The sequence below is a fragment of the Chenopodium quinoa genome, unplaced genomic scaffold (assembly GCF_001683475.1).
Source record: "Chenopodium quinoa cultivar QQ74 unplaced genomic scaffold, ASM168347v1, whole genome shotgun sequence".
Classification (NCBI taxonomy): domain Eukaryota; kingdom Viridiplantae; phylum Streptophyta; class Magnoliopsida; order Caryophyllales; family Amaranthaceae; genus Chenopodium; species Chenopodium quinoa.
In genome coordinates, this window is record NW_018743906.1 from 1787875 (window position 1) to 1888995 (window position 101121).

General features: G+C 36.2%; 6 protein-coding genes and 1 pseudogene across 6 annotated transcripts; 5 read left to right on the plus strand and 2 right to left on the minus strand.

Annotated features, from left to right (window-relative positions):
- Positions 1–12143: 12143 nt before the first annotated feature.
- Positions 12144–14432, minus strand: LOC110686894. The gene has a single exon (XM_021863501.1). It carries the CDS (start codon positions 13078–13080, stop codon positions 12283–12285), a length of 798 nt encoding a protein of 265 aa, XP_021719193.1. The 5' UTR covers positions 13081–14432; the 3' UTR covers positions 12144–12282.
- LOC110687007 lies at positions 14006–15857 on the plus strand (annotated as a pseudogene).
- A 16164-nt stretch (positions 15858–32021) lies between these two features.
- Positions 32022–35953, plus strand: LOC110686957 (uncharacterized protein At4g28440-like). The gene is made up of 2 exons (XM_021863582.1): positions 32022–32606; positions 35432–35953. Exons 1-2 carry the CDS (start codon positions 32333–32335, stop codon positions 35635–35637), a joined length of 480 nt encoding a protein of 159 aa, XP_021719274.1. The 5' UTR covers positions 32022–32332; the 3' UTR covers positions 35638–35953.
- A 1396-nt stretch (positions 35954–37349) lies between these two features.
- On the plus strand, positions 37350–38031 carry LOC110686959. Its single transcript, XM_021863584.1, has 2 exons — positions 37350–37765; positions 37898–38031. The coding sequence occupies exons 1-2, from the start codon at positions 37566–37568 to the stop codon at positions 38019–38021; spliced, it is 324 nt and encodes a 107-aa protein (XP_021719276.1). The 5' UTR covers positions 37350–37565; the 3' UTR covers positions 38022–38031.
- A 477-nt stretch (positions 38032–38508) lies between these two features.
- LOC110686958 (probable aminotransferase TAT2) lies at positions 38509–42338 on the minus strand. Its single transcript, XM_021863583.1, has 7 exons — positions 41788–42338; positions 40383–40722; positions 40026–40244; positions 39710–39769; positions 39470–39625; positions 39173–39266; positions 38509–38937 (listed from the first exon to the last, which is right to left on the minus strand). The coding sequence occupies exons 1-7, from the start codon at positions 42120–42122 to the stop codon at positions 38816–38818; spliced, it is 1326 nt and encodes a 441-aa protein (XP_021719275.1). The 5' UTR covers positions 42123–42338; the 3' UTR covers positions 38509–38815.
- A 4625-nt stretch (positions 42339–46963) lies between these two features.
- On the plus strand, positions 46964–47575 carry LOC110687009. The gene has a single exon (XM_021863643.1). The coding sequence runs from the start codon at positions 46964–46966 to the stop codon at positions 47573–47575; it is 612 nt and encodes a 203-aa protein (XP_021719335.1).
- A 27637-nt stretch (positions 47576–75212) lies between these two features.
- Positions 75213–78160, plus strand: LOC110686960 (protein UNUSUAL FLORAL ORGANS-like). The gene has a single exon (XM_021863585.1). It carries the CDS (start codon positions 75330–75332, stop codon positions 76728–76730), a length of 1401 nt encoding a protein of 466 aa, XP_021719277.1. The 5' UTR covers positions 75213–75329; the 3' UTR covers positions 76731–78160.
- The last annotated feature ends 22961 nt before the right edge of the window (positions 78161–101121 follow it).

Consider the following 101121-nt stretch of genomic DNA (forward strand, 5'->3'; position numbering starts at 1 on the left):
TGCTGGATTCTAGACGCCTGTGTCATTATGATTGCTTTAGTTTCAAGTTCATTTACGATATTCGAGTGTAAATCAATATTATCAGCGTCTATGGCGGACTTCTTGGCCCTTTTTACCTCTTCCCGTTTGCGGGAATAAGGAAGTTTGAGCCCGTCCACCCGCAGCATAGCCTGCAAAAAAGCAAGCAGTATGAGTATTGCAGGCGGGATAAAACACTTGGTAAAAATAAATTTGACAAGTTTCTTACCTCAGCCAGAAGGGATAGAATGCGTTCCAGATTGAACGTCTCTATCCCAGGGATGCTATCTTTATCCCTCTTCCGGACGGCGTCAAGCATGGCCTTGGCATGCTTCTGGACGTCTGGCCAGCGGGTAGATTGATCTGCACCACAATCAATACGTGATGAGTGCGAAACTAAGGCAACACCTATTTGTTGCCGACCGTCTGAAGATGACGTCTGTTGAGAGTGGGATTTCACCCGCAAAGGCCACCCCAACTCAAGCGGGGATTCAAAAGGGTTCTTACCTTCAGAGCCAGCCAAGCTGGAACCGCTTGCAGGCGTAGTGAACCCCCCGGTCGCTGTTACGGGGTTGACGAGGTCGAGGCCCAGGCAGCCGCCTACCCTCTCGATTCGCCCCGCTATCCGTATTTGTTGATTCCCAACTGAGGCGCCATGAGTTGAGGCGGAGGTAGATTTTTTGTTTTGTTGAGAAGGGTGGGGGTTTCCTACCTAGCCCGTTTGAGATTTTTCTCAAACGTCTTTCCAACCTCTCCTCCCTGAGAAAATCAACAAGTAAAAGTTAGCATCCGGAGAAAATAATCTTTGTGGACAATCTAAGAAAGGGTCAGGCGTTTTTTTTACCTTGGCCTTGAGTGCGGCCCCCGCTTTTTCTGCAAGATCCATGCGGATGGCTGCAGAGGACCGCCTGGGTGTCTTTTCCGTCTAAAGCAGGTTTAGAGCTTCTTCTGCAAAAAGAGAAATTGGTTAATATCATAAATCAATTCCGATACAAAAGCACTACAGGTGAATATAAACTCAGGCGCATACGTTTGGTAAACATGTTTCCTAACCCGCAAGCGAGCTAGGAAACACTCGTCCCTGAACCAGGCGCTCTTGAGGATCCAGTTCTTGGGGACTTTTATTGTTTCCCTAGCTGACAAGGTCGCGTCTGTGAGGCCGGAAAAGTCTGCCTCAATGATCTTGTCAAAGTCTTCCTCTGCGATCCGGGGAAGAGCGCATTTCCGGGCCAACAAGTCGGGCTTCTTATTGTACTGACGGAATTCATAATTCTCCCGTCTGCTGGGAGCTGACATCAGGTAGAACATGTGCTTCCAGCCGTCGAATTTCGAGACCTTGTCCAAGGTCATCATGTATTGAGGATGGGTGGTTAGAGTGTACCACGCCCTCCAGCCGCCTGGGCTTCTGCTAAGATAATGCATACTGGCAAAAGCCTCCCAGCCGGGGTTAAGCCCCTGGAACTCGCAGGCGCCAACATACCCCATAATGTTTGTCCAAAAGTCGGGGGTAAGTTGCCAGACTCCGAGGTCGTAGCCTCTCAATATTTCCTTCACCGCCTGGTGAAGGGGGAAGCGAAGACCAGCCTTGAACGCCGCCTCATAACAATCGAAATAGCTGTTGGCGTTCTCTTGATCATCCTCCCAGGCAATGGTGCCATCCTCAGGCGGCACCCGGATTCTATACCCGTCTCCTAACGGGTGCATTTGCGTAAAGTTTTCTAAGTTCTCCTCCATTTGGATCCGGTCCTTAGAGGAGACGTGGATGTTGGAGGGATCGTCCTTCTCGTTCCACTTCTTCTTTTCTTCCTCCTCGCTATCCTCAAGCGGGGGTAAATCGTCGCTACTCTCAGAGGTTGAGGCGGAGCTGTCGCTCTCCGTCTCCACCTCATTCTGGGTCAAAGGGGCTGAGGCGGCCTCATCGCCGCCTTGGTCGCACTCTTCCAGAAAGGAATTTGCGGGAGTTGAAGGGGCGCGCGGAGGGGATCTCTTCAGAGCCGTCTGGCCTCCCTGATCAGACGTTTCTCCCTCAGGCGTTTGGCCGCCCGAGCCTTCGCTTCTGTAGTTTGGATCAGTGCTCGTCTGCATAGTCCGAGCCATTGTGTCCTGCACAGACACATAAATGGTCGGAATCCAAGGCAAAGGGTGGTCCCAACACCCCGAGACGGCACTCCCAGTCCTAGACTCAGCCGTCCCAAGTGACCGGCTGGACTCTAACCTAGGCTGTGCCGTGTGTGTTGGTGATGCATCCATTTATTGCAAGAAATATGTACAAGCGGTGAAACAAGAAAAAGAGCTGAGAGAGGCAGAGACGGTACCTTTGGATTTGATATCTGAAAACGGACGGATTTGGCTAGGTTGATGGAGTACGAGCTTCCTTGCTTGCGCCTGACTCAAGCGGATGACTTCTGCTCTCTCAAAGTTCTCTCTCTAGAAAGTTTTTGTAAACGTACAAAATTATGAGGGTAAACGGCTATATATAGAGGGTAAATATGGGGGTCATTCCCGTAATTTACTCGGAAGGTGAACGGTTACTTCTTTATGGTAAAATTACCGCCAATCGGAGAGTGACACATGTCATAGATGCCACGTGGTGTGCCACGTCACATCTGTGAGGGGCAAATGTTTAGGGTAATTTTACCCCGCCACGTGGTCCAACTAGAGGACGACACATGTCAGCTTCAGGTTGGCCCAAAGTGGACCAATCAATGCCTGACACGTGTCATTCCAGAAATCAAGGGAAAAAAGGGCGGCCTTTAGGCCTAAATCCCGAGAAAGCCGCAAAGCGGCGCAGCCCACCAATGATTAGGCTTCAGTGACCTAATCAGGGGCACAATTCCCAAAGACCCTATAAATAGGGAGATATCCCTCTTTTTTAGGGCACGTTTTACCATTTATTACAAACAGTCCCTGTGATAGAGACATCTGAGCTTGGAATCCAAGCAGATACCCACCTAAATTTCCGCATCTTTTCCTTTCTCTACAAGTTACTAACTTGTGCGAGGGAGACGGAGCACCACCCAACAGGTGTCTCCGTTTGTTTTGCAGGTACAGCTCCCGCTGGATTAGTCTCCAAGTTGTAACTCTCCCGAGGGACAAAAACACCCAAAGCAACAAGTAGGATGATTACAATTCAATGTAGATAACTGTATGTGATTTGTGATGATGATAATTAAACTTTGCATATATTTTCAAGAAGAAAAAAGGAATCTCACTTTTTCTCCTCTCAAATTCTCTTATATCTAACATATGTTCCAAAAGAACATATTTATACTCAAGGCAAATAACAAAGCAAAACCCCTCAATTATTCTCTCGAAAGAAACTGACGTTAACCGTCAATTTCAAACACCCAAGACCCGCGCCCGATTGGGCCAGCCACCGCCCGACCGGGCGATTATGGACGTCGATCTCTGCAACTTCTCGCACCTGATCGGGCGGTGGTAGCCCGATCGAGCGAAAACCCAGCAGAATTTGTATCTCGTTCTCGCGCCCGGTAGGGCGGCGGCTGCCCGACTAGGCGGTGGAGCAAGATACCAGAATCAGCCTCGCGCCCGATTGGGCGACTACCTACCAGACCGGGCAGCTGAGAGGGTGGCAGAACTCCAGCCCTTTTGCTTCCTATTAATTGAGCCTTCTCCCTTTAAACCAAGGTTCTTCAGTCAACCTTTTTACCAAGGTTAATTAATCTTGTTATTTGCTTTAATAATCTTGTTTATTTAATCCACAACACCATATCCTAAGTAAATTAATTAATTACATGAATTTTGTCTCCAATTCTCAAAATAATTCAACAATCCTCCCCGATTTTGAGAATTAAACTAGACTCATTGCAAAAACATCATCATCACAAAACAATCTCATGCATAAATGAAAGTGTACATAGACTTGAACTCCCACTTAGTGCAATATACAATTCAAGAATTCGTATTCATTTGGTATCGTAAAACGTTTGAACCAAAAGCAACACATTTGGAAACTTGAAGATATTACACACACAAGATTAATTACTTAAATACATATTAGCTTGACATTATAAGCCATGTGTCCATATCTATTCATAAGTACATCAAAGCTACACCCCTAATAGCTTCTTTAAGCGGCTAAACTTCGTACCTATATAGGTAGATTTCCAAACATGCTCCTGTGACCGAGCAGTATATCAGGAATTCTATTAAGTTAAAACAACCTCTTTTCATCACAGTAAAACCGAAACTTAACCTTGGATGATTTAACAAGTTCCCAATCATCAAATAAGAGAATTGATCTCATTGAACTTAAGACCCAACGTCTTATTGGGCGTTAAGTTGAGATTCTCCTAATTGTGATTACAATGGGGCTCCAATCTAAAAGGATTGCCATCCTTTTATTAACATCTCTAACTCATGTTTTTTTAAAAAAACTGGCGAGATAACACTTCATACGAAAATAAACAATAGTATATATTTAACACTATCCTAGTTAAGTCCTTGATGTAACTATACCTTACACCAATATACCTTAACTCACCATTTTATAATTTTACACTTGGCTATATGCCTTAGCCAAAAATTACATTGTTATCCCAATAATTCATCACTATTAGTGATATTGGCTTTTGCAACAAAGAAATCTCATCATGCATTAAAACCCTTAACCATTCTACTTCTTTACTAGCGGAATGTAATGCAATGACCTCCAATGTCTTATAGAATGCACAATGCAAGTTAATTTGCTTCTTTGATGCCCATTACATGACACCTCCCCCATATGGGAATACCCATCCACTTGTGAATGAACAATCTCTATTTGAGATCCAACTTGCATCCGAATATCCTTCAATAACCGAAGGAAACCCACTAAACCACAAGCCATAATTCATGATTTTCAACAAGTACTTCAACAAACAATAAACCGTTTGCCAACATAACATTAACATAGCATTCTAGAATTACTAGTGAACCTATTCAATTGACCAATCACATAAGCAATATTCGCCCACTTACATAGCTTTTGTCTGATACATGCATATATACCCTTTTGTAACCAAGAGTATAAACTCATAATCACAAAGAGATTATCATTATCCATATAACTTGAATAAATTTCACAAACAATATCAAAAAACACTTAATTATACTGCTACCACCATAGAGGCATAAATTACATCAATGATTAAATTAAGGATTTTTTTGAAAATAACACCACATATTTTGAAAAAAAAAATGGATTATAACACCACCTTTTCTCGAATTTGTATTATAACACCACATAAAAATAAAAAAAATAGATTTCACCACTTACTAATGGATTCCATCCAAGAATCCGTTAGTGGGGCTCACTTTTGACACATGTCACTCATTTATTGGATTAAAATTTTTTTTTTTTAAAAAGAAAAATCCTATAATGCTAAACCAGCCACCACCGCCGGTGGGTTCCCACCACCGTCACCCAAACCTAACCCCCGAAGCTCCGAGACCGTCGCTGAACCACCGTCGTCACCATACCCTGCCCCAAAACCTCCGATACCGTCACCACACCATCAAAACCCCAACCTAAACTAGCCAAAACCCCAGCCCACATCGTCGCCGAACCACCGTCAGCCGAAACCTAACCCAACCCAGCCAAAACCTCCCAGCCACTTCGATTCCTCCTCGAAAAACCACCCCTGTACTTCCGCTTCACCTTCAAACCGGTCGAAAACCACTTTCGAAGCCCTAGCTAGGTCGATTTTGCGGTGAGGCGACGACATGGGCGGTTTTCGGTGGTTCGTGGTAAGGGTTTGCACGGACTGATTGGTGGGATTTGCGCGGGAGGGGGGGGGGGAGGGGGGCTGTGGTGGGTGGGGATGATGGGCGGTGATTTCGCCGGTGAAGGAAGGGTTGCCGGCGTCAGTATGAGTCTCCGGCTGTGGAGTCGCGGCCGCTGATGGTGGGCTAGTTGCTGGGTTAGGGTTATAGGGTGTTTTTCTTTTTTTTTTTTTAATTTTTTTTACCTTTATTTTTTAAACCAATGTCTTATTGCCACGTGTCTATCTTGGGTCCCACTAACGGATTTCATCCAAAATTCAGTTAGAAGGTGGTGAAATCCAATTTTTGGATTTTTTTGTGGTGTTATAATCAAAGTTTGAGATTATGTGGTGTTATAATCCATTTTTTGTAAAATTTGTGGTGTTATTTTAAAAAAAATCCTTAAATTAAACGTTGATTTAATCAATTACAATAATTCAATACAAAAACCTCATGTCATAGACCATGACACTCATTGCATACCTTTATTCTATTTCACCATAGAATATTCATTATTATTAATTAATCAACCATTCTTAACATATAACTCATAACCCCCTAAACCAAGGAATTATATATTCATGATTAATTCACTATAACTACAACATAATTTATCATTGTAGTTTCATTATTCTATTATACCATAGAATAATAACTTGAATCAAATTAATCATCAATTTAACATATGTCATTAACTTTTATATCAAGACAACAAGGCATTAATAAACCTAATAGTTGTAACATATTAATCACAAGACTATACTTGCCATGATATACAATACCATCACATCACAAAGTGACATATACCTTTGTCAATAATTAAATGACTACTTGATTTAATTCATGCATGTAAACTTACATTCACAAAACCGAAAACAAGGCCATTCAACCTTTCATGAATAAGTACCATGGATTATTAGACCATACATGAGTAACCGCTATAAATAACTGCCATAAATGAAACAACATCATTTAGGCCATACAAAGTACAAACCATACATTGACAACCCATCACCCATGTAACAAGATGAAATAATACATAATTTGTATAACAAGTAATCATGGCTATTAAACCGTCCATCTATAGCAAGAATTAACCTTCTAGCAAATATATTAACAATACCCAGAAAAACATCTTAAGTATCTTATTATCAATGTAAAAATAAATAGTAATTCACTCCCATTTCATGAACTATAATAATACTTAGTTCATCCATTAACAATGTTAAATTACATGGTTTTAACCAACCATCATGATTTTACCAATCATATTTAATGGGCATAATTACACGACAACATATCTCTAATAATAATCAAGATACAATCAATAAACTTAGATTAATTAAACATGTCAAGAATTAACCATAGAGATAAATAATCAAACATATAAATATATATTAATCACAAATAAGAAACCTCTTACTTGAATGGAGTGACTTTGATCATATAATTGACTAGAGAAAACCTTTCATCAAACCTTTTTTCTTGTAATCCCACAAGAAATATCACCATCTTCGTTTCCATCTCCATACCACGATCTTCACCCTCGAACTTGTTCAATCACTGGAAATTCGTCATCATACCCTTCACATTTGCCATCTTTGTAGAGATTATACTTTTGGATTGTTGGGGATTTTGTTTTTAACAAGGGTCACAAAGAAAGCAAATGAAATAAACTGGTAAAATCTTCGAGGCGTGAACGGAATCACTTTTCCAAAAGTATAATTCCGACCCTATACTACAACCGAGTTTCACGGAAATTTACTTAGGAGATACAACGAAGAACAGTTGCAATTACAAGTAGGATGATTACAATTCAATGTAGATAAGTGTATGTGATTTGTGATGATGTTAATTAAACTTTACAATATATTTTCAAGAAGAAAAAAGGAATCTCACCTTTTCTCCTCTCAAAATTCTCTTATATCTAACATATGTTCCAAAAGAACATATTTATACTCAAGGCAAATAACAAAGAAAAACCCCTCAATTATTCTCTCGAAAGAAACTGAGTTAACCGTCAATTTCAAACACCCAAGACCGCGCCCGATCGGTCCGGCCACCGCTCGACCGGGCGATTATAGACGTCGATCTCTGCAACTTCTCGCGCCTGATCGGGCGGTGGTAGCCCGATCGAGCGAAAACCCAGCAGAATTTGTATCTCGTTCTCGCGCCCGGTAGGGCGGCGGCTGCCCGACTGGGCGGTGGAGCAAGATACCAGAAGCAGCCTCGCGCCCGATCAGGCGGCTACCTACTAGACCGGGCAGCTGAGAGGGTGGCAGAACTCCAGCCCTTTTGCTTCCTATTAATTGAGCCTTCTCCTTTTAAACCAAGGTTCTTCATTCAACCTTTTTACCAAGGTTAATTAATCTTGTTATTTGCTTTAATAATCTTGTTTAATTAATCCACAACACCATATCCTACGTAAATTAATTAATTACATGAATTTTGTCTCCAATTCTCAAAATAATTCAACAGTAATACACTTTAAAATGGGGTGAATGGTAGTTAGAAGTGTAATTTAGTAGGTCATGTGCTTTAAATAAGGGAAATAGTATAGTTTTTCCCTAACATAACTTTCTATTTATGGTGTGTAGCAACTAGAAAGTATTGTGACATTTCCATTTTAGGGAAGTGTTTCAAGTATTAAAAAACGAAGGAAGTACTTTCTTTACCCCACATGTATAATATTCCCTTTTTTAATTAAATTTGTATATCTAATGATTGAATTTATGTAAATATATCTCAATTTTACATAATTATTAATCGTGCATAATTCCATACGTCAAAAACAAAAAGAAATGGAGGGAGTAGTATAAAAAAATAACTTTCTCTAATTGATAAACACACCATCAATTGTTTATCATATGACATTTCGTAAATAAATCAACAAATTTTTCATTAATGTGGCTTTTACAAAGATGGTAATTGTATAAAATTATTAATTTATTTACAAAAATAAAGTGGGGAAAACTCAATAAAAGCTTATGGACATGACAAGCTAATTTGACAGTTAGCTTATCATTGGAGTTGCTCATCTTCCTACTACTCCGTATTATAGGGTTTTATTTTAGCAAGTTTTTTTTCCAAACAAATTTACTTTACGCCAAACTAATTGTATTTTTTTAACTTTGCTTCATAAAAAAAAATTGTATTTTTTAACTCTAATAATTGAACTAATAGATAGGGATTATTTAATATTGCAAGAAAACTCCTAAGTACAATTGCTCTTTCTGTAAAAAAAAAAAAAAAGGGAAATTCTCTTTGGTAACACCATACTTTTTACTTTTCTCAGTGGTGAATTACAAAAAAATTTATTATCTTTGGTAAACCTAAGTTTTGATTACCAAAGATAATACTTATTTTAATTTAAACACATTAACCATAGTTAGTTTTTATATTTTTGTAAATAATTAAATTATTTTTATTTTAAAAAAAAACCCAACCCCACCCACTGGTGCCCCAGCCAACCCCAGCCCCCTCCCCTCCGCCAGCGCCACCGCACTTCATTGCCGACTCCACCCACCGTTGCCAGCACCCAAACCCCTTAACGCCGGCGACCATCCCTCATCTCTGAAAATCGCCAGCCGCTCATCCCCCCACCCCCGAAAACCACTAGTCGCTCACTCTCCACCCTCGAAAACCACCAACCTTTCATCCCTCACCTCTGAAAACCGCCAGCCGCTCATCCCCCACTCCTGAAATTCGCCAGCCTTTCATTCCTTATCCCTGAAATCCGCAACCACACCTGGAACCCTTCTCCTATTGGACTCCCCTTCCCTGATTTCCCAATTCCCTCTCCTTCACCAAATCGGACCCAAACCCACGACCCAAACCACCATCGAAAATCACCGGCGAAAATCAGGACAAAATCATCGGTTTTTGTGGCGAAATTCAACGACGCTGCTTCGAGACAAAGGTCGTGGTTTTTGAAACCAATCGGTTTCGAAGGTGGGAAAAGCCCGATTAACGTTTTTGATGGTGGGGTATTAGTCGGATGGGGGATTTTGAGGGTGGTTTCTAGGGTTTTCGGGGAAAAGGGAGGTGGGTTTCAGGGATAGGGGATAGGCGTGGCGGGCTGGGGAGGCCGAGGCGCCGGTCAGGGAGGTGGTTGGGGCATGAGGTAGGTTGTCGGCGCCAGCGCCGGCGTGGTGAATGTTGTTCGGGGAAGGGGGTGGGGTTTTTTTCTTTATAATTTTTAAATTTAAGTTAATTATTAAAAAAATAATAAAACTAACCATGGTTTATGATTTTAACTAAAAAGATGTTAATCATGATTTAATATTAACTAAATTACTTCATTAAATTCACCATTGAAAATTATAATAAATTAAAGTTTATCAATGATAATAAGAATTTTTGCAATTTACCACTGAGAAAATTAAAAAGTTTAGTGTTATCATTGAAAATTTCCCAAAAAGTACAATTACTCCTACTCCTTTTCAAACAATATGTTAAGCGGCAACCGAATGCTGTGCACAGTGACATGAGTACAAGTGTACAAAATGAATCCACCGACTGCAAAATCGTGCAATATTATGAAATCAGCGATTTCATTTGCTTACATTTCTTCTCTGTTAATCTCTCCGCTTGCTGAAATACTTGTAAATCCCTCTTCCTATGTTTTTTTCGATTTACAGTTTTTAAATTATTTTTTGGATAATTACTGGGAGTTTGTTGATATTTATGTTTGTTGTTTTGGAAGGTGCTATGGCTGGAGCAAATGATGTCAATGCTGAAGAAATCAAACTTCAAGTATTTTCATCCACTAATGAGGTTTTTTTTTTCTTTGTATCTTGGATGAATTATTGGAATAATCTCTCTGTTTTATTAGAATCTACCCGTAGATGATTAAAGGGTTGCATATTTTCTCTACAATATAATATGAGTCTATGACTAATTAATACTGGTTCCATTCCTTTTTGTTTGCTAAGCATATTTTCTCTAGAATATACCATGATTTATTAATACTCGTTCCGTTCCTTAATGTTAGCTACATTTGGGCAAAAAAAAAAAAGAATGGAATGAGTAATGTTTTGCATACCCACTTTCACCAATGTTATGTTTTTTACATAATTCTTATACTTGTAAAAGTGTATCATTGTAATGTTTTCGACTATCAAATTTTTATAATGTATATTTATTGATAGTTAAAGATATTATTGATAATTTTTCCACGTTGCATATATGCAAATCAATGTGGGAACTTATTTTGAATTAACGGTGTACATCAAACACATGGAATATTTCAGTACGTACATTACACTACGTGCCCTTACCTCACAAAACAACCCCATTTTTTTTTTTCCAAACACAAGGTTATTAAGTTATCACATATGGTGTTGTTTGGTTTAGATTCGTATCCATGAGAAGTTTGATATCTTAGAAATTAGAAAGTAATAATTCTAATAACTAAAGAGTAGTTTGTTTGGTTGAAATTGAGATGAGTGTAGGAAGTGAAAACATCCTAGAGTCTTATTTCCCACACAATGGGGCAAGTTGTTTACTAGCCTCCCCTAGGTATGTAGAACATCTCACCGACATTTCAACTTCTTATGCTTAACCAAACAATGTTACTCAATTCAAAGGAAGTGAAAAGATATAGGACCTTGGCATTATGATATGAGTCCTACGAGGCTACGACTACATATAATTTTTAAATGATCTTGATACGACCCCTCCATGGTCAAGATTTCATATATTAATGAACAAAATACTCTATTTTTTTCTTCAAAGACATCTTTCTTATTACTACTCGTAGTAATTATAATTTTGGAAGAGTATTAAAAGCAAAACTACCGGTTGAACCTCAGAACAAGGACCACCTTTTCCTTTACATACTTTGTGATTAGTTAAAAGTTAATGCTAATGCAACTTTAAGTTTGTATTGCACAGAGTAGCTGGTAATTTCATTTCACAATTGTTAAAACTTATTTTTTTAAGGTGAACGGAACATTCTATAACACTGCCCGTGTTAAATTAAAGTAATTAAAATTTTACTTAAAAAATGATCTAGCAATTATTGCAGCAATATGAACGAGATATATATCATGCATTAGGGAGGCAATATTCCCATCACCGTTCCAACAATCCGACCTATCATACTAAAAGTACTGAGTACAAGATAGAGTAACAGAACTACAGAAGCTTCATCTAATACCTTCATGTACTATTATGCACAAAAATTCTGAAATGATTACATCTAATAGGTTGCTTCCAATTTTGACAGATATCAGTCAGTCATACATATAGAGTACAAAGTACTTAAAATGAACATCTTTATAAGTTCATAATGATAGGAATACATTCCAATCTTATGTTTATTAATCAGTAAATAGTAGTTTTTCTTACAGACCAGAATAATGTAGTAATGGAACAAATCCCCTAATTTTTTTTTGCTAGTTTAAAAAGCAGTGAATGACTCCTAAAGTCCTAATGCAATCTTGAACAATAAAGCTAAGTTAATGCAGCAGTAGTACAACTGCTGAACAATACAAACCCCTAATATCCATCGTTGCTAATAGTCCCCTTAAAAACATAGAGATAATCTCCATTTTCAACACTGTGCCAACGAAGACTACAATTATCGCGCATAATCCTCTGTTTATGGATGAAAATGTAATCATCCATAGGCAGAATCCTTCTACTTAACAGCAATTGCCTCACCTCATTAACAGTGCTTGTTTCCTTCATCTCTAAGGGTATGCTTGCTGCGTTTAGCAAACTTTTTGAGGTCTGTACCACCACGCTTAGCTTCCTGCAGAGAGGTTCGGCCTTAATCCTGTTCATGCTCTTAAGAAAAACTGTGATTTCTGAATATTCAGTAACCCCATACTCACTCAGATATCGAAATTCTTCTTCCATTTCTACCCCTGAAGTGTATAGTAACATCCTCTTTATCGGGGTACCATCAATAATGTGAATTTTCTCCTTCAGGCTTCTGACTGTTTCTGTTATGTTGTCTACCTCTATGCTTACTTGCCTTGAGGAAAATTTTATTGTGACTGGGATCTTGTTATGGCAGCTAGTGTGCTGACTGTGCTCCAAGTAGTAGTCCATAGGAGGTAATTCGTCGTGAGTAGTGTTGACAATGAGGTCGATTTTTGTGCCCTCGTGAATGATGGGGTAGTCATCCATGTCAAGCCCATCTATTAGTTCAAAGCCTAACACGGAAAGTGTTTGTATGGATACAGGGATGCCTAGGATTTTCGATATTTTGTGTTTGATCTCAAGTACAGGCTCTTGGTGGCTTATTTCTATGGGGAAATTGCTGGTGCTGGTGACTATGGTAACATGCATTGTATGGGTTGAGAGAATGAGAGAATTTGGAGTGATTATGCTTTAATGTTGGTAGAAGATTATATTTGAGATTCGGTATTAAAAGAAGGTTTTATCATGTTCTTATAATGAATAAGACACTATGGTTTCTGTTCTGTCATTCTGATATCATGTCTTCATGTTTTATAACATGTTCTATATCATGCAAATATGCTTCTTTTGAATGGAAATTGTTGGTCTATGTCAGTTAGCATGCATAAGTCATCTATTGAACTAGAGACTTCAATTTTCCTTTTTTTTGGGGGTTATTAAATGATTAAGTGTAAATTGTAAAATCAGTTCAGTAAAATCATGTTACTTAAGTTGTAAGTTGGAATCTTCTGTCCTAGTATAATTGAGACAATGACTGTTATAAGCTGCAATTTTTGGACCATTTAATTTCTGTTCTATTTGTTAGGGCGGAGGGAAGTAATGCAGCACTTTCTATGTTATGCCTATTAAGGTCCATAGGTGTCTTTTTCTATGCTCTTTATATGTCAAACTGATGAAAGCATGTGAAATGATTAAAAACTTGATTCCTGGTAGTCGTCTTGAAGCTATTAAAGTATGAATTAGTAATAGAAATATGACCATATGCAATTCCAAAAGCCACCTGAGTTTTCTTGAAGAAAGTTTTGGGTGAGATTGTCTCTTAATAATCATTCTCAAAAATAACCAAATCGCCGGTCATATCATTAGTCATGAAATGTCTCATATGAGACTTTGCCGTTTGAGCTTATATGTTTTTGTTTTAAGACTAATTGTTTTATTATTTATTTTTTTATTTTTTTGCCTTTTCTCTTATTTTGAGTTACATGTTTCCGTTCCTAACTGCTTTCATTCTGATTAGTTAATTGAAATTCTGAACAAGAAGTGCAATAAAGCTACGGATCAACCCTATCCTGCGATGTATTCCAGCATCTTTGGTGGTATTGTTCTTGATCCTATAATGATGATGATACCTATAGATGATCATATGGTGCATCGAGGGCATGGTGTATTTGATACAGCCATAATTTTTGATGGGTAAGCCACTCAATTGCCATTAGCTTATTTCAGTTTGCTCTTTCAACTAGAACATGAGAAATTGATTGTTAGGCTGTACATCTTTGAAATGTTGAGCTGATTTATAATTTTTAGCAATTCTCAATTGTCTATGTAGAGTGTGTAATCAAAGATAAAAGTATAATGATCCGACGTAATTCAACTACCTACATTTGATCCTGTGACAAAATGACGGTATTGGAGTTCCTTCTTTACATAGTTACTCTCCTAGCATATCATTTGTCATGGATTATATTTGGTGAGGCTCTTTTTACTTTACAGCTTCCTTTATGGCCTGGATGCACATCTTGACCGGTTTCTCAGGTCAGCTTCAGTAGCGAAAATAACTCCTCCTTTTCCTCTGCCTACTCTTCGGAGCATTCTCATCCAACTGACTGCAAAATCAAAGTGCAAGAACGGAACCCTTCGCTACTGGCTTAGTGCAGGTCCTGGGAATTTCTCACTTTCATCTTCAGGTTGTCCTACAACAGCTTTCTATGCAGTAGTTATCAAACATGATTTCTCACAGTGGAAAGAAGGTGTTAAAGTCATAACATCCTCTATTCCCATGAAAACACCGTTATTTGCCACAACAAAGAGTGTTAACTACCTTCCTAATGTCCTTGCTCAATTGGAAGCAGAAGAGAAGGGGGCATTCGCCTCCATTTGGGTTGATGACGAGGGTTATATTGCAGAAGGTCCAAATATGAATGTTGCTTTTGTGAACAATGAAAGAGAGTTGGTTATCCCAAAATTTGATAAGATCCTTGCTGGTTGTACCGAGAACAGGCTTCTAGAACTTGCACCCAAGTTGAGCAGGGGCGTCTGAAGGCTGTCAGAACAGCTGACACTTCAATTGAGGAAGCAAAAGCAGCTGCTGAAATGATGTTTGTGGGAAGCTCCCTGCCAATTGCACCCATAATTATGTGGGATGGAAAACCCATAGGAAACGGTACGTATTGTTATCTGATCTCTCATCTTTATAGTAGTGTTAGTAGAAATAAGCTGCTTGTGAGTGCTGGCTACTGCACAAATATTTAAAATTAGTTAAGAGAGTTGTAGAGTATTGGGAAAAAGTAGCAGATTTTACGTAGTTTTATTTCACTGAAATGGAATGAAATGGCCTCAATAATGAGCTAAAATAATAAGCTTTGTGTAAATTGGTACCACGCGGTCCATGTCTATGAAGTAAAGTCATGGTATAAGTTTCGTATTTTGCATGAATACAATATAAATTAAGATGACTCCACACACATAATATGAAAGTTTTGGTTGGTCTTTGCTCTTTGATAAACTGCTGTTTTAAGCCTATATCTTTATATGCTACATCTCTTGGCAGGAAAGGTGGGAGAACTGACTCTAGCACTCTCTGATCTTCTCTGGAATGACATGGGAGCAGGACCGGAAACACATAGGATCCGCATAATTTACGAATAGGATCTGTGTTATGTGTTATCTACGAACCTTACTGATCGAATCATTGCCATCTTGCTTACTAAAGGTTATAAAAGTCCTTGTTCCACTGTTTTTTTTTTTTCATAACACTTGGTCACTTTTGTTACACTTGTTACTAAAAATTAGTATATCAATGTTAGCTTAGTTGGCCTTAATGGTCAAGTCTTGAGATCGTTGTATGAGAATTGTTGTCATGAGTAACGAGTTGGGATTGACCCAGCCTTATATATTCTTACATAAATGACATGAGGTGGGCTGTGGGGGTAAGTCTTTGGCCTCATACGTGACATATGGTTAATCTTTAGGCAATGTGAGACAAGCTAAGCTACGTTCATAGTGAATCCAAATTTGCATTTTTGCCCTTGTCTCACCCCTCTCTCTCCCTCAATCTCACCTAGAACTCAGCTTCAGTTAACTAGATATTGTCAACTACACAAGCACACCACTGGCAACCCGGAATAAGCCACATTAGATAAAAGGAGGGTCTTACACGTTCATTGGTTTTATTTGTGATGTTATAAACGTTGCTTTGCACTAGAGGTTTATTTGTTTGGTGAAAGTGTGGCCCTTGTCATTGTGAGAGAACATTCTAGGGAAGATAGAGAAAGTAGTAATGGGCAACCAGGGTCGTTTCTGAGTTTTTAGGAGCTTAAGGACAAACTAATAATTAGGGGACCCTATAAATTTGGGTGTTTGCGCGATATACGTAATGTGCGAATACGCTACAATCTAAATAAAGAAGTCATGCGGATGGGACTTGGAAGTATAAATGAAACAATGGGACTTGGAAGTATAAATGAAACAATGGGACTTGGAAGTATAAATGAAACAAAAACATAAATGTTAGGTCTCGAACCCCAGAAGACAAGGCTAATTAATTCCACTATAAATCTTGCTTTGACCACTAAGCTAGTTTGTTCATTTGTCTAACATTGAAGGAGATTAATTCTTATAACTTAAATATTTTTCCTTGAAATAGCGAATTTGATTTGGGGGCCCTGAGCGACCGCCCGGCTGCCCTGGCCCAGCGACGGCATTGCGGGCAACAATTGCCTGTACTCCATAGATGGCAGCAACTCAAAAAGAGATTGAGGGGGTAAGCAAGGGAGAAAAGGTGGTAGTTCCAAATTGCTTAGGATGATCACTTTTGCAATTTTAAGTGCTTGTTTGGTTCACATCATCACATGTGGTGTTAACTTTTCATGAGAAGTTTCATTTCACGTAAGTTACTTGATAATTTTTTTTATGAAATACCTGTATAGTATTTGATTGACACTTGCGCACTTTTAGCTCATGGAAATTGACATGAGAATTGTGATTTACTAAGGGTAGGGTAAGTAAGTCATTTTACATGTTGGAATTCCAACTTTTAAATTAAGAAAGTTTCACTTTTCTAATTTTAACCATTTCATGTTAAACAAAATAGCTTGTCTTATACTCCTCTGTCCCTAATTGTTTGCTCCACTTTCCTTTATAAGGTGTCCCCAAAAGATTGTCCCATACTACTTTTGACATGTTTTCCCACTTGCACTCTCTCTATCTCTCTCCTCATTGATAATTGTGTCAACCCATGTGCACCATTTTTTGCCCAAAGCCTTAACAAAGTGGATTTATGGTTTGGAGCAAACAATTGGGGACAGAGGGAGTATATATAAGTGATGTTAGTGGTTGTTTAATGGTGAGATTAGATTAATTTCTCTTGTCATATAAGATTTTGTTGATTGTTTAAATGGTAGGACAAAATTAAATAAAAGAAGAACCAAAAACAAAAAAACACACACACACCAAAAGCAAATGGGATAAAAAAAAAATTTCACCACAAATGTGACAAGAAAAATGTCAATATTTGCTTTTAGTATAAGTTTATAGATTTATTTCTAACTGTCCAACCAAGCAAGCACCAAATTGGATAAGGATGAACCCTTTTGTCATTCCAAATTTGCATAGTAAAGGTATTTTTGTTAGACAATAGTTATCACGCTTTTGTGAACAAAAAGTCTGGGTAATAATTTATTGTCTTATTGAGATAAGAAGTATTTAACCAAATGAAATAAGACATATTCTTCAAAATATTCTGCCCAATAGAGAGGGTAATAGTGTTGCATATCACCTTGCTAAGATCATTCCTTTCGGGGTTGAACAAGTGTGGGAGAATCACGCTGCGAATGAGATTTATCCGTATGCACTTATGGATACTTTGTCCCTAAATTAATATTATTTGTGTTTCGGGGTTTTCTGATGTCCTGCGGGAGAGTTACAATTCCGAGACTGAAACCGGACGCCTGTACCTGCAAAATAACGGAGACTCCTGTGAGCTCCGCCTCCAACGGTCAAGTTAGTACCTGATTAAGGAGTAATTAATGCGGAAATTAAAGTAATAAGGTCTCTCTAGGTGAGAATGTTTAATGTAGGTAATCTGCTTTGTTAGCGAGATCAGCCGGTTATTAGTGTGTTCCGTAATGTTTTTCGCGTGTTGTTTTTGTCCCCCCCCCCCTTAATGAGGATTAAGGGAGGTATTTATAACCTTGGGAAACGTGCCCATCCTAGGTTTAGGTAAACCTAGGGCCGATTGGGCTTCCCTCGGAAGTTGGGCCTGGGTGGCCGGTTTCTCCATTAGGCATGGAGTATGCCACATGTCGTGACATAACAGGTCCAAGGTGGACGAATAAGCGCGTGCCACGTGGCAAGCCCTGACAGTTCCAACTAGGGGACACTTGGCAGGTCCTGATTGGCCCACGTGGCGCATTCCGATTGGTAGGAGAAAAATCCCCTAATCATTTGCCCCTCACAGGTGGCACGTGATTGGTCACGTGTTACCTGTGACAGGTGTCGCACTGTAACGGGCGACGGCCTGCTACAGGTGTCAGTCGGCGAATGGACGAGAGATTTTCCCGCCCAAATTTTGAATTCTGGAAGTGACCCTTCGCCTTCTCACTTCGCCTATATAAGGGAGAGTTGCCTTGAGTCATTTTCACACTTTGAGAACTATTTGAGAACATTCGGACCCCTGAACTTGCTCTGACATTTTGGACTTTTTCTGCCTACCGCCTGTTCTGACAAGCCGACTGCACCGGATTTCCAGAACTTCATCAACCGTCACTCGTTCAGGTAACTCAGTTCTCTTACTCTTAATTTTCTTTTTATTTTCTGAAATGGCACCACGGAAGCACACGACACGACCTAGGTTAGTGATCAGCCGGTCACCGGGGACGGCTGAATCTAGGACTAGGAGTGCCGCCTGCCCTTTTCCGGACCCATCTTTGCCCTTTATACAAAGTCCGACTGTATCTGTGTCTATGCAGAGCAGGATGGCCAGAACAAAAAAGACAGCTAGGATCTCAATTTCAGACGGCTCCTCCCACAGGGTGCCGATTAGTGAAACATCTGACCAGGCGCCAGATGTTGAAGTGAGACAAGGCGGCCTGGATGCCGTCAATTCTGTGGGGGGAGTCATAGTGACCCCTTCCAATTTAACAGTTAACAAATCTGCTCCTTTTCAAAGAGAGGAGGCGGGCCCCTCCGGGAGAGGGGAGGAGTCGTCCTCTTCAGACTCGTCCGAGGACGATTCCTCCTCAAGCTCTTCTGGCCATGCTTCTTTGGGTACAGAAGAGAAAAACACCCGCCTGCAAGAGGCGAGACTTTCTCACACAGTTGAGAAGGGGGACAATTGGGCGGAACCATCCGCCTCTTACCGAGAGCTAAATACCCCCTACTACTGCACGGTACCTCGGGGCCGAATCACAGCCATGCAAGAGAAAATGGAGAGCTTTATTGCAAACCACACCATGGGCCCCGACTTTCTAGTGTTTGTGCCGGATCCAGAAGACACAGTCGTCTGGCCGGCTGGTTCCAGTTATGATAGTGCCTGCTTTGGCTGCTACGAGGCGGCGATCAAGGCAGGGCTGCGCTTCCCATTACATCCGGCTGTTCAGCGGATTTTGGATAGGTATGAGTTGGGGTTATGGCAATTAGCCCCAAACTCCTGGGTCAACGTACTCGGCTATGTGGCCGGGTGCGAACTGCACGGGGTGGAGCCGAGCTTCGAGGCTTTCGCCCATATGAACTATCTCAGCCGGACCCCTAAGACAGGCGGTACCGGCTGGTATCAATTAACATGCCACAGGGGCTACCTCATGACGAGAGGTAAAGCAAACAAGTGGAAGGACTGGCGGAGCACCTTCCTCATCATTGAGAGTTCAGACATTGAGCTGAACAAGCGCTTCAATAGGTGGAACAGGAATCCGCCCCTTCTTGCAGGCGGCCGTAGCATGCCGCCTGTTCCCCCCAAGGCTAAGAAAGAGATCCTTGACAAAGGACTCTTTAAAGTAGAGTCGAGGGTCGACTCTACTTCAGGGGTACGAGAGCAAGTACCCCTGCACTGCGTCCCGAGCTTCAAGTGGCTCTATGACGAGTACTTTTTGGCCGCCTGTGGCCTCAGCAGTCGGTGCTTAAGAGGTAGTCGGCCTGTCGAATACTCTGTTGTTTCATACATTTGTTGTTTATCTTTTATTAACTTTGCCGTTTGTTTTTGCAGCTGACGCCATGAGCAAAATCACCGCCTCCAAGACTGCGGCGGCCATGTTGCGGGCCTCTATTATGCAACAAGCTTCAACCGACTCCCCCAAAAAGGGGGCACCCTTGGTGAGCTCCGAACCTTTCACCCTCTTTTTGGAGTGTTTATGCATATACTGACCTTTTTTCTTCTGTTTTAGACGGGTGCTCCAAGAGCTTCATCTTCCCAACAGCCGGACCCCAAGGCCCGGAAGACGACTGTTGGGAGCTCTCCTGGTTCTGCCAGGAAACAGGTGGCGGCTGAGAAACAGTCGGCCACTTCTTCTAAAGCTCCAACTAGGCCGCCTAGAGGTATGAAGTTATCCTTGTAAATTTTAGACTTGCTCTTTTTTTTTTTTTTACTAAGTCTAATCCGTTTGTTTATGCTTGATGCAGCCGGCCCCTAGGGGCCTGACTTGGTAGAGATGGCCAAGTCTATGATCAGGGCAGTTCCTCCGTCTGAAAGGGAGGCGGTCAGGGGTGTCGGCTCCCTTGACCTTGACGGGATTGCAGGGGTCCTTGCTGAGGTATACTTAGCATATTTTTGAGTATTTGAATATTCTGGACGCCTGTTTTCTTTTTTGTTTGGAAACTGACGCCTGTTTTTTTTTTTTTTTTTTTTTTTTGTTTTTTACTTAGGCCCTGCTCCGAGTTAACGGCCTTCGCAAGCCGCTTGATCGGAAAAACAAAGAGGTAAAGGCTGCAAAAGCTATGGCCGCCTCTGACTGTGACAAGGCAATGTTTCAAATTGCCCAAAATGAAGTACTGACCATTGATATTCTTTATTATCAGGCGCAGGCTACCGCCGCTGTTCGGGCTCAGTTAGAGGCGGCCCAGAAGAAGAATGACGAGCTGGAGGCGACCATCACAAATCTCCAGGCCGAGCTGAAACCTCTTCGCCTAAAAATGTACTCTTACGAAGCCATGGAGAAATCCTTGGCCAGCGTAAAAGAACGCCTGGTGAGCCAAGAGAAGAGTCTTACCCAAGAGCTCTCGGAAAAGGCCGAGCAAGAGAAGAAAGAGCTCGTCCGGGAGATGATGGAAGACTCCGCTCAAATCCAGCGCATGACCTGGGGCCGCCTCTTCCCCAGTGCCGACTTTGCCTCTTGGGAAAGAACGTACCGCCAGTGTTCGGAAACATATAATCAAGAGATCCTGACGGCTGCTGAAGAAGAGGCGTTGGGAGAAGCGTTGGAGGAGGAGGAGGAGCCGGTTGTGGCGCTTGTGCCACTTGGGGGTAAGGCATCAAAAAAGGATGCAGCTGAAGCCGAGTCCAGCAAGAAGAGTGCTGACCAGGCGGCAGCTGCTAATACTGAACTGCCCCCTTCTTAAGCTTAATGTATTCTTTCCACGGCCTGCGTGCCGTTTGCTTTGTATTTACCCGGCCAGGGGGCCGGGGCTTTGAATATTTTGCTGGTCTTTAATGACCGACTTATTTTTAATGAATTTTTGTTTTGCTTCAAATTTGTCTAAGTATTCCATATCTAATATCCCATTGTTTACTAGACCGACTGTTGTACATGGCCGAACGTTGCAGACAGGTACGGATAGTTAGTACGCCGCCTATGCCCCTGGACGACTGGTTGTCTGTTTCCAGGATAGACGATCAGTCGGCCATTTATTCAATCGGTATTCGAACTATTTTGCCTGGATCCTTTTTAGGCAGGCGGGCCTGTCTTTTTGTAATTTTAACCAAGTAGGAAAGTGGTCTGACCAAGTAAATAACGTATTACCTAGTCGTCAAGGAATTGAGTAGTAGAGAAAACAAGCGGCGGGCACCGGTTGTTTCCCTTTATTGCCAATGTTGTTGGCTTTTAACTCATAATTTTTTAACCTAGCAAGAGTAGTGATTGAGGGCCTCTGCTTGTTAAAACAGGCGGACGACTCATACCTTTTAGGCTCCATACTAAGTTTGAGTGACTATTAACATAGGAGTTACTTAGTCTTCGTCACAATCTAGATTGAGTAGTAGAGGTACCAGGCGGCGGAGGCCGGCTAGACCCCTTGATTCGCCAATGTTTGTTGGCTATTAACTCAATAGGTTGTTAACCTAGCAGGAGTAGTGGTTGAGAGCCCCTGTTTGCTACAGGCGGACGACTCATACCTTTTAGGCTCCATACTAAGTTTGAGTGACTATTAACATAGGAGTTACTTAGTCTTCGTCACAATCTAGATTGAGTAGTAGAGGTACCAGGCGGCGGAGGCCGGCTAGACCCCTTGATTCGCCAATGTTTGTTGGCTATTAACTCAATAGGTTGTTAACCTAGCAGGAGTAGTGGTTGAGAGCCCCTGTTTGCTACAGGCGGACGACTCATACCTTTTAGGCTCCATACTAAGTTTGAGAGAGTGACTATGAGTTAACTTTGGAGTTACTCAGTCGCCGTCACTCCTGTTTGAGAAGTAGAGGTACCAGGCGGCGTAGGCCGGCTAGACCCCTTGATTCGCCAATGTTTGTTGGTTATTAACTCAATAGGTACCCCCCGCATTTATCCCCAGTAATACAGGCGGTCATCTGACTCAGATGTCAACTGCTACCACTGGTTTGGTTAGTGATAGAGTTATCCTTGTCTCAAAAACGGCTACGTGGTTGCCCTTGGGGACAGTCGTATAGGTGCCGTGTAATTAGTTTATAGAACAATGTTCCACCCAAAAGGGAGTTGCTCTCTGCGACGAATTTCATCCGGAGGGATGCCGTCGGACGCCTGCTATGATGTTGGGACAGGTCGTATTAGTTTTGTAGATTTGATCAGTTGGCTTGACGCCTGGTCTGATCATTCGGCCTGTGGCCTTGGTAAGTTCTTGGTGAACGTAGGTGCTAAATAAAAGGAGGGTAGCCGCCTGTTAGGCACAGGGTCGGCCAGGCCCTAATCTTTTTAGCTAAGTATTAGGGGGGTGGCTATTTGTTTGGAATCAGTCGGCCATCTTCTTATGGAGAGTAGCAAACTATATTCCCAGGCGACATGCCCCTATTGTGAGTGAAATACTCAATGGAGAGTAGCCGACTGTAAGGGTACAGACGGCATGCCCCTCTGAAGATAGAGTGTAAAACTCAATGGAGAGTAGCTGACTGTAAAGGTACAGACGGCATGCCCCTCGTAGTACAAAATTGAATAGTAAGTGCAAACTTTTATTAAGTAGCTCTTTACTTTACATCATTCAAAAGAAATATTTCTTAAGATTATCTACATTCCAAGTTCGAGGCAACGGTTGTCCGTCTGGTGTTTCCAGACGGTAGGTACCGTCCCTGACTTCCTCATAGATTCGGTAGGGTCCTTCCCAGTTGGGAGTTAGTTTTCCAGACTCATTAGCCCTACCAACTGCTTCCATTTTTCTAAGTACAAAGTCCCCTACTTTGAGTGGACGCCTGTGTACTTTTTTGTTGTATGATCTAGTCATTCTCAGGCGATAGATCTCATGGCGCAAGACAGCATTGCCCCTCTTTTCAGGAAGTGAGTCTAATGCCAGGCGCATGGCTTCCCAGTTTGCCTCTTCGTCATATAGCATCACTCGAAGAGTCGGCTCGTAGTGTTCTATTGGAAGAACAGCTTCCGCGCCGTAAGTTAGGAGGAATGGAGTTTCTCCAGTCGCCCCTTTTTCAGTCGTCCTAATGGCCCAGATAACATGTGGTAGTTCATCCGCCCATAGGCCGCCTGCTCGTTCAATCTTTTTCTTGAGACCGTCTGAGATGATTTTATTAAAGGCTTCTACCTGGCCGTTTGCTTGTGGACGGCCGACAGATGCAAAGTAGTTTGCAATTCCTTGGTCACCCAACCAGCTTTTGAGAACAGGCGTCTCAAATTGGGGACCATTATCAAAAACCATAGACATGGGAACCCCGAACCGAGTGATGACATTTTTCCAAATGAATGAAATTACATCTTTCGTCTTGATTCCCTTTACCGCCTCCGCCTCTACCCATTTAGTGAAGTAGTCAACGGCAACAAGTATGTACCTTCTGCCGCCTGTAGCAGGCGTATATGGACCCAGAATGTCCATGCCCCACTTAGCAAACGGTAGTGGGCTGTGAATGGTAGTGAGGTCAGTAGCCGGACGGTGAATTAGTTTGCCAAACCTTTGGCACTTGTCACATTTTTTCACCATCTCCATTGCATCTGCTTCCAAAGTAGGCCAAAAGTAGCCCTGCCGCCTTGCCCTTTGAGCAAGCGTCCTACCGCCTATATGAGAAGCACAGTAACCAGAGTGAAGATCGTCTAGTATCTCTCGTCCTTTTTCTGGAGTAACACACTTTAAGAAGGGTTGAAGGTACCCCCTCTTGTGAAGTTCTCCCTTTATCATTTCAAAACAGGAGGCTCGTTTTTTCAGTGCTGCCGCCTGTTGAGGATCATCCGGCAGTGTACCGTTTGTCAAATATGCCCTGATTGAATCCATCCAGGTTGAGCTTCTGTCTAGGATTCCAATAGGGTTTTCCTCGATGCTTCTCTTCTCCATTACTTCCCAAAAAACAGTTCGAGGAGTATCAGAGGAGGCGGATGATGCTAATTTTGACAGCGCATCCGCCTGGTTGTTTTCTGATCTCGGCACTTGGATCAGATGGAAATCCTCAAGGGAGTCGACTGCTTGTCGGACCGCCTGTAAATACTTGATCATGGCCGGATGGGTTGCTTCGTATTCGCCATTGTACTGACTCACTATCAATTGTGAATCGGAACAGGCGTCTATTTTTCTTGCCCCTGCCGCCTTGCACATGCGGATCCCGGCTAGTAAAGCTTCATATTCTGCCTCATTGTTTGAAGCCTGAAAACTGAAGCGTAGAGCATACTCGAACCTGTCGCCCTCTGGCGACTGACATATGACGCCTGCTCCACAACCATTTGAAGTAGAGCTTCCGTCCACATATACCTTCCATACTTGGTCTGGAACTTGAGAGTCAGGAGGACGAGTCATCTCTACAATAAAGTCAGCAAAGGCTTGACCCTTCACTGCTTTTCTAGGCTCGAAAGTAACTTCGAGGCTCTGTATTTCTATGGCCCATTTGATCATTCGGCCTGACGACTCCATGATGGTCAGCGGCCGCTTGATAGGTTGGTCTGTATACACGACGACTGTATGTGCCAAAAAGTAGGGCTTCAATTTTTTAACAGCCATGAAGAGTGCAAGACCAAATTTCTCCACTAGGGGATACCTCAACTCGGCATTTTTCAGTACGTGACTGACAAAGTAGACCGGGAGCTGACAGCCGTCCCTTTCAGCAAGGAGAACAGCGCTTAACGCATGATTAGAGACGGCTAGGTACATGTAGAGAACCTCTTTGGGCAAAGGGCTGACCAGCCTCGGCAAGGAATGCAAGTGAACTTTTAATTTCTGGAAGGCGGCCTCAGCATCCGGCCCCCATTCAAACCTTGCCTTTTTCTTAATTGCCTGGAAAAAGTATAGGCATTTGTCGCCTGATCGGCTTAGAAATCTTCCCAAGGCCGCCAAACAACCTGTTAACTTCTGAACCTCTCGGATGGTACGAGGCGACTGCATGTCAATGACCGCCTGCACCTTCTCAGGGTTCGCTTCTATTCCTCTCTGATTGATAAGGAATCCGAGAAATTTCCCAGACTCAACTCCAAATACACATTTCTTGGGATTGAGCATGACATGGTGCCGCCTGATTGTGGCGAAAGTTTCTCGGAGGTCCGACAGATGATCTTTCTGAAGTTTAGTCTTGACAATCATATCATCAATATATGCCTCGACGTTTCTCCCAATCTGATCAAAGAACACAGTGTTTATCATTCGTTGGAAGGTAGCCGGGGCATTCTTAAGACCAAACGGCATGACCGTGTAACAATATAACCCCTGATCAGTGACGAAGGTCGTCTTCTCCTGATCTTTCTTCCATAAGGGAATTTGATGGAAACCAGAATAGGCGTCCATGAAACTCATCAAGGCATGGCCGGCTGTTGAGTCGACCAGGTTATCAATTTTAGGCAGAGGATAACTGTCTTTGGGGCACGCCTTGTTTAAGTCTGTGTAGTCTACACACATTCGCCAGGTGCCATTCGGCTTTTTAACAAGCACCACATTTGCAACCCAGTCTGGGAAGTAACATTGCCGAATGAACCCTGCATCAAGTAATTTTTTAACTTCGGCGGCTGCCGCCTGACTTCTTTCTTCGCCATGGTTCCGCTTCTTTTGCCGTACCGGCTTCTTTTTCGGATCCACGGCGAGTTTATGTACCGCCAGATCAGGACTAATGCCTGGCATTTCATGGACTTCAAATGCAAAGATGTCCTTGTATTCTTTCAATAGGTTGTGAAAGTCGTCACCAAGGTTTCTCAGAGCAGTCGTCCCAACTTTGACTGTTCGGTCAGGACGTGAGTCGTCTAAGATCAGGTCCGCATGCTCACCAGTCGGCTGAGGGCGGAACTCATCCGGCCGCTCCTCTGCCAATGATTGCTATTTTCTTGCTTTTCTTGCGGACTCTGTCTGGGACGCCTTTCTCTTTTTGCCGCCTGCTTCTTGAACAGGCGCACTCTCCTTGACATTGTCAAGGTCTGTTTTTTCACCACTTGACCCAGTGGCCATAACAATGGGCTTGACATCCGAGAGATAGCACTCTCGGGCCATCCTCTGATCTCCCCTTAGGGAGCCGACTGTTCCATTATCCCTCTCAAACTTGAGCAACATAAGAGACGGGATTATAACAGCCTTGGAATTATTCAGGGTTGGTCGACCCAGAATCATGTTGTAGGCCGAGAGTTCCTCTACTACTAGGAACCGGACTACCATGTGTCGTCCTTCCCCTTTTTCGCCCAGGCGAATGGGTAAATCTACTCGTCCCAGTGGGTGGACGACTCCTCCTCCAAACCCTATTAAAGGGTGGGAGGCCGGATGTATGCAGTCAGTCTGATATTTCAGTTTCGACAGACATTTGCTGCTGATGAGATCTGAGGAGCTCCCGGTATCTATGAGGATTCGGCCAACTCTCTGGTTGGCCACTTTACATTCAATAACGAGAGGGTCGTCATGCGGCCCCCTTACCCCTCCTAGATCCTCTTCAGTGATGACAATCTCAGGAAATGTATATTTGGACGGCCGTTCTTGGTGAACGGAATTTACATCTAACCGCCTTATATTATCTTTGTTGCCCCTAATAGTGGGGCCGCCTCCTGAGAAGCCGCCTGCAATGGTGTAGACGACTGCATCATCTGTATCGGAGCTGTCGGCCTGTTGATTCTTTTTGGCCGACAGCTTTTTTGAGGAAGTGTTCCCCGTAGATTTCTTGACATAAGTGTCAAGATCACCTTGCTCAGCCAGGCGGTCTAGGTACCGCATAAGACTGATGCAGTCATTGGTGTGATGACCAACGTCATCATGATAAGCACAGATTTTATCTTGGTTCCGGTTGTTTGCAGAACCCTTCATGGGGACCGGCTTCTCAATTGAGATCCGTCCCTTGATTTCTTTTAGGATAAACTGGTTATCCTTGTTAAACGCATACTTTGGGGAGTATGGTTTGAATTCTTTTTTCTTTTTCTGGGCCGGCTGTTTAGAGGAATCAGCCGCCCATACCTCTTTTCTTTTCTCATCTTTGTTTGACGACTGTTTCTGTCGTCCTTCTCTTTTGTCGAACCTTTTCCCGTCCGACTGTTTTATCGTACACAGATCAGTCGCCTGTATATAGGCTTCTGCTTCAATCAAGGCCTCTTGAAGAGTCGCCACCCTTTTTCGAACCAAATCAAATTTGAAGGTAGACCCGTCTTTGAGACCTCTAAAAAAGTCGGTATAAGCTACCTCATCCGGTAACCCTTGAATCTGTATTCTCATCAGGTTAAACCGCCTGATGTAAGAACGAAGCCCCTCCTTCTCGCCCTGCTGAATTGTTCCCAAATCAAGGGTCGTTTTCTTCACAGGGATGTTCATGGCGAAGTTGGAGGCAAATAAGTAAGCAAGCGTCCTGAAGCTATTTACACAACCAGTCGGCAGGTTGCCGAACCATTGCTGTGCGATTCCTTTGAGAGTCGCTGGGAAACACTTGCACCAAGTGGGATCATCCAACCCTTGAAGGTACATCAGGTTGGTGAATGCCATCAGATGGTCTTCTGGGTTAGTAGTGCCGTCATAGGCGCCTACTAGTACATTTTTCACTTTGGCCGGCTGAGCGGCTTCAGTAATTTCCTTGGAGAAGGCCGACGGCTGTTCACCAAGTCTAAGCAACCGTAGCTGCCAGTCCATAGGTTGGACGTTTTTTGCTGTAGGTCCACCAAATGGAGGTGGCTGCATAAAATACTGTTGTTGCGGCACAAATGGTAAGTTTGGTACCGCCTGGGCACTATGAAAGCCGGACTGACGGGAGGTGCCGCCTGACTAACTCTCATGGTACGACTGAGTATGCCTCATCGAGGCATTTCGCAAACTGTCTTGAAAGTTTGAAGTAGAAGCCGACTCTGACAATCGGTCACTCTTCTTCTGCTCTAGCAGTAGCCGAGCATCTGTGAATGTTTGCTTTGACCCGTCCGCCTGAATATGACGAACCGGTTTCCTATTTCCTGTAGGATAACGGAATTTTGTGAAATCAAGGGCAGGTGGCTCCCGCTTCCTAGATTTAGGATGAGGAGTCGCCTCTCGCCCTTGAACTGGCTTCCTCTTCAGTGAAGTGGAGGGTTTCTTGGCCGACTGCTCCTTGACTGAAGCAGGCGGCTTCTTGTTGATCAACTCTTGAATCTCTCCCTTGAAGTCCCTCATGAAGGTCATGAGTTCGTTCCTTGTGATGGGAGTAGACCCATCAGTCGGCTGTTGCCGAACAAGCGGTGCGCCTGCTGGCTCGCTTCCTGTTTGAAGATGCTCCCGTTCCCTCCTTTCGGTATGACGGGTACGTCGGGCCCTTAGGGTCCCGTCTGAAGCTGTATGAGTTTCAACTTCAAATTCACTTTCGGTGTCATGGTCCGACTGAACTTGAGGGTCGTCTACGGGACGCCTCTCTTCAGGAGTTGGTACAGACTTGGATGCCATCTCTGAAGTACTCTCCCCACAGACGGCGCCAAATGTTTCGGGGTTTTCTGATGTCCTGCGGGAGAGTTACAATTCCGAGACTGAAACCGGACGCCTGTACCTGCAAAATAACGGAGACTCCTGTGAGCTCCGCCTCCAACGGTCAAGTTAGTACCTGATTAAGGAGTAATTAATGCGGAAATTAAAGTAATAAGGTCTCTCTAGGTGAGAATGTTTAATGTAGGTAATCTGCTTTGTTAGCGAGATCAGCCGGTTATTAGTGTGTTCCGTAATGTTTTTCGCGTGTTGTTTTTGTCCCCCCCCCCCTTAATGAGGATTAAGGGAGGTATTTATAACCTTGGGAAACATGCCCATCCTAGGTTTAGGTAAACCTAGGGCCGATTGGGCTTCCCTCGGAAGTTGGGCATGGGTGGCCGGTTTCTCCATTAGGCATGGAGTATGCCACATGTCGTGACATAACAGGTCCAAGGTGGACGAATAAGCGCGTGCCACGTGGCAAGCCCTGACAGTTCCAACTAGGGGACACTTGGCAGGTCCTGATTGGCCCACGTGGCGCATTCCGATTGGTAGGAGCAAAATCCCCTAATCAATTTGCAACCCGGGTTTCAAAAAAAAAAAAGACATATTCTTAGTGGGTCTATACTCTATAGGGTCTTGAAAACTCTTTTTATTTTTTTTTTATATTTTTATTTTACTTGTAACACATTTTATTTTACGCTGTAAATGCATTATCTCAATCATTAATATTTTTAATTACCACCTTCTAAAAATTTGATTTTTTTTAAAGTATAAAGTGAGACAAATTTAACAAGACCACATATGACTAGATTTTTCTCAATTATAATTCATCAAATCTACTTTAAGTAGTGATGAATTATAAAGTGTTGCAACTAAATAAAAACAAATGAATATACCCGTCAAAAAAAAATGAATCACTTCATAAGATTATGTTACTATATGCAAAGTTTGAAGCATTTTTTTTTTACAACAGCAGAAACAAAGGAAAGAAAAATAAACAACTAAAAAGCATCAAAAACAGCCGTAATGGAGAAACTATTCAATCTAAAGCATATCTTACAACAAACCAAACTCACATCTATTATGATTTACGAATATTTAGTCCATGTTCTTTTGATCTAAACTTAAGTTACTATTTATCGTAAATATTTAAATCATTTTTACTAATTGAAATTTATTTTTACCAATTTACTACAACAAAGAAAATATATTTAATATAATTGAATAAGAATTAACCACAAGAGCTAAGAATCTAAATACATGTATATAAGAATTCGGCACATTCTCAATTTGTTACTTCATACAACTTCATGAGTGATTTCGTCACTTTGTAATTTTGAGAGGAAGAAAGTTATTGTGATTATTTTGGTAACCAAAATTCGAGCAATCAACTTCAATCGCAGTCCCCTCATAACTTAATACTATACCAAAAGCATAGATCACCCATAGCTCGATACTATACCAAAAGCATAAAATCAAAAATCGAGCAATTGTTTCATAGTATGCCATAAGCATAGAACACCTACATATACATCATCGGAAGGTCAAAGATCTAGAAAAATCCCGCAAAAGGATCAGAACAATTAAAATTCACCATCCTAAAAATCCTCTCATGAAAAGGGAGAAATATATATGACTTGAATGAATTGAAACCTAAAAAAGAAAAAAAAAAGTAATATATAAATAAAAATAGGGGTCCACCATCCTTATCCTTAACAATGGTGGATAGCAACCCCTTAAAGGAAAGGACTAGGGTTTACTGAGATTTTAAGAGATTTAGATTTATTTTTTTTGGTGAATTAAATAAGCCAAACTATCTTTTATTATGCATATAACTATAATTTATGGATTTTAATACTTTGAAATTACATATGTGAAATGAATCTAACATGATCATACTCGTTTTTTTTGTTAAAAAAAACAAAATAAAATCAATTCAGATTAGGGTAATTTCAATTGTAAATTGAAATATACAACCGGCAAAAGTATTAGCTCATTTGCACAAAATGAACAGATTTATTTCCCTCATTTTTCTTGATTATGTTCATATATGTTAAATGAGCTGTTAAATGAGTGAATTTGTCAAGCAATGATAAAAGCAAAACCAACCTCTCATATGTGCAAAAAGCGATCGATTTAACTAGTTATATAATGCGTGAGTAACCAAATCTGACATAATTTTGTACGAGGCTATGTTGTGTCCTCAATACATTCGACCGATAAAATTACTTGCTCATTTACACAGAATGAGAATAACCTCGCTTGATTATATTCATTTGCACTAAATGAGCAAATTTGTATGGGAATAAGCAAAACCAACCTGCCCATCTGTTTAAGTAAACAAACCTCAAACCTGATTTAACAGGTTTAATAATGCATAAGTTGCCAAACCAGACATAGTTCCATGCGAGGCTATGTTGTGTCATCAATACATACAACCGGCAAAATTATTTGCTCATTTGCACAAAATGAGCAGAATCTCACTTATGATCGTTTGTACGAAATGAGCAAATTTGTTAAGCAATTATAAAAACAAAATCAACTTGTTCATCTATTTGTGCAAATAAACAAAATACAAATCTGAAACAGGTTGTACATTGTATGATTTGCCAAATCAGGCACACTCCCACATGTGTTTATGTCGTGATGGCAATATAGCTAGCAAAAACGTTTGCTCATTTGCACAGATTGGCAGAATTGTTTCCCTCATCTCGCATGATCATCTATCAAGCTACGGTAAAAGCAAAACCAAACTTCTCATCTATTCGTGCAAATAAGCAAATTACAAACCTGACTCAACCGGTTGTACACTGTTTGAACAGTAAAGCTACTTAAATCAAACACAATTCTATATTTGTCTATGTCGTGCTGCGAACTCATGCCCCTCAAATCAATTTAATCAATCATAAGCTATTGTTGTAAAATCTTTGTCAAACCATGACAATTACTTGAGTCGTTAGTCTTATCCATGATTATCAATTTATCATGGCTAATTGGCTAACAACCCTTGTGCTACTAACCAAACGCTACAACTCCCCCAATAAAACAACGAAAACGATTGAAAACGCTCCTCATTTTAAAACCCCTTGAACAACAACACTCCCAGATAAATAGAGGGAGAAAGAGAACAAACATTTCCTTCGATCTTCAACATTTCTAGGGTTAGGGTTTTCGAAATTCAGCCGCACCACAACCAAATTCAACGATGTCTTCCGACAACAACACCACCGCTTCTTCTCAGCAGCAGAAGCCGGGAAATGCGCCGACGAAGCCGCCATTGAGAAAGCCTACTTTCATCAAGGTCGACCAATTGAAGCCTGGTACTAGCGGCCATACTTTGACCGTCAAGGTTCTAAGCTCTAACACCGTTTTGAAGAGAGGAAGGGTTGTTTCTCAGAATCTTCGCAATACTCGAATTGCTGAATGTCTTATTGGTGATGAAACTGGTACCATCATCTTCACCGCTCGCAATGATCAAGGTATGGTTTTTGATGGGTCGTATTTCTTTCGTGTTAATTTTCGAAATTTAGGGTTTAATGTGTTCAATTTTTGGATGGGATTGTCTTTTTTGAAACCCTAGTTTCATGAATTGGGCATTTATTTGAATTTTTGTGTTTGATTGTTTTTATTGGTTTGTCATTTTGAGTGATATGGTTTTATATAATGGGTTACGTCATTTGTTTCAGATTTTTGTTGGGTTAAAAGAGATTATATGCAGAACACCCATGAATATTTAAAGTATTTTTGTACATGTGCACCTGAAAAGTCAAAATTTAAACACTTCAAAATTGATGGATTTTCTGGTATTTTATAAAGGGTTTTAGTTTTATATGATTTGGTGGAGGGATATGTTTTTCTGGCAATAAATTGATAGGGAAACAGGTAATTGTAACTTTTGATATGATATAATGGTCCATATCTTTGATGTGTCAAGGATTTTCGGCACAAATTTGAAATAATTTACACTATGTCCTTAACGGCCCATTTGGTAGCCGGTAATGAATTTTTAGTGTAAACTAGGAAGAAAATCAACAATATAATCCCAATGGTAATGCAATTTTATCCTCAAGGGTGTGTTTTCTTCATAATTTTCATTACCATCCATTGTCACTTGGGAGGATGTATTAGGTGAAATTTCTAAAGAGAAATGGTCATATTGGGGCGAGCTAGCATTACCATATGAATGAACCTTGATTTTCATTACAAATTTACATAAAAATTCATTCCCATTACCTTCATTTATGACCACCTACCAAACGGGCAGTAAATAGAATGTTTCTATCCTTTGTTATATGTTTGTGTGTGCATTCCTAAGCTGCTCCGACAAGGATCAAGTACTACTATTATTGATATTGGCAAGTGTTATATTGAGTTCTCAGTTATACCCACATTATTTAATATACGTGCTACACTGCAACGGTTTTAGTAAATGCAAAATTGTGTCTACTGTCTGTCTATCTTGCATTGTTTATTTTGTTGGGGATGAATAATCAGGGCCCTTTTCACCTCTTACAAGTCATTGCACAAAAATGGCCTTGCAAAAGGAGTGAGAATTTGGAATGAATGATTTTCCCCCCCTTAAAAAATAGGATGAGAAGACAGTGTTACACTTTTATATTTCGGTTCAACATGACAATTATAATTAATAAATGACTTCCTATTTTGTTCTGGAAAATCAAATTTGAAGATGTGTTCTCTGATATTTAGATTTGAAAACTAGTGGCCTTAGTAGCTATGAAGCATGTATTTTTGTCTCTTGACTTAGTTTCTGTAATGTGTAGGTAGTTTTAATTGCTAATTGTGAATAAGTCCTCCCCCCCCCCCCCCCCCAACAAAAAAAAGGCCTTTGTTCCTCAACTTAGTTTCTTTAATTTGTAGGTAATTTTGTAGTTGGTGGTTGAGGTGAAATTGATTTGTGCTTGGTTTTCAATATTTTTTTTCTGATATTTTTTGTGCTAATGCACAAGATTGTGTAATGCATTAATATCAGTCATTATTACTTTGTTTGTTGCTCAGTGTTGAAGTTCAGGTTATTCAAAACATTTTCCTCTTAAATGTAAAATTACTGCTTGAGTTAGAGAAGAGAGAATTATATATTGGCTCTATTGTCAATCATTAGGATCATAGTTGACAATGTTTTTACGGATATAGATTGTTAATTTGGTTCTTTTTATGTATCTTTTTCATGAGTTCAGATTACACAACTTGTATTGGTGATGAAGTATCTAGATGCATCATTATAGCTGTGATTCTTGAGGATGTGGATGCTTGCATCATGCCGTTGTGATAAAAAATTGATTAAAAATATTTACAATATTTCAATTAAGGAAGCGTTGAGGTGATGTGTGGATTTTTTTTTACTGCTGGTTTCTGATGTATGGACTCTCTGATTACATGTTTCAAGCTTATTTGATTTCCTTGAAGTGTTTGCTGATTGCTCCTGTCCTTTTTTGTGGCGTTTTTGCCTTGTTGTCAGATATTAAATATATCAATATAGAATATGATTCATGCGCTATTTGAAAAGCTTTTATCTTATATGCTTCGTGAATGAGAATTGGGGTTGTGGCTTTGTTGTTTGATTACTTTATATGGCACAGGCGTGTATTAAGTATTTTATTCCCCAAAAAATTACTGAATTACTGTTGAGTATTAGTTTGGGCTCTGATGACGGAATAATGATGATGATAATTTCTTGGTGTCTTTAAAGAGTAAGGGCCCTTGTTTTGTCGGAGATAGCTTAAGCATAAATCTAAGCAGAGTTGAGGTATGCCTCTCGGGATAGTGGCTAGTTTTGAATTGATGTGCTGGAGTACCTGAATGATCAGGTGCAAGAACTTCTTTTGTTCTAATGGCTTGCAATATAGATCCATCAGAAATACGAAGTACTATTCTACAGTATATTCTTATGCATACAAGTTTCTGTTTGTTGATGTTATGGCTTCTTTTCATGCTTTCATCCTTGTGCATACTAGTTTATGTTTGGCTTCTTTTCCTGCTTTCATTATTGTGCTGTGCTATCTACTGATCTCCCTAGAATTTGTTTTTGCATTTAATTCTGTCTGTCTCCACCTAGTCAAAAATAGTAAAAAGAGTTGTGAAATGTAATAGTCAACGAGATGACAGTATGACATAGGTCCAGGATGTAGAACTTGTGAATTATGAAGGTACTTGGTTTACCTTATTTATCTGTTAAGCATGGTAGTTTTGAGATGTTGCTTACTCATTTGTTTAATCATGATGGTTTGGAAATGTTGCTTTTGCTGCTCGTTTGCTTACATGCTCCTTTGTCTTCCCTGCTGTCCAGTTGACACCATGAAGCCTGGTACCACTATTATTGTCCGAAATGCAAAGATTGAGATGTTTAAGGGAACTATGAGGCTTGTAGTTGACAAGTGGGGCCGAATTGAAGTTACTGAACCTGCTGATTTCATCGTGAAAGAGGACAACAATCTCTCCTTGATTGAGTATGAGCTTGTCAATGTTACTGATGGGGGACAGAGCGGACAGTAATCTTAGAGCTGGTAAATATTTTCAAGTGTGAAGAAAGTTTTGGGGTTAGTCTAACTTATCCGGTTATTATGTGCTTCAGCAATTGGTGAAGGGCTTTCTTAATTAAAATGATTAGTAGGAATATTGGTTATTGGTATAGATATATGCTAAAGCCACAATGGGGTATAACTTTCGTAATGTGGTATCTAGATTATGATGTTCTGTTAATGCTTTGGCTTGTTGATGGAGATGGGATTGTAAAAAAAAAAAATATTGGTGTTAATGATGATGATATATGCAGTATATGCTTATTAATATCCCCGTTATTGACTTTAAACTTTTATGTACTAAATTGGCCAATGTTCATATCGACGTGCCTTAACAGCTTTGGTAAATACAAGGTGATAATCTTGTCATGTATAATGTCCTATGGTAGCTTACAAAGTTCTTGCTAGACGGCAAGTACAAATTGGAGTGTTACTGAGTAGGAGTGAGAAATGAGAAGAGATTAGGGTTTAATTAATTGCTATTTGTCATTCCATAATGGGGTTTTCCTAATCATTCTCCTTTGAAGGAGAGTAACCCAAAAGCTAATGGTGCTGCAACATTGGGACCCTTGGATGTTTGTCCATGATGTTCTTGATTAGGACTCTACAAATTTGATTGGATCTACTTGTTTGACATTTGTCTAGTTTTTCAATTTTTGAAAATCTTTCATCATATAGGAAGGAAGAACTTTTTAAAGATGGATAACGTAAAATAGTAGATGAGTAGAATGAAGAACTCTCTGCTGTATGTATTAATGGTCCTCTATTTCCTATTTTCTTAATCCTATAAACAAATACTACTTATCCCCAATACGTAGTATATTTGAAAATTATAAATTATTTATTTACATTTTCTTTGGTCCCAATTCCAAGCTCTAAAATTCATTTATAAATGAACACAATGTGATTAATGCCTATAAACTATTGTTCTTGGTCATAAGTTTTTTTGGAGAGGAATGTTAGTGGACTATTGTTGACAAAAATTGAATAATAAAAAGTAATTAGAATAATTAATTGTTTTAAATTATGACGATTGAGAATAATTTATGGTTAGGAATTAGGATGATGATCTTTGATGTCAAGGAGACAGGGATCCTAGGTTCGTTTAAATACTAGTGATGTAATCGTTTTCCATACTTTATATGACTAGTAGTGATGATTTTGTTGCAAGCTTTGAGCACTCGGTTGGTTGGTATGGTTATTATCTTAGCAACGACGAAGGGGAACACTTCTGCGTTCCCCTTCGTTGTCGGAGTACACCCCAACGTCATGTAGACTCCCTTGTGTCAAGCCAATTTGGCCCTTTTTTGCCCTGATTGTAAAAATCATCACGTTCGTTGATTAATAGTGGAAAAAAAAGGCAATAGACCCAACTTTTAAAAATGGACGCTTTTATTTAAGAGCAAAGGGAGTACAAAAAATATGTATGAAATTGATTTGATGTAGCTATGCCCATCAACAATTTTTTTTTTCGAAAACTATTGATTAAAGTTTGATTACCTTAGTTAACATTAAAATAGCGTTAATACCGCAATAAAGTATTTTAAAATGGATTCAATTATACTCTAATATTTATGGGATTTCATGGTAGCATAGTAACACAGAACAATAATTGATTATATTGTATAATGACATATATATATTAAATTATTATAAGGATGGAATAATACCCTACCTGGATGTTGAAGGTTTAGATCACTAATTAACAATAAGAAGAATTATAAAACTAAGTCAAAGTTTTCACACCTGATTCTCCATCTTTAACATTTTCCTAACTGTCTACCATTACCTTTCCCTTCCCTTTTGCCCTGGAAAACTAGCTTAAAGCAAGCTTCTTCTATTTGAAGCATATTTGCAAACCAAACGCCTACAATCAAACGTCAAATTATTCGCCTTTCTACAATGAAAGGAAACAAAACAGAACTAGAAGCTCAACATTATCATCAACAACAACTGCCACAGCATGATCATCACCACCACAAAGAAGAGGAAGAAGAAACAAGGCGGCGAGGTTGCCGGCCTATAGCAGCCATGCTTGGATTTCCATTTGCTATATCTGCTTTTCTGTTATCTCTTGCTGCTGGTATTGTTTGGATTCTTGGGTGTGTTCACTTTTCCTACTCGTCTTTTAGTTGTCACGTTACTAGTTCAAATTACACTATTAACGCATAATTATAATGTTAAAAGAGGTATTTTGGGTTTGTGATTTTGTTTTTATTTATTTTTTTGAACAGGTCAATGTTGAGTTATGTATGCCCATGTTTAAGCTGTTGTGCAGATCTTGCAAATAAAGCCATGGAAATTATAAAGCTTCCTATTACTGTATTTAGATGGTTTGTTGATAAGATTCCTTTCTGATTTGATTTGATTTGTTCATAGTTTTTAATTTCAGATTTTCAGTATTTGACTTATATTTATTTATTTAAATTTATTATAATTTTAATTTAAGAAGCTTGTTGCAACCACCATTTTAGTATGTATCTTCTAAGGTAAGCATATCTTATTTGTTTATAATTTTCAGATATTTTTTGTATTACTGTATTTTTTGTTTATATCTTATTTTAACTAAGGTAAGCATATCTTCTAAGGATAAATTTATTAGTTGCTTTATGCATTTTAAAAAATTCCCACCCAATTATATTCGAGCCAATTCGTCTATTGTTCTTGGCAGATAATATACAAAAGACCCATAATTTTGGGCAAGATTAGCCAACTGGTAGGACCTTGGGAGCACTAGATCTAGGATGTAAATTAGATCCGCCACCGCACATATACACATCGTATTTTGATGCACATAGAGCCACAAAGAATAATGATATAATATACTATACATAAAAAACATGTCGATTAAAAGTCATGAATATGATGAACTTTTAATGACTTTACGAGCTTAACTTAAAATAACGAGTATATTGTATATCGTTTATCAATTTTTGTTTTTGCAAATTCTATGGCCTTTGACAAATTGGCACATAGTATATATTGTGGTAACCCTATATGCTAAATTTTGTTTTTAGTTCCTTTTTTTATAAGGAAATAAAAACTAAGTAGGACTATATAAAAGGTCCATTGTGTCTTGGTTTTTAGTCTTAGTCTATTTACAGTTCTTAGCAATAATAGGTAGGCAATTGGGCAGCATATGTTCACTAGTTTCAATCCAGTTGATAGGCATGCCTTGAACAGAAAGAATTTATCCTTTGTATTGCTTCTTCAAGCGAGGCAGGATCAACAGCGAAGGTGATCCGAAGCCAATCTTTCATTCCCACTGCAACACCTGCAACATCAATCCTAGAATCTGTTAGCACTTAATATCATTGATGTATCTTTCTGTTAAGGTTTATAAGAGTTGGAAGGGATACTTTCTGTTATAATGTGATATATGAATGATCATGAATCATGATGGCCCCATTATTATGTTTATTGCTAGCTTAGGTGTTCTAATGTGAAGACGAGAACTCAGGAAAAGAACTAGATATACTCGCATACATATTGGCTATTTTGTTACATACCTGGAAGAATGATGACTGATTCCTCTTTAGCCAACCTAAAACAGAAGTCAATATCATCACTGATATCTTTCAATAAAGAAAGATTCAATTTCACCTGCAAAAATTATTGCAATGAATTAGTCACTGATTCCCAAATCATGCTTTCAGAATTTTCAGGTTAGAAAACTGCCTATGATGAAAGCCCTCGGGTACCACCCCACAGGACTTTACCAGCTAAATTAGTTGACATTCAATAGCTTGATTGAAACATTTATGTGGGATGTCAAGATAGTACCGAGTATACGACAAAAAACTTACCATTACAGCCATTGAGCCCTCTGGTTTCTGAGGACAATTGAGGCAGGGGATCTTATTTATGCCCTCAAAACACAACTCTGATGTTTGCTTCAGAATGTTAATATTTTTCTTGAAGAAAGCATCATCGGTTTTCTCTAGGATTTGTGGCACTGCTGCCTAAAATTAGAACATTAGATTTTAGTAGAGAGCAAAGTAAAGGTCTAAAAATATGAGTATTAATTAAGCTTTACAAAATGAAACCTGAACAAATGTTGGTGGTCCTCCGTAGATGTCAAAAATCTTTTTCAATCGCTCCATGACCTGAGAATGATGCAAGACAAACACATAGCATTAAGTATCACCTATTGACTGAGTATAGAAGTATTACATCACACTCCTTGAGTAAATCCTAGCTTTACAAGGCTCAAGAAGATAGATAGAGTTGAGCTTAATTAGCTCGCGAATCAGCTTGGCTCATTATCACCCGTAGTTTAGAGAGCCACAATTCCAATCATGATTAAACTGACTACTATTTCGGAAAAATTGAAGGGAGCATGAGTGTGCATAAGATGTAAACCTTAGGCTGCTTAAAGATGGCAGTGGGATCAGTTACAGCAAGCCAACCAAGTCTCCAACCAGGGACTAACCATCTCTTTGACAAAGATCCGAGAGTCAGAACAGGAGCAATTGATCCAAATGTTCCCATTGGCACAAATGGGTTCTTCCCAAAAGCAAGATGACCATAAACTTCATCAGCAATGACTATAATTCCAAGCTTCTTTGCTACCTCTGCAATCTGAAATGAAACAGAATTAACATTCTAGTGACATACTTTCCCTTTTTCTAACTAGATATGTTATGTCATATCAAATAAGTAATTGTGCAATCGTCTCATATACATTCCAGAGCCAATGCATTGAGGTAAAAGACTAACCCGTAACAAGTGTTGGAAAGAGTAAACATTTCCACACGGGTTTCCAGGGTTGATGACAACGATTGCAACAGTGTTCTCATCAGCAAGAGTTTCAACGGCGTCAAGGTCTACTTCCCAGCTCCTAGCCGGAAGAAGGTTGAAGTGCCTAACCTCAAGTTGCCTAAAGGAAGCACAAAGTTGGTAGATTGGGAAGCCTGGTCTAGGCACCAATATATTGGCACCCGGGCGTGCAAGTATAGACAGTGCTATATCTATGGCATTTGTGCACCCCGATGTCACGAAAACATCTTCCTTGGTTAAATTGTATGGCAAATCATGAGACAAGTAGTCAGCTATTGCCCTGTCCAACAAACACATGCGATACAGTTAATTTTTATTGGAAACCAAGGCAAAAGCGGGCGACAATTAGGCATATTACCTAGAAGAATCACAATTACCATCTAACCTTAAGGCTTCGATGGTAGAATTTGAACCTCAAACCTTTATGTTTGTCAAGAGGGTATTAATTTAATTTGTCAAGAGGGTAGTAATACACAAGTAAATTTGTCAAGAGGGTAATAAATTTCATTTGCATTGATTTTCTAACCAAGAACAACACATAGAAACAAGGAAGGACTGATTTATTAGAATCTTCAGCAAAAATGCATGACAGAGGTAATCAAATGTAAATGTGTTAAATGTATTGTACAATTGTAAATTACAAAAAGATTGTACTTGTAATTTCTAAGTCACCTGTATAAAAAGGTTATAATTGACAAATTTGTACATAAAAAAAAACCCGTGATAACAAAAAGAAAAAAAAATGACTTTTCTAGAAAAGTCTTCTTTTTTCCTCTAATAAGTTGGTAGTAATTTTTTTTTTTTTTTTTTTTTTTTTTGGACAACAGTTGGTAGTAAAAATCAAAGAAAACTAACAATACAAATTCCCCCTCAATTTATTTTGTAATTATGTACGACTCACCATAAAAAATTTGCCAACTTTATTCCTAACTTTATCCTATCTCCCTAATTTACCTTTTTGAATCCTTTTTTTTTTTTTTTTTTTTTTTTTTTGAATCAACAAAACCAAAGGCAAACAATGGTATTAGTTAGATTATACATTTACACTCTTGACCCAAAATCAATTGGTAATAGGAGTAGTAGTTCCATGACAGCGATTAATGCTAAACCAATTCAATCTCTTTCGAAGATTCAACCAATTTGAACAAACCACTTCTAGTAAGTTTGATTAACAAGAATATAATAAACATTGAATGAACAATTCAATCTCTTAATATTTGATTAGCTAATAGCTAGTTTCATGTTTCTCTTGTTCATTCAAAAATTGAGGGAAAAAATGCATCAAAAAACCAAAAAAAAAAAAAAAAAAAAAAAAAAAAGAAAAGAATGAAGTTAGTAGCATTACTTTCTAGTTTGTGGAAGACCTTGAGTAGGAGCATAACCATTGAACTTAGCCGAGGACAATGCATCAACCACGCCTTCCATTGCCCCATTACTCGTCGTAAAGCACGAATACGCCGTCGGATCGCCCATTCCTAGAGAAATCACTTCTTTCTCATCATCCTCATCAATTTGCGACATTATTAACCCAATAATCCCTTTAATGGTTATCATATTTTGTGTTTTATCATCAAAATTGTTATTATTATTGTTATTCATCACCTCTTGGTTTGTCAATATTGACGCATCCTTCATGTCTTGGTAGTTCTTTTGTGGTAAATGTACTTGAACCATTGGCATTTTGTTTTGGAGGTCGTTTTGATCAACTTGTAAACGATTTGGACAATGTTGCTTATGCCACGGGACAAGTAATATGAGACGGAGGGAGTATGATTATCGAAACAAATTTATGTTTGGGCGATATAAACTAAAAAAAAGGTGGAGAACAAGAAGACTACGAAAGATCGTAGCTAAAGATTGGATATTAACCGGAGATTACAATGTTATAGCAATATAACATCCACATGTTATTGTTTGTCCTTTATTGCATGAGTACAGCAGATTTTTGAATAAAGACAAATTCAGTTGAAGACAAATGGTTTCGTGGTTAAACGGTTCTACTCGTGGATGTACAAGCATTCATAAATATTTTATTTTCTTTAAAGGTTCGTTTATAAACCTATAATATTGGTTTCATTTTGGACCTTTTTTTTATATGTGAAGAATAAAATTGGTCTCATAATTTAATTCAACATTTGTCATATGTATGTATGAAGCTAAGTTGAGATAATATCTACTTTTTCCATTTTTGAAATTATGGTTACATTTATTGATGGAGTATGTTCAACTCGATAATTTAGAAAGTAAAAGATATGGAGTAATTTGAAAAAGTGTTTACCATTAAAGTGTTAATTGGCTCACTTGATAATTTAAGTTTCTTACCTCAAATCCTACAAGTTTAAGGCTTGAATTTACCTAATGACTAATGAGAGTGCAATAGGTCTACTATAGACCCTGGTCCATATAGAATAGGTGGACCACTAGCCCAAATACAATCCACAACACAAATACAATACAAATAACGCCGCCAAACTCTCGTTTCTTTCTTTCCACTCTAACAAAACTGATAGAAGATTAAATATGAACATTTACTCTTTCAAATGCTGAAAAACTCTCGTTTCTGTCTCCTCTGCAAATTCGAGAATAGCCATGGATGAAAAGCAAGAAACCAATGCAGAAAGGTAAATAAGATTTCTGAAACTAAAATTTCAATAAATTTCTTTGAATTTCTTTGAATTTGCAATTTACCATCAATTAAATTTCTTCATTAGTTAAATTTTTGCAATTTGTATATAATTTAAAAACATTTTTCTTATTTTTTAGAGACCCAACAAATTATTCTACAAGTAGAGATGAAGATGAATTGTTGAAGCTAATCCGATCAATTTCAAGGCGTGCAGTGGTACATTGCGATTGTTCGGATATTGTTACTAAATGTTCAAAATTTGCGATGTTCAAATTTTTTTACTAAAACTTAAAAATTTAAAATTGTTCAGATTTTTTTTTACTAAATGTTCAAAAGTAAAGGAGTGATAAATTGCGATTGTTTATATATTTTTAATAAATGTTCAAAAAATTTTATGTTCAGTTCGGATTTTTTTTACTAAATGTTCAAAATTTGTAATCGTTCAGATTTTTTTATCAAATGTTCAAAAGTATAGGCGTGGTAAATTGCAAAAAAAATTTTAGATATTTTTACTTATAGATGTTTAAAATTTTCGATGTTCAGTTCGGATTTTTTTTTACTAAATATTAAAAATTTGCAATCGTTCATATTTTTTTATTAAATTTTCAAAAGTATAGGCGTGGTACATTGCGATTGTTCAGATACTTTTACTAAATGTTCAAAATTTTTGATGTTCAGTTCAGATTTTTTTTACTAAATGTTCAAAATTTGCAATCGTTAAGATTTTTTTTTACTAAATGTTCAAAATTTGCAATCGTTAAGATTTTTTTTTACTAATTGTTCAAAAGTATAGGCGCGGTACTTTGCAATTTTTCAGATATTTTTACTAAATGTTCAAAATTTTCGATGTTTAGTTCGGATTTTTTTACTAAATGTTCAAAATTTGCAATCGTTCAGATTTTTTTACCAAATGTTCAAAAGTATAGACGTGGTACATATAACTAATTTTGAAACAATCAATTAATAAAAATTCATATAAATAAATAAGAATGATCAAATTAATGAGAACAATCAAATATATCAATTAATCGATCATAATAGCTTGAAATCGATCATAATCCGTTGAAATTGATAGGTTTAGCTTCAAGAATTTTAAATAAATTTAAAACAAGGATTAAATCCACAAATTCATCTCAAAAACAAAATCTAAATCAATATTGATCACAATGAATTCAGAATAACTAATCATGATTGATTCCTTCAGGAATTTCGACGATTTCCATCATGTTAAATGCGGCAAATCAATGGAAAATATTAAGAAAAAAAATAAAGAACAGAGGGGAGAGAGAAGAATAAGAATTTGTAAAAAAGGATTGTAATAGAGAAAGAAATTAAAAGAATCAGATTAAATTTCTTTAAAAAAAAATCAGATTAAAAAGGGAAAGAGAATTAAAGAAGGAAAAAAAAAGCAGCTAAAATGGTGGGATGAGGAGAAGAAAGTGAAGCTGCATATTATAGAGTGGGCCGCGTGAAATTGAGTGGTCCATATAGAATAGATAGACTAGGGTCCATAGAAGAATTTGTACTTGTCTAGTTGCAAGACCTAGGTGTAATTCCTACGTTATGTGGGAAGATGATTTTAAAAAAAAAAAAAAGAATTTTTACGTATATTTTCATTATATAAATCTTTTTATGAAAGGATTAAAATATTTTTATCATATTAATGTTTAAAATTGTGCATAAATATATGTCAGTTAAATTGTTACTTTGTACTAATCTATCCTAATACTAATAATTGTTTTGTACATGCGGGTGTATCATGTGCATGGTACACCCGAAAAAATTACCCTATGAATAAAATAACACTACCTATAAATAAAATAACATTAAAATTAATAAAAGAACGTAACCTTATCAAAGAATATAACGTCATTACATATAAATAAAAGAACATTACCTGCAAATAAAAAAAGTCATAATCATAATAATCTATTATACATTATAAACGAACATAGAGTACATCAAAAAGAACATTACATATGAGTTATTTTTTTACTCACCATACAGTCATATACCCATGAAATTTTCAAATTCACCATATGCCTTTGAGTTTAAACAAAATGTCACCACATGCCCAAATGACTAACTGACATTAACTCCGTTAGTCGTTATGGTTAAGTACACCACGTGGCTGGATATGATTGGTTATTTTTTAAAATTATTTAACTAAGAATTAAAAAATTCACCCCAGACAGCCACCCTCCCCACCCTCACCCTTGCCGGCTACCAGATCCCTACCATCACCATCGTCAGCGCTCAGACCTCCTTGCCCCTGCGCCGGCATCTCCCGCCGCTTCTCCCCCCCCCCCCCCGACATTTCCCTGCCCCTTCCCTGAATTCAACAAAAAAAAAAGACTTTAAAAAATCGGCCACCATCCCCGCCTAGCCAACAACAGCCCTACTTCATCCCCGCCCAGCCCAAACACCCGTGTCAGCGCCGCTCACTAAAACCTTTCCCTATCGCCACCCCTTTCCTCGAATCACCATTTCCCCCTCCACGAAACCCCAGGAAGCCCTTCCCCAACCTCTAAAATCCCAACTCAAACCCAACATACTGTGGGAGAATTAAGATGTCGATAGCAACGGATGAATTAAAGAACGAAAGGAGGGATCGGTGTCATAGCCATTGTTGTTTTTGTTAGAGGAGAGAGGTGGAATCATCTTCACCGACGAGATCGACAGGATGAAGAGGAGAGTGGCGGTTTTAGATTTCAAGGATGGGGACGGTGATTTCTAGGATTACGGAGAGGGAAAAAACTCAGGGGCATTTTTGTGAATTTGAAAATTGTCATGGGTATATGATGAAAAAAAACTCAGGGGCATTTGGTGAAAAATCTGCATATAATAAACTAACATAATTTATAAATAAAAAATTATTACACATAAATAATGGCCCGGAAAAATGCTACTACCCAAACCCATGGAAAAAGATGATGAATGGAAGTGCCAAAATTTTAAATAATCAAATAATTTCATGATAATAAAGCTTCATATGAACAACAAATAATCGCAAAACACAAAATATAGATAAAAATAGCAAGCAAAGAGAGTTCACTATTGAAGCACAACCTAGGGTTTCAAATTTATGAAGTAGAACAAAGATGAACAAAGAAAGAGAAATTACACCTCAAATGAGTATAACACCCTTGTAAAGTGACTTAATAGTGAAAATCAAGCAAGTAAAACGCTCAACTGCAAGTTCTTTAGTCAAAATCAAAAATATCCAAAATTCTCAAATCATAAAAAATTCGAAATTTTGGTTGTGAAATTTGGATTTTTTAAAGTGCAAAATCAAGTAAAAATTATGTTTTAGGGTGATGAATTAAACACATAAAAGCTATAAAAATCAAGAAATAAAATGAAAGAAGATGTCATAAGAGGGAAAAGAGAGAGTGTGTCGAGGAGAGAGAAAATGAATGGTTGAAATGAACATTACATATAAATTTCTTCTTTAAAGTAAAAAAACAGTATATTTAAATAAGGAAAAATTATCAAAAATAATACAAAATTTCACCCGTTCGCTCAAAACAAGTTGAACTTTCAATTTTTTCTAGATAATACAAATTTTGAAGGATGTTCGCTTTAAACAAGTTATGACCGGTTAGTGACTTGATTAGTAGTAGTAGTAGTAGTAGTAGTAGTAGTAGTAGTAGTAGTAGTAGTAGTAGTAGTAGTAGTAGTAGTAGTAGTAGTAATTTTTAATTATTTTTAGAGTATATTTGTTTGGTAATTGTTGTTATTATTATTGTTGTTGCTATTATGATTGTTGTTAGCAGTATTAGTTATTAATGTTAATATTATTATTAGTTGTAATAGTGTTTCATAAATATTATAATTAATATTATAAAAAATTACATAATGACATAAACCATGTTTTGTCTAATTTGTATAAGATATGAAATCTGAGGAAGGCGGTGACGGTGTGAATTATAGTGGGAATTTTGTCACGGATACGTTTTTTCCAACATTTGACGATGCGGTTACATGGGTTGATGGTGTTTCCATAAATTTGGGATTTATTTTGGTGAAATCGTCTTATAACAAAACCAGAGATGGTCGGCCGTATCGGTATTTGCGATGTGATCAGTCACGAAGGAACAAGCCGAGAGATTTGGAGAATGCGATACGAAAGGACACAAAAATCAAAGCTAATGGTTGTCCATTCTACATCAAGATATATAATGAAGTCAGCACCGACAGTTGGAAGATCATTGCGAAAAATGATCACACCAGGACACATAACCACCCAATGATTGTGTACCAAGAGGATCACCGTAAAGTGAGCGGATTGAGTCCGGGTGCAAAACAGGTTGTGCGGGACATGACAAAGTCCAAGGTTGCGCCCCATAACATCATGTCAACTATTGCCAAGCAATTTCCTGATGATCATCCAAACATCCGACACATTTATAATTGTCGGAATGACTTCAGGATTGAGATGTCCGAAGGAAGAGGAATTGTTCAGCAATTTCTTCATCTGGCGAGAGAGAGTAAATACATTTACTAGGTCACGAACGATGATCACAACGTTTTGCAACATGCATTTATGGTGCACCCGATCATGGTCAACATACTCCGCACATACCCACATGTCATAGGTATGGATTCTAATTACAAGACCAATCGATATAACATGCCTTTCTTTGAGGTAGTAGGTGTGACACCGACAACCAGAATTTTCTAGTTGGATATGTTTTCATGCGCGACGAGTGCACGGCTAGCTATCGGTGGGTGTTGCAGAGATTAAGGGAGTTGATTGGGTTTGATAAAGAGCCATCTGTATTTATTTCAGACCGTGATCTTGGGCTATATGCGGCTTTGAGAGAAGTCTTTCCAGGGACGTCACATTTACTCTGTATATGGCACATCAACAGAGATGTGGAGGCTAAGGTGACGAAGATATTCGGAAACAAGAAGGTTGGTGTCAGTTTTAGAAATGGCAAATGGTTCAAAATCGTGAATGCAACAACACAGGCGGAGTATGATCATGCTCTAGCTACCATGCAAGTGAGGTGGGGAAAATATGCGGCAGTGATTCAGTATGTTGAGAGAACATGGCTTTGTCATAAGGAGAAATTTGTGAAATATTGGACGAACCAGGCTCTTCACTTTGGTAACACCACCAACTGTAGAGTTGAGAGCCAACATTCAACAGTGAAAACTTGGTTTGAATCATCCACAGGTTAGTTGTTTTATTTTATTAGTTGTTCTCGTTGTTACGTAATTGTAATTATAATAAAAAAAATTAAAATGTATTTACTAATTTGAATCATTGGCAGGTTCTTTGGATACCGTATGGGCCCGAGTCCATTGTCATATCGGTAATTGAATCATACAAATTCGTAATGAGTTGGAGGCATCAAGGTCTAAAATTGGTGAGATGTACATACAGTTGCCACTATCACGTATAAATGGCAAAGTGTCTCAACATTGCTTGAAAGAACTGCATAACGAGACGAAAAGGATGCGGGATTTGAGTTACCAGGTCTATGAACGTTGTGGATGTGCTATGCGTGTGACCCACGGTCTTCCATGTGCTTACCAGATACATGATTCGATAGTTTCACAGACAGGATTGTATAGCAGCCAAATTCATTCTTTCTGGAAGACACTGGTTATTGGTGATGATGTTAACATTCCTGAAGTGGTTAATGATTCGACCGAGGAAGCTGCACATTTTCGATCCCTAATTGATGAAGTAATGGAAAGTAACCCGGCCGTACGTCAAAATGTAACGCGAATCATTGAAGAGGAGCTACATCCGGATCATACACACCTTGAAAAACCACATGTGAACCTCAACACTCGTGGTCGACAGGGAACAATGACACCAGGCGTGATCGAAGTTATTTCGAGCATGTGAACCGTCAACACACTCAACGTGGTGGTGACCCACAACCATGTAATATTAAAATTCTATTGATTTTGAAAAATATATAATATTAATATATGTAAACTTAATACTTGTAGCTTTACTAATAATTTATCTTTTAATTTTGTGTTGTAGATCCGAGTGACATTAGTCAATGCAGGTATTTGAACTTGCTTCCAGGCCCAATGTTACCGTACATTTTGTCTTAGAAGGATGTCATTGGTGATGGGAACTGTGGCTTTCGTTGTGTCGCCGACTTCTTCTATGGCGATCAGGCGTTGTGGTTTGACGCTCGGTAAACAATAGCGAACGAGATCGCCGGTCATCCTGATTTGTACGAACGAATTTACGGGCTTGGACGACTTTGGATGAACGTAGAGCCTATTCGATGGGATGGTGGGGATGTCAGGGAGCGACATTGGATGGTTATAATTCAAGATTTATTTCCTATTGCTACGTGGTTCAACGCAAGGGTGGTTTGTCTCGGGGTAGGCCTAGTACCAACTTGCTACTACCCATGCATCACAGTCTTATCGCTGAGGGCACGCAACGGGGTTCGGACACCGATTCGAGAGTTTGTGATTGCTACAGTTGGTGGATCACATTTCATCCGTTTTGACCTTGTACCTGATTCACCTCTCCCGCCAATCGCCGGTTGGTGGACTGAACACCACGAGGATAGTGTTAATGGATGGGATCAACAATATGAATGTAGAAGGAACATGTGGGATGCATTAGTTAGGTAGTTTGTAATGTACATTCACTAACTTTGAACATTTGTAAGAAAATTACAATTATGAAATTAATTTTATTGTACTTGCTTTTAATCTAACATGATATGCAAAAAAACATAAAATATAAAAATAAATCACTGTCCAGTTTATACATTACATTTAGGAAATTTTAGAAAATAACACCAGGAAAAAACCCATATTTTGATTATAACACCACAAAATTTAAAAGTTTGATTATAACACCACCAAAAAACCAAAAAAATTGATTTCACCACCTCTTACTAACGTCATCCAAAAAACCGTTAGTAGGTCCCACTTAGTATACGTGTCAAGTATATACTGGATAAAAATAATAAAAAAACAAAAAAAAATAAAAATCTTAACCCAGCCACCGCACTCACTACCGGCGCCATTCCACTTGCCCCCACCACCGCTGCTAGTTCCCCCAGCTGACCACCCTCGACCGACCACCCTTGATCGACCACCTGAACGAGCACCACCCTGACCCTTAAACACCGTGCCCAGCTCAGCCCAACCCCGATTCAATTTGATTTCTTGAAACGGGTTAGGGTTCAGGTGAGGGAGGTTTTTGGGTAATGTGGGTTGGGATTTCAATTTTCGACGAAAGCTCTAGGTAAGGAAGAAGATTTCGGCGACGATGGTGGTGATGTAGCCGAGGTAGCTGTTGGTGGTGTGATGTAGGAGTTCGGCGGCATGGGGTGGTTTTCGGGTTTGGACGTTTGGTGGTATGAGTTCAGCGGCGTGAGTGGTTTTCGGGGAGGGGGAAGACGATATTCGGCGTCGTGGGGTGGTTTTGGTTGGGGAGATGGGTGTCGCCGGTATTTGTTGGGGAGATGGGTGTCGGCGGCGGCCTAGGTTATAGTGTCGGCGGCTGAAGCGAGGTGGCGCCGGTGGTGGGGCTAGCTGGGTTAATGGATTTTTTTTCTTTTTATTATTTCATCTTTTTTAAGCCTATAGGCTATTGACACGTTTCAATTATGGGACCCACTAACAGATTCCATCCAAGAATCCGTTAAGTGGTGGTTAAATCAATTTTTGGTGTTTTCTTGTGGTGTTATAATCAAAATTTATTTTTTTGTGGTGTTATAAACAAAATTTGTGTTTTTTTTGTGGTGTTATTTTCCGTGATTAAAACCACTAACACGACTTCTAATTAAAATAATCTAAAGTCCCATTTTTGAATTCCAATCAAATACAAGCTGCTCAGTCATTGTCCGAGTCTCACTCGACATTTCAGGATACTCAGCCAGTGCTCTTTGGTGAATCTCCATGGACCGACCCATCCACTACAAATCAAACAATAACATATTATATACACAAAAATTCATAGAAGTCATTTTTAATATTATAATAAGAATAAATACTTACATAATCAGTGTTAGTCCGCTCAGGTAGGTTGCTTGTAACTCCTGCACCTAGAGATACCCGCGGGTGAGAAAACCTGTACAACCACTGCATGTAACCAGGCGCAAACGAAGGAGCTGCAGCACTAAGCCTGGTGAGGGCACCTAAAACTACACTCGGAGATACCCTAGTGACAAACCTCTTCCACATCACGTCTGTCATCTCGGTCGGGAAGTCTACCCGATACATCTTCAAGTTAGTCGGCCTCTTGGCCTTCTCTGGCCTGATGATCTCGCGGGGAATGCCTTGCACGAAACCAAGCTGTCGCACCACTCTATCAGGCATGTACGACTCAATGATGTTACGGTACTAGATGCATCTAATGAATAAAGTGGGGGGCACTCGTAATGCAGGATCAGCTCCGTACGGTAGCCAGTTCACCTCACGGTCAGTAAGCGCATCAATTCTGGTACGAAAAGATAACAGGCGCTCCAGGTTCTTGCTAGGACATCTCGCTCCAACATCCCAAGCAGACGCACGAGGCATTTGAAGGTCCCGGGTCAAGGTACCCTGCTGTGGCCGAAAGCACGAAAAGTACTCGTAAATCAACACTTGCAGAAGCGTGAGACAACCAGCAATCGAATCAGCACCTTTCCGTGATGTCGTGCCCAGTTGCCGATACAAGTAAGCCAGTGCAGCTGTTCCCCAAGCATACTCGTTAATAGGGACATCTATATAACATAGCTCGTGGAGGAAGGAAGGATGCGTACGGTTACCACTCTTGTCTACAAACAGTGTACCTCCAAGCACTAACCACAAGTATCCATTAAGCTGATCACTAAACTCCCGGTTAACCGCCAATGTCGACTCAAAAATCTTATCAGTCAACACCCCACTACCCTGCCAAATCGTCTTTGTGCCGCAAATCTTAGACAAATTATCTGGAGTCATATCCATGGTGATCGAGCACGCGTCCCGTAACACGTCCGTGCTAGGAGTAGTGGTGACCATATTGCCTTCGACACGTAACCCAAGTATGTTGTACACGTCGTGCAACAAGATCGTAATCTCCCCAAATGGCATATGAAAGGTGTTCGTATCTGGCTGCCATCTCTCAACAAAAGCAGAAATCAGCGGCAAATCAAGTCTTTTAAACATCAGGCCGGGCAAGTGAGACAACCAACTACCATCAATCACCCCGAGGTTCTCCACTGATTGACGACCTCGCCAAGTAAACAAGTCAGAATATAACTATGTCCTACTTAAACATTGCAAAACACTACGCTCCTGCTCGATCCAGATATATCGTGCCACGTGACCACCAAAACTAGGGATAACAGTCCCATCCTCAAGACCACCCGACATCGGTTCCTGCAGTAACCATGCCTCTGCAGAGCTGGTATTAGGCTGACTCGATCCACTACCAACAAATCTACCAAACTGACCCCTATATACCGTATGGTAATCCCGAGGGTCCGGTTCTTGATCACGGTCATCAGCATGACTAGCCGAGCATTCGTCTTCCTCGTCAGATGTAGGTGCTCCACTTGCAGAGTACAAGGGCTGACTACTACCAGACTGTGGGTCTCCCGACCAACCACTAGTAGACCCGTATTGCTGCTCGGGCTGAAACGGTGTTGAACGAGATGACTGTCTCCTAACAGACGCATTCAGACGTCGTGATATTGCATGTCGAGCACCAGAACCCTCGATCTACATAAAATAAGTGCAAAATCCGATTTTAGTAATAATAATAATAATAATAATAATAATAATAATAATAATAATAATAATAATAATAATAATAATAATAACAACAACAACACCAACAATCATAATCATAATAACAACAAAAAAAAAAATTAAAATTAACAACAACAACAACAACAATAACCATAATAACAATAATAATTACAACAACAACAAAAAATAAAGTTAACAACAACAACAATAACCATAATAACAATAATAATAACAACAACAACAACACCAACAACAACAACAAATAAAATTAACAACAACAACAATAACCATAATAACAATAATAATAACACTAATATCAACAACAATAATACTAATCATAATTAAAAATAATAATAATAGTACTACTAATAACAATAATAATAATATTATTATAACAACAACAACAACAACAAAATTTAACAACAACAAAATAATTAATGCAACACATAATTCTAATAATACTAATCATATTTTTAAAAATAATAATAGTAATACTAATAACACTATAAAATATGCTTCAAAAAAAAAATAACACTACAAAATAACAACAAAAATAACAAAATCCAAAAAAAAAAATTAAAATAAACAATAAAAAATTAAAAAGCATATTATTCACGGGAAAAAAAAAATTAAAACGGAACTTCCGCCCAGAAATTCCGGATCGACCTGGGAGGATCCGCCTGGAATTTCCGGATCATCCTAGGAACTTCCGGAAATTTTAGGCGGAAGTTAGATCCGCCCAGAATTTCCGGAATTACCAAGGAGGTTCCGGATTTTTCAGGCGGAACCTCCTTGGAACTTCCAAAAATTCTGGACGGAAGCTGGAGGTTCCGTTTTAAAAAAAAAATTTACTTGCTCGTCGTCAAAGCCGCCTCCGCCGCTGCCTCCACCGCCGCCCAAACTCCTCCCTTCGAATGTAAGCCTTATTCGCCTCGAATCACCCATCCTTTTGTGTTTTTGATGATTGTTGTTTTTTTTTTTTATTAACAAAAAAAAATTCAGATTTATAGTTTCAAGTTTTTTAGAGATTTAGAGAGATAGTGAGAATGTGAGTCGTATAGTGGAAAAACCGTATTTAAATGTTAGGGGTAAAATTGGAACTTCATACAAAAATGCGAGCGTTACCCTGTAAAATGGGAGCGACGTTTAACAACCCCCTATTATTATTATTATTATTATTATTATTATTATTATTATTTATTATTATTATTATTATTATTATTATTATTATTATTATTATTTATTATTATTTTTTAAAAAAAAAACTCCCCACCAACCGCCCCTTCCCCAGCTGCCCCGGCCCTCCGGCGATCCTTTACAGGCGCCTTAACCTCCTCCCCTGCGCCGGCGACCCCATTTATGCCATCCCCATCTCCCCTCTCCCTTTCCTGACTCCTACCCACCACAACAACGGACCCACAAAATCCCCCTCCTATAGTCCCGCCCTACAAAAGCCCCAAATTTCCACAAAGTAGTGGAATTAAATCTAGGAGATCGACTAGCACTACTACCAACCAACCATATCACGAAAAACCCGAAGCGAATTGATATAACAATAATTCTTAACCAACCCAGAAATCATAATATTCCACAAAACCGTATCTCTATTAGACATTTTATCAAACAACTTATATGCATACTGTAGGCGTGTTCGAAGTGTGCCTACGTTAAAGCATGTTGTGAGTATGATTGACACTCATAGGAAGTGAGAATTGACATAATACGATTAGGGACAAGGAAAGTAGGGAGCCGCCAACAAGTTTTTAAGGAATTTGTAAACCGTTCATGGATCATAAAAGGCAACCACAATACAGGGACAACGAAAGATAACAACGATTGATCCGTGAAGGTTACTAATCCATGAGATTACTAACTTCATATGGTTCGGTAGCACGAAAGGAGGATCTGGGATGATGGTACGAAGTGAGTCATGGAGTCACATTCGCCCGTATTGGCCTTTACTCGATTTTTATAATGAAAAGTGATTCCTGCAATCTCAAAGGCATGAAAACAAAGATTCAATTCGCTCCAATCTATTATTAGACTAAATTGGTTGAATATTAATGCAACACATAATTCTAAAATTTGTGATCAATTGATTTAATAACAAGATTAAAAAGAAATCTAAACCGGTCGTCCAAGTTATCTTATTAGGCGTGGTTTTCAATTACATATTCCCTTTAAACATGCAATATGGTGATCAATAAATATAATAGAATAAACATTAATATTGGAAGAAATTTAACCATAATATCATTAGTCAAATAAAATAAAAATAATAACCCTAATCATTATACTAGCAATATAAAATAATAAGAGTAATTAAGTGAATTAATTACTCACTTTCCGCGTTTTCTTGAATTGCTACATCTTGAATAAATTGTTAGTAACTTCAATAAAAATATAAATCAAATTAAAATTAAATTAAATAAAAGTAGAGTTGATTTGGTCTAAACCCTTATTTAATTACACCTTTTATGCCTTGGTTTAAGTATAGAACCTTGGGTCAAGTATGGACTCCTAGGAGTGCTTACGGAAGGAATGATGTAGTTAAGAATATAGGTTTAAGGCTTAGAATATGAGAGAGAGAAGAAGAAAATGATTTTTGGTGTAGAAGAAAGGAAGAGAGAATGATTTGGTGATCAAGGTTGTTGATGATTGAAAAAGGGGTGATATGGCCTCTATTTATAATTAAAAAAGAAGGGTCGAAGAATTAAGAAAAGATAAGAATTCGAATCTAATAAAACTCTTGCGATAGACAACAGTTTTTGCGGTTTTTGTTTTTATCATATTTTTTTATCTATAAATTAGAATAAGATAAATAATATGTCGTTGGAAAGATGTTGAAGTATAATTTCTAACCCAATGAGAATCAGATTAAAATATTTTGTAGAATAATAGATATGGCCGAAATAGTGAGACGGCGTCAGTTTTGGATAGAGTTTGATATTTCATTCATATCTTTTTCATTATAGCTCAGAATTAATATTATAATATATCATTGGATAGATAATTTCAAGATCTATTCAACCATCTAAGATTTGGATAAAAAATATGAAGCAAAAAATAATATCTAACTATCTTTGTATGTCTTTCAATTAGAATAGAATTAGGACTTTAAAAAAGAGGAGTTTTATTCAATTTCAAACTCTTTAGTCTTATCTTTTCAAAAAGGAATATTAAGATCTTTTATAAAATTTTAGAAGCTTCCAATTAATCCTAATTATTTTAGGAATGTGATTAGAGATTTTGGACCCTCCACATGATCATTGGGTCATAGGTAAGGTGGGCTTAGGTTCGGTTTGTACTCAGTTTAGTATTTTGGCCATACCTTATTCGTTATAACTCAGATTTGGACTTATAATATATCGTTGAAAACTATTTTCAAGAAATATCCAACTATTCCATAATTGGACCCAGATTATGGACCAAAACAAACTGTTCTAAACATTTTTATAAAAAGGACACGAAATGAATGGTTTTAAAAGACACGAAATGAATTATTTTGGGTTTAAAGACAGGAAAAGTGGAAAATAAGTTATGGTCAGGGGAAATGGGCTAGGAATTGGGTTGGTTTATGAAATTTATTGGGATTGAATATGGATTTAAGTACTCAAAGATTAAATACTCAACTCGACCAATTATGGCGGTGAAAGGTTGTTCATCATCGAGTTTGGTTTTATGGAGACATTTTTAGGTGTCTACACATACCCAATACTGGAGTTTATATACAATCTAACAACAGCAGACCCAACAAACAAATTAGTGCCAAACTCATCAATGATCGAGTGACCATGAAGCAACATATACCAACCCTTTTTATCCCCAAGTGACACAAAAGCCGAAACTATAAAAGCGTGGGTAAAATTATTATAAACAGAAACTGGATAAGATTCAAGTTTTGACGCAACTGGGTATAAACAGAATAAGAGTAAGATGGAAAATTATTGAGGAAAACCCTACGAATGAGGTGTTGGGTTTTAGGTACTCTAAGCGGAATTTCATGAATCACATTCATACGCACCTAAACAGGATCTCATGCATATACAAATAAAGATCACATAATAGTTTATAATTAAGCTTTGAAGCGTGAATCCTCTTAGCAATCTTCTTCTCTACCGGAGATAAAGAGCCTCAATTGTAACTCCTCTATTTGGTCCACCGGATTGAATCAACACTCCACCAATGCTAGTTGGACGGGAAAAACCTTTCACCTTTATTGGAGTTGAGAACCAATTTTAGAGACAAAAATATTGAGAAAAAACTTACGTTGTTTTTCAGAAAACTGAATACTGTATCTTTTTATTATCCTTAACTAATTGATATATAATCATATTATTATTAATTAGGTTAGGGTTTTCTCTCCCCTTTCCCTTTTTTGGCTGGTCACCCTAAGGCCCACTTTGGGCTTCGGGTTTCTTTATTGATCCAATCCTAATGTGTGACCTTGTAGGATCCGTTTAGGCGGGCTTCGGGTTTGTTACTTACCAACCCAAAGTTCTATAGCATTCTCTAGCAAGACGTATAGACGACCCAAATAAACGAATTACTATATCCATAATACGATCCATAATTATATTAAGTAATTGCACTAAAGTCGAGGACACATTTCCTTCATTCTCCCACTTGTCCGAGACAAGTATGCAATATTCAAATTCCTTAAGTCTCTTAGTGTCTAATTTGATAGTATGATCACATCTCTATGCTATCCATACTAGCGTTCAAATTATTTCTTGAAATCCGAGTTTGAATTGCTAAGCAAATGATCATCTTATGATCCATTTGAGCACGACCATGCATTTTCAATTCTTACTCTTCAAGAGGCCAAGACACCCATCCCATCTAACATAGGAGGACCTATTCAATCTTGTGGCAAACAAAACTCTCGCTTAACTTTTAGCACAACCCGAGTGTCGCCTTTATAGTCCCCTTTTACGGCATGACGTTTGACAACATCAAGGTTACACTAATCATTGAATTGAGTAGTGTTCCGCTCATGTCTAAGGAATCCACTAATATAATTTGCAAAGTTTTAGAACTTCTAAGTAGGTTTGTTCAATCATGTACGACTATACATATCCATATGATTGACTAAACATCTCCATGTTTCCATAGCGCATAAAACAACACTATCAATCAATCTTATATGCTAATCCTTTTATTGAGTCATTTATGTCCAAATTAACAACTCAGATTAGGAACTTAAATAATTTATGAATTCAGTTCATCACTTATGGGGTTTCATTCATCAAATCACGTATTTGACAAGCCCATTAAATTCAATAAATATATTGGACATTTTATTTAATACTAAACCAAAATTAAATAAGATGAAAAATTTCATACTATATAAACATAAAACATGAAAATCATGTCTTTAAATTGTAACAAGTTTCTCTAAACAAAAAACAATTTAAAGCCATTCTAACACTTGCTTCAACCCTACAGCCCTAGCGTGACGTTCATGCTTGGGTTGAGGGAGAGGTTTAGTGAGTGGATCAGCAACATTCTCATCCGTGTGAACTTTGCAGATCTTGACATCATTCTTGTCTACAATCTCGCGAGTGAGGTAATACTTCCTCATTACATGCTTGGATTTTTCGTTTGATCTTAGTTCTTTTTCTTGCGCAATAGCTTCATTATTATCACAAAACAACTCAATTCCTTATAGAACACTAGGTACGATCCCTAGCTCTGTTAGGAACTTCTTTATCCAAACAACTTCCTTAGCTGCTTCTACCGCCGCTAAATATTCTGATTCTGTCGTAGAGTCTGCTACAGTGCCTTGCTTTGAACTCTTCCAGCTCACTGCTCCTCCATTCATACAAAAGATGTACCCTGATTGCGAGCGATAATCATCTCTGTCGGTCTGGAAACTTGCATTAGTATAACCTTTAACAACCAACTCATCTACTCCTCCATAGACCAAAAACATTCCTTTAGTCCTTCTCAAGTACTTTAGGATGTTCTTAGCCGCAGTCTAGTGTGCTTCACCTGGATTTGCTTGGAATCTGCTACATAAGCTCAGAGCAAATGCAACATCTGGTCGAGTGCATATCATGGCATACATAATAGAACCTATAGCCGAGGCGTAAGGTATGCTACTCATCCGCTTCAACTCGTCAGGCTCCGATGGGCATTAACTCTTGCTAAGCGAAATGCCATGTGACATGGGAATGAATCCTCTCTTAGAGTTTTCCATATTGAAACTTGCAAGAACCTTATCAATATAATTCTCTTGGCTCAGTCCAAGCATCCTTCAAGACCTATCTCTATGGATTTTGATTCCCAAAATGTACTCAGCTTCTCCAAGGTCTTTCATGGAAAAACAACTTCTCAACCATTCCTTGACTGACTCAAGCATTGGTATGTCATTTCCTATGAGTATTATGTCATCTACATACAAAACCAAGAAGACTAAGCTACTCCCATTAAATTTCTTATAGACACAAGATTCTTCTTCACTCTTGAGAAAACCAAACTGTTTGATTGCCTCATCAAATCGAAGATTCCAGCTCTAAGACGCTTGCTTCAGTCCATAAATGGATCTCTGAAGCTTGCAAACTCTTTTGGGATTTTTTGGATCCTCAAAACCCTCAGGTTGTGTCATGTACGTACACATCCTCCATCAAGAACCCATTCAAGAATGCGGTTTTGACATCCATCTACCAAATTTCATAATTGTAATGTGTAGCAATCGCCAAAAGTATCCGAATTAACTTAATCTTTGCCACTGGAGAAAAGGTTTCATCATAGTCTATACCATGTATTTGTTTGAATCCTTTTGCAACCAGTCTTGCTTTATAGATATAGAAATTTCCATTCTTGTCTGTGTTTATTTTGAACACCCACTTGCATCAAGTAGGTTTAACCCCATCAGGCAAGTCGACTAGGGTCCAAACTTTGTTCTCAGACATGGAGTCCATTTCAGATTTCATGGCCTCAAGCCATTTCTCAGAGTCTGGGCTCGTCAAAGCTTGTTTGTAGGTAGTAGGTTCAGAATTTTCCAAAATCAATATTTCAGAGTCTTCTGTTAACAGGAAATCAACCAACTGCTTGTTTGGGATCCTTGTTCTGCTCGACCTACGTGGGGCTTGAGCATCAATAGAAATATTCTCTTCAACCTCTTGAAGATTTTCGCATGAATTAGATTCAAGTGGGACGATAGGAGTTTTGCTTAATGAATCAGCTTGCTCCGACACTTGACCTGTCATAGCAGAGTCATGCGCCCTCACCTCTGACGTGGTTTGATCCACATCCATTTGTTGCTCATCTCGAATTTCTTTGGGAACTATTTTAGTCCCACTTCTATTTCTGGAAATAAACTCCTTTTCAAGAAAGACACCATCACGGGCAACAAACACTTTGTTCTGTTGACGGTTATAGAAGTAGTAACCCCTTGTCTTCTTTGGGTATCCCACAAAGAGAAATTTATCTGATTTGGGTGCAAGTTTGTCTGACAATAAACGTTTTACATTGACCTCACAACCCCAGATTTTAAGAAAAGATAAGTTTGGAACTTTTCCATTCCACATCTCATATGGAGTCTTTTCTACAGCCTTTGACGGGCTTCTATTTAGTGTGTGTGCAGCTGTTTCTAGAGCATATCCCCAAAAAGAAATTGGAAGATCAGCAAGACTCATCATTGATCGAACCATATCCATAAAGTTCAATTCCTCCTTTCAGACACACCGTTTAACTGTGGCGTCCCTGACGGAGTCAACTGTGAAACTATTCCACAATCCTTTAGATGATTATCGAATTCTTGGGTCAAATATTCGCCACCACAATCAGATCGTAATGCTTTTATTGTTTTACCAAGTTGATTCTGTACTTTATTTTGGAATTCTTTGAACTTTTCAAATGATTCCGACTTATGCTTCATTAAGTAGATATACCCATATCGACTTAAATCATCAGTAAAAGTGATGAAGTAACTAAACCCACCTCTTGCCTTTAAACTCATAGGCCCACAAATATCTGTATGTATAAGTGCCAAGAGATCATTGGCTCTTTCACCCTTTCCAGTAAAAGGTGACTTTGTCATTTTCCCCAACAAGCATGATTCACATACATCAAATGATTCATAATCGAATGACGTAAGGATTCCATCCTTTCGTAACTGTTGGATGCGCTTTTGGTTTATATGACCCATCCGGCAATGCCATAGATATGTTGGGTTTAAATCATTCGACTTTTGTTTCTTGCTATTTATGTTATAGACTTGTACTGTCCTATCAAGTACATATAATCCATTAATCAATTTTGCTCTAGCATAGAACTTGTTATTGTAAGAAATGGAACAACATTTGTTCATAATCCCAAAACAAAAACCTTCATGATCCAAAACAGAAACAAAAATAATGTTCTTAGTAATTGACGGAACGAAATAACAATTATTAAGTTCTAAAATTAATCCAGACGGTAAATGTAGACTATAACTTCCGACGCCAAGTGCAACAACTCTTGCTCCATTTCCGACGCGAAGCTCCACCTCGCCTTTTGCTAGTTTTCTACTTCTTTTTAGTCCCTGCACATCATTAACTATGTGAGAACTACAGCCGGTATCAAATACCCATAAAGAAGTAGAAGTCAAATTAACTTCTATAACATAAATACCTGAAGTAGAAGCACCTGACTTCTTGTCCTCCAAGTACTTGGGGCAGTTTCTCTTCCAGTGACCTATCTTTTCACAGTAGAAACATTTGCTTTCCGCGGCAACTTTTGGTTTAGCGGTCTTCTTAGACTTTTCAGAAACTTTGACAACTTGCTTGCCTTTGTTTTTCTTTCCTGCCCCCTTCTTTTGAAACCCTTTCCCTTTTGAACCATCAAAACCTCTTTCTTTGGTTCTTTGGGAATGTTCCTTTCAGCATTGACAAGCATCCCATGCAATAAAGTCAAAGTCTTTTCAGACTCATTCATGTTGAAAGTCATCCTAAACTGATTAAAGCTGTCAGGCAATGAATGGAGAATGATATCAGTAGCCAACTGTTGGCTATAAGGGAATCCAAGACGTTCCATGCTTTCAAAAAGACCCATCATTTTAAAAGCATGTTGGCGAACAGATTCACCATTTTCCATCCTGCATTCCAAAATCTCCTTATTAATCTCATATCTCTCAATCCTGGCCTGTTTCTGAAACATGGCCTTAAGCTCTTTCATACTGGTGTAAGCATCTTTGGCCTCAAACCTCCTTTGGAGGTCCGGTTCCATAGCCGCCACCATCAAGCAAGTGATTGGAGTAGACCTATCATTAGCCTGCTTAGCACGACGTTTATCAGCATCAGATGATTCATCAGTCACTACTGGAAGTGGGTTTTCTAAGACATCATCTCTACCCTCCGACTTTAAAAGAAGGCTTAGGGTCCTTTCCCAATTGATGAAGTTTTCTCCGTTCAGCCTATCCTTCTCAAGGAAGGGACGGATGCTAAAAATCGAGTTGTTGTTGTTATTAGTCATGATATCTACAGACAGAAAAGGCAAAGTTTAATTTTATGTTTATAAAAGCACCTAAAACATGCAATAGTTTCTAGGTTACTTAGCACTCTATTCAATTTTAATGTCCCTATTTGAATAAGTGATTCCAAGATCCTATCAACATGCAACGTTAAGCAGACGGAGGCCTTTCCTTAAAATTACATTTTCAAGGTCAGTAAACTCTTTACTAATTACAACATTTGTAATTCTTGGTTAGACAGAAAAACATCTCATGCTTAATTGTCCCTTTGCTTCAAAATCCAAAACTCTTTTGATGATTTTGTTGAGGTTAACCAAATTAAGTGTGCAAAATTCGCAATTTCACCTCACCTCCCAAAATTAATAACAATACCCTGCGGAGGCATGACCTATTACTATTAATTAAGGGTTAATAAGTACTTTATATTTGGAAAAGCAAACCTCAATATTTGCGGGACCTAAGTTTATTATGTCGTTATTAATTAGTGAACTCTAGCGCATTGATAACATACATACAATAAACTTATAAGCATTTTAAGAATAATAATAAAATGCAAAATTAAATATGAGCTAGTATGACCCCTAATCCTAAGAACTAAGCCGAATGGGCACCTCCTTGGACTCTTCATGGATATCCATCCACCTTCATCATGGGCCTTCTCATCTGGGCTCTTCTTTGGATTAAATAAGAATTTAAATAATTAAACTAATTCCTAATTAAATAAAAATTACAAAAATACTTAACGATACGCAGATCATATTTAAATTACAAAAATACATAACGATACGCAGATCGTATTTATAATTTAAATCTAGGGTCATACTAGTCATTTATAGCAATAATATATCATATATATATAAATACCACATAATAATATCACATATTATACTTGCCAATAATTAAAATATAAAATATTCTTAATTATGGTAAGTGGATAAATCAATTAATTAGGAAATCCTAGAATATAAATCATATTTGATAAACTGAAATCCTAACCACCTTAAAAGATTTTATCCTAAAAATAAGCTAACCAACTAATTTTAATTAGATTAAAAAATCAAATTATGTAATTATCAATTCAAAACAACCTTAATTGGAATTGCTCAATATCCCCTTAAAATCAGTTTTTCAATATTATCCAAAATAAATAAATCAGAATTTTTTTTTTTATCAATTTTTTTAAAAAAATTTTATCAACTGAAAAACAGGGCTGCGTGACTGAGCTTGCTGCCCAGCCACATCACAGCCGCTGCAGCAGCCAGGCCGGAGCCCAACCACCACAGCAGCTGGCCGCCGCAGCCTAGCACGCCAACCAGCTCGAGATTGCATGGTTTCAGCTCTGCTCTTGCCCAACACCGACTCCCCTGCCGCCCCTCCGCCATTTCCGACCACCGGAGCAGCCACCGTGGCCCACCATTAGGTGGTTCTGCCACCCATTCGTGGCTGCTCCCCTTGAAGCTACTAAAATTTCTTCTTTTTTGTTGTTGTTGTTGTTGTTGTTTGAGTTAAATTAATTTCACAACTTTTGTAAAATAATTTTGATCTAATTATAATTAAACACAAAATCCTTTATGCATAATTTTAGGAAAAATTAATCAAAATCTCCATTTTAATTAATTTAGGGCTTTTCATATAAAATAATCCCCAATTCATATAAAACCAATTTTACATGAATTAATTAATCATATCTAAACAATTTTAACTATGAAAAATAGATTATATTATATGAATTTAACAATTAAAATCGAAAATTAGGGTTCATATCCATCAAATTCAAAATTTTTGGGGCTTTAGGGTTCTTAAAAAAATGGTTAGAGGCTATTTGAGCAATTAAATTCACAATTTAATCAATTCCAATCAATTAAAATCATATTTTAATAAGGTTATTTTAATCCATAATTCAATTCCTCTCCTTAATCGAATTAAAATTAGCCTAATTCACACATCAAAATAATCATATTATTGTGACCAGTAAATTATATGCAAGGGCTTAACTGATACCATTGTAAGGTTTTAGGTACTCTGAGCGGAATTTCATGAATCACATTCATACGCACCTAAACAGGATCTCATGCATATACAAATAAAGATCACATAATAGTTTAGAATTAACCTTTGAAGCGTGAATCCTCTTAGCAATCTTCTTCTCTACCGGAGATAAAGAGCCTCAATTATAACTCCTCTATTTGGTCCACCGGATTGAATCAACACTCCATCAATGCTAGTTGGACGGGAAAAACCTTTCACCTTTCTTGGAGTTGAGAGCCAATTTTAGAGAGAAAAATATTGAGAAAAAACTTACGTTGTTTTTCAGAAAACTGAATACTGTATCTTTTTATTATCCTTAACTAATTAATATATAATAATATTATTAATAATTAGGTTAGGGTTTTCTCTCCCCTTTCCCTTTTTTGGCCGGTCACCCTAAGGCCCACTTTGGGCTTCGGGTTTCTTTATTGATCCAATCCTAATGTGTGACCTTGTAGGATCCGTTTAGGCGGGATTCGGGTTTGTTACTTACTAACCCAAAGTTCTAAAGCATTCTCTAGCAAGACGTATAGACGACCCAAATAAACGAATTACTATCTCCATAATACGATCCATAATTACATTAAGTAATTGCACTAAAGTCGAGGACACATTTCCTTCATGAGGAAATTGTAGTGGAAAAGATCTGGCGTTGGAGTTGAAGAAACAAGAAGATTAGCATGGTGAATGGATCCAATGTCGCAGAGTTTTTGAGTGAGCTTAGTGATTGTAATAACGTCAAAATTGAAAGCGTTGAGAATGACTTGAGCATGGATTTGTTTGAGTTTTGTGAGAGTTGTTGATTTTTGAGATGAGGTTGAGAGAAGGGGATGGTTGGGGAAGCCAGAATTAAGGTCGCTGGCGCAGAGGAGGGGTTTGAGGCGCCAACAAAGGATCGCCAGAGGGCCAGACGCCACCGAGGAGCAGTGAGCTGGAAGAGTTCAAAGCAAGGCACTGTAGCAGACTCTACGACAGAATCAGAATATTTAGTGGCGGTAGAAGCAGCTAAGGAAGTTGTTTGGATAAAGAAGTTCCTAACAGAGCTAGGGATCGTACCTAGTGTTCTAGAAGGAATTGAGTTGTTTTGTGATAATAATGGAGCTATTGCGCAAGCAAAAGAACTAAGATCAAACGACAAATCCAAGCATGTAATGAGGAAGTATTACCTCACTCGCGAGATTGTAGACAGGAATGATGTCAAGATCTGCAAAGTTCACACGGATGAGAATGTTGCTGATCCACTCACTAAACCTCTCCCTCAACCCAAGCATGAACGTCACGCTAGGGCTGTAGGGTTGAAGCAAGTGTTAGAATGGCTTTAAATTGTTTTTTGTTTAGAGAAACTTGTTACAATTTAAAGACATGATTTTCATGTTTTATGTTTATATAGTATGAAATTTTTCATCTTATTTAATTTTGGTTTAGTATTAAATAAAATGTCCAATATATTTATTGAATTTAATGGGCTTGTCAAATACGTGATTTGATGAATGAAACCCCATAAGTGATGAACTGAATTCATAAATTATTTAAGTTCCTAATCTGAGTTGTTAATTTGGACATAAATGACTCAATAAAAGGATTAGCATATAAGATTGATTGATAGTGTTGTTTTATGCGCTATGGAAACATGGAGATGTTTAGTCAATCATATGGATATGTATAGTCGTACATGATTGAACAGACCTACTTAGAAGTTCTAAAACTTTGAAAATTATATTAGCAGGGAGTGGTGGCTGGCGGTGAGGCGGAGTGATTTTTATTTTTTAATTGTTAAGTTTATTTAAGTGTTAAATATGAGTTAATAAATTATTTAATGAATATAATAAAAAAAAAAAAAAAAAAAGTATGTCGGTTATTTAGGTTGTAGGTAAAATGTCTTGTTTAAAGCGGATATCTTTCAAAATTTGTATTATTGAGAAAATATTGAAAGTTCGACTTGTTTTAATTTTAGTAGACGGGTGAAAATTTGTATCATTTTTTACAATTTTTCCTATAAATAAAATATCATTAAAATTTGTCCCAATATTCTTTTATTTATATCTAATATCTTTACGGGTGTACCCTTCTACCATGCTATTTTCATGCTAATATACAAGTATTATATCGGTATGAAACTATGAACGTGTAGTAGATTTGTAGAGTGGCATGTGATTTGGAAATAAAGGAAGAGACAAATAAATGTTTACAGCAGAAATAGGCGCACCCCTTTCTATATTCAGTAATAGCGCAAATAGTGTGACTGTGTCAGCTCAGGGTCCATTGATGTCTTGTTGATAACTTGATAGTTGATACTGTGTTACGATCAACTGAGTTCAAAAACAATGGATCACAATTCATAAACAAGTGGCTTTAGTAGTCGCTTTCGTTCTGGTCATATAGTCATGTAGATTACATCTTCAATTTTTTATAAAACATATGGATGTAATCAAATAAAATACTCACTTCGTTTATAACCTTGGTAAAGTTGACAGAACAACCGAAAATATGAAATCTGATTTTAAGGTTACAAATTTGAACTTCACTAACTATATTTGCTTGGAGATAGGAAAATTCATTCCTTACCTTTCCCCTCTACACTCATGTGCCGCAGCATAGTAGGGTGACGTAACCTTCTGTGATATATAAGTGCCGGTTTAATAAGATCCATTATCTTACCAATAATTAAAAATAAAAGAGTCAAAAGTCATGTGTATAAGAGTACAATTTTTATACGATTTAATTTTCTTTGGGGTAGTTTTTAATTTTTTCAATTTTATTTTATCGTGAAAATGCGATTTTTCCCTACTTTTTAAAAAGTATGACTAAACTCTTAAAAAAAGTGTTGAGACGATTATGCCCTTTATAAACTATTTATTTACGTATGAAAAGTATGATTACACTTTTATGAGTAGTGTTGAGACAATTATGTCCCTAAAATGTTTATTCACATATTTGGCTTTTTTTAAAAAAAAAACTTTTAAGAATAGTATGTGAACATTTATACGCAGAAAAAAAATTTGTTTACATATTTCTCCTTCATTAATGCAACTAACAATTAAATTTGTAATATAAGGCCAAAGTGGAAAAAATTCCTGAACATGACTACTAGTTCAGTAAGTATAAATTTTAAAAAGTAACACATTAAAAGTGAGTTTTACCAAGTGCTTGTAAATATTTTGAGCTCCGTACATTGTAATAGTAATTGTAATACTCCCATATTAAAAGATACCCCATATTCGGTATTCCACAAATAGTTATCAATATAACTTGGGTTACTGTCAATTAGTCGATGGGATTGAACATTGTAGGAATGTATGTTCGGTTAGTGGGCTTCTCACCCTTGTCTCTTCTCTAACCAATAGTCCAATACTTCGTACGGAGTATAACGTAACTTTTAAACATCTTAGTGTAAGTTTGCACCCAAGATGATGATAGTTGGAATAAGGCAAGGGGTAAAATACAATGGTTTAACTAAGTTTCAAAAATAGTCAAAGGCTGAGTTATAGATAAATGATAAATTTATATTTATAGCGAGCCACACCCCATTGATATCTTATATCAACCAAATATTGTTGATATAATGGCAAACTTGTAATATTTGTGAACTTTTTCATAATTCCACTACTTCAGTAGTGGAAGTATGACGTGGCCCCCGTTTTGTAATTTTTTATTATATTCTTATAACGGTACTTGAATTTGACGGATTCTTAACGCCATCTCTTCTAATTGAGGTTGCTGAATAATTGACCTCCCAAATGGATGAGGAGAGGGAATAATAGAGGTTGTTGCTCGTCAAACGGGAGGAATATGGTTGTCGGCGGGGGATAATACTGCACCCAACGTCGCTCAAACACGAAAATAGCAACAGTATTTCGGCTTGATACATGGATTGCAGGAGAGAGATTATGCTAGATTTCGCCATGGAAGTCGGAACCGAGATCGGAGCAGATATCGCATCGGCGTTGCACTTTTGAAGTTATGAAGTTAACAGCAGTCCACCATGGTTGCTGCAATGAGAGAAGACCCCAGCTGCAATATCTAGGAGAGAGAAAATGACGTTAACGAAAAGTTAAAGTAGTTAACTTCTGTTAACGTGCTTCGCAACCAAAAACGGAGCAAATATAACGGGTTGATGTCCCTATTCCAGTAGTGCCCTTACTTTATTGACTGATTTGACGATAAGGCCCTTATATCAATGTTTTTGGTTGATATAGGATATCAATATGTATTTGCTCATTTATAGCTTCCTTTGACCGATCAAATTTCACGTAAAATATGTATATTTTTTGGGATCTCGCTTACTAATTTATTTTAATACTCTTAGGGCTTGTTCTGATTTACTGAACTGAACTGACTGGAGCTGAACTGAGCTGAAATGAATTGTTTATAAGAGAAGGAAATTAGAACTGAACTAAACTGATTGGAGCTAAACTGAACTGAAATTAAATTGAAGAGAACATACCCTAAGTAGAAACGTTTTTGATAATTTATGGGGTGTATATATTAGTTTTGTTTTTTCTATCTAATTGTGAACCACGGAGTAGTTAACAAGAAATTAATTGTCAAAAAAAATAAAAAAAAAAGTTAACAAGAAAAAAAAATATGACTTCAAAACCCTTTTTTTTCTTAGGAATTTTTTTATTTACTTCATAATTAAGGTTTACGAAATTATCATTATTTTTCATAATATTCAAATATTGTACATATCTTTTTTTTTTTTTGACACATATTCAAATACTGTACATATCTTTACATTAGCACAATTGATCGATTAATTAAGAATCCTAACCATATTCAAGTTACTAATTTACTAAATAACCCCTCGTTTTTTTTACGCCATATACCCCTTATTAATATCACTTCAAAATCCTGATAGGATCATACATAACCTTACCCATCAAGGATATATGTGAAAATTTGAGATATATAAAGTCTAAACAAATCTCTTTATCTACTAAATAAAAAAAATAATAATAAATAAATAAAAACATATTATTGTACTTCAACGGTGTCAATTTCTTGTGAGAAAGATAAACAAGCATCATTCGAAAGTGGTGTAACTCATCGCCTAGAGACTTCCATTGTTGGTTACCCCATACATTGGTACAATTTGTGCAACAACCCTATCAAAGCTCATCAATACACCAACGAACACGACGACAACAACAACATCAAACGGGCGGAACTAATAGTCCCGATTCGAGACAACCAAGAAACTAAAAGTATGAAACACAAAATTCACAACAACATTGATAAGGAAGATGATTGTTTTTTATGGTGTTACTTATTGTTTCCTATTACTATAGTCGTGTTACATATTTCATTAATTATGTCCGCAATACTATACGTACCAAATTCGAGTATTCAAGTCGAGTCTTTAGGTGTTACTTCGATGTCAATCACAAAAAATATTACTAATAATAATAATTTTGTGACCGTGACCTCGGCTGGTTTAAACCTAACACTCTCCATGATGTTCAAAGAGGCAACAATTGTTGAGTCTCTCCTAGTGTTGGTGGACTATCGCGGCGAGATGTTCTCGTTAGCAATGGTCCAGCCAACTATACACCAAGCAACACAACAGCAAAGTGTGCGGCTAGAGATGGGTGGTGTGAAGGGTGCACAACTATCGGAGTCGGCCGTCGGTTCGATTGTTAAGGATTTAGCGAGTTACAAAGAGTTGGAAGTTACGGTACATGTTCAAGGTAGGGTTTGGAGTTTAAAAGATGGGGAGGATAACAAGTATGAGATCCAAGTAATATGCAAGGGGATTAAAGTTATGTTTTCACCTCCTTATAACATGACTAATGGGATGATGATCAATGCTCCCATTCAATGCTTTAACATCTATGATTATGCTCATTCATTTTAGTCTTTTAGATAGATGTAAGAGCTTTTTTAATTTATTTAAGAAGGTGACATAATTAATTAATTAGCTAACTGGTAAAAAAAATTCTATTGTAAGTTACTTTCTTGTATCTAGAGTCTAACATGATTAAAAGTTTTATGGAGTTGTTAAGCTAGGGTCTATATTATTCAAGTTTTACCGATTAGTAGAAGTTCCTTTTTTTTTTTTTTAAAAAAAAAAAAAAAAAAAAAAAAGTCATTATGCGTTTTTATAATGATTTGTTTAGGCTCTTGATATATTATTAGTTATTTGACTTATTTCTAATTTTTATCTATGTTCTTTTTTTTTCTTTTTTTTTCTTTTTTTTTTTTTTATCAATGTGTGTTTTAGAAAAATGCTGATGCTTTTATTATAATGTCATGTGCTTTTGTCAGCGAAGTTATTCCGCTTGCTTGTAGAATTTCATATAACTATATACATGTTCTAATTTGCAAATTACTGCCTCCAATCCTCCATTCCTTATTTTTTACCTCATTGCATATAATTGGGTTAGTTTTTTAAAGCTTTGTTTACAAAATCTCGTTAATCTATAAGTAATAATATATTCATTTGGATACTTGTTGAAATCGTCTATGTGTATGTCTATTTTATATCAATCTAGTTATCTAGTTATTATAATTTTTATGCTTATAAAAATGAAGATACATACGATTTAAGATGCATTTTAGAGATCGTGAAAAAGTTAAATGGGACAAAGAAAATGACGGTAGAAGTATATATCAAGGGATGTAAACGTTGGGTTAATTGGTTATAGGGTTAAGTTAATAATTGGGTCTTCAACTAATGTGGCTATGACTCTATGAGTCCATACCAAGCATGAAACGAACAAAACCCATAACTCGCAGCCCATAACTTGTTACCTTCTGATTATTGGGCTGCATAATTTGAGACCTTGACTTGAAGACTGGAGGACACTTGTTTTTGTCGTTTTTTTTTTTTTTTTTTTTGTTTGAGAAAGTCTGTTAATTAGTTGATAGCTGGTTGTATCAATTTCTTGTTAAAAAAAAAAAACCAAAAACAAAAACAAAAACAAAACAAAAGGTCTAATTGAATCCATTCACACTGTTTTTCTTTTCTTTTTTTTTTCTTTTTTTTTCTTTTTTGGAAATTACCAATAGCTGATTGCATTAGATGTTTTGCTTAGCTGATTGTATTAGTTGTTTATGTAAAACTATTTACTCATAGTAAAATTAGCTCAAAATTTGTACTTTGTATTTGGTTTGTTTATCTAGCGTTTGAAAAGTAATTTAAGGACATTGGTATTTAAGTAGGTTGTGATGTACAGTAAATTATAATAACTTTAGGACCAAATTGTCATTTAGCTAAAATTTCTCAATTAATCCTTTGAAAAAAGCCTCCATTTCTCAGTTTTTTTTACAAACCAAGAAGTAATAAATTCAACTCAATCAACTTTTAAAAAAAGATCTTTTACCAAATAAAATGTTGCACTTCATACTTCATAGTTGTTTTATGTGGTCAACCCTCTAATTTGGTCAAACCGGCTCATTTTTAAGTCAAAACTTTATTTACCAAACAAGGGCCGCCTTATAGAAATTCCAAGGCATTAAACTCTTTCGATCTAGTTAACTTGGTAAGGCTTTAAAAGTACTATTTCTAGTAGTCACAAGTTCATACAACTTGATTCTAGTTCATGAAAATAAAATATATATATATGAAAAACCTAAAAATTTTAGATTTTGTTGCAGAGATGAACAAATTTCAAAGTACATGCATACAAGAGGAGGATATCAAACGAGAACAACAAGAAAAAACAATTTCATCACTGTTGTCATAGTACGTTATTACTTATTAATGAAGCTTAGGTAACACAACACTACAACAGCAGTATTATATTCTACAATAAATTTTGAAATGAACTTTGGGCCTTTAATTTGAAAGATACAATTGTTCTTTAACCTCTCACTAATATAAATGCAATCGCTTGTAAGAGTAAGATAACATCATTACAAAATTTACATTACTTTTACAGTATTAACCAATAACATCATTATTAGATAACCTTGGCAATCTGCATGATATGACAGTTTGTATAAATTGAATCGTACCACTACAACATCATAAGAGCTTCATCTTAATTCATGCTTCTTGTTTTACTTGTACAAAAATCTTGTTCATTAAAAATAATACTCAACTCCAATCCATCCACATCCTAAAAGTTTATGCTAGCTGAATTATCGCATAGAGCTATGTTTAATTCAACTTAACTGATCGGAACTAATTCTAATTTATATTTATTTGTTATTTTAACTAATAAATTTTAGGAAAAATACACTTTAATAATCCCAACTATATATTGCCGATTTACCTACAACAATTCCAACTAATGTTTATTTTTTAATAATCCTAACTATGCACTCAGTTTTCCTCCAGCAGTCCCAAAAACCGGTTACCTGCTGAAACGGTAAAAAAAAAAATTGTTTTTTAAATGCCACGTGTCATCACATGATTGGCTTAATTTAAAAAAAAAACAAAAGAAAAAAAAAAGAGTAATCGGATCGGCCAACCGCCGCCGTTCCCAGCCACACACAGCCAATCGGAACCCGCCGACCACCGCCCTAACCTTCCGAAAATGGCCGTCGGCCCTCCATACCCTAGAAACACACACCCCCGATCGACCCCAACCCCCTAAAACCACTCTCCTGTCTCCTCCCTTCCTACCCCTTCGCTGGAAAATCAATTCAAACAAAAAAAAAATTCAATCATTGTCGCTCCTCCTCCCTTCCTACACCCTCGAAACCGTCCATGAGGGAGAATTCGAGGGTTGGGGAAGGAGGGAGGGTCGTTTTTTATTCGAGGGTTTCAGTGGTTTGGAGTGGAAGTTTTTAAAGGTCGAATTCGGTGGTTTGGGAGTGGGAATGGGCTGGCGAAGGTGGATTTTTTGTTGGAAAGGATCGGCCAGCCATTTTCGAGAGTAAGGGGTGACGGCCGGCCATTTTACGAGGGGCTAGGGGTTGGCCCTGGTATTTAGCGGTGGCACAAGTCACAAGGGAAGGGGTGGTGGCTGTGAGGTTTTTTTGTTTTTTTTTTTAATTTTTAATTTAATTTTTTAATTTAAACCAATCACGTGCTGACACGTGTATTGGTTACCTGTCATAGCAAGTCATTACTTGATGTTGACCGGATGGGTCTGTTGGAGGAAAACTGGGTGCATAGTTAGGATTATTAATTAATAAACCTTAGTTGGGATTATTGTAGGTAAATCGGCAATAATTAGGATTATTAAAGTGTATTCAACTAAATTTTAAGCATGATCTGATTACTTGAATTAAGAAAATATTTTCTTAATTAAATAAATTGAATTGAATAGAACCTATACGATCATGAATTCATGGTTCTACGATGGATCAATGAAGGGGTAGGACCGGATTGATAGAATTGGATTATAAGGTCATATATAAGATTCTCATTGATAATAAAAGCACAAATTTAGCAACATTATACAGTATGTAAAATGGTCTATCATCTTAAATTATATTGTATATTGAATTTGATCGATAAATCATGCGTAAAATTGTAGAATTGTATTAAGATCCTACCAATACTCTTGAAATTTTTTTTTTAATCAAAGAGGGATCTTATATAAGATTATTATCAACTGATTATTTTTAGTGCCAAAAATGTGAATCAAAGTAATTGAACCTAGTAAGAATGTGCTAGAAGAGAAGCAAAAATTTATTGGAGCTAAATAAAATTTGACTTTTGCAATGTAATTATTACTTCATTTATCATACCATAGTTAAGTTGCAACTATATCATCCAAAATAAATTAAACTTTTCTTAACCCAAATGACATAAAAAGCCGAGACAAATTAAAAGAAATGAGTACAGCACTATACTAGTCCTGAATAGGAGATGATTTTATGAAGCAGGCCAGCCAGGGTGAAGAAATTCAGGAGATTTCTTAGTAGAAAACGCAAATTTCCAAATCTAAACATAACCCTTTTGACATAAATAGAATTTTCTCAAGTGTAAAAAGAAATTACTAAATATATTCACTACAAATTTACTAATAATAGAAACAAGTTGAAAATTCTTTTTCCTATCAGAAAGACAAATGATGATAAATAGAAAAAAGTTAACATTTGACAAAAACAACACATTACTGAAATCTGCAAAATTATTTTGGAGTACGTACTAAACTTAAATTACTACATATATAATATAAAGTTTTGGTGTGCCACCCTTTTATACCAAGAATCAGGCTTTTATTTGGGTTGTTAAAAGTGGAGTTGTGGGTTTTATTGGTGCAGCTTCTTTCTTTAATTTCACTCAGTTTTGTGTGAATCATCTCAAACTTAGCTAGCAGTGTGAAGTAAATAGTGAATTGATAGATGGTTCTTTCAGCTTTACTATACCTTTCACTTTTTTCAGGTGACTTGTGTACGTTAACTTGACATATGTGACCAATTTGGCCCCTTGTTATTCGAATTATTAGGTTGAGAATTTGAGAATTGGGATAGCTTAATTAGCCCTTATTGATCGACAGATTCATTTCCGAAATTGGATGACTCTTTAATATTTCGATTTTACTATAAACCTTATTAATTTCCAGCTTAATTAACTCATCACTTGAATACGACTCAAACTGAATGTACTCCATATAACTTTAAAAAGTATTTGAATAATATAGCATATATTAATCCGATTGTAACCCAAAATGAAATAAATGAATGTCATTCAATTAGGAAGATCCTTTTTTTTGGTATGAACTTAAATTACTAACAATGTAGCATGTATTACCGAAATCGATCAATCTTTTAAAGAACTCATCATCAGTCAAATGTGTCCCAAACTAAAGTTATTTAATTGCAACTATTAGTTCCAATCAGTTCAGTTCAGTTCAGCTTCTAATTTCCCTCTCTTATAAAATATTCATTTTAGCTCGGTCCAATTCAGTTCAGCTTCAATCAGTTCAGTTCAGTTCCAATCAGTTCAGTTCAACTCAGTTCATAAAATGTGACCAGATCCTTAGTATTGTATGAGAAACTAATTAGAGGAAGAGAGAGGGGGAAAAAAAAGCAAAGGTCAGTCAACTGCTGCCCATCATGCCTTTTCTATTCCTATATAAACCCGGTTACACTTGCACTAAAATTCCCACAAACCACTTAAAAAACAACACTTCCTTTTTCAATCAATTTCTTCATTAAACCAATGGAAACTTTCAACCAAGCTTCAATAGCAATCCCTTTCCCTTACAATTATGGCATAACAAATGTTCCTACTTTCACCCCAACTTTTCATCCTTACACTACTATCACTACAACATTTCCTCCTCCTCCCACCACCACTCCTACTACCATCACTGCCTCCTCATGGATGGATAGTCGCCTTTGGAGCCGCCTTCCGCAACAACTCATTGACCGAATCCTCGCTTTCCTCCCCTTGCCCGCCTTCTTCCGTGCTCGGTCCGTGTGCAAGAGATGGTATGCACTTCTATACTCCAACTCTTTCCTTCAACTCTACCTTCAAGTCTCCCCTCGCCACCATTGGTTCATCTTTTTCACCCACAAAACACCCAACACTAGTACTATTTATCGAAATAATAACTTGAAATATCATAATAACAATGGAAACGAACAAGGAGACAATAATGTTGTATCAACCAGGGCTTATCTTTTTGACCCTTATGAGGTCAAGTGGTACATTATCCCTTTCCCTATTATACCCGTAGGGTTTTCGCCCGCTACCACCTCGGGCGGGCTTGTTTGTTGGGTGTCCGATGAACCCGGCCTGAAAAACCTTTTCCTCCACAACCCACTACTCGGGTCAGTCACCCAACTACCACCCACCCGCCGCCCTCGGCTTTTCCCATCTGTTGGACTGTCTGTTACACCAGCATCAGTTGATCTGATTCTTGCAGGAGATGACATGATCTCCCCTTACGCAGTCAAAAACCTTACTGCAGAGTCCTTCCACATCGACTCAAGCGGGTTCTACTCCGTCTTCGACACCGCCTCCTCCCTCCCAAGACTCTGCAGCCTTGAATCAGGTCAGATGGTTCACTCTGATGGCAGATTCTACTGCATGAACTACAGTCCCTTCAGTGTCTTAGCCTACGACGTCTCCTCGAACGCGTGGTGGAAGATCCAAGCTCCTATGAGAAGATTCTTAAGGTCTCCTTGCTTGGTTGAGAGCAATGAGAGACTCATCCTCGTGGCGGCCGTCGAAAAGAGCAAGCTCAATGTCCCAAGGAGCTTAAGAATGTGGGTGCTTCAAGGGTGTGGGAGTCAATGGGCCGAAATCGAGAGGATGCCACAACAACTGTATGCTCAGTTTGAGGAAATTGAAGGAGGAAGAGGGTTTGATTGTGTTGGAAGTGGTGAGTTTATTGTGATTATGATTAAGGGTGTGATTAATAAAGGATTAATGTTTGATATTGAGAGAAAGAGTTGGATTTGGATGCCTTGTTGTCCAAGTAATGGTAATTTAAGTTGTGAGATTGGTAGTAATTTGGAGGGTAATTTGCATGGATTTGCTTATCAACCAACATTGGCTGCACCTGTTACTGCACTTGTTCAGCAATTAGCTACCTCTTCACTTTCAGAGTTTTAAATTAATTAATTAAGTTTAGGATAAATTGGATTTTAACACCTGACAAAAGGCTGAAAATGGTTTTTAACACCCCCCAAAAAAAAACTTTTATTTTAACACCTCCCAAAAATATAAAAGTTGGAAGTTAACATCAGTTAACGATTTCCGTCACGGAAATTTAACGTGGGTCCCATAAATTGGTTTTCGCTCTCCTTCGTTTTCAATTTTTTACGAAACCCACCTTCGTGGCTGCCATCCCATTTTTTCTTCTTATTCCTCCCTTCATCTTTTCTTCGTCTTCTTCCTCCCTTCATCTTCATGGCTGCCATCCCAAACTCTTTCCTTCGTTCTTGCCCACCGGGCACCGGCCAACAAACAGCCATTGACAATTCTCCCGACAGCCAGCCCCCACCTCCTTTCAAACCCATCCCCCTTCACCCACCCCCAAATGCACTCGCGATGATTCCGATCAAGCTTGGTTACATTAATGGTAGAAACTCCCACACCACCACAGTCGTCATTTCGACGAATAATCAGCAAAATTTGATCATTTAATAGAAGGAAGTCGTTGGATAGTAGCCCAAATAAGGTCGTCGTCGTTTTCGCGACCGATTCGGAGTTGGAAATTAGGGCTTGATTGAGTTAAAGCTTGATGAAATTGGGGGAATTGAGACATTTTGAGACGGGTGGAGGGCCGAAATCAGGACGGAGAAGGGGGGATGGAATCGGGACGGGGAAGGTGAGGGGGGCCGAGGTGGCTTCGCTGGCGAATCTGGTGGAAGATCTCGCGGAGGTGCTGGTAAGGAACGTGGTGGCTCTGAAAAATTTGACTGTGAGATTGGTTGCAGAGTTTAGGCGAGCTGTGTGGTGGATATTGTGGGCTTGCTGGTTGAGTTCACAACGATTTTGAGGGAATAGCCTGGAGGTTTGGTCGAGTTGGATTCGCTGGGGAAATCGATTTTCGCCACTGTTGGTTGTCCGGAGTGGTGGTTTCTATGGTGGCTATTCTAGTGTTTTGGTTGGAAGAGGACAAAACATGTTTGCTGGCTGCGAAGGCTTGGTCAGTAGCCGTACAGGGCCCTTTATGGGCGGCGGAATTGGTGGTAAAAAAAATGGAAGTTCTCAGTCGCTTTGTTCTCCAACGAAGGAGAAGATGAACCGGTGTTGAATTTTTTTATTTATTTTTTGTATGGTTTGATTTATGAGCACCAAAAATCTGTAAATCTGTAAATTATGAGCACCAAAAATCTGTAATGGATAAAATCAATGAAATGAAGGTTCAGAGAGGAAGTTTCGTGTTTTGCTGGGTGAAAATTGAAGTTGAAGCCAATTTGTGGGACCCACGTTAAATTTCCGTGACGGAAATCGTTAACTGGTGTTAACTTCCAACTTTTATATTTTTGGGAGGTGTTAAAATAAAAGTTTTTTTTTGGGGGGTGTTAAAAACCATTTTCAGCCTTTTGTCAGGTGTTAAAATCCAATTTATCCTTAAGTTTATAGTTGATGTAATTTGGTTAATCAATTAGCTGAAAATTTTAACTTAGTTACTGATGCTTTATTTTTCAAGTCAGTTTACTAATTAATGTAATTTAGTTAATTAGTGTTATCAATATATATATATATATGGGAGTTATTATTATGTAATGTATATATATCATATGTATGTAAGCTAAGTTAATATTTTATTTTGACTTGTTTCATTTTAAGCCTATTTAGTCTTCTTTTTTTTCATATATAATCACTAGTATAATCCCAATAAAACAAAATGATATTAATAAATCATGACATATATTAATGTGTGTTATGAAATTCAAATGAATTGAAAGTGATAGATTTGCACAAGCTCTAATCAAATGATGTGATTATTACTACGCAATCAAACGTGGATTTTTTAGTAATTTGATTTTGTTGACATGATTGTTGTAATGAATAATACTCCCTTTATATGTATCAGACTCTTTCAAATAATTTTCTAAGAACATATACAAAAGCGTCTATTTCATTAATTCATTTTTTTAAGAATTTAAACTAGAGTCCCAAACAAGCATAATGTTTAACATAATACTCCATATAAGTAGTAAACAAGTAGAGCTTATTTATTTCTATTCAAATAAAAAGAAAAAGAAAAAAAAAAGAGCTTGTTTAATTTTTAATTGAATTTAAAACAATGATCCACATCATTCCAATAGAATAAATTCTAAAATTGTACTTCTTCTATCCCTTAATTAGATTCCAACTTCTCTCTATTATGTGATGAATAAATGCTAGAAATAGGAATCTTATAATGGGTCGGAGGAGTATTAGAATAAGCTTCATATCAATCATAAATATACTTATCAGTTTTTCAAAATTAGAATATGATTTGATCCAATTTGCAAGTATGATAAATAAATAGTTATGTTCAATATACTTATATACAATGGATCTTTTAGGAGGTATAAATATAAATAATGTACTTTGTATATTACTATCTTCATCCCTATATAGTTGGTGTTTTTGCAAAAAAATGAGCTAACTGGGCCTTAAAGGGGTGTCTAAGAACCTCGAATTTGGGCCTTGAATGGACCTGCAAAATGAACCCCGAGCCCCAGGGGTGGACCTCGGGGCGGAGCCTCCGACGCCCAAATTAGTAGCCAAACAATGCATATAATGAGAGGAGTTTAGGGGAGAGAGTGGAGAAGTATGATCATCTTAGATGACAAGAGTGACCCCCTCTTTTACCTTTGGCCCCTTAAGGGGAATATATAGGATTAGTGAACCCTTAGAAGTACATATGTGGGCCGTTGAAGGTCATATTGATGCATTTGACTTATTTGGGACCTTTTAGACCTTTTTATGCCCTTTGGGCTTATATGGGTAGAATTACCCATGACTAAAATGGGTATGACTATTTTAGTACCCAAACAGTTGGTGTTATTTACATGTCTTGATTGACCCAAAGTATTAAGCAAATTTAATTTTTACTTTAGTGTATGATACATAGTAGAGGGGTTTTTTTTGGGTTAAATTAAAATCGGTGGTTTATAGAGCCTTTTTTTATTTTATTTTATATATTGCATTCAGTGTGTCGTTAGTATATTTTTGAACTTCATATTATAATTGATAAGTAGTGGAATCAAAATCAAGTGAGAGAAGTGATTGAAAAATAACATGATCTATATCATTTACGAAAAGGAAAAACACGTGTCAAATAAATAAGGACGACTCGACAAAGAATATATGTGTTGGACTTAATGATTTTGATGATGACACAACCTCACTTACTTACTGACTAATAAGAGCTTGATTGTTTAAGTGTGTGATCAGTGCAAAGACTAGGAGAATTAAGTGTCGAGCTAAGATACCATGAGGAACAGGAAGGCCAGAAACAAAGCTGTCCAAATAAGAGAGTTCCCTCACAGGAACTGACGCTTCAGAAATGAAGACTTGAGAAAAGAAGGTTCCCTCAGGGAACAGAAGCTTCAGAGAAGAAGCCTCACCAGAGAAGAGAAGTTCCTTCCAAGGAACAGAAGCCTCGGAGAAGAAGCTTCATCAAATAACATGAAGACTAAATATATTTTTATATTTTAGGATTTATGTAAGTATAAGATATTAAGTTGCATTCGAAATACTGTGTGGAATTGGTCTAAAAAGATAATATTGTGCTAGCTAATTTTTAAGAAAGTTGTTATTATCTAACGATTATCTTTTCAAACAAAAAAGAGGATTTTATTTTTATTTCTGATTTTACAAAATATCTTCTTAAAATAAAATCTCCATGTTTCCCAAAACTTGCGGCCTACTCCCCGTGTTCTTCTTCAAGTCGTGGTTTTGCACATTGAGGAGTTCATGGTTCCTTAACTCAAGGGACATGATCTTCTTAGTGGGTATGAGTAGTGGCGTAATGGATTTGCTGCACAATAAAGTTTTTCCAAGGCTTTTATTGCTCTATAAATAGTTCATAATTTCTGTTGGAAAATCTCACCCTTGCTCACATAAGTTTTCTAGCTTTTATTCGAGTCAAGTGTCAATTCCACACAAGTTAATTAGAGTGTTCTTAATGTTCTTAAACTAGAGTTTGTTTTTTCTTTCGAGTTGTAATTTGGGAATGGGGAGTGAACTTTTGTGTATGAGAAAGAGAAGTGAGAAAGAGAAGAGAGAACATAGAAGTGAGAAGAGAGAAAGAGAAGAGAAGAGCAACAAGTTGGGTGACTTGTTCCTCGGGGTTTCAGGTTCGTAGAGGAACTTGAGTTTGAGTCTTTAGTTTGTAATAGGACCATTTGCCCTATTCTAGTGAAGATTCTTTTCCCAAAATCCCAAGTGGTCGTGGTTTTTCTCCTTGTTAGGGCCAAGGAGTTTTCCACGTAAAAATCTCTCTTGCATTATTTAGTTCCTTTAGTTAATCTTTCTGTTCCTTTAGCTTACTTAATCTTAATTCCGCAAAAAGTTTGGCTAAAGTCTCATACTACAATTCAACCCTCCTTCTTGTAGTATTCATTGAAACAACAATATGGCATTTTAAAAAATAGTGGGGTTTAACTTTTACAAATACATCCTATATACAGAGTAATATATTTTTTATGGTTGCATTTGTTTCGTTGGCAAGTGTCACTTAAATTGTTGAATGTACTTCGAGACCGAGGGAGCTTTATTAATAACTCCTCTATTTAAGTGTTATACTTTCCTAATGAGCTATTTTTTAAAAGTGTACACTTTTTTTTTAGCAAACTACTATTACTTCATTTTAATATTATGTGTTTCTTATTTCATGGTTTCCACACATACGCATATTTTTTCTCCTCTCACATCGGTTACTAATTATTAAGCTATTACCTTTACTATCTTTTCTTATAATTTTTTAATATCTCAAGTACATTACTTTTATCTTATCATACTAATTTTAATCAAATTAAGTTAACTTATGTACCGGACAAAGTGTAAAATTTAAAGATAACGGAGGGATTAAGACTAGTTTCCAAACCTTATCTGAAAGAAGCGAACCTCGGAGGAACGGGAAAAAACCGTAGCTGGAAGAACATGAATGTAATCCCACCGGAAACTAGTTCCGATTCTTTCTAAAAGAAACCTACGAAATGAATTGGACCTCAGCCCGAAGAGTACGTGCTTCCCAAAATGATTCATCAAGGTAAAGCTATTGGTCTTTCACCTCCTCTAAAAATATAGAAGAAAAGGGTTTGCGCCCCGATATCTGCTATAAAAGGGTCGAGCCATAATAAATGGAATTCTATTAAAATAGATGAAAATAAAGTAAAGAACCGCTTTTATTCTTCGCGTCCTAGATTATTGTTAATGTTATGTATCAACAATGTTTTTTTTTTTGGAAAATTTGCAAATTACAGCCATTTAAAAAATTGCAAATTGCTGCTCAAAAGTTTTTATAAATTGTGAATTACAGCCTGATTCAACTTTTTCATCGGTTAACATGTCCAAAAAATATTTGGTTAAAGTTTTAGGAGTTATTTTAGATCTTAAAGATCCGAATTGAGCTGAAAATTAGCCAAAAAAAAAATAATGTAAGTACCTCGTTATTACAGCAAAAATTAGTTGCCCACAATTCAATACATTTTTGTTATGCAAAACAAGGCACTAACATTATTTTTTTTTGCTAATTCTGAGCTCAATTCGAACCCTTAAGAATTAAAATGGCCCATAAAACTTTAACTGAATATTTTTTGACGCGTAAACCGATGAAAAAGTTAAATCAAAGTGCAATCTACAACTTATAAGAATTTTTTACCTACAATTAGCCAAATACAAACTTTAAATTGCTTCAATTGACAAATTCAAACAACTTTACTAAACAAAATATATTCAATGGGCTCTTACCTCTGTATCCAAAAAAAACATAGTTATTAGACATATCATATTATTGGGCTTTATCGGTGTATGGTCTAGTAAGGTCTCTTCCAGGAAGACCCATCAAGAAATTAAATGAAAAGATACGTTTTTTGGGCCTTGTTCATTGATGTACTGCATTAGCAGCCAACCCAAATTTGTAACACAGCCAATGAGTCTCTCATCGTGACTCAATAAAATTGGGACTTTGTGAGTTCACATATGGCAGACTTTCGCTACTCTATTGTACGACGGGGTAAAGTTTTTTTTTTTTTTTTTGGAACGAGATGGGTTAAATTTTGCCTAAAGGTATTATAAGTTACTCTTACATTTGATAAAAATTTTCATTTATTTAACATAAATTTTACCGTTAAAAACACCCATGACGTATTAAATTAATCCTATTAGTCTTTGTAACATGTATCCATTAGAAATTACACATCTATAAACAGAAGTTGTTGACGTTACCATAGCCCACGTGTCACTTTCTCAATAAAAAAATTTCGGCGCTAAATGCAATGATGATGACATTTTTTTTTTAGAGCTAACATATTTAACATTTTTTTTATTTAAATATTGGAAGCTTCTACAACATTAAAACTAAAACCTATCAATTTATCTTAGGAAAATGAAACAATTTCAAATAGCACACTAATAATAACCTCTTACAAAACTATAAATTAGACAACATTGAACAAACACTATATCATAATTTTGATGAAAAAATAAATAAAATTACAAAATATACGTGATTCTTATTTATATTCACGTATAATTGCGATTTAAAATGTACAAATTAAAAATAGGTTTTATATAAACCGTGCATCGCACAGGTTCTAACCTAGTTAATTCTACAATCAAACTCATTATACACAATGGGAAAATGAGTTTGACATAGTTGGCCAAAATTTGAGTTAGACATAGTTGGCCAAAATTTCACATTTCAAGTGAGGTGAGTAGCATTCTATCCTTATCAATTTCACTTTTGGCATTTCGAACCCCTTCGAAAGACAAGAGAAGGTTTTATTTGTGTTTAATTTAATCTCTAGTTGTACAGGGTTACGATTGATATGGTTTGGATTTGAGTTATGAATTCTGCACAAGAATTTTCTTTCTCACAAGATTACTATAGCGATGACGAATTCACTCAAAAAGTTACACTCCCTCCGTTTTTAAATACTTGCTCCATTTCTCTTGGACACGGCCGATGCTAATCTTTGATCACTAATATCTTTAATTATCAATAAGTATAAATTCTAACAATTGAAAATTAATAATCTATTCATTGAGATGATTCCAACAAGTACCCACAAAACTATGTTTTTTCTTATGTATAAATCACAAATATTAGTCAAAGTAGGACAAATGAATAGTGCAAAAAATAGAAATGGAGCAAGTTTTTAAAGACAGAGGGAGTATGAGACAACGAATCAAGAATGTGTTGAATTGTTATATTTATGTATTTGGATTCTTAAGGTCTGTTCTCTTCAACTTATTTTCAATTCACTTCAGCTCAGCTCAGCTCAGTTCAGTTCAATTCCTAATTTTCTTCTCTTATAAAATATTCAATTCAGTTCAACTCCAATCAGTTCAGTTCAGTAAATGAGAACAGACCCTTAATCATTTTCCGATAATTCTTGTTTAATTATGTTACATACGTTTTCATTATCGTTAATTGTCAATTATAGGTTGTTTTATGGCTTTAATTAATGAAATTTAGTGTCCTTTAAATTTTCTTTCAAAATAAATTTTTTAAAAAAAAATCACTTTTGGCGATCACCCTTTAATTTACTCCCGAGTTGGGCAACGAACCATATATATTTCAATATATCTACGTGAAATCTTATGGTAAAATATTGGGAAAATACATGTTAATCTGCTAATAGATAAACGATTTTTATTTTGTTAATCTGATGGCATTTTTGTAAATATATTGAAAAGGTAGGGTCGTTTATTCAGTACTTTTAGTGAGCTGTCCAAATACTGTTTGTTTTTTGCTTTTACTATTTGGTGAGGAAATTACACATGTACCCCTCAACTAGTACATGAAAAGACGCATATACCCCTACACTGGTACTTGAAAAAACAATTATACCCCTAGATTGATTGGGTATCCCTCTAAAATACCAACCCAAACTTGTTTTTTCTCTTTACACCCTCCAACCTCTAAGGTAGTTATTTGAACAAATTCAGCTACTCTGGCTCAAATAAGTGAAACTGCCCATTTCCTCTAAGAATTCTGCTATTTTCAATACTCCGTACAATTCCTTTTCTTATAGAAATTTAGTTACGAGTAAATTTTTTTATTCGAATAAATTCTATAAATCCTAGCACAAGTCTAATAATAATGAACCTAAATCATAGTTAGAGTCCAGCAGTAATAGTCAATAATTCAATGATGAGATAAATTAACATGTTCATAAATTTGATGCACTAGCAGCTAAATGTAACACTAGTGCATCGTGCCAAATTGGTGTAACATCTTTGCAATAATCAGGACTACCATTAAATTTATACAATTCCTCAAGTAGTCTAGGCTGTCTAGCTAACTAGCTTTCCTTTTCTAGTTCTGCATTTTAGAAAATTCATAAAGTATTTTTGTACTTTTCACTCTTTTTATTTGTCTCTAATAATACTTGTGTAGTAGGTATGGGTATGAAATATAGTAATCCATAGTATATCTAAAACTAGAATAGAAAAATCCAAACTGAAATATGAAAACATAGGAACTAAACTTCCATTATAAGGGGCATTAATTTTACAAGATTTTTCATGCATATTTGTTGTATGGAGTATGTATTATATATTGTATTAAGGCTATATTTTCTTCAAATTTATTTCAATAAAGTTTAGGTTTGTAAATATAGTCACTTGATTAATACCAGTATTTCGTATTAATGAGTTGACATATCTTAATTTTGAAAACCCCAATAATTCTTATCTTTTTTCCTCCTACTAATAATGAATAAAGTAAATGAGAGTTATTTATACGACGTCTCCAATTTATCTTTAGTTTTTTGCTCCTAGCCTCCTATATTTTAAGGGGTAAAACTATTAGAGGTGTAATCATATATTGTATAAGAATTTAAAGTTGTAAATTTTTTACAAAATTCAATCTAACTTACAATATAGCATTATGCATGGTGTATTTTTAAAATTAATATGATAATTATCACTCTGAACCTGTATGAAATATGATGAACCTTTAATATTCTTTCAAAACTTATTCTAAGTTGTAAATTGCATACAACATCAAGGCATACACTTTTTTAAATCAATCAATAACTTAATATTAAATGATTTCATAATTAATAAATGAATTTTAAAATTAGACAAATACGGAGTAATTTATTATTAATTTTGACATTAAAAAAATTAATATTAAAAGTAAATAAAAATCAGCTAATAAAAATTACTTTGTCCTATAATAACAGAACTTTTAAGGATAACTGTCATAGAATCATCCTATATATTCTATCTGAATATCTCTACATTATTTGAAATAATTGAAACCGTGTTTGAAATTTCTAGACAAAACTTATATTGTTTGAACTTAATTTTTCTATTAGGTTTATTTACCGTAAATCTTTGTTAATTTCATTTTTTAGAATAAAATTAAAGAGTAGGAAAAAATGCAAAAGAGAGCTTTAAGAAATAAAGAAGAGAGATGATTGCATGCAATGAAGACAATAAGGTATACAGCTTCCCTTGTCAACATTGGACGAAACGGATTGACGTTGACTACTCAATGACGCCCGCACACTCTCTTTCTCTTTCTCTACAAAATTTAAACTTTATCTGTGTATGAGTGCACCTTTACTACTATGAGGATCTCACATATTCTACTGTTTTTCTTTTTTATTTTGAGAAATTTTTACTACACCTTTTCTGATCATACCATGCACCTTTTATGTTTCCATTAATCTCCAATCATAACATTGTGCTAACACTTTCACAAACCTAATTCTCCCACCTTCTCCGGATTCTATTTGCAAGTATATGTACTCGTAACATCTCCAAATAATCTTCTTGTTAGGTTTGAACACGCATATTAAGAATTTTAATACATTGAAGGGAAATTGTATTATGAGATACGCACGAAGCTAATTTAGGATGAATAAATAAATTAAAATAATATCTAATGCCCTATAGTATAAGATAATCACTTTTTCAAATCCGAATATATTGGTAAAGCCATGATGTTATGGATTGCGGTTAGTTAGTACACAATTTTGTCATACTATGGAAATTATAGCTAATTGGTTTCATATGATGATAATTTCATAATGAGGTGCTTATTCAGTTGATTTTTGTTAAACTTGGGGCCTGTTTTGATTTACTAAACTGAGCTGATTTAAACTGCACTGATTAAAGCCGAATTGAACTGGATATCTTATGAGAGAAGAAAATTAAAAAGTGAAAATAAACTGAAGAGAACAAACTCTTGTACTCCATACATAGTCCATAATTCCATATATAGCATTAGTGCTGTTGTCGAAACTCTCAAGTGATTAAAATTATAAATACTACTTCAAGTAGAAATATGTGAAATGTGAAATTATAAAATTACTCAAGTGAAGTAAATGATTTGAAAAGCAGCCAAAAAATTTGTGAAATGTGTAATCCAAAATATAAGTAGAAATATGGGTAAATGGGTAGCACCCGACCCACACAACAAGCATGAAATGCATATGATGATGGCCAGTGGTGACTGATAATCTTTCAAATCCGATTACTTGAATTTTGTAGTAAGTGATGTGCAACAGCAATATGAATATTTACACATTGACATTTCTTGATCTCCGTGCTTTATTTTGTTTTTGGTGTTTTTTGTTTTCACTTCAACCTCTACCATCATCAACTAAATTAGGAGTAACTAGGTTACAACCCGATGTACGGTTTATATAAAATTTATTTTTATCATTTTTATATTTTTTCTAAAAAAATGGATAAATATAAATAAGAATATGCACCTTGTACATAATATCTATTTTGAAAATTTTAGATTTTCATCAAAATTAGGGAATTTTTACAATTACCACCTTCTGTTATGTTCATTTTAGCAATTACCACCTTCTATTTTTTTATTTGAAAATTACCACCTTCTACTTTCAAAAACATCAAAAGTTACCACATTCTTGCCCCCCAGCTACCACATGACGTCATTTTGGGCCCATTCTCTCTCTTCCCTCCCTATATCCCTCACATTTATCATTCCTATTTGGATTCTCATATCCCCTTTCACTTTTTTCCCCCAAATCACCAATAATTGTTCGTCAATTTTGATTTGGAGGAGTGAATTGAAGTGTTTTTTTACTGTTTGGGGGAAAAAAGTGAAAGGGGGGATGAGAATCGAGTTAGGAATGAGAAATGTGAGGGAAATAGAGAGGAAAGGGAAATAATAGGTTGTATTTGTAATATAGAGGCTTCTATTATTCAAATTTCAAAATCTATTAAATATAATAACTCAAAAAAAAAAACACCAACTTGCATTTAGGCGAAATTTTTTTTATTATGAGAGTGACATATGAACAGTAATAACATCAGAAAAGTTTTATTCTAATAATAGTTAATAGATTATAAAATACTATACCGAGTACTACTTTCTTCCAAAAAAAAAAAAAAAAAAAAAAACAAAAAACTAATTACTTCGTATAAAATATACGGAGTAATACAGTACTACTCGTAGTAACAATAAATAAGGTGAGTGCATGAAAATGCTTGGAAGAAAAATGAAACAAGCAATTTTTTACTGTATTTTTTTATTTTAGAAAAAAAAAAGTCAACTTGTTTGAGATGACAATAATCAAATCAATTATCAATATCACAAAGTCTATTCATTACATTCCGTAACAATTTAATAATGCTTAGTAAAATTAAGCTTTATTCTTCATCACATGATTCATACGGATCTCAAAAACTCATTTAACAATCAACAATTAATTGATCATCATTTTGAACTACATTAAGCGTTTTTGACGTACTACTATATTGATTTATTTATTTATTTATTTATTTTTACTCCTATTCCAACACAAATGCACAAAGGAAGAAGAAATGAAAATAAGTTGAATATGCATTTGTTATTGACTTGATCACATACAATATCGTTACGAGTTATCAAAATTATTTTGAAACATTCATTTTATGGTTGAAAATTCTATAATGGTCGTTTGAATTATGACTATCATAATATTTTAATGATTATATACTTTATAATTAACATATTTTTATCCAACTAATTAATTATATTACTCTATTCTTGCTATAAAATATTATTACCAACATTTTTTTAATTTATCAAATTTTTTGTTTTATGTATGTAATTTTTACTATTATTTTATAGTTTCTCGTAAAATATTTATTTTATGTTGGACTAAAATTTTCAAAAATTATATTTACACGATAGAAATTAAAATACTAATTGTGTCCAATTTATAGTGTGAAAAAATGGTTCGCTCATATTGTTTATCATTAAAATAATAAGGTAGTTATATTTCAAACGACTGCCGTAGAAACTTCCTTTTATGGTAGAATCGTGAAGCTAAGGTAAAGGATAAGATAAATGTGAAAAAAAAATAATAATAAATTATACACTTTATACTAATTAAACTTTACTTAGGGTCGTTCACATTTACTAAACTGAACTAAGCTGAAATGAATATTTTATGAGATAGGGAAATTAGGAGCTGAACTGAACTGAAATTAAGTAAATATGAACAGGCTCTTAGTACTTGTTCTCTTCAGCTTATTTTCAATTCAGTTTAGTTCAGTTCAACAAATCAAAACATGCTCTTTGTATAACATTTTTTTTTTAAATGTTATTTTATTTCCCTAATTTATTTATTTATTTAGGTCGTGAAGTACAAATCCTAAAAAAATTAAGAGAACAAAAATGGGAGGAAGGGAAAGAATCAAGTGGAGGAAAACAGCAAATTGAAAATTGGTAAAAAGGGATGAGATGATTTGATGTAAAGCTGCATGACTGTGTCTGTATGTACGAGTTGTAGCAATACTTGCATAAATTCTCAAAATCCTTCTTTATATTTTTACAAAAATAAATCAAAATCATTTTTATTTGCAACAATATAATTAAGCATCAAAAGACCATCAATCTTAATTTCCATTTTCTATTTATAATTTTAATTTTGAAGGGTCAATAAATCGTGAATTTTGATGTACTGTAGTAATTAATATAAATGACAGATGGATTGATGGATGGGATTTGTGAAATTGATCCATGCATGAATCCCATTCAGATCATTTTGTTAAGGATTTCTCATTCATTGTCTATGTAGTAATCAGTGTTGTTTTCTACTAGTACTCCGTATTAAGCTACTTAGAGTTCTAGTATTACGGAGTACTTAGTAATAAGTACTGCATACTAGAACTCTAATTTTGAGTAGCTTAGTAACACTTAGGCCCTGTTTGATTCACCTTAATTTTGCTGAACTGAAATTATTTTTACTGAACTGAACTTATTTTTACTGAACTGAACTTAATTTTACTGAAGTGAAATTATTTTTACTGAACTTAAATTATTTTTACTGAACTTAAATTATTTTTACTGATTCTCTATTATAATTCTTCTTTAACAAAACTGATTTTTACTGAACTGAAATTATTTTTACTGAACTGAAATTAATTTTACTGAACTGAACTTATTTTTACTGAACTGAAATTATTTTTACTTAATATTATTTTTTCAAGGCGAATCAAACAGGGCCTTACTCGACTCAAACTTGACCCGTTTACCTGAATTGATAACTCTATTTATTACTCGTATGGAGTATCTATATTATTTTCTGGATTTAAATTATTTTTAAGTGTTTTGTAGCGGCTCTTAAGACTTTAGTACAAGTAGTGTTTAACCGCAACATACAGAGTATATAATTTTCGGTTTGCGATCCAATTTTGTTCAAAATATTTTAAAAATTAATCTTGGTCCAAAACAATATTTTGTTTTAATCTATGCATATAATCTTCTACTCTATAAATAAAATTAAGTTTTTTTTACATGTATAAATAAAATTAACTTTCTCCTTCCATATGGTACCGTGGTACGAAATTTTTTAAAAAGCTACTCTATTTCATACAAAATACTCCCTCCGTTTTAAAATATTTGCTCCATTTCTATTTTTGGCACTATTCATTTGTCCTACTTTGACTAATATTTGTGATTTATACATAAGAAAAAATATAGTCATATTGGTACTTGTTGGAATCATCTCAATGAATAGATTATTAATTTTCAATTGTTAGAATTTATACTTATTGTTAATTAAAAATATTAGTGATCAAAGATTAGTATCGGCATATGTGTCCAATTCAAGAAAAATGGAGCAAGTATTTAAAAACGGAGGGAGTACATAATATTATTCTTTAGGTTTTTTTTGTTTTTTGTTTTTATTTTTTTATTTTTTTTTGGGTACATAATGTAATGAACGTGGTTGTGGAAGTAATGAAACTTCCTTTGTTCCCTTTGCAATGTGGCCATGTATCGTGGGTAGCACTGTCAAAACGGTTTGACAGTTCGGTTTTGGTTCGGTTTGAAATCGGTTCGGTTTGAAATCGGGTCGGTTTGAAATCGGTTCAAATGTCTTACGGGTCGGTTTCGGTTCGGTTTAAATAATTATCGGTTCGGTTCGGTTTCGGTTTATTCTTGAACGGTTTAAATTCGGTTCGGGTTCTAAACGGTTCGGTTAGTAAACGGTTCGGTGCAAACGGGTTGCGGTTTGTTAACGGTTCGGTGTAAACGGTTTTTAACCCGGTTTAAATTCGGTTCGGGTTGTAAACGGTCCGGGTTGTAAACGGTCCGGGTAGTAAACGGTTCGGTGCAGACGGGTTGCGGTTTGATAACGGTTCGGTGTAAACGGTTTTTATCCCGGTTTAAATTCGGTTCGGGTTGTAAACAGTCCGGGTTGTAAACAGTCCGGGTAGTAAACGGTTCGGTGCAGACAGGTTGCGGTTTGTTAACGGTTCGGTGTAAACGGTTTTTATCCCGGTTCAAACAGTTTCGGTTTAGAAACGATTCGGTTCTTTTTTGGTTCAGTTTCATTTTAGTTCGGTTTATAACTGGTTCGGTTCGTTAACGGGTTCGGTTCTTCTACGATTTAACATTACTTGGATAGGTTTTATTTCAGCTTTACTAAATTACAGTTCGAGTCTGGTTTTGATTCAAAAAACCGGTTTTTTATCGAGTCGTTTGGATTTGGGCAATCAAACAGTTTTGGTTTGAAATTTTATACTACTTTCTAACTTTTTGCTAGTTAACAAGTTTTATATCAAGTCGAGACTTCATCACTTCATATTGAGGCATCATATTATATGCAAATTCTCATTAATTTTATAAATACATATCATGTTATGTATTTAGTTTAGCCATACTGATCTTACTAGTTTATTAGGAAGTAGATTATAAAAGTTTAGTGCATTAATGTATTATTGTTTTACTATCAGATTATTATCTGCTTCTTATTTGATCATTTAGTTAATTAATAATGTCATAATCATGATTTGATGAGTAATTGTGACATCGAAATTTTCAATTTGGTATTCGATACTTAATTAGTCAACAAGACTGATAATTAAGACTTGTTTATCATTATATATTTGCATAAAGTTATATATTACAAAGTAGTTTGATTTGTATAATCAAATAACACATTAATGAAGAAGAAGGTAATATTGACTCTTTCAACCGATTATACATATTAACATATAAATAACATATAACCATCTCATATTCTCATAGTTAAATATTATTAGTATAAAGGGATGAGAATCATAAGATTATTATATTTTTCTATATCCTTTATTGGTTTACCCCTAAGGCTTATGTCACTAATTACTAATTAGTAATTAGTAATTACTTAATTAGACTAACAAGTTAATAAGAAAGAGTAGCGTTTAACTTGAGTCTAATAGATCAAATACTGAAATGGTATTAGTATATTACCTAGTAGGATAGTCTAGTACACTGCTAATCTGTTATGCAACTATGCTAAATTGACAATTGCTGATATAGTCATATTAGTCAATCACTCATGTAGTCATAACTCATATCTAAATAAGTAATTTGTATTTATGTACTAATCTACTAGTCAATTATACAATTTATAAGTTTACACGATTACAAGTGTATTTGCTTATAGGTACAACTAAACTGATATAAAATAACCATATAACTAATCCGTAGTACTTCTTACTCTCTAAGATATATGACGTCATTATATTATTAAACAGTGTTCGATTTTTTATTAATCGCAACGCTAGACATTTACACGCTAACCGATTCACATTTTATAATTTAAAGAACTTAATATTTTAATGTGTGTGTTAAAAAAAATTATAAAAGCTGATATTATGAAGGCATATTTCGTTTTATCGGGATTCGAGAAATGTAATTAGTTTTTTTTTGAAGCCATGTAATTAATTAATTGTATAAAATTTCGTTTAATGTTATTAAAATAAAATTAAAAATTTTGATTTTTACAAAGTGGAAAATTGATTTCATTTTTTTGGTTGACAATTTCATCAAAATATGAAAGGTGGGAAATTTCCCTCCAAAACTAAAAGGAAAAACAAATTTTAAATTTAGAATTTAGATATTTTGGTTGTTAAATAATTAAATAATATATTGCAAAAGAGGAAAAAAAAAAAAAAAAAAACAGTGGTGAAACGTGAATTGAATTAGCCTGGTTAGGTCATCTCCTCTTCATTCATCATCTTCAATTCGCCGTTTTGCTCCACATCAAACACTGATTCTTCGGTTCTTCTTCTTCATCCTCAAGCGCTGAATCCTTACTCACTCTGAAGTTCTCCAGTTCTCCATCTTCAATTCTTCCTCTCCTTCAAGCCGTCACAGCTCAAGGTAATTTTCAGTTAATTTTTTTTTTTATTTCGGTTTTTTTTTTCGATCTCGAGTTCTCCATTGTCGTTTTTTTTGTTCGATCTCCAGTTCTCCATCTTCAATTCTTCTTCTCCTTCAAGCCGTCACAGCTCCAGGTAATTTTCACTTAATTTTTTTTTGTTTTTATTTCGGTTTTTTGTTCGATCTCAATTTCTCCAAATGTAATTAGTTTTTTTTCGATTTCCAGTTCTCCATCTTCAATTCTTCTTCTCCTTCAAGCCGTCACAGCTCAAGGTAATTTTTCAGTTAATTTTTTTTTTTTATTTCGGTTTATTTTCGATCTCGAGTTCTCTATTGTCGTTTTTTTTGTTCGATCTCCAGTTCTCCATCTTCAATTCTTCTTCTCCTTCAAGCCGTCACAGCTCCAGGTAATTTTCACTTAATTGTTTTGTTTTTGTTTTTTGTTGTTCATATAATTCCTGAACTATAGACCAGGATGGCATATACTAATCACCCTCTATTATGAATATCTAAGGGACAGTGGGAGACAAATCTTGTGGTTATAAAAGCATTAGAATTTTTGTATGGTAGGGAACCCAATAAATCATTACACTATTTCAGTTTAAAATATCATTCTAATGTTATGATCAGGTATAAACACTAAAGAATTTTTGTGTGCTAATTATAGTTTAATGCAAGTTGGTTTGTTTCCAATAGAAAGAGAATCTTGTCATTTTAATCCATTGTTTTGACTTATTGAAGTAAATTAGATAAAGCAACTACTACTAATTTTAGTAATTTATAAATCTGGTAGTGTATCACTACTAAATAGTATGATTGGTTGGAAATTTTAGTGTGAAATAGTCAACACTAATTTGGTTCAGATTAGCTGGTTTAGTTTTGGGTGCATGGTATTAAATATTAATGGTTAATTAATAGAGTTATTTTAAGTTACAGTATATGTGAAAGTAATTTGCTTGCCAATTGATTTTAGTAATAGTGCCTTATTGGCTAACTTAACAGTTGTACTTTGTCTTCTTGGGGCATATTTGGATTTAGGCTGTTGTGTTTCTGTTTTTTCAGCAATGGAGCAAGAGTTTATCGGTTTTGATGAGGATTCTACTATTCAGAATCAAGATTCTACTCAACATACCACTAGTGGTAGTAAGCGTGGACGAACATCAGATGTTTGGAGGTATTACACCTTTTTTGATAAGATGGTTGGTCTTGCGCCGATAAAATATGCTCGATGCAATGTTTGCGGTAATGAATATAAAACACCAGGTAAGGCTGGTACTTCAACTTGTAAAGCTCATACTAAGACATGCATGGGTAAAAATCCACACCATCCAGGAAATCATGAAATTGGTGTTGAGCTCCCGTTTAATCAAACTCGTCATTTACAATTGCTTGCTAGAGCTATAATTTTGCATTCTTATCCTTTAAGTATTGTGGAGCATCATGGCCTTAGGGAAGTTTTTACGAATCTGAATCCCAACGTGAACCATGTGTGTAGAAACACTATTTTGAAATATTGTATTGCTGAGCATGATAAGTTTAAGTCTTTGTTGTTGCAATCTTTATCTGGAATTGAAGGTAGAGTTAGCTTCACTTGTGACTTGTGGACAGCATGCACTAATCGAGGTTATCTCACTTTAACGGCACATTATGTTGATAAAGATTGGTGTCTTAGGTCTAAAATTCTGAATTTTCGTTATTGTGGTCCTCCTCATACTGGTGTTGAGGTAGAAAAATTTGTGTTAAAACTTATTGGGGAGTGGAACCTTCAGGGTAAAGCTTTTGCAATGACTGTTGATAATGCTCGATCCATGGATGTTATGGTTAACCTTTTGAAGAAAGATTTAATGTTGACTTCTCCTCTTCCTTGTAATGGTAAATTTTTTCATATTCGATGTTCAGCTCATGTCTTGAACATTATTGTTCAAAGAGGTTTAAAAGAAGTTGATAGTAGTGTTCAAAAATTGCGTGAGGTTTGTAAATATATTGATTCTTCAGACTCTAGACTCACTCAATTTGAGCATGCTCTTCATGAGGTTAACTGTGTGTTTAATGGAAAGTTACGTCTTGATGTTGTGACTCGTTGGAATGCCACCTATACGATGCTCCGAAAAGCTTTAGAAGCAAAGGAAGCCTTGAAATTGGTTATCGATAGGTTTATGGGTTATGAATTCAAACTTTCGGATGATGAATGGGATACCCTTACTAAAATATGTAATTTCTTAAAGCCATTTTATGAAATCACTGTGTTATTTTCTGGTTCAGAATATCCTACTGCAAATTTGTATTTCGCTAGTGTTTTAAAAATTGAGCACACAATAAGTAAAGCGCATATAGACCCTAAACTTGCACCCATGGCAAAAGTTATGCTTGAAAAGTTTGAGGGCTATTGGGATGAATATAGTTTGATCCTTTCAATTGCTATTGTTCTTGATCCACGCTATAAGCTTGTTCGAGTGACGAAGATGTTAAAAGTGCTTTATGTTGATGAGGCATGTGTTGAAAAGGCGAAGGTAATTAAAGATGCTCTTTTGGAGTTGTACAACTTTTATTATTCTATGTCTTTCGGTGTTACATCAAGTACAATTGTTCCACCCTCCATCCCAGCTGTTATCGATAAATCAAATAGTCACTTGGATGATGACATATTCAAGGTAATCAATTTCTGTTTATTGTGGTTTACAAAATTAATAATTGTATGTTTTAATTTTTATTATTTAATAAAGCATTTTGTTTGAACTTTTCTAGTATGTTGATGATGATGATGATGAGGATGGCCCATCAAATCGGCCATCGATGGAGATTGATTCTTATTTGTGTACTCCTCGGCAACCAATTTATGAAGGGCAGAAATATGATGTTCTCAAGTATTGGGAATCTCAAATTAGTGTGTACCCCATATTAGCTGTTATGGCTAGGGATGTTTTGGCCATTCCTATTACATCGGTAGCCTCTGAGTCTTCTTTTAGCATGGGTGGTCGTATTTTAAACAAGTATAGGAGTGCGCTTTTGCCTAAGAATGTTGAGGCGTTGGTTACAACACAAAATTGGTTACGTGGTTATGATTGTGATATTGAAGAAGACGTCCTTGACATTGGTAAAGAAGTGATAGATGAAAGTTTTGCATCTAGTTAAGATATGGAATTGTGGTTCAGGCTTTTGCTAAAATGTTTTAATCTCATAGAACAAATATTAATAGTTTTAATCACATTACATTATTGATATTTTGTTCCTTATTTGTCTTGAATTATTGGTTATTATTTTTGTTGTAGTTATATAATTCTACTGTAATGAGAGTCATCAAACTAAAAAAAAGTAGTAACGATTTGCTTGACAAATATTAAGAGCATTCTCACTGGCAACACAGGAACTGATAAAAGAAAGTAGAAGTTAATAGCCCGTTTCACTTTTATCTTGACCCTGACTTGACCTTTACTCGCAACGTACTCGCCCCGCTAATGACCCGCATTGACCCGCCCAATAACCACTCCTAGTAGTAAGTGGTTTGTAAATGGTTTGATTTATAAGCGATTCGGTTCATAAACATTTTGGTTTATAAGCGGTTCGGTTTATAAACGGTTCGGTTAATAATCAGTTCGGTTTATAAACGGTTCGGTTTATAAACAGTTCGGTTTATAATCAGTTCGGTTTATAAACGGTTCGGTTTATAAACGGTTCGGTTTATAACGGTTTTTATGGCAGTTCAAACGGTTTCGGGTTAGAAACGGTTCGGTTCATTTTCGGTTCGGTTTCCTTTCAGTTCGGTTTAGATTTTGGTTCGGTTCTTAAACGGTTTAACGTTACTCGAATCGGTTCGGTTTCGGGTTCACTAAAATGCGGTTCGGGTCGGTTTTCGGTTTAAAAAAAGCGGTTTCTAAACGGTTCGGTTCTCATTCGGATCGGTTTGAATCGGTTCGGTTTCCCCGGTTCGGTTCGGTTTTTGACAGTACTAATCGTGGGGTATTCATGAATATATTAGGAGATGAAACATATAGAATGAAATGAAATGAGGGAAGGAAATGAATATTTTATGAGATAAGGAAATTATGAGCTGAACTAAACTGATTGGAGCTGAACTAAATTGATTGGAGCTGAACTAAACTGAAATGCATATTTTATGATAGAAGGAATTTAGGAGCTGAACTGAACTGAAATTAAGCTGGAGTGAACAGGCACTCGGTTCAGCAAAAATAATTTCAGCTCCGTAAAATAATTTATGTTTAGCATAAATAAGGTGAAGTGAATGAGGCCTAATAATAGAGAAAATAAGTAGCCAAATAGATCAATACTTGCATATACAAAGTACTTAGCAATTACGAGTATAAAAACAATACAATGCCATTAAAAAGAACACGAATGAAAGTATAATTCTCAGTGTCACAACTTATGCCTAATTTAACGTATGAACATATACGGATAATACATACACTTAGTTCTTGTTCTCTTCAACTAATTAATTTCAATTCAGATCAGTTCAGTTTAGTTCCTAATTTACTTCTCCCATAAACAATTCAGTTCAATTCAGTAAGTCAGATCAGGCTCTTAGGTCTAATGATGAATTATAAAGGATAATAATGAAATGTTGATACTCTGATCACCAGATAATAACAATTATGGTACAAGTAGCTACAACAGTTGGTTCAATCAACATCGCCTTATCATTGATAATGAAGTTTGAGATGAGAGGACCATATAATAATTACCACTAGTATATGAAATTATGAATAATAGAGTTGAAAAAAAGGTAAAATTTGATGAGATATGCACAGCATATATACTGTTGGTCTTACGGATATTGATATTGATAGCACGAGTGTTACGTCTCCTGTAAAACAATTCACTTGATAATGCCATGTACGACTACATCTTTGCTTAGTTGTTGCCAGAAATATCTGCCTCAACTCAAATATCACCTAAACTAAACTAGTGCCATCTTCATTATTTTTAAGGAGATGTTAGGACTTTAGAGTTTTTAACATTTTACGGTAGTCGTTTGAAAAATGACTACCACATTATTTTAGTAATATATAATATGATTGGTTTATTTTTTCTCCTTATAAAATTGTCACAATTAGTCTTCTTATTATATCTATAATGCAAATATATTTTTTGAAATTTTCAATCTAATATAAAATAAATTTTTTTCGAGAAACTATAAAATAAGAATAAAAATTACATAATTGAAACTAAAAAATTAATAAATAAAAAAAAATGTTGAAAATACTATTTTATACTTTAAGTAAAGTAATATAATTAATTATTTGGAAAAAATATATCAATTGTAACTATGTAATCATGAAAACATTATGGTAGTCATATTTCAAATGACTACTGTAAAATTTTCAAGTTTTTAACATTTTATATTATGCATTTATGCTATTCATTTCATTTGCGTTTTTAATTTAATTTTGATTTTAGAAAAGTCAAACTCGAATTGTTGATCGATTTTCTTATTAACGTTTCAAGTTTTTTTTTTTTTTTTTTTTTTTTTTTGCAATATTCATCAATTAATATGTTGTTAGAATTGTTTTCATTCTATAATTTAAATACATACGGAGTATAAAGTTAAAGATACTATCGGTAAATGACTAAACGTGACGTGTTAAAATGTTTTCTTTTGTTTTCTTTTTTTAAAAAAGTGTTAGTTTGAGAAAATTCATTTTATTAAACCAAGAGTATGTTTAGTTCAACTTAATTTAAGTTCAGTTTAACTTTCAGTTTCTAATTTTCCTCTCTCATAATCAATTCATTGCACCTCTATTCAATTCAGTTCGATTGTTTTTAGTAAATCGGAATAGGCACCAAATAAAGGCAATTCTTCACTTTTACCAAAGCCTTTCTTGCATGGTGCAACTTTTGTGCTGCGCAAACTTTGGTGCAATCCGATCACAACATTGACGCTATGCATATTCTCACCACACAACACAGTAGATAAGCATTGCATAATACAAGTAAAGACAGATCAAATTATAATATTCTTCACAATTCATATCATCTGATCGATCTTAATTTATTTAAACATAATGATGCATTTAATGTTAATTTATACCAGTAATAATAAATAACGTGCACAATAAATAAAATTAATACAAATATGAAGTAGAATGTGATAAGAGGTAAAGGACAAAAGAGTGGATACAAAATAGAAATAAAATGAATAGCAAAGCCCAAAACAGATTATATAATCAGAAGAAAACAACAAATAAAGGTAAAGATGAAGCAGAAATAGAATTAGCAGAGTTAAAAGGGGGAGAGAGAGATTATTATTTGCAGAATAGCAGCAGCTGAGAGGTTTAGCAGTGTTTACAGGTAACTTTTATGAAAATAACAGCATATTACAGTATTAGATTTACCTTAGCTTCCTACTCTAGCTAAAAGCTGTATTTGTATAGATACTAATTAATCACTTTATCATCATCATATACTTCATGCATGCAACAAATCAATACTCCAGAGTTTAAACTATAGTTTATTGTTAGTTCATTATGAATCTGGTCCCGGATTCAGTTTGGCCTAACTAGTGGGATCAATTTTGGGTTGGATCCACTAAAAAAAGTGATACGAATCAGAGTAAATTGGTTTGGTTATTTCACGTAGTCATGATTTGAATTACATTTTAATTTGAAATAAGTTAATTATTTTTAAATAAGTTTTTGAAAGTGACCAAATGAGAATAATTGTAAAAAGAGCGCTACGTATTAGTCGAAGAGATTAAATTGGAAATAACGGATTAATTATATGTTAAATGTGAATTAAGTTTTTAAGTAAATAGTTTAGTTAAATAATTAAATTGAAAATAACGATTAATTAAATGTCTCAGAAACTCACATGGAGTAATTTGTCCTTTACAAGACTACATAAAGTACAAAATAACGTCCAATTTTTTAATTTTTTTAAGGGTTAATAGGTATGTTTAAAGTTTTATTATTACATTCAAATTTTACAAAAATCCAACATTATAATTATGTTGCTATTAAAATGTTGAAAACAAAGCAAGAGTACACTTTAATTCTAAGATCGAAGGATGATGGATGTGAGTGAAAGAAACTTGATTTGCTATCAACGAGATGACATTGAGGCTAACCATCAATAGGAAGATCAACCGACACAGTTGACTAATCTAAATTTCATAAATTTAACCTATTTATCAAATTTTATAAACCGTTGACTTATACATATCAAACAAATTGGTTTAGCCGTTTAGCTGGATTTTATACTTCATCTCACTTAAGAATATTTTGAACTTCGAGCATTATTAGAGCCAAAGGGCCTATAGCACGAAAGCCTTTTTCACATGACATATATAGCCAATATGCTCGCCTATTTAAAGGTCTATTTTCTAAATAATTACTCATTTCATCTCATATACATATATTACGAAGGGTCTGTTAACCTTATTTTCACTTATTTCAAGTTTATAATCTATTTTACTACCTTCTATTTTCAAAAACATCAAAAGTTATTACATTCTTGCCCCCAAACTACCACATGACGTCATTTTGGGCCTATTCTTTCCCTTCCCTCCTTATTTCCCTCACATTTCTCATTCCTATGTGGATTCTCATCTCCCCTTTCACTTTTTTTCCCCCAAACCACCAATAATTGTTAGTCAATTTTGATTTGGAGGAGTGAATTGAAGTGATTTTGATTGTTTGGGGGAAAAAAAGTGAAAGGGGGGATGAGAATCGAGTTAGGAATGAGAAATGT

Bases quoted from the DNA above. Each gene is read 5' to 3' on its own strand.
- LOC110686894 (XM_021863501.1), bottom strand. From the start codon at position 13,080: ATGCATGTTACCATAGTCACCAGCACCAGCAATTTCCCCATAGAAATA.
- LOC110686957 (XM_021863582.1), top strand. From the start codon at position 32,333: ATGTCTTCCGACAACAACACCACCGCTTCTTCTCAGCAGCAGAAGCCG. The intron at 32,607-35,431 runs GTATGGTTTTTG...CCTGCTGTCCAG, and splicing joins CACCGCTCGCAATGATCAAG to TTGACACCATGAAGCCTGGT.
- LOC110686959 (XM_021863584.1), top strand. From the start codon at position 37,566: ATGAAAGGAAACAAAACAGAACTAGAAGCTCAACATTATCATCAACAA. The intron at 37,766-37,897 runs GTGTGTTCACTT...TTTTTTGAACAG, and splicing joins GGTATTGTTTGGATTCTTGG to GTCAATGTTGAGTTATGTAT.
- LOC110686958 (XM_021863583.1), bottom strand. From the start codon at position 42,122: ATGCCAATGGTTCAAGTACATTTACCACAAAAGAACTACCAAGACATG. The intron at 39,267-39,469 runs GTAAGTTTTTTG...TAATTTTTGCAG, and splicing joins AGGGCTCAATGGCTGTAATG to GTGAAATTGAATCTTTCTTT. The intron at 38,938-39,172 runs GTATGTAACAAA...TTGATGTTGCAG, and splicing joins ATCAGTCATCATTCTTCCAG to GTGTTGCAGTGGGAATGAAA.
- LOC110687009 (XM_021863643.1), top strand. From the start codon at position 46,964: ATGAAATCTGAGGAAGGCGGTGACGGTGTGAATTATAGTGGGAATTTT.
- LOC110686960 (XM_021863585.1), top strand. From the start codon at position 75,330: ATGGAAACTTTCAACCAAGCTTCAATAGCAATCCCTTTCCCTTACAAT.